Source organism: Carcharodon carcharias, chromosome 34 (assembly GCF_017639515.1).
Source record: "Carcharodon carcharias isolate sCarCar2 chromosome 34, sCarCar2.pri, whole genome shotgun sequence".
Classification (NCBI taxonomy): Eukaryota; Metazoa; Chordata; class Chondrichthyes; order Lamniformes; family Lamnidae; genus Carcharodon; species Carcharodon carcharias.
This window is the reverse complement of record NC_054500.1, coordinates 4,664,208-4,808,386: the sequence shown is the minus strand read 5'-3', so window position 1 is coordinate 4,808,386 and position 144,179 is coordinate 4,664,208. Positions and strand designations below refer to the sequence as shown.

The following is a 144,179-nucleotide window of genomic DNA, read 5'->3' as shown; positions in this document are numbered from 1 at the left end:
TACTGATGCTCAGTTTGGTTTCCTTCAGTGCTACTTGCACCTAGACTTCAGTACAGTCATCCTCCAAATATTGACTGGAGCTGAATGTTAGAAGTGAGGTGAGTGCAAATTAATCTGACACTGAGGCCAAGTGTGGCATCAAGAAAACCTCATAAAAGTGAAACTAACTGGGATAGTGCTGGAGGTGGGAGCGTGCACAAGAACTCTCCAGTAATTGGAGTCAAATCGAGAGAATGGCTGTGGATTTGAGGCCTGTCAACTCAGCCCAAGTTATCAATGCAAGAGTCTCTCAGAGCAACACCCTAGACCCAACAATCTTCAACTGCTTCATTAATGACCTTCCCTCTGACATAGTCATCATGAAGGTTAGACATGAGGCTTATTTGCTAATGATTGCATTGTGTTTAACTCTATGCACATTTCCTCATATAAGGAAGCACTCTACCTCCATCAATTTGTTTTAGGTTAAAGAATATGACAGCTTCTTCTGAACCCAGGATTTCTACTATCTGGAAGGACCAGGCCAGCAGATGCATGGGAACACCACCACCTGCAAGTTCCCTTCCAAGCCACACACCATCCTGACTTGGAAATATATCACTGTTAATAGGTCAAAATCCTGGAATTCCCTCCCTAACAGCACTGTGGGTGTGCCTTCGCCACAAGAGCTCCAGTGGTTCACGAAGGCAGCTCAACACCACTTTCTCAAGGGCAATTAGGCTTGGGCAACAACTGCTGGCCTACCTAGCAATGCCCATATCCCTTAGAGAATAAATTTTAAAAACGAAAAATCAGTTAATGTATTGATTTTTTTCCTTGCCTGTTTTAAATATACATTTTTGTTGAAGTTATCAGAAAAAGAAAATTACTTCAGTGAAATAATTTCAATGTTAATTAAGCTCCCTCACATCTCGAGGCTCATTAACTCAATTTCCTCACACTTTGTACCTTGATAACATAATTAAGTCTTTGTTCCTGAAACATCACCCACTGTGCACCCCCCACCCCCCCCCCCCCCCCCCCCCCCCCCCCCATAAAGGAACATCAAATTATCGGTATATTTTTACATAAGAAAAAGTAACTTTCTATTGTGGATTTAGTAAGCTTGGTTCTGATCTTATCTACAAAAAAGCATTTGTCAATTACCTGAAAATTAATCTGCCATGCAAATTTAAACTTTCTTCAATCCAATCGCGTGAATGAATGGCCCTTTTAAATATCCATATACAGAACAGACCCCAAAACTGACCACCACTGGAACCTGGTGCTGCTGTGACAGAGCTACCGGTCAATCAGATTGGCTGGCAGCTCTCTAAGGCAGGACTACCCTGACCACTAATTTAGTCCCTTTCCACCTGCCTTGTAATTAGCATGCTATTTAGCCAAGTGTTTTAAGTCCTTCAAATCACTTACCTTAATTTCACATTTCTTCAGTTACCTAATAAAAATGGAATTTTTGTTGATCTCCAACTGTTTCCACATATAGTGGCTTAAAATCATGGCTCCACTAATCACCTTAATCATATATTTGAATCACACTACTCTTCTTATCGAACAGGAGATGCAGGTGCAGCAGACTGAGGCAGCACTGTCGGCTTTCCACATTACTTGTGGTTCTGAGACAAGCAACAAAATATAAAAAGCCCTCGAGTTAAGGTGGAATTCTGAAATCCCATGTCAGACACCTTTTAGAATACACCCACAGTAGTGGCCTTTATGAAGCGAGAAATTTTAACTTTTTCAGCCCAGCGGAAACCAAGGGCTAAATTTTATGGGGCTCAGCTCACCTTCCCCCTGCCCTCCCTCCAACTAAAAGATCAACTGGGAGCTTGCCCGCCAAAATGCTGGCTGCATTGCAGCCATTCTGTCCCAATCCGGGGAGGTAGTCCTGCCTTAGAGAGCTGCCAGCCAACCTGATAAGTCGGTAGCTCTTGCCACAGCAGCACCAGGTTCCAGCGGTGGTCAGTTTTGGGATCGGGCTGCAGTCCAAGCAAAGAGGTCATGGAGCCTTACCTCAAGCGAAGTCCAAGTTACCTGTAGGTCCTGGCTGGCAGACCCCAGCGAGGGAGATGGGAGGGGTCAGGATTAAAGGGGTGGGTGGGTGACCTTGAAAGGTGGAGTGGGGGGGGCGGGGGGGGGGAAGAGGAGGGAGGAAGGCGTGGTGAGGTGGGGGCAGGGATGCCTCCAATGGACACAGCAGACCCCAAAAGGAGCTCACGCCCCACCCCTTGCCCAACACCAGCCTGTGCAGTAAAAGCTGCCAGGCTACCCACCTGGTGGCAAAACAGCCATGGAGGTGGGATGAAACACTTAAGTGTCCATTAATTGGCCACTTAAGGGGCTCAATAGGCCCAGGCTGGCCAGCCGACACCACATATAATCTGTCTAGCTATTTGTATGTTTGAATGCTTAATCTGTAAACTAAGAGAAATTTTAGTTTCCATACAGGCTTCTATCACTAGAATTCAGCTTGAATTCCTCATTCTCTGTCAGAGAAAGCAAAGGTTATTTCAGCATGATTAGAAAGTTAGGCAGAGAAAGCGAACAAAGGGGACCACTATATGTTGCCTTCATCGATCTCATCAATTAGATCAGGTGAGCGGAGGCATCGATTTAAGATACTGGAGAAAACTGGCAGCCCGCCGAAGCTGTTCAATGTGTTCTCCTCTTTCCATGACATCATGATGGGTAAGGTCAGCTGAGGTGGCAACATTGGAACCCTTCCAGATCCACAGGGGTCAAACAGTGCTGTGTTCTGGCACCAACACACTGACATATTCTTCTCTTTGTTGTTGTCGTATGCCTTCAGGTCATCTACAGAGGGTGTTGACTTACATGCCAGAACTGATAGAAAGCTGTTCAGCCAAGGTGAAGGTGCTCCAAGTCCTCATCAGAGAGTTGCTTTACACTGACAATGATACACAAACATTCCATACGGAGCAATACCTGCAGCAGCAAATGGACACACTCTATCACACATGTAAAGAGTTTGGTTTCACCATCAGCATCAGGAGCACAAATTTTATTTTTAATCATTCATGGGATGTGGGCATCGCATGCTGGGCTAACATTTATGGCTCATCCCTAATTGCACTTCAGGTGTAGCTGAGTTGCATTCTTGAATTGCCGTAGTCCATGCGGTGTAGGTGCATCCAGAGTGCTAGTAGGAAGGAAGCTCCAGGAATTTCACTCAGCGACATGAAGAAACAGTGATATATTTCCAAGTCAGGATGGTGAGGGACTTGGAGGGGAACTTCCAGGTGTTGGTGTTCCCATGTGTCTGCTGCCCTTGTCCTTCCAGATGACAACGGTCATGGGTTTGGAAGGTACCAAGGGGGCTTATATGAGTTCCTGCAGTGCATCTCGTAGATGGCATACACTGCTGCCACTGTGCGTTGGTGATGAAGGCAGTGAATTTTTGTGATTGGGGTGCCAATTAAATGGGCTGCTTTGTCCTGGATGGTATCAAGCTTCTTGTGTTGTTGGAGCTGCATTCATCCAGGCAAGTGGAGACTCCTGACTTGTGCCTTGTAGATGGTGGACAGATTTTGGGGAGTCAGGTGGTGAGTTACTTGCCGCAGGATTTCTAGCCTCTGACCTGCTCTTGTAACCACTGTATATATATATGGCTAGTCCAGTTCAATTTATGGTCAATGGTAACCCCCAGGATGCTGATAGTGGGAAATTCGGTGATGGTAATGCCATTGAACATCAAGCGGCGATGGTTAGATTCTCAGTTGTTGGAGATGGTCATTGCTAGCACTTGTGTGACGCAAATGTTACTTGCCAACTGTCAGCCCAAGCCTGGATATTGTCCAGGTCTTGCTGCTTTGGACATGGGCTGCTTCAGTCACTGGACTAGTATTCCAGAGATCCAGGGTAAAGTTCTGGTGACCCGGGTTCAAATCCCACCATGGGAAACAGTGAAATTTGAATTCAATAGAAAGCTGGACTTAAAAAGTTTGATAATGCCACCTGTTGTAAAAACCCACCTGGTTCACTAATGTGCTTTAGACATTCGGGAAGGAAATCTGCTGTCCCTGCTGTCCTTACCTGATCTAGCCCAAGGGATTCCAGAGCCACAGCAATACGGTTGACTCTTAAATGCTCCCTGAACATGCTTCAGTATCTGAGTCGCCGTGAATAATGCGGAATATTGTGCAACCATCTACCGTCATCCTAAACCTTACGATACGATGATCACCATCTCCTAAATGATCCCCCACTGACACTTGATCTACTTGGCCCATCTCATTTCCAAAAACCAGATCCAATAGTGCATCCTTTCTTGTTGGATTGGGCACATACTGCTGTAGGAAATTCTCCTGAACACAACCTAAGGACTCTTATCCCTCTCTGCCCTTTACATCACCACTATTCCAATCTGCATTCAGGTAATTAAAGTCCCCCATTGTGACAACTCTATAATGTTTGCATCGCTCTGTAATTTCCTTGTAGATTTGTTCCTCTACATCCTTCCCACTAATTGGCGGTCTACAGACTACACCGAGCAATGTAATTGCACACTTTTTGTTCCTAAGCTCTAGACAAATTGATCCTGTCCTTGAAACCTCTGGGTCATCCTCTTTCTCCAGCACTGCAATGCTTTCCTTAACCAATACTGCCACCCCTCCTCCTCCTCTTCCTTTCCTATCTTTTCTGAACATCTTGTACCCAGAAATATTTAACACCCAGTCCTGCCTTTCCTTGAGCCAGGTCTCCGTTATTGCCACAACATGGCGATCTGCAGGCTTAACTCCTCAATCTTATTTATTATACTCCGTACATTCACATACATGCGGTATAACCCTGATTTAGACTTCATGGCTTTCTCCCTTACTCCAACTATTAACTTACTATTCTCTATACTGCTGCTATCTGTCTCTTCCAGTATTTTGTGCACTTGGTATTCCTCTCTAATATTCTCTCCTGGCTCCACACCCCTGAGTTAGTTTAAAAACTTCCAACTGCACTAGCAAAATGCCCCACAAGGAACTCAGTCCCAGCTCTGTTCAGGTGCAACATGTCTAGCTTGTACAGGTGCCATCTTCCCCAGAGCCAGACCCAGTGTCCCAAGAATCTAAAGTCCTTCCTCTGCACCATCTATCCAGCCACACATTCATCTGCCTTATCCTCCCGTTTCTGTGCTCACTTGCACATGGCACTGGAGTAATCTGGAGATTACTACATTTGAGGTCCAGTTTGCTAATTCTCCACCGAGCTCCCTAAATTCTGATCGCAGGACCACATCCTCCTTCCTACCCAAGTCATTAATACCAATGTGGACCATGACCTCTGGATGTTCACCTCCCCTCCTCACCCCGAACCCCCAGGAAGAATCCTGCAGTCACTCAGTGACATCCTTGACCCTGGCGCCAGGGGGGCAGCACACCATCCTGGAGTCACGTCGACGCCACAGAAATGCCTGTCTGCTCCCCTAAGGAATCCTCGATCACTATTACCCTTCCTTTCTTCTTCCTCTCCTTCTGAACAGCCAAGTTGCTCGTGATGCCACAAACATGGCTCTGACTGCACTCCTGAGGAACCTGTGCCCTCACCAGCTTCCAAAGTGAAAAACTGATTTGTGAGTGGGACCCCAGGGGGCTCCTGCATTACCTGCCTAATTCTCTTGGACTGCCTGATGGTTACCCATTACTTTTCTGCCTCCAGGCTCCTAAGTTGTGGTGTGACCACCTCTCTGAATGTGCTTTCCAAGTAGCTCTCAGCCTCATGGATGTGCCAATGACTCCAGCCACCGCTCGAGCTCCGAAACCCAGAGCTCTAGGTTCTGCAGCTGGCAGCAATTCCTACACGTATGGTCGCCTAGGACAGTGGTAGAGTCCATGACTTCCTACATATTACAGCACGCACATTCCACTCGACTGAGCTGCCCTTCCATGTCTTAGCTTTATTTTACTTTGGTTTATTTATATTACTTTATTATACTGGCCCTGACTTTCCCTTATTCCTGGTGTTTCTCACTTAAATCTGAGTATAGCTACTTCTTTAAAAGGTAGCTTTTCTAAAGACAGTCCCTAACAGCAGTTCCTTACCGACCAATGGACTTATGGTTTTTCTGTCATGTCACTATTTATATTTTTCACTCTCCTTTCAAACTCGGTGCGGACTGGTCCCGCCGCCCCTCCGACTCCCAGGAATGTGGTGTAGGCTTTAAGCCTCAGTCCCGATTTATACTTGCTCGCTCCAGGTTGCTTCCTTGCAGGTCCACCGCCTCTCAGACACCTGGGTAAGATTGTGGTTGAGCACAATTCTACTGCTGCTGATGGTCCACAGGCTTCAGTCTTGAATTTCTAGATCTGCTCAAAGTTGATCCCACTTAGCACTGTGCTGGTGCCACAGAACACGATGGAGGGCACCCTCAATGAGAAGACAGGATTTTGTCTCCTGAAGGACTGCTTGGTGGTCACTCCTCCTGATGCTGTCATGGACGGATGCATCTGCAGCAGGCAGGATGATGAGGACGAGGTCAAGTATGTTTTTCCCTTCTTGTTGGTTCCCTCACCGCCTGCAGCAGACCCAGTCTAGCAGCTATGTCCTTTAGGACTCCGCTAGCTTGGTCTTTAGTGTTGCTACCAAACCATCCTTGGTGATGGACATTGAAGTTCCCCACCCAGTGCTTCCTCCAAGAGGTGTTCAACATGGAGGAGTACTGATTCATCAACTGGTGAGGCTGGGGCTGGGTAGTTGACAATGTGTGGCAATCAGCAGGTTTCCTTCCCCGTGTTTGACTGGATGCCCTGAGATTCATGGGGTTTGGAGTCGACATTTGAGGGCTCCCAGGGTAACTCCCTCCCAACTGTATACCACTGTGCCTCCACCTCTGCTGGGATGGTGATATCTGGGAGATTATCTGTAAGGTATGATTCCATGACTATGCGTAAGTCAGGCTGTTGCTTGACTAGTCTGTGAGAAAGCTCTCCCAGTTTTGGCACTAGCCCCCAGATGTTCATAAGGAGGACTTCGCAGGGTCGACAGTGCTGAGTTTGCTATTGTTGTTTCTGGTGTCTAGGTCAAAGCCAGATGGTCCATCGGGTTTCATTCCTTTTAGACTTTTTAGTAGTTTGATACAACTGGGTGGCTTGCTAGGCCATTTCAGGAGGATATTTAAGAGTCAACCACATTGCTGCAGATCTGGAATCATACATAGGCCAGACCAGGTAAGGACAGCAGATTTCCTTCCCTAAAGGATCTTAGTGAACCACGACAACCAACAATGGTTTCATCGTGATCATTAGACTTTTAATTTGAGATTTTTATTGAATTCAAATTTCACCATCTGTCATGGTGGGATTCAAACCTGGATGTTGTGATATCGCCATCCACCAATAATGGCAATGTGACACTGGAGGTTGTTGACTGCTTCACATCATTAGGTTCCACAGACACCTACAATCTGCTATTTGATTCTGAAATCACAACAGCTGTAAATTCTACGATGCATGTATGCCCAAGCTGAGTAAGAGTGCGTGGAACAACAGCAACCTGACTGAGAACACCAAACTAGTCCATGAGAGCTGTGAACTCTGGATGCTGACTGTTTGGAAGGGCATTAAAAGAGGTGAGTAGAAATGAAAAGCTTAGATGGCCAAGAAAAGGGCCCACACAGAAGAGGCCACTGAATCATACACCTTCTCAGCCCACTGTCTTCCCCTGCAGCAAATGCAGTAGAAACTGCCATGTTAGAGTGGAGCTCCTGAGCCATACCAGGCAATGCTTAACACAGTTGACCACTACAACACGAACCACTGTCTTATGAGATGGAAGGCTATCTCTGCCAAAAAGGTGCAGCTTTTTTGTTCACGTAATGTAGGCTGGGAAAGCCCCAATGGATCTTCCTCATTGAATAGATAAAGGGAACAATGCTGAATTCATCTGACATCAGAAACAGCAAAGAGCAATTACAATGGAACCGGAATGAAATCACAGGTTGCTGGATAGACAAAATGGAGAAGCGAAAGGTGTATGTACAGGGTAGAACAGCACTGGCCTTCTCTAAGTAGGTGAAAGCATCAGCGCAGCTGGAAGCTATTTCAATGTACTAACTTCTGAGCTTAACGTGGTCATGGAGACACAGTCCAGTGATTTGAATATTTCAATGATGCATGCATGGGTTTTCTGGGCTTCCAGAAACTCGCCATTGAAATCAAGACAAAGTGAAAATGGCAATTCATGGCTACTTTAAAAGTAAGGCATATAATAGCAATAAAAAGTCAGTGCTCATAGCTGCTTTATATATCACTGGAAAGCTTTTTGAGTGCACTTGTGGCAAAATGCTAATTTCTGCACTTTGGAGGTATTTATACTCAAGATCAGAATAGGTAGCACAATCGAAACTTTAGATTAAACCTTGGTGCAAGATGACCATTGCCAAGGTATGGTGTGGACCTGCAGTTGATCAGCCCAGATGAGCAGCAAGGAGGGATTGAGCACACAGGAGGCAGTACTCATATAACACAAAACAAAAACAGAATTACCTGGAAAAACTCAGCAGGTCTGGCAGCATCGGCAGAGAAGAAGAGTTGACGTTTCGAGTCCTCATGACCCTTCGACAGAACTTGAGTGAGTCCAAGAAAGGGGTGAAATATAAGCTGGTTTAAGGTGTGTTTGGGGGGGGGGGGGGGGGGGTTTTGGGTGGGGGGATAGAGAGAGAGAAGTGGAGGGGGTTGGTGTGGTTGTAGGGACAAACAAGCAGTAACCTTAAACCAGCTTATATTTCACCCCTTTCTTGGACTCACTCAAGCTCTGTCGAAGGGTTATGAGGACTCGAAATGTCAACTCTTTTCTTTCCCATCGATGCTGCCAGACCTGCTGAGTTTTTCCAGGTAATTCTGTTTTTGTTTTGGATTTCCAGCGTTCGCAGTTTTTTTGTTTTTAGTACCCATATAACATCATGTATAGGCAGAAGCCCACATGCCTTGGCCTCTTGGAAATGCAGTGCTTCCCAACACTGAAATTGTAACGTCACATTATGACAGACATCTAGAGCCTCCTAGAAGACCTGCGCCCTTGCTGGGTCTGGTGGTCACCCATCAGCAGTGGCAGCAAAAGTGGTCCCATCTGTTTGCATTTGAATCTTTCCAGGGAGCTAGCGAAGACATATTGTTACAGTGCACAGTTATGATAGTGTACATTTTTTTTTGGAAAACTTTGAAGTTCACATTCTGTAAACCTTGGATTGAGTTTAAACACTGTTTCCAAAATGGACTCCCAGGATCACTTGACTTTCATCTGTGGACTCAGGCTTGAATTCATTCAGCCAGACAAAGAGGAGACATGCTCAAACACATTGATTTAAAATTCAATGTATGTTCCAAAAGCATAAACAGAAACTCACTGACTTGATAGCTTTTCCTCCGAACACAAAGACACTAACCGATAAGCCATCATAAGGTGTGAACAACCTTAACTCTTTTGATCACTACAGGGAGTATGAAGATTTTGGCTAACTGCAAGGGATTACCTCCTTAAATGGGGAAGGCAATAGCGTAGTGGTATTGTTGCTGGACTGGTAATCCAAAGACCCAGGGTAATGCTCTGGGGACCCAGGTTCAAATCCTGCCTAATTCCTGGAGGAATTTGAGTTCAATTAAAAAATCTGGAATTAAAAGTCAAATGATAACCATGGAACCATTGTCGATTGTCATAACAACCCATGTGGTTCACTAATGTCGGCTGACTCTTAAAATGCCCTCTGAACAAGGGCAATTTGGGATGGGGCAATAAATACAAACCTAGCCAGCGACACCCACATCCCATGAACAAATAAAAAAAGATATGGAAAGTGACACAGCATCAGAGGTGCACCTCCATCCAGAGCCTGGGGAGCAGAGGGCCAGGGAATGGGGCCCCAGGTCCAGAGTGCCTCTCCTCCCTAGGGTTGCAAAGGCTGGGAGTGAGATGCTTTGGAGCTCCAGGTCAGTGGGGAGGGGGGAAGGAAGAGGCTGACCGCAGTGTGTGTGAGCAAGGATGGTTGGGGAGGAGGTTGGAGAGTGTTGGGGTGGAATGAGAGGTTCCAGGGTGGAGGCAGAATTTGAGGTGAGGTTGATGGGAGGGGTGGAAGGGAAGGCTTGGGGTGTGTGGGAAGTTATTGGCGAGAGAGGTTGGGGGGGGGCACTAATATTTTTCACTTAAAAATCATAGTTTTACTGACTTTGGGGGACTCAAATGATTCAAAAGAAAACAATGTAATAGTAGATTGAGAAATGATATGGCCAACACATTTTCTCAGAGCTCTGGCACCTTGAAATTTGGCACTACACCCCTGCTCAGCATTGTTATACAGGTCTTTTGGCCTTACCTGCAAAGAGCAATGAAAGGGCAAGAAGTTGGCAGATCCACAGAGAGCCATCTTGAAGAAGCTTCAACCCAAGGAGGGACAGAGAAAGGCATCTGGAAACAGCACGGCTTCTATTATAAGTAACTAGGCAGTTTGAAAGTGCCATGATGGCGGAACCAGAAGAAAGGAACCTTCTTTCCTCCCTGTAAATCTGATTTCATCTACTAAACTCACCTGTTAAAGCAACCTCCAGCAATTCGACAGCAAAGCCATCACAGCTGCAGAGACAATCCTGCAACTTCAGACAATACAACAATTCAACTTCAAAAACATCAGCCAAACATCAAATATGGACTAAACTGATCCAATTTTTGTAAGTATAGTTTTATCTTCATTTGTAACTAAACTTTGTGTGTATGTGTTAGTGACTTCATCTTAAGAAACTTCCAGAGCATTAGAGCGAAAATAAACTAACCCTTTCTTTTATTTTTACAAGTAAAAAGGCTTTGCTGCTGTTATTTTAAATTGAATTTCTCACTCCATGGGTAAGAAAATGCACACACAAACAAATACATTACTCATCGGCAACTTTGCAGAAACACCTTTTAAAGCATCAGTGACAGTATCCAGGATCTCCTAGTCTGCTGCATATAAATGCGCAAGGCACGTCACTGATGTGCCGTTTCCAGGGCCAGCAATTGTGTCAATTTGGCTTCTAATGACACTGGTCAGAATGAGCTGGTGCTCAAGTTTGCTTCTCTGGACAGATCCTCACAGGTGCACACATGTAGCAATATGCCATTCCCTGATAAACTAGGAGTATTCATAAACTATTAGGGGGTCCATTCCATCAATATTGAGCTGATGTCCAAGCACATGTAAAAATTTATCCAGGTGCGCTCTAGATTTCAGAGAGCTGACGTAATACCATCAGTTCAAGCTCAGACTTCCAAGACTTAAGAGGTGGCTAATAGGAGGTGAAAGGATGTTCCCCCCCACCCCATCAAACTTGGCTGATGACATTCCTGAGAATGAACAAAACCCAAATATACTAAAAGTCATATCACGACCAGATGCATCACTGAGCAAATGGTCAGTGCCCTACAATACTCACCTGCCATACCTCCAGAATGATCATGCACAACACTGCTCAGCAGCAAACACTTGGGCTACAGGAGCAATAGGGCATTGAACACAAGTTGCCTGCAGACAAATTGGAGGAAGGGGGTGACTTCAAAACAGGACCAACAATCACAATATGGCCTTGTTCAGTCAATAAAGTATCACTGGACCAACATAACAATCACATTTAATGGCCACTCTTCCCTCATCATCCCACTGACATAAAGCAGTCTACAACCAACCAAACATATCACCTTTCCCTGGTGCTCCCCATTTATCAATGGAATTGAAAAAGAAAGTTGTCACAATGCAACCAAGAATGTGCAAAGCAGTGCAAAGTAGTTGTGTGTGATTCAAGTGAACTATGAAAACTTACATTTTCTCATACAAATGTGAAACTACAAAGTTACATTATTGCTTTGCTTACTGCTCCTATGTGGTGCAGCTACAGTGGTTTGAGCAGAGGAAGCGACAGGCTGCTCAAATCCTTGTTCTGGCTTTTAAGATTATCATAGTTGACAGGCTTTGGGCTTTGCAGTCTGTCAGGCCCAACCAAAGGCTACTCCACCTCCACTTGTGTAGGGGCAGTCTTGCTCATCGAGAGAGGAGGCAGCATGTCAGGTGTTGACTGGGGAGGGGGCCAGGGTTGGGTTGCAAATGGGAGCACTTTGAGTGGAATTCCCACTTGCATGTCCCCTATTTCCATCATTCCTCTCACAGGCTAACTGCACTTCACTCATCATTCTGTTGGAAAGCAGCTTGGTGCAGTTCAGCGAAATGTTTTAAATCCAAGGCTAAGTGTGCCAGTCATCATATTTAAGGCAGAAGATATGTATGTGCAGCTGTGATTAAGGCCTGCATTCATTCGATCGCTAGGCGTGATGTTCTATGGTATTGAACACTATCCATGGAAAACATCGTCACAATGTTCAATGATATCAACCCACTCCCGCTCGATTTGCACTCAATTCTATGCAATTGTTGAAAGGTCCACCAGAATATCAGGAATTTTCTGCAGCCTCTCAATGGTTAACCTTTGCATCAATGGCCCCAGGGTATAGCATCTGTGTCCAGCTTAGCAAAGGTTGGAGGGGGCATGCCCTCAGACACACTGGGCCCAATGAAGTGCAAGTATCTATCTGGTTCAAGTTGAGCATGAGTCCTGTGATGGTGCACACTCAGAAGGAAGCAGTTCATCCAGGTAGTCCACCAACTGCTGCTGCGTTCATGAAGATTCAGGAAGAGAGAAAATATATGAATTAGCAAGGGAAGAATTCTGCAACTCATCATTATGATCTTTTTTCACTCGCTGTTTTCACAATTTTACAAAGCAACGAATTTCAACTCAGACAGGATCAGTGAGGGAGGGAGAGGCTGCTATGTTAAACTTCCCCATCTCTCCGAACCACAAACCCAGAAAATTAAGTCAACATAACTTAAGGCATGTGAATTGTGGGTCACTAATATTTAATTGCCAATAGTTAGCTGAAAAGTTTCAATTTACTCCTCTTCCGTGGGCAGGAACACCAAAATGTCATTGATCTCCAAACTTCGTCCTCTACATTTGCCAACTGGGATATCTGTGGACTCTCCCTACAGTTCTGTGTCCTCTTCTCTTGCAAAGGACAAGATGAGTATTGGTTCTAATCGTTTGTGTTCATCCAATGGATACAGTGCATTCAATGGGGGCAACTATCAGGGTGAGGCATCAAATTTCATCAGAATTAAGGTGAATGCCGGTGATGAATGGATAGCTGGGTGGAAAAACAAACTACATATTGTGTTTGCAATGTAATTGAGTATGAAAGGCTGTGTGGAGCAGCCTTGATAGGGTGGGGGTGGTAATATGCACAGGATGTAAGTGAATGTGCAAACGTAATCACCTTTCCTGTCCTGGTTAGGTCATTAAAGTCTTGGAGCATGGCACAATGCTCCAGAGCTCCTCAGCCACACCTTTGCTGCTGCCAGTTTCTTCTCCCTGTAGCTGGAGAACAGCATCTCTCTGACTCCTCAATGCACCTAGCAATGCATCATTAGATTGAAGCATGCTTTGACCGTCATGAGTCCATGCTGAGACATCATTTTCTCTTGGTTCAAACTGACTCCTCTAAATTTTACCTTTGGATTGGTTCTTTAAATACACCAGTTGAGATCAATTCATAGGGAGAGAGCTCAATGCCATATCCCACCCGCACATCAAAGTCAAACACAGAAGCAATATTATAATTAGGTGGCTGTGTTAAAATGCCGGGCAAATATGCTGATAGTACTTGCAGGTTTCCACTATCTGTCACATTCTCTATTCTAAAAATTCCTCAGTTATGATGAGGGTAATAATCTCTCACAACTAAGTCAGTTGCTACACCTCAACTGAAAAAAGACATCAAAGGACATCCATTTTGGTATTTTGCTTTGATTTTGGTCATTTTAAAACAGAAACCAAGTCACAAGTACACTAAATGTTCATATTTCTTCATAAATCTTTGTTTTATGCCTAAATCCTGCTCATCAAGTTTTCCAAAAATCATTCCAAATCAAGAAAGGGCTATGAGGTCGCTTATGTTCTATGCTTACTGACAATTTGAGGAGGGAGAAGGATTTTGTATTCATACCTTAAAACAATGAATATCTCTCACGAAGAACAATCAACAAGAGTATTCCTTCTTATTACTCTCACATCAAGTCCCATTTACTCAACGATAGGTGAACTACATCGGCCTCCAAACTAGATATGCCTCAATTTTCAAATTCTCGCCATTGCTTTCAAGTTCTCCCCGTGGCCTCGCCCCTTCCTATTTTTTCACCCCAACAACCCTCTGATCGTGCACTCCTTCAGTCTGAGCCTCCTGCACATTTCCAATTTTCATTCTCTATTTGCAGAATGCACCTTCAGATGCCTTGGGCACAAGCTCAGGAATTCTCTTCCTAAACTTCTTTACGTCTAAGAAGCACCTGCAAAGCTATCTCTGACTAAATTTTTAGTCTTATGTAGCTCAGGGTCAAATTTTTAATTTATAGTAATACTCCTGTGTTACTATGTTAACAGCGCAACATAAATGCAAGTTGTTGTTTTCAATTCCTCATTTAAATAGTACATTTCTGGAGGCACCCCAAGATATACATTCAACTTAATCACTATATTCAAACACAATGATGACACAAAGAGCCTTTAATGTATCAGAAAAATGAAAAAAATATGCCTTACTAAACTGGAGATATCCATTGCCTTGAAAAAGCTGGCTGTAAAATCAATTCTCAGGCCAACAAAGAACATTTGGATATAAATTTCATCTCCAACCTAGATTAGTGAATAAGCCTAGCTCACTCCTTGACCAACACTACAAAAGGCTGTTAGCTATGGATAGATCTTTGAAGATTCCTACTGGGAAGCATTGACTTCTTAAAAAATAATCCTATTTCTTACTCTGTGCATTGTTGACAGCAATGGTAACTTCAAGGGATGAAAATTGTCTATATATTATGCTACAATGGGATCCACATAGGATGAATTTAAGGCAGGCATTGTGCATGTGTGGGCCAAAGTGGATGACAAATTGTCCAGATCCAACACTGCAATGCACAGGAGATTTTAGCTTCCAAGCCTCATTAACATATGCAGACACTGACTCCTGCCTAAAGGAATAAAGGCACCTCACGAGTGTGAAATTAGGATGGGAGTATCAGATGCACAGATAAAGTCCCAGCTAGGTGTGCCCTGATGATATCACCGGTCACAAAATTGTCATTTAAATCAGAACCACCCCCTCCCCATCTAAAATTTGCTAAATTAAAATAGGGAATGTGGCATGACCTTGCCATACTGCCACTGACTGGGATTAAAACTGGCCCTTCATTTTCTATTGGACAGACATACAATCAATCTCTAGTTTATCACTAATTGCTGATCTATCCCTTGTCTGATAATATAATAATCTATTGTCACAGAATATTAGAGTGGGAGCTGGAAAAAATGTCATTAGCGCAGAAGTTCACACTGACAAACATTACTAAAGCAGACCCCAAGATTTGGAAATCCCTCCCGAAATCTCTTTGCCCCTCGACCTTGCTCCCCTCTTTTAAGATGCTGCTTAAAATCCACTTGACCAAGCGTTTGGCCACCGCTTCTAATGTCACTCCTGCTTTGGCTCAGTAGAGGAGCATAATCGGACATTTCACCATGTTAAAAGCTCTATATAAATGTATTATGAGGGAGCTTGACTTTGCTTTAAACAAGATAAATGAGCGCAAGGCACAGATACACTCTTGCAAGTATGATATCATAGCTGTTACTGAGCCACGGGTTAAAGGTTTACTCAGAATAAGTATTTTCTACAATAAAAAAAAATTTTAAGGGGTGGATCCACCACCTGTGGTTAACTGAAGTAGTTAAGGGAAGCATCAAACTTAAGGAAAAAGCTAATATCTGCACGTAGATGAGTGGCAGGTCAGACGATTGGTCAGGCTATAAAGAACGGCAGAGAATGACTAAAATGTTAATCAGGAGAAAGAAATTAGAGTATGGGAGGAAGCTAGCTAGAAATGTAAAAATGAATAGCAAGAGTTTCTTAGTTATTTAAAAACGAAAAGAGTAAGTAAGGTGAGTGATGGTCCTCTTGAGAGTGAGAATGGGGAGCTAATAGTAGGTAGTAAGGAAATGGCGGATGGAACAAAAATATTTTCCTCTGCCTTCACTATACAGCAGTGGTGGGCAACCTGCAGCCCATCAGGGTTCTGAGTGCGGCCCACGAGACATTCTGTTGACCAATGCCCATGTGCAGGGTTGCCAGATTCTACTGGTTTCCATCTGCGTCGTTTTTTCTCATCAGTATTACTAAAGTGATACGCACACAAAGCAAGGACATACAAAGTAAGGTGCATGCTGATTACACACAACATTGACTGTGAGAGCTGTGCACTCTCTGCGTCCAGTCAAAGCGCATAAATCTACTGTTCAATCGGCATGCCCCACAAATCCTAGGCCATCAAGCACAGTTAGTAAAATTACCCTATCCCGGGAGACCGTCTTCGTTACAACGCTTGTAATTTAATTTGCCCTACTTAGTTGGATTGCTTTGTGTTGAAGTGGTGTGATAAAGGAGGGTCAAATGCAAAATCAAAAAGTACAGTGGAAGAAGAAGTAGCTAAAAAGAGGAAAGTCAATTATGTTATTGAACATAAAGGGAGGCCAATTTGCAATGAGGTGATATCAGTTCCAAAAAAATGTTAGGAGACATTATGAAACACGCCATTCCTCTCATGTAGCAAAAATCCCGGTAGGTTCTGCCCAAAGTGCTTGGCAACTTCCAAATCTGAAGAAAGCCGTGGAAACATTTTCTATAACTTATGAAATATTTAGCATGTATTAAATGCATTTAATCTTATTCATGGGGTCACGGTTAGTGCACATGCCCGATTTCAATCTTGTAGCCCACTGAAATGAAGGAGGCCACTCATGCAGCCCACTTACTGGCCTTGGTTGCCCATCACTGCTAGAGACGATACAACAAATATTCCAGCAATTGCTGTAACTCAGGAGGTGGGAGCGGGAGAGGAACTTGATGAAATTACAAACACTAGGGAAGTGGTACTGAGCAAACTAATGGAGCTGCAGGCTGACAAGTCTCTAGGTCCAGATGGACTTCATCTTAGGATCTTAAAAGAAGTGACTAATGAGGTAGTAGATGCATTGGTGTTAATTTTCCAAAATTCCCTAGATTCTGGAAAGGTTTCATTAGACTGGAAAGTAGCAAATAAAACCCCTCTATTCAAGAAGGGAATGAGGCAGAAAACAGGAAGCTATAGGCCAGTTAACTTGACGTCTGTCACAGGGAAGGTGTTAGAATCAATCAATCATTGAGACCTGGAAACAGTACCAATATCCATTTCTCTATTCCGGAATGAAAGTAAGGTCTGAAGACGTCGACTGAAGATATGTGCACTCAGGGCAGTGCCTGGACACCAGTTCCTACATACTGCTCTATCATATCTACTCCTTAATTTGCAAGTTGTTTTGTTTGTTCTCTTCACTTATGTTAAACAATGCACAATAATTTTAATATTATTTCAAGCTTACACAAATTAGCGCAAGTACTAGCAGCAAAAAAGCTGTACCTCTTTTCCACTCTCTACAAATTGCCAAATATAGCTGGGCACTTTAGAGAAACTCAATGTAGTCAGGAAGTGTCAACATGATTTTGTGAAAGAGAACTCACATTTAACCGATTTATTGGAGTTCTTTGAAAAGTAACATGCGCTGTGGATAAAGGGCAGCCAGCAGACGTGCTGTACTTGGATTTTCAGAAGGCATTTGATAAGGTGCCACATCAAAGGTTATTGTGAAAAATAAAAGCTTATGGTATGGGGTAACACACTAGCATGGATAGAAGGCTGGCTGGCAGAAAACAAAATACATATAAATGGGTCTTTTTCTTACTGGTAGGATCTGATGACTGGAGTCTTGCCGGGGGCTGTGCTGGGGTCTCAACTTTTTACAATTCATATCAATTAATTAGATGATGGGAGTGAAAGCATGATAGCTAAATTTGTACATGACACAAAGATAGGTAGGAAAGTATGTTGTGAAGAGGACATAAGGAGGATGCAGACAGGTATAGATGGGTTGAGTGAGTGGGCAAAAATATGGCAGACGAAGTACAATGTGGGAAAATGTGAAGTTGTTCATTTTGTCAGGAAGAATAAAAAAGCAGAGTATTACTTAAACGAAGAACCACTACAGAATTCTGAGGTGCAGAGGAATCTAGGTGTTCTAGTGCATGAGTCACAAAAAGTTGGTATGCAGGTACAGTAACTAAAGTGGCTAATGGAATGCTTTTCTTTATTACAAGAGGAATTGAACATAAAAGTAAGAATGTTATGCTTCAGTTATTCATGTTAACATGGCAATCATCTTGTTAAAACCACTTGGTACTTAAACAGATGATGGGCATTAATTATCCCAACTGAACAGAACAAAAAGGTACAGCTGGAACACCTTGTGGAAGCTACTAGCACTGAGGAGTTGTCTTGGAAATAAACCAGCTTTAACCAAGAGACCTGTGTGGATTAATACTTCCACCACAACCTCTTATTGTGAACAAGAATTCAGGGCGTTTGTGAGGCCAAATTTCAAATACTGTGTGCAGTTTTAGTGTCCTTATTTGAGGAAGGATGGAAATAGTGCTTTGGGGGCAGTTTAAAGGAGGTTTACGAGGTTGATACCTGGAATGACCGGGTTGTCTTATGAGGAAAGGTTGGATGGACTGGGCATGTTTCCATTGGAGTTTAGAACAGTGAGGAGTTACTTGATTGAAGTACACAAGATCCTGAAAGGTCTTGACAAGGTGGACATGGAAAGGATGTTTGCTTTTGTGGGTGAGTCCAGAACTAGAGGAGCACTGTTTTAAAATTAGTGTCACCCTTTTAGGACAGAAATGAGAATTATTTTCTCTGAGTGTCGTGCAACTTTGGAACACTGCCTCAGAAGGCGGTGGAGGTGGGGTCACTGAATATTTTTAAAGGTGGAGGTAGATTGATACCCTTACCTAACAAGAATCTAAGGTTATCGGAGGTAGATGGGAATGTGGAATTCAAAACACAAACAGATCAGGCATGATCTTATTGAATGGCAGAGCAGGTTAATAGGCTGAATGGCCTACTTCTGCTCCTATTTCGTATATTTGTAGTTCGTATGAATGGCAGCTCAACATTACTGATTACATAGTTTTCAGATGAAATAGAGGCGGGATATAAAAGGAATGGGGCTCACAATATTGGCTAAAGAAGCATCTGTGTGAGGATATATGCTAGAAGGATCATCAAATGAGGACATATTGAGCTGAGGAACAAAAAAGTGTCAATCACACAGTAAACTATAGGCCTCCAGAGAGTCGGAGGGAGATGAAATAATAGGGATTCCAACTGCTCTAATATTAACAGGGATAAAATAGTGCGAAGATATATAGGTGCAAAATTCTTAAAATCCATTCAGGAAAGCTTTTATAGCCACAAAGTTACATAGCAAACAAAAGGGCAGTTCTCAATTTAGTAGAATCAAAGGTTATCAGGGTTAGATGGCAATGTGGAAATTGAAACACAAGATCAGCCACGATCTTATGAATAGCGCAGCAGGCTCGAGGGGCTGAATGGTCTACTCCCGTTCTTATTTCTTATCTTATGTAGTTTTAGGAAATAAAGCTGGGCAAATGGAAGAGGTACAGTGGGACTGTTTTTTTTGGCGGTAGTGATCATAATCCAGTTAGTTTTAGTATAGTTAACATCTTAAATTTAACTTAGAATTTTAAAAATTGCAAGCCAGTTCACTGAAATGTTTTTGTTAAGTTCTCAACCACCGAACCCATACAGATCATCAGTAACAGTTAACAATCAATCAGTTGTAGGCCGTTGCCTGAATAGGTGTTAATTACTGCGTGCAAGAGCTGAGGCTGAGTCAGCACTTGTGACTTCAGTGTAGCTCAAAAAGGCACATCAAGTAAGCATATCTGCTCATCCATAGAGTACAGTGTGAACAGAGTACAAAAGATGGCAATTGGTAGAGAGTGGAAAAGAGGTACAGCTTTTTTGCTGCTAGTACCTGCGCTAATTTGTGTAAGCTCGAAATAATATTAAAATTATTGTGCATTGTTTAACATAAGTGAAGAGAACAAACAAAACAACTTGCAAATTAAGGAGTAGATATGATAGAGCAGTATGTAAGAAACTGGTGTCCAGGCACTGCCCTGAGTGCACATATCTTCAGCTGACGTCTTCAGACCTTACTTTCATTCCGGAATAGAGAAATGGATATTGGTACTGTTTCCAGGTCTCAATCCTGCCCTGTGGAGGGAAGCAGTCACAGGCCCCAAATTTCACAGGCCGAGGGAAGGTTGGCCAGCCAATTAGAGGTTGCGAAGGTAGGAATGAAGCAGGCCCGATTTACACACTCGACACCAGATATTAGTGTCAACTGTTTTACTGATTCAATTGCAGTAGCAGACATGGAACAGGAAAGGCAGAGGACTAGAACTAGGACAAGACTGCTCTTTGTTTTACAGACGCAGACCTGAAAATCCTCTGGGGGGAGAAGGGAGAATGGGGAAGGGGGAAGGGGAGAATGGGGAAAGGAAAGGACAAGGGAGAAACAGAGTGGGAGGGAAGCAAGTGAAGCAAGTCAGAACAGTAGAAACAGTAGAGAGAGAGAGAGAGCGAGAGCGAGAAAGCAAGACCCAAGAGTCATAGTGTTGTTGAGGACCTGACCAGCCAGCACTGATATATACAGCATATGTTAGAGTTGTTTTGCTTCAGCCAAAGAGGGTGAATAAAAACTGCAATGCGTAGATGAAGCATTTTCAGTGCACTTCAGTTTGTCCAACAGTGTGTCAAAGACTCAGCTGCATTGGGAAGCTTCTGCTTTCTAAGGAATGTTCTCACAATTGCTTCTCGTGTGTTCCACATAGTCAAAGTTTCAGAGAAGGACATATTCCTGCGTCAGTGCTGCTGGCAGAGACATCGGAATAAATATCACATCATACAAATGCTCCCTCCACCAGCTCAGATAGTCACCTTGTGGACTCAGTCATGGGCTCAGTTGGTAGCGCTCATGAACCTGCAACCCTGTGAAGCAGAGGCAAGTCCCACTCCAGAACAAAAATCTATGCTGACGCCCAAGTGCAGTACTGAGGGAGTGCTCTATTGTTAGAGGTGCAATCTTTCAGATGAGAGATTAAACTGAGGCCTCGTTTGCCTGCTCAGATGCATGTAAAAGATCTGTTGGTATTATTTTGAAGAGGAACAGAGATTTATCCCGTGTCCTGGCTAATATTTAATACACAATCAATATCACAAAAAAGATTCTCTGGTCATTATTACATTGCTGTTTGTGGGAGTTTGCTGAGTGCAAATTGGCTGTCATGTTCCTACAACAGTGACTACGCTTTGAACGGACTTTAGTAGCTGTGATGTGCTGAGACCTTCAGTGCTTGTGAAAAGTGCTATATAAATACAAGTCTGAGTCCCTGCATGCATTTAGCTAGGTTGGTACTGGACGATTACATAAAGAGTGAGGAGGTGACAGAAGCAGCTGTGGAAGTTCCCCTCAGAGGATAAAGAATAGAAAATAGCCATGCTCAGCTGGGCACAGGTGACCTTGGGAGTCACAAGGCAACTCTACTTAGATCAGACCCTAAATGTCAGGGTTCCCTGAGGCAGTGTGGGATTGTGGATTGCAAATGTGTGCCACCATGGCTCAGGGCTTTGAGCATACGAGCTCCTCAACTGAGAGTTGCCAACCACATGTGGCAGCACTGGCATTCACAGAACGGACACCAGATTCTGGAACATGGACAAGTCAGTGGTATTGGCAGCACACAGATATTTGGAATGCATCCCAGTTTCTCTCAACTGGTCATCCCTTCCAGCAATCCAGGGCATCAGCCAAGGGCTGTGGCAGTTACTCAGAGGATGAGGGTACTAACCCTCACAGGTAGAAATCATCACCCTCACAGGGAGCCATCATCAGCCTCCTGGGTTTTTCTGACCAAGGGAGCATCTGTACAGCACTGCCTAGTGACAGGGGCTGTCCCTGCAATGACACCGGTGCAGCAGACTCTGGAGGTGCTCACTAAAACCTCCCAGAGGAGGATAGTTGCCATTTGCTTATCAGCTGCAAGCAAACACGTGAGCAGACTGCCTCCACTTCATTCAAAGCCACAGGGGAGCACTGCATAGAAATGGCCAAGTGGAGGCCACTGCAACAGGCAGAGCACCAAGTGGGTCACTGGAGTTTGCTTCACCTGTAACGGTGCACTTTTTCTATTTTTCAACACCATGTAAATATTGTCATGACACCAGAGGTGTGAGGTTCCATTCTTTAATAGTGAGACAAGGAAAGGGGTTAAGTGGTGAAGGGGAGCAAGGCTCCTTGAATGGGGACAATCAGACCGTTGGACAGATGTGCATCCTTCATTGGCAGGTAGAGTGGATCTATTCCAGGCTGCATCTTTAATGGAAGTATTCTGACAGGCAGCCCAAAGTGACTTCCAGACCATGCCATCATCTTGGGTTAAAAGGGCTCAGCTGAAACGTACCTGGATCAGGTAAACCCAGATGTTTATGGTATCCCAGCCTCAAGTCCTATGCCAGGTTTGGCCATTTCGCTGTGCACCTAGACTCCTCTGGTGTGCTGCATCTTCCTCCTCTTATGAACTGCGTTGATGTAGCACTTCAAGGTGCACAACTCTCTGGAGAGCGCAGCAGTCCACCACAATGCACGAGAACCTTGCAGGAGTGTACTGCAGGACGCTACATCCAGACACCAGAACTGCATTTTCAGAAACCCAATGGCCTGCTCAATGTGGTCCTTGTGAGCAGATGGTTTTGGTTGTACTGCGTACGTGGCTTCAACTTGGGATCTTGTAAAGAGGTGAGGAGCCATCCTTATCTCCTAGAACCCATCTACAAATTTTGGGCGGTGGAATGAAGAGATGCAGCACCATAAATTGCTGGAGGATAAAGGAGTCATGTTATCTGTCAGGAAAGCGAGAACACACAGGAAATTCTTGTTGTAGCCTCAGACGAGCTGAACACTGAGTGAGTGGAAGCTCTTCATGTCGAAGAATTTCACTAGCCAGTCACACAGCATCTTGATGACCATTTGGGTGAAATCGATGATGCCCTGCACCTGTGCAATGGAAACAAAACCCACTTCCTTTTGTCTCTCCTCGGTCCCATCCGCCTGGAATTGAACGCACAATCCAGCTGTCACAAAAAGAACATTCTTAACCTGTGTGCAGCTGTTTGCAAGATGCCGCCAAGATCTGCAACTGATCCTTGGAAGGAATCAAAGGCAAAGAAGTTCAAGACTACAGTGACTGACAGCTACTGGTGGAACATAGTGAACAATGCTGCAAGGTGTGAGGTCTTCTGTGGCAAGGGCACAAATCTCTGACCATCTTCCTGGATAGGAGCAATCTCCTGCTGCAATGGTTCTCAGTCATCTCAAGGTAGCTCTGTCTTGGACAGTTGATCCTATGGTGAGGGTATGGCCTCCATTATCTTCCTTGACTTCGTCCCTCTCTGCTACCCTCCTCATGCCTGAGGCTCCGCCCTTCCTGTGAAGGATATTGCTCATCATCACTGGACTTGAAACCTGAGAATCATGCTCTCATTAGAAGCTGCTGCCTGCCTTATACTCAGATGGCCTTCCAACTGTGTCTGGACGCCTTTTCCCCATGAAGCCACGAGGGTGACAACCCCTTTCACTATCTGAGCATGTAGTGAACACTCTCTGCAACCTAGGCGCTCTTGATGGCCTTGTGTGCCAATGGCTGAATGCTCTTCACAAATGGTCTCCCTTTCAAGGGACGCACCTATCTCTTGGGGCAGCCATGATTGTCTCCCTGCTGTGTGCCCACGTCCATGTGGCTGGTTTGTCCCTGATGGGCATCAATGCACACAGTCACACCAAAATCTACAGCTGAGCCTCAACCCATCATTCTCTTTAACAATCTTAATTGGACTTATTAGCCAATCAGGTGTGTTTCTGGGACCCCTGTCCTGATGAAACACACCGGGGTGAGAATGGCGACAGCAGACTGGCTGGTACCACCAATTTCAATATTTGCCCTGTCTCTACTCTCTTCGGCTCAAGAGTCATTGAGCTAGAGTGAGACCGAGACGTTTTGACATATAATTAAGGAAAGGAATTCCGGAAATAATTAAGGAAAGCCAGCAAATTTTTGTGAAAGGCAAATCACGTTTAACTAATTTGATTGAGTCTTTTTATAAGGTAATGCACACAGACTTCCAAATGGCATTTGATGCAGTGCCTATCAATAGGCTTGTCAATAATATTGAAGCCCATGTTTTTTGGATTGGAGCAAGGTATACAAGTGCAGTTCCCCCAAGGATTGGTCCAAGGGCCACTACCTTACTTAATCTAGGCTTGGGTGTACAGGGCACAATTTCAAAATTTGCAAATGACATAAAACTTGGGAGTATTGCAGACTGTGAGGACAACAGTGATGGACTTTAAGAAGACATTGGTAGGTTGATGGAATGGGCAGACATGTGGCAGATAAAAATTAATGCAGAAAAGTGTGCAGTGATACACTATGGAAGGAAGAATGAAGACAGGCAATATAAAAAAGGATACAATTCTAAAGACAGCATATGTGCACAATCACTGAAGGTAGCAGGATAGGTTGAGAAAGCAGTTAATAAGGCATGCAGGATACCCGGGTTTTATAAATAGAGGTATAAAGTACAAAAGCAAGGAAGTTATGATGAATTGTTATAAAACACTGGTTCAGCCTCAGTTGGAATATTGTTTCCAATTTCAGGCACCACACTTTAGGAAGGATTTGAAGGCATTAAAAAGAGAGTGGACTGATTTAGCAGAATGGTTCCAGGATGAGGAACTTTATGGAGAATAGATTGGAGAAGCTGGGGTTGTTCTCCTTAAAGAGCAGATTGAGGGGAGATTTGATTAAGATGGTCAAAATCATGGGGGAGCTTGGACAGAGTAGATAGGGCAAAATTGTTCTCACTGGCGGAATGATAGAGAAACAGAAATTCTGATGAAGAGTCCTGAAACGTTAACTGTTCCTCTCCACAGATGCTGCCTGACCTGCTGAGTGTTTACACCATTTACTGATTTTATTTGACAAACAGGGGATACTGATTTAAGAGAATGGCAAAAGAACTAATGGCAACCTGAGGGTTTTTTTTGTTTTTAAATAGCAAGTCTTTAGGAACTGGAATGTACTGCCTGAGGATGCAGAGGAAGCAGATTCAATTGTGGCTTTCAAAATGGATAATTGTCTGAAGAGGAAAATTTGCAGGGGAAAGGGTGGGGAGATTGCAATTAGCCAAATTGCTCCCGGAGAGCCGGCACAGAAGTGATAGGCTGAATGGTCTCCTTCTGTGCTTTAACCATTCTATGGAGTGTGAGAGCAATAGTGATAAAGGATTCTATTGTAAGGGGGACAAATAGACGTTTCTGTGGCCGCAGACATGACACCTGGATGATATGTTGCCTCCCTGGTGCCAGGGTCAAGGATGTCACTGAGTGGCGGCAGGACACTATGAAGGGAGAGGGTAAACAGCCAGAGCTCATGGTTCATATGGGTACCACCGACATAGGTTAAGAAGAGGGATAAGGTCCTGAAAGCAGAAGAGAGAGAGCTAGGAAATAACTTAAAAAGCAGGACCTCAAAAGTAGTAATCTCAGGATTATGCCCAGTGCCACCTGCTAGCGAGATTAAGAATAGGAGAATAGACCAGATGAATATGTGGCTGCAGAGATGGTGTAAGAGGGAGGAACTTAGATTCCTGAGGCATTGGGACCGATTCTGGGGAATATAAGACCTGTACAAGCTGGACAGGTTGCAGGACCAGGACCAATATCCTTGCAGGCATATTGCAGGGGTGGGTTTAAACTAGAGTGGCAGGGGAATGGGAGCCTGAGCAGGGAGAAACAGGACAGGGAAACAAAGATAGAAATGAAAGACAGAAAATAGAAAGCAAAAGTGGAACACAGAAGAAACAAGGGCTAGCAGCAAATAGGGCTGTGGTACAAATAAAGTGTAAAAATGTTAAAAAGACAAGTCCACAGGTACTATGTCTGAACGCATTGAGCATTTGCAAAAGGTAGATGAATTAACAGCTCAAATAATTGTAAACGGATATGATATGATAGCAATGACAGAGACCTGGCTGCAGGGTGACAAAGGCTGGGAATTGAATATCCAAGGGTATTCAATATTTAGGAAAGACAAGCAAAAATGAAAAGGAGGTGGGATGGTGTTGCTAGTTAAGGATGAAATCAGTGCAATAGACAGCAAGGATATTGGCTCAGAAAATCTAGATGTAGAATCAGTCTGGGTAGAGCTAAGAGGCAACAAAGGGGTGGAAAACATTACAATTAGTTGTCTGTAGGCCTCCAAACAATAGTGGTAAGGTAGGGGATGGAATTAAATAGCAAATTAGAGATGCATGTAACAAGGGTACTACAGTAATCATGGATGACTTTAATCTACATATACACTGGGCAAATCAATTCAGCAATAATACTGTGGCGGATGAATTCCTGAAGTGTGTACAAGATTTTTTTTCCCCCAGTACGACGAGGAACTGAGGGAACAGGCTATCCTAGATTTGGTATTGCGCAACGAGAAGGGGTTCATTAATAATCTTGTTGTGCAAGGTCTTTTAGGGAACAGTGACCATAACATGATGGAATTATTCATTAGGATGGAAAGTGAAATAGTCCAATCCTAAATTAGGGTCCTAAATCTAAACAAAGGAAACTACAAAGGTATGAGGTGGGAGTTGGCTAAGATAGATTGGAGAACTTCATTAATAGGTGGATAGACAATGACTAATATTTAAGGAAGGAATGCATGAATTGCACAAAAACAGAACAGGAAAAGCAGTCCAACCATAGCTAACAGAAGCAATTAAGGATAGTATTAGATCCAAAGAGGAGCCATACAAAGTAGCAAGCCTGAGGATTGAGAGAAGTTTAGAAATCAGGAGCAAGAGATTGATTAAGAGGGGAAAAATAGAGCATGAGAATAAACTTGCAAGGGACATAAAAGTGGACAGTAGAGGTTTCTAGAAGTGTGTAAAAAGAAAAAGATTCATGAAGACAAATGTCTTCAGTCTCCCCTACAGTCCGAAACAGGAGAATTTACAAGAGAGAACAAGGAAATGGCAGAGCAATTAAACAATTACTTGAGTTCTGCCTTCACGGAGGAGGGCACAAATAGCTTCCCAAAAATGCTAGGGAACCAAGGGTCTAGTGTAGAAGAGGAAATGAAGGAAATTAGTATTACTAAAGAAAACTGCTGCAGAAATTAATGGGACTGAAACCTGATAAATCCCCAGGGCCTGAATCTACATCACAGGGTACTAAAGGAGGTGGCCATGGAAATAGTGAATACGCTGCTTGTCATCTGCCAAAATTCTGTAGGTTCTGCAACAGTCCCTGACAAACGTAACCCCACTGTTTAAAAAGATGGGAGGGAGAAAACAGGGAGCTACAGGCCCTCTAGCTACTGAGCTATCAGTAGTAGGGAAAATGCTAGCGTCTATTGTAAAGCATGAGAATACAGGACATTTAGAAAATATCAACGGGATTAGACAAAGTCAGCATGGATTTATGAAAGCGCAATCCTGTTTGACAAACCTACTGGAGTCTTTTGAGGATGTAACTAGCAGAATAAATAAGGGAGAACCAGTAGATGTGATGTATTTGGATTTTCAGAAAGCTTTTGATAAAGTCCCACATAAGAGGTTACGGTGCAAAATTAAAGCACATGGGATTGGGGGGTGAAATATTGGCATGGATGAGAATTAGTTAACAGACAGGAAACAGAGTAGGAACAAATGTGTCTTTTTCAGAATGGCAAGCAGTAGCGCAGGGATCAGTGCTTGAGCTCAAGCTGTTGACAATATATCAATGATTTGGATGAGGGAACCAAATGCAATATTTTGCCAATGACACAAAACTGGGTGGGAATGTGAGTGGTAAGGAGGACATTAAGAGGCTTCAAGGTGATTTAGACAAGTTGAGTGAGTGGGCAAATATGTGGCAAACGCAGTATAACATGTGACGTTATCCACTTTGGTAGGAAAAGCAGAATGCCAGAGTATTATTGAAATGGTGATAGATGTACAAAGGGACCTGGGTGTCACTGAAAGCAAGCATGCATGTGCAGCAAGCAGTTAGGAAGGCAAATAGTATGTTGACCTTTATTGCAAGAGGATTGGAGTACAGGAGCAAGGATGTCTTCCTGCAGCCTTACAAGTCCTTGGCTAGACCACATCTAGAGTTGTGTGCAGTTTTGTTCTGCTTATCTAAGAAAGGATATTCTTGCCATAGAGGAAGTGCAGCAAAGGTTCACCAGACTGATTCCTGGGATGGCAGTGTTGAGGTATGAGGAGAGATTGGGTCGACTAGGTCCGTATTCACTGGAGTTTAAAAGAATGAGAGGGGATCTCATTGAAATGTATAAAATTCTGACAAGACTGGACAGATTGGAAGCAGGGTTGATGTTTCCCCTAGCTGGCGGCTGGTCTAAAACAAGGGGTCACAGTCTTGGATATTGGGTAGGCCATTCAGGACCAAGATGAGGAGAAATTTCTTCACCCAGAGGGTGAGGAACCTGTGGAACTCCCTAACACAGAAGCAGTGGAGGCCAAGTCACTGAATATATTTAAGTAGGAAATAGATAGATCTCTGGACTCTTAAAGCTTCAAGGGGTATGGGGAGAGAGCGGGAGTATGGCACTGAGATAGAGGATCAGCCATGATCATTCTGAATGGCGGAGCAGGCTCCAAGGACCAAAAGACCTACTCCTGCTCCAATTTTCTATGTTTCTGTGATTAATGAGCATAAACATCACAGCTGCTACTATCAATGCATTTCGTGGATTCTGCAGTTAAATCGAAATAACTTCTTCAGGGCAAGAAAATTAGTCTTAATCTTACACACAACAGAATCATCTATCTTTATGTCTTGCTCACAGTACATTTCAGATATCACAGACACGGGCTGGAGTAAGTTTAGTTCTACACATAAAACAAGTCAATGTATTGTTTAATAATTGTAATAGGACCCCTGCAAATGATGCTTTGTACAAGTTGCAACTTTGGGGACGGGCAGGATGGAAGTCAAAGTTCTTACTTGTTGAGCATCTCAAGAATCAATCTGTACCCCTACTTAAAAAAAATAAAAATATTTTTCTCAAATAAATAAGATTTTTAATTAAACATTTTATTTCACAAAAATTTTAATTATACATCACACAACAATATAAAGCCATTGGTTAATGTCTCCATTTTTAGTATTAAACATCAGAATTTTTATTTGGGGTTAGAAATGCACTAGTCAACTGTTGTTTCCAACATTCCCTAAATGAGATGTTGAATTGAGTGAAACAAATTTTGGTGCCTGGGGAAACTGCTGCTTAATGCTTTACATTTACTTCAATTGCACGTGCTATGTTTATAAGCAGAGAATGATGGTGCAGTAATAGGTTTCTTACCCTTAGGTGCAATTTGCTGTAGCTGTTGGCGGAGCTGTTTCAATGTAATTTTGGCAGAATTGTACTTGGCCTCTTTTTTGCTGAAACCTACTCCTTCTTTAAACTCAAATCCATCCACAACTGCACGAAGAGAATAATGGGACATGGCAGTAGCCTCTGCCAGACAAAATATTAAGTCGTCAGATTTTCACCAGACTACAAAACTAAAATACAAGCAGTTACATTCAAACAGAAATAACTAAAAAAATTCAGCAGGTCTGGCAGCTTCTGTGGAGAGAAACAGAGTTAACATTTCAAGTCCAATATGTCTCTTAGTTCATCCCCACTCCTGACAATGAGGGTGTGGCCCCCTTACCCAAACCCCGACCCCAGGAGCCTACAAGTAACCCTGCCAGGGTTTGCTTTTCGGGCTTCTCACACGTCAACTCCCTGGCCCGCTGCGGATGGAGTGAGGCCCCTAAGTGGGCATTAGTCACCCATTTAAGGGTTTTATTTGGCAGCCATGCACACGCATCCCCACCCACCCTTCCCCCCACCACCAAACTCATCCCAGGGAAGGCATTAAATTTTTGCCCAAAGTGTCTGACCTCACTTCCACACTGAATTCCATCTAGCATATATAGACAAAGTTAATAGGAAAAATTATTTTCCGTTGTTTGCTCCTCCTTCCATCTGCACAATTTACTATACCTACCTTAGCAACATCTGCAAACTTGAATTTAGAACTCTATTCCTTTACTGAAGTCACTGATGTACATGATGCAGAATCAAGGATGCATTACCTCTGGTCACATCACGCCAGAGAACATTCCTTATATCTCTCGATCAATTCTCATCACAAGGTTACCTAAATTCTGTACCTTTTCATTTTGCTGATAATCTCTTATGTGGATCCATATCAAATATGCTCTGGAAGTCCCTATTCTAGTGACATTGATTGGATTAGTTAGATTTGTAATCAAATTGAAAAATACTGCGGCTGCTGGAAATTTGAAATAAATCCATGCTGATTTTTTGACTAGCTCATAATTATCTAACTGCTCAGTTACTCTGTCCCTGATGATAGATTCTAGGAACTTTCTCACAATTAAGGTTAAGCTTATTAGGCTGCAAGTACCACGCTTTCTCCTCCTTTCCTTCTTAAATAAAGCAGTGGCAGTTACGATTTTCCAATCCAAATGCAGAGGGCTAAATTTTGCTCTTGATGGGTGGGTGGGTCTGACCGACTCGGCTGCAGGCTGGCAGCTGATCGCCGCTGCCAAAATGGGCTGTGTGGTCATTTTGCCCGGGCGGGCCAATTAAGGCCCACCTAGCGGGTTTGTGACTCCCGTGTACAACGGGAAAATCAAATCGGCAGCAGGCGTGTTCAGACCGCCGGTTCCAATGGGGAACTGGCAGTTTGCATAAAGAGTGGCCAGGCAGCCTCCTTGAGGCAGTTATCATGGCCACTCATAGGGAAGGACGTGATTTGAGGGCAGAGGAGGAAGGGGGCAGGCTGCAGGATAGGCCAGCGGAGGACCACTGTGCCCCTCGCTTCTCAGATAACTGCCTTGCTGTTCTCCTCCAAGAGGTCTCCAACCATCAGGATGTTTTATTCCCAGAGGATGGGAGGAGGGGGGCCCTCCACGTCACCAGGCAGGCGTGGCAGGAGGTGGCAGTGGCTGTAAGCTCCCATGACGATGTGGGGTGCACCAAAATGCAGTGCTGCAAGCGCTTCAATGATTTGCTGTGCTCTGGAAGGGCGAGTACCATGTCAGCCTTGTCCATTTGACCCAGTAGATAGCCTTAGCCTATGAGGTCCTTCCCCCACCCACCCCCCCCCACGTCTTAGTGTTGTTACTGCATTGGGCATTTGGCGCATGCTGGGTGGGCAAACAGAGAGTGCCCATGCTTACATCAGCCTTAGTGGTTGAGAAGATGGGTTCTCCCCGCAGCGTATGTTGGTGTTTGTCACACTTAAGTAATCTGGGGGCAACCTGCAGGGGAGGCAGCTCAACACATACTCAGAACTCCAACACGTCTTATTGATGATGATGAGATGGTGGAAGGGGGCCTCAAGGTGTCATGGCCAAGAGCCATCTGCTGGCCTAGGCACCGCAGCTAGTTGCACCTCCTTGCCATGGGCGCTAAGACCCGTGTGTTATTCAAAGTGACAGATGCCGAATGTGTCCAAAATGTCTGTTGGGGGAGGGGGTTGGGACCAGCCGTACTATCTTCTGGGGATTGATCACCAGTAATGTGGACAGGAGCCGCTGGAGGCCTCAGATGGGCCACTGTGGTTGGGGTGTGGCGTGCGCGTGCAGAGTACATGAGCGATCAGCACCAATAAATGCTCTTCTCTGTTCTGCAGGCAAAAGCAGAGAACAATATGAGGGAGCACCACAGACTGGCGGTGGGCACGCCGTGCTGCAGCACCTCACCACCTATGAGGAGCAGGCCATGGAGCTGGGGAGGAGGCATGTGGCCAGGTCAGGTGTCGGTGAGGCTGGGGTGCAGCAGCCAGGTATTTGAGGCCCACAGTCCCATCCACTCTGTCTCCCCATCATCCAATGCACTGATGATTGCTGCAATCGTTAATGCTGCAACACTGCTCATTCACAGACAGATACAGTCAGGCTTGTGGGTCATACACAAAAGGTCCCTCGTCCCCTTGAGGATGCGCATCTTTAGCACCTTCCAAAGCCGCCTTATCCCATTTGTGACCACCATCCCCATGGCCTAACATGCCATGGCATCGCTGCTGCACATCCAAAGCCTTATTGCACTGTAGGAGGGTTTGTACCTCCACCACCTTTTCAGCCAGTGCGTCCCACATTACCCTGTCCAAAAAGGTGCTCAGCACTTCACCTGTCAACCTCGTGGCACTCAACTTAAATAAATGCCACCATGTTAGTCATCTCTGCACCAAGGGGAAATGTAGCCTTGTAGCCACCCGTTCTATGCCCCTCATAATGGTATGAAGGTCAATAACGTGACCTGTCAATCTCCTGTACTCCACAGCAAATTTTGCAAGTGCTTGCAATGTTTCCTCATCACTCCAACTCTCCAGGCCAGCTTGCATCCAGATCAGAAACCTCTGCACTCTTCCCACTCCAATGCCATCCCTTCCATGAAGCACAGGTCACAGCTGGATGCAGAAGTGTAGATGTGGCCTCGATAGCGTTTTCTGCACTTGCAACATGACCTCCCTTTTCCTACATTCTATTCCTCGGCTAATGAAAGGCACGCCTGGCTTCGATCTTGTTAAACGCCTTATGTTCCTGTTCTGCTACCTTAACTGGTCTGCCCAGCAAGGTTCCTGTAATCATCGTGACTTCCCACGGTCCTACCATTACTCATGTATTCCCGTACCTTTCTTGTCTAGCCCAAGTGCTTAACCGAACACTTATCCACATAACATTTCATGTGGCATTCCTTAGGCCATCTGACCAGCCTGTCAGTATGCACGTGTAATGTTTGGGTCTCCTCTTGACTATTTACCACCCCACCAATGTTCATCTCCTTAGGTTCTTGAAAGGTGAGCGACTTATGAGGCTGCGGGGGAAAGGGATGAAAGGTGTTACTGAACGCTACCTGATGCACTGTCCTTGTTGTTAATTTCAGTATCACCACCGCATGGCCATCCCCAACATGTCCGGAGCCCCCCCTCCACACCCGAGGGCCAAGACTTGGCCAGAGGATGCACGCCAAGGTCATCGACGTCAACAGGACAGCAGAATCAGCAGGGTGTCTTACAAGCCACTCTGAGTGATGGGGCGGCACCTAGACATAGCACCCGCAAACGAAAGCATAAGGCACCTTAGGCACTCCATGGGTATGTCACTGGTGATTTTGTGTTGGCCCTAGATTAGGGAAAAAATACTTATGTACGTCTGAGCGACCTTTGTGTTTTATTTTGGGTGGAATAAAGTCCATTTTTCTGACCATGGCTGAGGGTGTTTCCTTTGGGCTGCATTTGTATATTTCACAGACATCTCATGAGTATTTGAGTGGACATTGATGTTTCTGTATTAAGCCCTTAGTTGCAGCTGATGAGGTGGAAGATGTAGCACCTAAGGGCCATGTGTGGAAGCGCCAGGCAATGCTGGTGTAGAGCTAGCTGAAGGTTTGTTGGATTAAAGTGCCCCGGGTGTCCCTGCCTCCTTGGTGTATAGCGGGTTGGCGTGCTGCCCCTCATCATTCCCCTGTGCTTCCTCATCCTCTGAGCCACTGCTGGATTCATCATGTGCAGCCTCATCCATTGCATCAAGGTCTTCAACGTCAACTGCATCCCCCCTTTCCAGTGCAAGATTGTGCAGAGCGCAGCATGATCACTATCACAGAGATGCGATCTGAGGGTACTGCAGTGCACCTCTGAGCAGTCCAGGCAACGGAAACGCATCTTGAGAAGACCGATGGCTCTCTCCACCACAGCCCTTGTGATGCCGTGGCTCCTATTGTAGCACTCCTCAGCTTCTGTTCTTGGATGGCGGAGAGGCGTCATGAGCCACCTTCTGAGGGGATAGCCCCTGGTCACCCACCAGACAACCATCCAGCCAAACTGGAGCACTGAAGAGCCCCAGCACCTGGGAGTGTCTGAGGATGTAGGCATCGTGGGAGCTGCCTGGGTACCTTGTACAAACTTGCAGAATCTGCATCCTGTGGTCACACACTATCTGCACATTCATGGAGTGGAAGCCCTTCCTGTTGACAAAGGCACCGGGCTCACCTGCTGGTGCCTTGATGGCCACATGTGTGCAGTCTATTGCACCCTGGACGCGGAGGAAGCCAGCAATGGCCGCAAAGCCTCTGGCTCGCTGTATCTGACTTGCCTGGTCACAGCGAAAGTGGATGAAGGTCAATGCTCATCTGAACAGAGCGTCTGTAACCTATTTGGCAAGTGTGTATAGCTGATTGGGAGACACTGCAAAGATCACCCACCAAGCCCTAGAAGGAGCCAGATGCATTGAAGTGGAGGGCAACTGTGACCTTCAGGGCCGCTGGCATGGGGTGACCACCCACACAATTAGGGGAGATCTCAGGGCCAATCATCTGATAGATATAGTTGACTGTCTCCTTTGACAGACAGAGCCTCCTTCAGCACTGCACCTCAGTCATATTGAGGTAGCTGCTTCGCTACCTGTATACCCTGGCAGGATAACGGCGTCTTCTGCGGCCCCTTCCACCTTGGACAACCTCTTGGCCCTGCACCCTTTGTGCCTGCACCTGGCCTCCCAAAGGTGGCTCCCCAGGAAGCAGATTGTCTACTCCTGGCCTCCTGCTTATTCTATCCCTCCCTTCCTCCTCAGGGGAGCTGCCTCCAGTGGAAATGTCAGAACCCATACAGAGAAAGTACAGAGAAAGCTATTGGAAATCGATCTGAACTGCTAACAATCACACAGACAAGTTTAAAACACTTTCTGTATTAAATACTTCAGAAAAAACACGAACAACCCCTCTGAGTCCACATACCCTGCCCGTGGATGAGGTTTGTTAAAAAATCAGTTACCCGCCTGCCCGTTGGGCCCGTGCGCTGAGCCGAAGTTCGCACGGGCTCCTCAAAATTGGCTTCAATTGCCAAGTTAAGGGCCTTAACTAGGCCTTTAATTAATGGCGGGTGCGCGTCGCGTTTCATAGCGCACCCGCCCACCTAAATATCGCGATGCCGCGCGCTGACATCGGGACGCTCACACGACATCAGCGCTGACATGCAGGCTCCACCACCCGCGCGCCAGCTGTAAAATTCAGCCCAGAATTTCTGAAGCTTTGGAAAATTATGATGTACGCACCTGCAATTTCCTCACCTCACCTGTTTATTAAATCATCTGTTTCTGGAAGTTTAGCTCTCTTATGTCCCATCACTCTCACCTTTACCACTTGCAAAAACCAATCAGTTCCTCCATTTCACTTAATTTAGGTTCCCTTGTACGGTTGGTATTTATCGTCTTCACTGAGCAAATGGATACAATATTTTAAAAGTCTGCCGCTTCCTGTTGTTCATTACAATTTCACCAACACTGGTCTTTAATGCACCCACATTTCCCTTCTTCGCTCTCGAATGTGTTTAGAAAAACCTTTAGTCAGCTGCTATAACCATTGCAAGGTTTTCCTTTCTGCACCTCTTACTTTCTTTTTGCTTCTTTATGTAGCTGTTGCAATCAGCTGGTTCTCCACTTTTCCTTTAGCTCGATATTATTTCACTTCATCTGTTAAGTATTTTTGCTTAATTAAACAACAGGACCTTCATCTTTTAGTGGTATGCATTTGATTTTGTACTGTACCAAATACTTTGGAAAAGGAGTAGGATTTTCAGCCCACTAAGTCTGTTCTGCCATTCGATTAATTGATCGGAATGTCAACTCCATTATCTGCCTCAGTTCCATATTCCTTAATACCATAATTAGAAAAAAAATAATCTTAGTTATTCTTAATCTTAGACATGCAGTTTCAACATCTTTTTGAGGGAATAGAGTTCTAGCCTTCCACTATCCTTTGCATGTGCTTCCTGACATCTCCCCTGAAAGGTCTAGCTTTAATTTTAAAAAAGCTTACGCCCTTTTCTGGACTTACCCGCCAGAAGAAATGGTTTCTCTTTACCCTATCAAATTCTTAATGTTCTGTACTCAGTGGAATAAAAACTCTACGTCTACGCAACCTGTCCTCATAATTTAAAAACTTTTAGCCCCAGTCCCATTATTCTGAATCTGCCCGACACGCCCTTCAAGGGTTCATTAATGACTAATGCAGGTGAGATTATAATGGACAATAAAAAACGACAGACTTTTAAAATTATATTGCATCCTTCCTGAGTTTCAGTGCCCAAAACTGGGCACTGAACAGCACTGTAGATGTACCTACACCACATTGACTGCAGCGGTTCAAGAATGCAACTCACCACCATCTTCTCAAGGGGCAATTAGGGATGGGCAATAAATGCAAAGCCCACATCCCATGAATGGATAAAAAAAATCTGCACTCTAGCTGCAATCCAATTGGAGCTTCACAACTGTAGCTTTTATCCCTTTGTATGACATCCCTTAACAAATTAAACAAAATTAATTCAGCACAGAAAACAAAATAAAATCAGGTTTATAGTACGATGGTTTAATGGATTGGTCCACCAATGCCAAGCGATGTTACAAATATAGTACCGTATATTTAATGAGTACCTATGTGCGATTTCCCACAGGCAAGTTATCAAAGGAGGGAAATATAGGGAGTTAACTCCGATTCACTGTGTGGCTGACAATAGCTGACAAATAAGATTAGTGAGATCATGGAGAAGGTCCTCAGTGAACAAGATAGAAAATAAAAAAAAGCAATAAATAGAAACTTCTCCTAAAAAGAACATGTCTAACAGAACCTGTTAATCTCTTCAGCAGAATACCTGAATTCTCCACCTCCTGGAAATGCAGACTGCATCCTTTGTGTTGACAAAACAAATAGAGAGCAGAAACAGGATTCACATTTATCTCCTCGAACTCATTCAGCAGTGCAATCAAGCCAGACACATCCTCAACTGGCTCAGAGATCGCAGGAAGCTCCGTACCAGAATGACCTAAGAAATTAACACCGTTTATAATAAAAATTCAACACATGGGGCTATTATCTTAGAAATAACAGCAAACTGATTGCAATTAATTTTAAAATTAATTCTTCCCCACAATTTTCAAAAATGTCCTGCCCTATATTTGGCATATCAAATAGGGTTGATATGACCATAAGACATAGGAGCAGAAATTAGGCCATTCGGCTCATCGAGTCTGCTCCACCATTCAATCATGGCTGATAAGTTTCTCAACCCCATTCTTCCGCCTTCTCCCTGTAACCTTTGATCCCCTTACCAATCAAGAACCTATCTATCTTGGTCTTAAATACACTCAATGACCGGGCCTCCACAGCCTTCTGTGGCAATGAATTCCATAGGTTCACCACTCTCTGGCTAAAGAAGTTTCTCCTTATATTTGTTCTAAAAGGTCTTCCCTTTACTCTGAAGATGAGAGACTTCTTACCTAGAGAGATTAGAGAAACTAGGATTGTTCTCTTTAGAGCCAAGGTTAAGGGGAGATTTAACAGAGATATATAAATTGAGAGTGGCTTTGAAGGTGCACATAGGGAAAATCAGTTTCTTTTGGCAGGAAGGTCAGTAAATAGAGGACAGAGGTTTAAGGTAATTAGCAAAAGAATCAAAAGAGAGCTAAGGGGATTTTCTTTTACGATGCAAGTTATGATGATCTGGAATTCACTGCCTCAGAGGATGGTGGAAACAGATTCAATAGTAACTTTCAAAGGGAATTGGATAAATACCTGAAAAGGAAAGGTTTACAGAACTATAGAGAAAAAGTAGGGCAGTTGGACAAATTGGACAGCTGTTTCAAAGTTTCAGCATAGAAATGATCAGTCAAATGGGCACATTCTGGGCTGCATAACTTTATGATTTGACTCTAATCTTACAATATTGAAAGATTAAGTAATAATCAGCAAAGCTCAGTAATAGTTTTAGGCCAGCCTGTAAAATGACGATCAGCAGTCAAGTAAATTAACATGCATAACAAAACAGCAAAATGAGTGGACATAACTTCTCTCATTTAAAAAATCAAACTTTAAACAAATTAGATAAAACAAGTGTAAAGTATATGCAGAGTAACCTATTCACTGCAATTATTTAAAGTACTTATTCACACAATAACTGGTCAATATGTAAAATGGTTTTCCATCTAGGTGAGTGGAGGCAAAAACCTCATTCAAGAAATGCATGGCTGTAATCAGGAGAGGGGAATCATGGAGGCCTCTGGAAGAATGATCTAGATGGCCAGAGTACTGTGCAATATGCAGTGAGATAGATATTGGGTAGCACATAAGACAGAGGCAAACACAAAGGGTTCAAAGATTATAAAACCACAAGCAATTTGTTCAGCCGTAGCAACAGCTCTGAGAATTGAGATGATATTACTTCTTGACAAGTTTCTACTTCAGAACACAATGAACATTTCATATATAAAACATTTTCTAGATAATCTGTTGTCCAGTATGCTGTAGGTCTGAAATTTATATTCTTATTTTGATTCTTTTTTCATATAATATACAAAATCCAATCTTTATCCCATCAGCATTAGGGAACTAAGTCAATATATTTGAAATGAAGAAACAATAAAAAATAAAGATACTCTTATAAGTGTACTTGTTGAAATGAATTCCCCTATAAAAGTTCATTTTAAGAAACTGAGAACAGGTTGCAGCTAACGCTGTAGCATCTGATTTATATCGATCGGCCATTACTCAAATTCCCTACCACTAGAATTACCGTAGTTTTTTTTTAAAAAAACATGTCACTCGAGTCAAGAAGCATTGATTTTAGCTATTTCTAAACTTCAAGTTAAGCCACAGCGTTACTAACTTTTATCGAGGGTCAAAATTTCAAGGGGGTATTTTGGTTGCGGGTACTCACACAAATACTGTGACATCATGCAAAGTGGTGAGGAGCAGTTTTGCAGCTAAGAATCCTCGTAAGGTGAGCACCTGATGTCAACTATGCTGCCAGGGGAATTGCTATCTAGGCATTCTCCAAGGGCAAGAAAGGAAAAGTGTAGAAGAATCGCTGTTAGTAGTTATAAAGTAAAGAGGAGGGTTCAAACCAGACTACAGCTTAGCCAAAGAATATTAGCAAGGGACAGGAAACAAAATAAATTACCAGACCAGGGGAAGGAAAAAAAAATGTTTCTCTACTCTCATATTAAAATGTTCTTCTTCCTCTTCAGCTTTCTCTCCAGCCCTTCTTACTGTTTCCAGTTTCATTTGTGCATTTTCCTTCCCTTCCCACTAGCTAGGTGGTGGTGAAGTGGTATTATCATTGGACAAGTAATCCAGAGACCCAGGGTAATATAGATTGTGAAATTTAAATTTTAAAACATCTGGAATTAAAAGTCTAATGATGAAACCATAAAAACCCACCTGGTTCACTAATATGCTTTAGAGAAGGGAATCTGCTGTCCTTACCTAGTCTGGCCTACATGTGGTTGTGGTTAACTCAGTAGTATCAAACTACTACGAATTTTAAAAGGAATGGGACCAGACGGGCTGCCCGACATTGACATAGGTACTGGAAATAGCAGCGGCAAATTTTAAGGGGAATCATACCTTACAGATAATGTCCCAGACACCATCAACATCCCTGGTTATGTCCAGCAGAGGTATACTGTTGGGAGGGAGTTGCCCTGGGAGTCCTCAACATCAAACCAGACGCCATGAAGTATCATGGCATCAGGTCAAACGTGGGCAAGGAAACCTCCTGCTGATTGCCCTGTATCGACTCCCCCAGCTGATAAATCAGTATTCCTCCATGTTGAATACCATTTGGAGAAAGCACTGAGGATGCAGAATATAATCTGGGTGAGACTTCTATGTTCATCATCAAGAGTGGCTCCGTAGCACCATTACTGAAAGGGCTGGTCAAATCCTAAAGGACGTAGCTGCCAGACTTGGTCTGCAGCAGAAGGTGAGGGAACCAACAAAAGAGAAAGACATACTTGATCTCATCCTCACCAACCTGCCTGCTGCAGATGCATCTGCCCATTATAGTATTGGTAGGAGTGATCACCGCACAATCCTTGTGACGAAGTCCCGTCTTCACATTGAGAGTGCCCTCCATCGTGTTGTGTGGCACTACCACCCTGCTAAATGGAATAGATTTTAAACAGCAACTCAAGACTGGCAATCATGAGATGCTGTGGGCCATCAGCAACAGAGTTCTACTTAACCACAATCTGTAACCTCATAGCCCAGCATATCACCCATTCTACCATTACCACCGAGCCAGGGGGTCAACCCTGGTTCAATGAAGAGTGCAGAAGGACATGCCAGGAACAGCACCTGACATACCTAAAAATGAGATGTCAACCTGGTGAAGCTACAAAACAGAACTACTTGCGTGCCAAACAGCAAGTAATAGAGAGCTAAGCAATTCCACAACCAACAGATCAGATCTAAGCCCTGCAGAATTGCCACATCCAGTCGTGTATGGTGATGCACAATTAAACAACTCACTGGAGGGGGCAGCTCCACAAATATGCCCACCCTCAATAATAGGGGAGCCCAGTACATTAGTGCAAAAGATAAGGTTGAAGCATTTGCAACAAACTTCAGTCAGAAGTACTGAGTGAATGATCCATCTTGGCCTCCTCGGGAGGTCTCCAGTACATAGATGCCAGTCTTCAGCCAATTCAATTCACTCCACGTGATATCAAGAAACGGGTGGATGCACTTGATACTGCAGAGGCAATGGGCCTTGACAACATTCTGGCAATTGTACTTAAGACTTGTACTCCAGAACTTGCTGCAGCCCTAGCCAAACTGTTCTAGTACAGCTGTAACACTGGCACCTACCCAGTAGTGTGTAAAATTGCCTAGGTATATCCTGTACACAAAAAGCAGCACAAATCCAACATAGCCAATTACCGCCCCATCTGTCTGCTCTAGATCCTCACTAAAATGATGGGAATGGTTATCAACAGTGCTAACAAGTGGCATTTGCTGAACAGTAACCTGTTCATTGATGTTCAGTTTGGGCAACTCAGCACTTAAGCTCATTACAGCCTTGTTCAAGAACTGAAGTCCAAAGGCGAGGTGAGAGCGACTGCCCTTGACATCAACGCAGTATTTAACAGAGTGCAGCATGAAAGAGCCCTAGCAAAACTGGAGTCATTGCGAATCGGGGGAAACTCTCCGCTGGTTCAAATCATACCTAGCACAAAGGAAGATGGTTGTGGTTGTTGGAGGTCAATCATCTCAGTTCCAGGACATCACTGCAGGAGTTCCTCAGAGTAGCATCCTAGACCCAACCATCTTCAGTTGCTTCATCAATGATATCGTTCCATCATAAGGTCAGAAGTGGGGATGTTCACTGATGATTGCACAACATTCAGCACCATTCAGGACTCCTCAGATACTGAAGCAGTTCATGTCCAAATGCAGCAAGACCTGGACAATATCCAGCCTTGGGCTGATAAGTGGCAAGTAACACATGCCCCATCCAAGTGCCAGGAAATGACCATCTCCAACAAGAGAGAATATAACCATCACCTCTTGACATCCAATGGCAATGCTGTCACCGATTTCCCCACTATCAATACCTTGGGAGTTACCATTGATTAGAAACTGAACTAGACTAGTCATATAAATATTGTGGCTACAACAGCAGGTGAGAGGCGAGTAACTCATCTCCTGACTCCCCAAAGCCTGTCCAGCATCTGCAAGGCACGGACCAGGAATGTGATGGAATACTCTCCACTTGCCTGGATGAGTGCAGCTCCAACAACACTCAAGATGCTTGACACTACCTAGGACAAATCTGCCCACTTGATTGGCAAACATTCACTCCTTCCACCACCGACATACAGAAGCAATAGTGCGTACCATCTACAGGATGAACTGCAGGAACTCACCAAGGTTCCTTGCACAGCACCTTCCAAACCCACGAAGAGCGTCCTGCAGTCAGCATCGTGGTGAGGCAGTCTGGGAAGAATGTCCTGCAGTCAGTCCTTGTTGAAAATAACAAGAGTGACATCACAAGCACCAAGATGTTGCTTGGCTGGTGGTGAGAAAGGTCCATCTGTCAGATCCTTCCTACACGCCGGGAGTCTCACCCCCTCTGCAGTGCCCTTGAAGTGGCTGCGGTGGGGAAGAGACCATTGTTCACCTCCTTGTGGAATGTGCCTTCGTAAAGAAGGTCTGGAGAGATGAACTGGTTTTTGTCGAGGTTCACGAGCAGTGCTGTAACACAGGACTCTGTGCTCCATGGCCTGTTCTCAGGGACACACATCAAGACAAACAACAGCTGCAGAATCATCAACTCGGTGAAAGATGCTCTTTGGTCTGCCCGAAACTTGTTGGTCTTCCAGTGCAAAGAGTTGTCCCCGACTGGGTGTGGCAGACTGGCACTACGTGCTGAGGGACGCACTAAGGCTTGGGGCAGCCGCTGCAAAGGCACAATGGGGAAAAGTCACTGTCTAAGACCTTTCTGCCATAGTGCACCGAGGGGCTGGGAATTGTATAAACCCCTCAGGCTGTATGACTCACAATGAATGTATGTCAATATGTCATAATTGTATTGAAGCACCTTAGGATGCAACATGATGTATGTTGATAGTGCAATGAGATTGGAGTTGTCTAACTGTATCGACCATATTGAAATGACTATAATATTCATTGATTGTATTGAAGCACCGCAGGGTGTGACATGATCTATGTGGAAAACCCGAATATGATTGCACTTTTTGTGATGCCCATTTTGAAATGTTTTGTAATATGTTCTTTCAGATATTTTATGAATAAAGTATATTTTTCCAAAAAAAACAAGAGTGACATCACAAGAGAGCAGCAGAGAGATTAGAGCCAATGCGAGTGCAGGGAAGTTTCAAACAGTGACATCAGCGCAAAGGTGAGAGCTGATTGGTGGTAGTGGGTGTTATTCTCCAATTTAAAATAGATTAAGCTAAGGAAAGCTAAGAGTTCTAGTTCTTATTTAAAGTACATAAATAATTTAACTTTTTTTTAAACTGTATTTAACTTCAAGTAAGGGTTTTTCCCCCAACTAGAGGCATGGCAGCTCAGTCCTGTGTTATGTACTGCCTGTAACATATGAGAAGTCCGAGACGCTCCTTGCACTCTGACCGACCATGTGTGCAGGAAGTGCCACCAGCTGCAGCTACTTGAACTCCATGTTTTGGATTTTGAGTGGCAGCTGGAGGTACTGAGGTACATCCGCAAGGCTGAGAGTTTCGTGGATAACATATTTTTAGACGTGGTCACACCACAGCTTACGGAATTGCAGACAAAGAGGGAATGGGTGACCATCAGTCAGAAGAAAGGTGTCTGGCAGGTAGTCAGGAAATCACCAGGGTGCATCTTGCTCGACAACTGTTTTCCTGTGTTGGAAAATGGTGAGAGTGACGGTTCCTCTGGGGAGTGCAGCCAATTTCGTGGCACTGTGAGTGGCTCAGCTGCACTGGCTGGCTGGGTGGGGGGCGGTGGGGGAAGAGGGGAAAAACAATAGTGGTAGGAGACTTAATAGTAAGGGGAACAGACAGGAGTTTCTGCGGTCGTAGACGTGACTCTAGGATGGTTTGTTGCCTTGCTAGTGTCAGGGTCAAGGAAGTCACTGAACGGCTGCAGGGCATTCTAAAGGGGGAGGACAAACAGACAGAGCTCGGTACATATTGGTACCAACGACATAGGTAGAACGAGGAATGAGGTCCTGCAAGCAGTATTTAGGGAGCTAGGAAGCAGATTAAAAAACAGGACCTCAAAGGTAGTAATATCTGGATTACTTCCGGTGCCATGCACTAGTGAATGTAGAAATAGGAGGTTAGTCCAGATGAATGCATGGCTGGAGAGATCGTGCAGGAGGGAGGGGTTTAGATTTCTGGGACATTGGGACCATTTCTGGGGGCGGTGGGACCAGTACAAAGCGGACAGGTTGCACCTGAACTAGAACTGGATCAACATCCTTGTGGGGAGGCTTGCTAATGCTGTTGGGGAGGTTTAAACTAACTTGACAGGTGGATGGGATCCTGAGGGAAATTCAGCAGGGGCAGATGCACAGCCAAAATTAGAAGAGAGAGCAAGTGAGTCTGGAATGCATGGAAATTATAGGCCAGTTAAGGCACAAAGGAGTTTGGCAAGGTTGGATGGCATTTATTTTACTGCAAGGAGTCTGACGAATAAGGCATATGAGTTGAGAGTACAAATTAACACATGGAAGTATGATGTCATTGCTGTCACAGAGACATGGTTGAGAGAGGGGCAGGATTGGCAGCTCAATATTCCAGGATATAGGGTCTTCAGGCAAGACAGGGAAGGAGGTTAAAGAGGTGGGGGTATTGCAATATTGATCAAGGAAATCAATTACAGCAGGAAGGAGGGATGACATCTTAGAAGGCTCCTCAAAAGAAGTCATATGGGTACAACTGAAAAATAAAAACAGAGCAATCACATTGTTGAGAGTGTACTATAGGCCCCCAAATAGTCAGAGAAATAGAAGAGCAGATATGTAGGCAAATTTCAGAGGTGTAAAAATAATAGGGTAGTAATTGTGGAGGATTTCAACTTCCCTAACATTAACTGGCTTACTCATAGTGTGATAGGTTTAGAGGGAGCAGAATTCTTAAAATGCATCCAGGAGAGCTTGTAGAAGGTCCTACAAGAGAGGGGGCCGTCCTGGACTTAATTTTAGGGAATGAAGCCAGTAGAGGTATTAGTGGGGGAGCATTTTGCAGATAATGATGATAACTCCATTAGATTCAAGGTTGTTATGGAAAAGGACAAGGATGAGCCAGAAATCAGAGTTCTAAATTAGGGGAAGGCCGATTTTAAAAAGATCAGATATGATTTGGCCAGAGTGGGCTGGGAGCAGCTACTTTTAGGTAAATCTGCATCAGAGCAGTGGGACTCATTCAAGAAGGAAATAGGCAGAGTACAAGGCTAACATATTCCAGTAAAGACAAAGGGTGGGACCAACATGGATGTTGAGGGATATTAAGGATTGGATAAAGAGAAAAAGGGAGGCTTATGGCAGATACCGAGGGTTCAAAACAGCGGAAGCCCTAGAGGAGTATAGAATGTGTAGGGGGGAAACTTAAAAAGAAAAGTAGGAGAGCAAAAAGAGGGCATGAGAAAACATTGGCAGGTAAAATAAAGGAAAATACAAAGTTATTTTCAAGTACATTAAGAGTAAGAGGATAACTAGGGAAAGAGTAGGGCCCGTTAAGGACCATAGTGGTAATTTGTGTGTGGAGCCGGAAGACGTAGGTAGGATCCTAAGTGAAAAATTTGTGTTGGTGTTCACAAGTGAGAGGGACGATGGGGGTATGGAAATCAGGCAGAAGGGCTATGATATAATTAAAGAAATTAGCATAGAAAGGGAGGAGGTTCTAAGTCTGGCAAGCTTAAAAGTAGATAAATCAGGCCTGGATGAAATGTATCCCAGGCTGTTAAGTGAGGCAAGGCAGGAGATAGCAGGGATGCTGGCAATAATTTTCAATACCTCTCTGGCCAGGAGAGGTGCCAGAGGACTGGAAGACAGCCAATGTGGTACCGTTATTCAAGAAGGGATAAAACAAGGAACTACAGGCCACTCAGCCTAACCTCAGTGGTGGGGAAACTATTGGAAGCAATTCTGAGGGACAGAATTAATCTAGACTTGGAGAGGCAGGAATTAATCAAGGACAGTCAGCATGGCTTTGTTAAGGGGAGGTCATGAATGACCAATTTCATTGAATGTTTTGAAGCGGTAACCAGGTGCATAGATGAGGGCAATGCATTTGATGTAGTCTACTTGGACTTCAGCAAGGCTTTTGATAAGGTCCCGCATGGGAGACTGATAACGAAGGTAAGAGCCCATGGGATCCAAGGCAATTTGGCAAATTGGATCCAGAATTGGCTGAATGGCAGGAAGCAGAGGGTGATGGTCAAGAGGTGTTTTTGTGACTGGATGCCTGTGTCCAGTGGGGTTCCACAGGGATCAGTGTTGGGTCCCTTGCTGTTTGTGCTTTATATAAACGATTTAGACTTGAATGTAGGAGGGTTGATCAGTAAGTTTGTGGATGACACAAAAATTGGTGGGGTGGTGAGGAGAATAGCCTTAGATCACAGGAGGATATAGACGGCAAATGGAATTTAATCTGGATAAGTGTGAGGTGATGCACTTGGGCAGGAATCCGGGACTCACTTGCCTGAAGGGGCGGTAGAGGTAGAAACACTCATTATATTTAAGTATTTGATGTGCACTTGCGATACCATGTCATACAAGGCTCTGGGCCAAGTGCTGGAAAATGGGATTAGAATAGTTAGGTACTTGTTTGATCAGCACAGACTCGATGAGCCTAAGGGTCTTTTTTCTGTGCTGTGGACCTCTATGACACGACCACCAACTAGAAGGGCAAGGACAGCAGGCATGTGGGAACCTCACCACCTGGAAGTTCCCCTCCAAGCCACTCACCATCCTGACTTGGAAATACATCATCGTTCCTTCACAGTCGCTGGGTGAAAATCCTGGAACCACCTCCCTAACAGCACTGTGAGTGTACCTACACCACATGGAATGCAGTGGTTCAAGAAAGCAGCTCCCCACCACCTTCTCAAGAGCAATTAGCGATGGGCAATGAATGCTGGCCTAGACAGTGATGCCCACATCCCATGAACGCATAAAAAAATTGCAGATACTACTCATTGCTGTCTCTATTAGGTACACTTTACATGTGCTACTTATGCTGGGAAAATCCCAACTCTCGCAGTTAAGTGTGAATAACACCAATTCCTTGTACTGACAATGACTAATTACATGAACATCAAAATTAAGATCCCTCGCCACTTTCAAAATCAAGGGAAAACTAGCCAAGTTCTTGCAACTTGTCCCTTGTAATGGGGAAAAAAAAGTACTTGGGGCAGAAAGGAATAGAGGGATCTGATGTGGGAGGTGGCTCATATAAAACAGAAACACCAACACAGACCTGAGAGGCTGAAAGGCCTATTCCGTGCTATGAATTCGATGTAATGTAACCACACTTACTAAAACCTTCTGTATTTCTGCTGGTCATATACTGTACCTGGGTTGAGGGTATCCAATTGCATCTGCAAACCTTGCTCATTCTCCGATTTCTCAGTTTGGAGCTGCAAAGTGTCAGAAGCAGTTGTATTGCATTCCAGGTTTCTTCCAGAAGCAGTCTGGCCTGTAGTATCTGCTGGTTTTAGGTCTGTATTAATAGTTGGTGGGCATTCCATTGGGCTTTCATTTTGCACCGATGGTGAATATGATAAATTTTGCGAAAGTGACGCAGCCAATCGAAGAGTTCTTCTTCCTTCCTTTGGGGTCTCCCGTGCACTCATTGTTCTGAAATATTATAAGTTCTTATTTATGCTCTTTGTTTAAATTTAAAACTTGATATTACGATTCATTTTCATCCTAGCACATAGCAAAGTGGTACTTCCCATAATAGAAACACAAGTTTGACCTATCAAATAAAATGTATGAACCCATTCGTGACATTGCAGGAAGGTGAGCACAGTCACCTCTTTACAGGAAGCAAAACGGGCAATTGGGAGAGGCAGATAACCTCTTGACTACAGGTGATACATCCCAGATTAACTATGAAGATAGAATGATTCAACATCCTCACAAAAATGACGATTTTAGACCTCCCTTCTCCACATACTACACCACAAGGGTAAGCATATTGCTTGTTCCCAGGCAGTTTCTCAAGTCAGCCATTAGAATGTGAAAACAAGTGATCCACTAATACCACTAACACTATTTCCCAAGCCAAATAATATCCAGCCAGGTAACTTTGCACATGCCAGTCAAAGGGCAAGTACAGATCTAAGACTACTGGCAGTTGTATTAAAATACACTCAGGTTTAGATAGAAATTAGCTAATGGCTCAGTGGCAAGAAACAAAGAGTAATCGTTGACTGGTGTTTCTATGACTGGAAGGCTGTTTCCAGTGGGGTTCCGCAAGGCTCAATATTAGATCCCTGGCTTTTTGTGGTATATAGTTATGATTTGGGTGTAAATGTACAGGGAATGATCAAGAGTTTTGCAAACGACACAAAAATTGGCCACATGGTTGGTAACAAGGATAGCTGTAAACTGCATGAAGACAGCAATGGACTGGTCAGGCAGGCAGAAAATTGGCAAATGGAATTCAACCTGCAGAAGTGAGAGGTGATGCATTTGAGGAGGTCAAAGAAGGCAAGGGAATACACAATTAATGGGAGGATACTGAAAGGTGTACAGGAAGTGAGGGACCTTGGAGTGAATGTCCACAGATCCCTGAAAGTATCAGGCCAGGTTGATAAAGTGGTTAAGGCATATGGAATCCTCTCTTTTATTAGCTGAGGCAAAGAATATAAGAGCAGGGAGGTTATGCTGGAACTATATAAAACATTAGGCCACAACTTGAGTACTATGCGCATTTCTGGTCACCTCATTGCAGAAAGGATGTAATTGCAGTAGAAAGGGTACAAAGAAGATTTACGAGTATGTTACCAGGACTGGAAAATAGCAGCTGTGAGGAAAAATTGGATAGGCTGGGGGTGTTCTCCTTGGAAGAGAAGGCTGAGGGGAGATTTGATCGAGACGTACAGAATTGAGAGGGGCCTGGACAGTGTGGGTGGAAAGGACCTTTTTACTTCAGCAGAGAGGTCAGTGACTAGGGGGCATAGATTTAAAGTGATCAGTAGAAAGATTAGAGGGGAAATGAAGAAACATTTTTTTCACCCAGAGAGTTGACAGGGAATAGAACTCACAGCCTGAAAGCATAGTAGAGGCAAAAACCCTCAACTCATTTAAAAGGTATCCGGATATGCACCTTAATTGCCGGAACCTGCAGGACTATGGACCAAATGCTGGAAAGTAGGATTAGACTGGTTGACTCGATTTTTGGCTGGCGTGGATGTGATGGGCCAAGTGGCCTCTTTCTGTGCCATAAACTTTCTATCATTCTATAAAAATAGGTTAATTGGTACAATCCAGAATCTGTTGATAATTTAGGATTAACTGGCAAGTCATCAATGCACAATGCCCCTTTAAGATAACTGTTGGGCCTTTCAATTGTCATGCTCGAAATTAATTGTCTGGATGTGGTTCACACAGGAAGAAAAATTGGTTATTAGCTAAAAGTGAGATTTTCTTAGTTTTGCATCCAAATCAATCTTAGAATTAGGAGAACAAAAGCAAAATACTGCAGATGCTGGAAATCTGAAATAAAAACAGAAAATGCTGGAAAACATAGGTCTTGCAGCATCTGTGGAGAGAGAAACAGAGTTAACGTTTCAAGTCCACATATGGTAATGACAGCTAAATTATCAGCATTCGCCATGAAGTTGCTCTAAAACAGACAGAAAATTCTGGCTAGTTAAAACGTGAAAATCAGAAGTTGCAGTCAGGGATTCTACACTTCTCCAGAGGAGGCGCCATTGAGGTCCTCCAGAATGGAATCAATTAGATATCACTGAATTGATGAAAACCTACATCCTTGGTCTCACTGTAAAAATCCCCGATAAACCTTGTTGAATGAGATGTAACCAGATTTTTAAATGATGCACTAAGTTCATAATTACTGCTAAACAGCCTCACTGGCTTGAGAAGCTGATTTTATATTTGTTAAATGTCAAATTTCTCCATTATAAGAAATTTAAAAATAATTTTAAAAAACATTTATGATACTTTAGCTTCAACTTTAATCCCACATGTATGTCCCAATTATTTATTTCACCATTATGTAAAAATTTAAAACTAAAAGTGAAGCTATTCAGTGGTTTTTACTTCCTGGTTTGCTGTCTGTGAGAATTCTTCAATGTAATTGGCTGCTTATCATGTTTGGGGTTGTTGGGACGCCTCAAAATTCCCTTGACTTGGCACCAGATTCAAACTGACATTGAGAAAGGGGAAATCCAAGCAACAGAGATCACTAGATCTTTGTGGGCAGCTTTCTTAAAGATTAGCTGCAGCACCATTGACCACAAAATCCAGCCGTTTGTCTTATCAGCATACATAAAAAGTTCTAACAGCAATGTTTAAGCTTCACATCTAGTTCTACAGCCAACATGCAGTAGAATCTGTACACTAGATCTTGCATGAAATGTTGATTTCAACTTTAATCCATATTCTTAATGAAAATGTATTAAAGTACACTCTTGGTACATGGTCACAAATGTTCAGGAACCCCTTTTTAAAGATCAAGTACTCCGGGCTGAGGCAAAGTTAATATTGGTTGCAATCGGAAGATCCTTCCACGCTACCTAAATAACATACCAATCAAATGTGTGCCAATTCCATTTTGCACACGACTCAAATTAACACAAGTGATTTATTGCACAAATAATTTGTTATTCCTCAGAAATCAGCAATTTTTATCACCTCAAGGCCTTCACTGCAAAACTGCAGTATCTTGGCAGCAAATTATACAGGATAATTTAAAAACACATTCACATAATTTTCAAAAGATGCTGCACTACAACAGATTACTTGCTCTAATTATATATAGGTGGTTCCACATTTTGCCACTGACCATAAAACTTAGAAGTCAACGGTTGCACCCAAATTTTCACACAATTGTCCCTATAATCACAAGAGTAATTTTTTTTTAATCGCCATTACCACGTTCAAATATTAACTTTGAAAAATCAGAATAAAATGTACTGCTAATTCATATGTTAGCTCTAATCTTTTAAATAGCAATGAGGCTAGGCTGGCTTCACAATATTATTCAATTCCACATACCATGCTGGCAGAGATAGCCTGACAGTACAATCCATGACATTTCTATGAATTCCAAGAAAATTTTTGTAAAAATCACTAATTGGCCACAAGTGCAGCGTGGCAACACCATTTTAGATACATTGATTAATTTTAGCCCTTTACATAATATCCATGTCAGATATGTATATTTACTTAACAAATACCTACCACCATTTCCTAATTAAGTTCCAAACATATACTCGTACTCAATTGTTTTTCGGCACACGGATTTTCACTAAAAAACGCACAAGTTAAACTACACGTGCGTGTACTGTGTAAATAAAGAGGTGTGCGGAGATCCTGCTCATCACCAATGCAATTACCTACAAGCCACTAAACATATTGGGCAACACCATCAAAAAGAGGGAGTGAAAGCTCAGTGGGAAAGCTACCCTTACACGAAAACCCTAGATGTCACTTTCAGAAGGGCACCGACCTGGAAATGGTCAGGTTAAAAGCTGCCAAACATCAGGATGTGTCTCGGGTGAAGACTCAATGAGATTTTCAAACGGTTCCCCACCACCACCACCCCCCCTCCCCTCCCCCCGTGCCCTGAACCCCAACTCCAACTCCAACCCCAACTCAACCCCAACCCCAACTCCAATCCCAACCCCAACCCCAACTCAACTCCAACCCCAACTCCAATCCCAATCCCAACCCCAACTCAACTCCAACCCCAACCCCAACTCAACTCCAACCCCACCTACTTTGGACAGTCAGCGTCTCAGTGCAGGCTGTAGCCTCCTTGGGCACGTCTAACGCTGCAGCCCAGGTTTTAGGAGACTAACCGATAATGATTTGCCAATCGGAAAAGAAAAATCCTTCTATATTTTTTTGCAGTTGAGGCCTGCCGTGTGCAAAGTGTAGGCCGGGTTAACATTCGTGCATGTGAGTGGATCCGCCTCTATGCAGCCACACAATGTTTTGTGCAAACACAACCCCCCCACACCTCCCCACAACAAACTGGTTTTAACCTGGGCAAAAGATGTCCCCATAGGCACAGCTGAAACAAACATGCAGCAACCTCTTTACTACTCCCTGTACCACAGACTTCAAACTGCAGTGCACCACGTGAAATAAAACCTTCCATATGGTTTCCCCAAATGCCTTATTTAAAATTAAATACTTGGGAATAAAGCAGCTGAGACGTGCGGGCCAACAGTTGGATTAATTCCTCTGATTTTACCCCTGTGCTTGGTGCGAGGCCTGTTTCTGGCTTCGGTTGTTTTCCTCCTCAAATCAAACGTCGCACCGACGGAAAACCCACCCCGTAAAAAAAGCCCGCCAACCGGAAGTGACCGCACCGACCGAAAACCCACCCCCCTCTCACCCTCCGGCCAATCACCGCGCCGCTCCCGTTGATTGACAGGAGGCAGGTGACGAAACCAAACCGCCGTTTCCCTGCTGCGGCCGCCATTAGCCTGAGAGGAAATGAATTTAAAGGCGAATTCCGATTTGCTGCTCTGCGGAGATGTTTGTGCATGGTAAACTGGATTAGTTTTTTTTAAATTTGGTTTGGCACTTGGTGTCTGGCATCAAAAAAAATGGAAGCAAAATCCCAGAGCAAAATATTGTGGATGCTGGTGACCAGAGAGACAAGGAATCATTGCATCGCAGAAGGAGGTCATTCAGCCCATCGAGTGAATGCCAGCTCTTTGTAAAGCAATTCACTCAGCCCTATTCCCCTGCTCTATCCCCATAGCCCTGCCAGTGTATTTCCTTCAAGTGCCCACCCAATTTCCTTTTGAAATCATTCATTGTCTCCGCTTCCACCATCCTCGTAGGCAGCGAGTTCCAGGCCATTACCACTGCTGTGGAATAAAGTCCTCCCTCACATCCCCCACCCCCCCCCCCCCCCAGCATCTCTTGTCCAAAGCCCTAAATCTGTGTGTCCCCCACCGCCCCCCCCCCCCCCCCCAAGCCCTTGTACCATCAACTAATCTGAAGAGCTTTTCTTTGTCTACCTTAAAACAGGAAATGCTGGAAACACTCAGCAGGTCTGTCAGCATCTGCGGAGAGAGAGGGAAACAGAATTAGTGGGCAGGATTTTCCGGCCCCGACACTGGCAGGCATTGTTGCGGGCTGGACGGGAAAATTTGGAGAGCTGTTAAAAGTCAATGGTTCTCCAAATTTTCCTTTGCCGTCCGTGACGATGCCCGCCGGTGTTGTGGCCAAAAAACCTCGCCCAATGTTTCAATTTGATGACCTTTCGTCAGTTCTCTGTTTAGCTCTCTTTTCTCTCTCCACAGATGCTGACAAACCTGCTGAGTATTTCCAGCATCTTCTGATTTTGGTTCAGACATCCAGCATTTACAGTATTTTTCTTTTGGATATTTATTTGTGGGCTGCTGGGATGTTCCCGGAGGTTGACGCCCCCACACCCCCCAACAGTCCCAACTTGCTGAGGGCGAATCCTGGCAGGTTCCTGAAGGTGGCTTGCTGACTGCTGGCTCCAACCAGCACTGGACCAGCTTCTGTCACAAGGTCACATGTCTGGTTACAGGCCATCCTGGGGAGGGCTTCCTCTCCACAGTTATGGCCTGGCAGCTGTAGCCACAGATTTCAAACTTCACACATCTTCCAGGGGTACCTCCACCTTGAGGTGCCCTCATGATTTCCTGCCTGTCACAGCATCACCCACCTCCCTCTGTGGAGCTGCCAGCAGGAAATCACTGCCAGCCCTCCCATTAGCCCAACCAGCTGCCTATTCCACCCATGTCCTTAATTTGTTTATTCGTTCATGGGATGTGGGTGTCGCTGGCCAGGTCAGCATTTATTGCCCACGCTAACTGACCTTCCTCAGAGGGCATTTAAGATTCAGCCACATTGTTGTGGGTCTGGAGTCACATGGAGGCCAGACCAGGTAAGGATGCAGATGGACTATTACGACAATCGACAATGGTTTCATGGTCATCATTAGACTTTTAATTCCAGATTTTTATTGAATTCAAATTTCACCATCTGCCGCGGTGGGATTCGAGCCCAGATCCCCCAGAGCATTACCCTGGGTCTCTGGAATATTAGTCCAGTGACGATATCACTGATTTTACTGGAGGAGGCCTCTCAATTGGCCACCTCTGGTAACATCGCATATTCAGGTAGCCGGGCATCTTTTGGTCCCGACCTCAGAATATCTTCAAAGGCAATAAGATTCTGCCCAAACTGTCTAATCTAACACAATCTATTCCCTTCATCATTTTATGAACCTCAAAAAATCACTCCAAAGTATATACTTCTCTAAAAGCACCTAACAGCCTTCCTATTCCTGAGTATCATCCGATGACTTCTGCTGGGAATTTGGCTGACTATCTTTGGCCTGTGTTACTTTGAATATAAAATTTAAGGGGTGATCTAATTGAACTGTTTAAGATGAATAAAGGATTTGATAGGGTAGGTGGGGAGAAATTATTTCCTCTAGTGGGAGGATCTAGAACAAAGGGCAGAACTTTAAAATTAGGGCTAGGCTATTAGATGTGATGTTAGGAAGCAATTCTTCACACAAAGTGTAGTGAAAATCTGGAACCCTCTCCCACAAAAAGCTGTTGAGGCTGGGGTTCAGTTGGAGCTTTCAACACATTGATTGATAGATTTTGTTTGGTAACAGCATTAAAAGACAGGTAAAGAAAGAATGCATGAGAGAAAACAAAGGATACAATTCTAAAGGCATTGCAGGAGCAGAGGGACCTGAATATGTACAGGTACGTAAATTATTGCAGATGGCATGACAGATTGATAAAGCGGTTAACAAAGCATACAGCATCCTGGACTTTATCAATAGGGGTATAGAGTACAAAAGCCAAGGATGTTATGTTAAATCTGTATAAAACATTGGTATAGCCGCAACTGGAGTATTGCATTCAGCTCTGGGCACCACACTTTGGGAAGGATGTGAAGGCATTAGAGAGAATGCAGAAAAGATTCACAAGAATTGTTCCAGAGATGAGGAACTTCAGTTATGTAGCTAGATTGGAGAAGTTGTGCCTGTTCTCCTTGAAAAAGAGAAGGTTGAGTGGAGATTTGATAGAGATGTTCAAAATCATGAGTAGATAGAGAGAAACTTCTCATTGGAAGGATGGAGAACCAGAGGCCACGGATTTAAGGTAATTGGCAAAAGAACCAGAGGCAATATGAAGATAAACTTTTCCATGCAGCAAGTGGTTAGGATTGGGTATGCACTGCCTGAGAGTGGTGGAAGCAGGGTTAATTTGAGGCTTTCAAAAGGGAATTGAATCATTACTTAAAAAGGAAAAATTTGCAGGGCTACAGGAAAAAGGCAGGGGAGTGGCACTAGGTGAATTGCTCCTCCAGAGGGCTAACACAGACACAATGGGCCAAATGGCCTCCTTCTGTGCTGTAACCATTCTAATTCTAAATCAGCCATGTTCCAATTGAATGGTGGAACAGGCTTATGGGGCTGAATGTCCTCATTCTGTTTCTTTGTATTAGCGGAGGCAGAATTACCTTGTGATGCCCTGTATAGGTGGCTTAGGCATCCACGTAAAGAACAGTCACTTGGGTGAGGTACAGGGAATGCCAGCAGAGGCCAAAGGATCATTACCCACTGGCCGTCAGGAAGGATAGGGAATGAAAGTAGGATGATCAAACAAGCAGGTGGTGGCTGGAAGCTCGACATCATGATGCGCTCGCGCTTGGGTCTACGCACCACATTTCCATATGTGGTAATCTCAACTGTAAAGCTGGAAGAGAGCACGCAGCAGAGGATTGGCACCTCCACCACTGTGTGGAACAAGAATAATGGAGGGTCACCTGCTGCCAATCTAAAACAACTGGCTGCTTCTGCTTTGGTTGCATTAGCAGACTAACATCTATGTTCCTCCAACATCTATATGGTTAGTGCTAGCTAAACCATACATGACCGGCTGATCATGAAAAACCTATAAATGGAAATAATCTGGAGATGGATCTTGAAGATTTCAAGTGATGGGGCTGTGACTATTTCCTTTGGCAGCTTGTCTCATTATGGGATTGTCCTTGGGAAGAAAGATTGTTGATACACTGTCTTGGAAACAAATGGTCTTTGTAGTTTATGGATGACCACATTGTGTTTTGTCATTGCCGGATACTTATTTCTGTCAATTCCCATCAGTCCATTCCTTATTTTATAGCATATGGTCAGTCTGTTCTTCTCCCTGCTAGTGATTCCCATTCCAAATCTTTGATCCAGGTTGTGACACTGGTGTATCTTGCAGTGAATTGATATAATCATGATGTGTACACCATGCAGTCATCTGCAAATAGCTGCACCCCCTGTTTTTTAACATGTTGTGAAGGCCATTTATTGTCAAGAAGAGTAAAGATCCCATCACAGATCCCTGGGGCACTCCAGAGAGAACATCTCTAGAAGAGGATGATTCCCATCACACACCACTCCGAAGAAGTCATATTGGACTCGAAACATTAACTCTGTTTCTCTCTGGCAGATTCTACCAGATCTGTTGAGTTTTTCCAGCATTTTGTTTTTATTTCAGATTTCCAGCAGTATTTTGCTTTTAGCTGTTGGTTAGAAAGTGCTGGATCCAATTTAATAATATCCCCCTAATTCCCCCTTATTCCATAATAGTGAAGTTTGAACAAGAGCTTTTCATGAGGAACTTTATTGAAGGCTTTTGAGAAATCCACTATTGCCATGTGAGTAATTCTATCTCTTTTGAGACTTGAAGCTAGGTCAGCGACAGTGTGTAAAAGCTGTGCTTAGGTAGATCTTTTCGACTGAAAACCACACTGACTAGGATATTGTGAGCTTCAACATACCTCATGACACGAGAATGAATAATATGTTCAAGCAAATGATGCTGCTGAGAGATGCCGCCCTGTAGATTTCTGGTCGACTTTTATCCCCTTTTTTGAATATGCCAGAAATGCCAGCTTGCCTTGACTGGTAAGTAGTTGGTGTTGATTGATTCTTGAAAGAGATTGGTCAATATTTGAGCCAGTTCATCAGATGCTAACTTTAAGAGGGATCTCATCTGGACTCAGAGCTTTATGTGGATTTATTTCTGGCAATAATTTTGAAACTTATAATGAAGTCACTATATAAGCTGGGTAGGGGGGTTAACTCTTCTCTGGTAAATACACTAGAAAATGGATCACTTAGTGCTTCTAGGTGGAATTTTCCATTCTTGGACTAAGTCCCGTGGTGGGGACAGGGGAGGGGACAGGAGAGCGTTTCCTGCTGCATTGACCGCTGGGTATTCATACCGTATCACGTGACCCCAGCCTCATTAATTATGCAGTTGGGGGTTTTCCATCGTATTGCCTGGCGGGGTGGGATGGATGTCATGCACCCTGCTGTCATATCCCGTCGCCATATTTAAAAGGCATCTGGACATCATTGTACTCAACATTGAAGGAGGAAATAGCCTGAAGAGGACAGGGTGATCTGGTGCCAAATTCAGCAATGCCTCCCTGGATGTCCTGCTCGACGAAGTGGAGGCCAGGAGGGATGAACTGTATCCAGAGGATGGGAGGAGGAGGCTGAACAGCGAGATGAATCCGGCATGGGAGGAAGCCTCCAGGGCAGTCAGTGTCAAGGTGTGCACTGGAGGACTGCTCTGCAGTGCAGGAAGCAGATGGATGACCTCATCTGCTCTGCCAGGATATGTGAACCCTCAACTGCTCACACTCACCTCACTGAATAGTACAGGGGACATGGGTCTCAGTGGCAATGTGACAAGATGATCCCTCATAGCCCCACTGCAGTCCATCTGCTCCAAGGTGGAAAGGACGCTGTGGGTCCCTGACCCTTCCACACAGAGAGCTCACATGCTGTCTGGGAAGTGGGGGTGGGAGCAAGGTGTCAGGCATTGAGGGCACTAGCAATCACCATTAATGACATGCCTCTGTGAAGCTTATCCTTCCATCTGCATGTTTTAACACGCCTGGAGGATGCTGCCCCAGAATCCTTGTGGACAACCTGCAGTGCATCAATCACATGGCACACAATCCAGTGGGTTATTTGTAAGACTGGAAACACGAGAAAGATACATGAAATCCAATTGCTCTCAACCCCATCTCTCTTTTTGCAGGATAAGTTAAGCCATAATAGAAGAGAAAGGGAGAAGACTGGGAGGGCCGGCCACACTTCAAAGACATCACCGACTTTGAGGAATGGGCATCCCAGCTGGCAGGGCTGGAACAGAACTGAGCCTGTGGGGATGGAGAGGTCAGCGGACAGCCTCCATCCAGTAAGGATCCATGCATGTCACATTGCAACCTAAGGGTCATGCGTTCCTCCATGTTGGAGCAGCTCATGCAGTCACTCATTGTCTCCTCTCTCTTACGGGTGCCAGCAAGAAGAGGGCAAGGCCCAAAACAGATAAAGCCCTGTCCAGCACTCAGACAAGCCCAGAGAGGACTGAGGACAATGCAGTGAAAGAAAGTGCACCTGTAGAGATATCAGAGGAGGATATAGACCGGCTGGTAGGATGGGCTGATCAGTAGCAAATGGAATTTAATCTGGATAAGTATGAGGTGATGCACTTGGGCAGGACAAACAAGGCATGGGAATACACGATGAACGATCGGACCCAGGGAAGTACCGAGGACCTGAGGGACCTTGGTGTGCATGTCCACCAGTCCCTTAACATAACGGGACAGGTAGATAAGGTGGTTAAGAAGGCATATGGAATACTTGCCTTTATTAGCCGAGACATAGAATATAAGAGCAGGGAGGTCTTGCTGGAACAGTATAAAATGCTGGTTAGGCCACAGCTAGAGTATTACATGCAGTTCTGGAATCCGAATTTTAGGAAGGATGTGATTGCACAGGAGAGAGTGCAGAGGAGATTAATCAGGATGTTGCCTGGGCGTGAGAGTTTTAATTATGAGGAGAGATTGGATAGACTGCGGTTATTTTCCTTGGAGCAGAGGAGATTACGGAGGGACATGATTGAGGTGTATAAAATTATAAGGGGCATAGACAGGGTAGACAGGAAGGAACTTTTCCCCTTGATGGAGGGATCAATAACCAGGGGGCATAGATTTAAGGTAAGGGGGCAGGAGGTTTAGAGGGGATGTGAGGAAAAATGTTTTCACCCAGAGGGTGGTGGGAATCTGGAACTTACTGCCTGAAAGGATGGTAGAGGCAGAAACCCTCATAACATTTAGGAAGTATTTGGATGTGCACATGTGATGCCATTGCATACAAGGCTATGGGCCTGGTGCTAGAAAATGGGATTAGAATGGTTAGGTATTTGCTTGACTGGTGCAAACCTGATGGGCCAAAGGGCCTTTTTCTGTGCTGTAGACCTCTATGACTCTGTGACACAGCAGTCACCTGCACCCTCCACCAGCCCAGAGACATACACCTCAGTGGGTGTTAGATCTAGTTTTAGGAAGGGTCTCACATCCTGGTGGTCACTGCACAGACAGTGTCCGCAGCAGGAGGAGGCAGGATCATACAAGCTCACTGGCACTTGGAAGATTGCTGGGGAAGAGGCACCTGCAACGTCTGAGTCAGATAAGGTGCCTCTGGAATCAGTTGCCCACAAGACGCTGGAGAGGCAGCAAGAAGCGACGGAACATCAGGCAGAGGTGGCGGAGGCCCTCAACAGATTGGCATGCGAGGTGGAGGAGTCTGCCCGCTTGCTTTCCAATGAAGTAGTGCTGATCTGTGCATGCATGGAGGTCTCTTGGGGAAGGTAGTAGATTGCATGGAGAACCTGGTCCAGCAAATTCTGCTGGAGATGTGTGTACACCTGCACTCCATCACTGTAGCTATGCGTGAATTTTCACATTGGCTGTGTGAGAGTGGGGTGGGACACCTCGACCTCCCTTGCGGGTGCTTCTTTCCCTCAAGGAGTCAGTAGGGGCCCTCAGGCACCCAAAGGGAGGAGGAGTGTCAATTGGACAACCCTGGGACCTCCATTCAGGACTCTCTGAGGGTGTCCGGCCCTTCCGAATCCCCCTTGCCTGTGACCTCTTCAGCCTCGTCCTCTGAGGGAGCAGCTGCCCCACAGCAGGACAGCTAGAGTAAGCCAGGGCTCTGCAGGTCTTGGGTTTCCAGAGGAAGGCCACCAAGGTTATCCAAGGCAACAGGTCAAACTGGTCAGCAGGCTGCCTCCACCCCTGCTGCGGATGTGAGGGGACCACCTAGAAGAAGTGGTAGGAAAAGAAAAAATAAGTTTTGATTTCACATGTGGTGGCACGGGTGCACTACGATTGTTAAACTTATCACACTTTTGTAAATATAGTTCACTTGCACTTTAATCATGTCTGATGTGGTTTATTGCAATAGTCCTTAAGCCTGTGCGTGCCACTCTGCCCCCACCTCCATCATCAGATGGACACCCCATGTCCCCGGAATCATGCCTGTGCAAGGAGGTAAAGGTTTTTACCAGGGCTCTTGCGAGCCATGTGCAAGAAGTGTCCTGCGCAGGCTGAGCCTTTGCCCTTCACACTCTTATCTGGTCCAGTGCTCTAGCATTGCAAGTATTACATGCTGGGGTTCCCCTCCAGTTGTCCAGTTGAGCTGACCTGCGTCTCCGCCCAACTCCAATGACCCATCTCCCATGCAGCATCTTGAGATCTCCACCGTAAGGCTTTGCACATAGTTGTAAGCAGCCATGGTGTGAGTAACATTCCAAGTTGAGTCAAATTCCCCTTCCCCCCATCACCCACATCCTCTCCCCATAACCACTGCCCCCCGCCCAGGAATCACTTTTGACCTCCCCACGCTTAACCTTCAACCCTTACCCAGCAACTTTTGACGCATGCAAGTCAATGTTGAATTCCCCAATTTCCCGAAGAGCCCGCCCCTATCACAGTAGATCTGCCCCCCCCCCACCTCATTCTTCTGACCCCCAGAGTCCATTTCTCATTCCGTCTCCCCTCCAACAACTCCCAGCGTCCCTTCACCCGACATCACAGGACCCTCATCTTCCTACCTTACTGGCTCCCACTGCCCCTTTTAACCCTCACCATCCCTTCCTATCACTGATTCCCTGGGTTTGCCCTCCCCAGGACATATCTATTGACATCACGGACCCCTCCCTCTGAACCGCTTGCCCCGCATACTCATTCACATCTACACACCTCCCCCATGCCTGTTCACACCTACACAACCCTCCATACCCGTTCACACCTCCCCCTTGCCTGTTCACACCTACACAACCCTCCATACCCATTCACACCTCCCCCATGCCTGTTCACACCTACACAACTCTCCATGCCTATTCACACCTACACACCCCTCATGCCTGTTCACACCTACTACCCCCCATGCCTGTTCACACCTACACACCTCCCCATGCCTGTTTATACCTGAATGCCGCACCCCCACCCTCCCCCACTTGCACTCCAGCAAGGCCCTTCCCTCTCCATATTACATTATCCATTCCACAGCCCTCATAGCATTTGTCTTTCCCTGCAACCCGCAACCTCACTCGCCCCCTCCTAGGCCTCCACACCTGCCCCATCTCTTCATTCCTCCCCTCCCTGTGTAATGTCAACCACCACCTCCAATCCCAGCATAGACCATCGCCACCTAACGATAATCCTCCAGCTGTCCACTTGCAGCTTGAAGGTCCACCTCCTGGGAGAAGCTGTTGCTTGAAGATCCACCTCCTGAGAGAAGCTGTTGCTTGAAGATGCACATCTTGGGAGAAGCTGCTGCTCGAAGATCCACCTCCTGAGAGAAGCTGTTGCTTGAAGATCCACCTCCTGAGAGAAGTTGTGCTTGAAGATCCACCTCCTGAGAGAAGCTGTGATTGAAGATCCACCTCCTGAGAGAAGCTGTTGCTTGAAGATCCACCTCCTGAGAGAAGCTGTTGCTTGAAGATCCACCTCCTGAGAGAAGCTGTTGCTTGAAGATCCACTTCCTGGGGGAAGCTGTTGCTTGAAGATCCACCTCCTGAGAGAAGCTGTTGCTTGAAGATCCCCATCTTGGGAGAAGCTGCTGCTCGAAGATCCACCTCCTGAGAGAAGCTGTTGCTTGAAGATCCACCTGCTTGGAGAAGCTGTTGCTTGAAGATCCACCTCCTGGGAGAAGCTGTTGCTTGAAGATCCACCTCCTGGGAGAAGCTGTGCTTGAAGATCCACCTCCTGAGAGAAGCTGTTGCTTGAAGATCCACCTCCTGGGAGAAGCTGTTGCTTGAAGATCCACCTCCTGAGAGAAGCTGTTGCTTGAAGATCCACCTCCTGGGAGAAGCTGTTGCTTGAAGATCCACCTGCTGGGAGAAGCTGTTGCTTGAAGATCCACCTCCTGAGAGAAGCTGTTGCTTGAAGATCCACCTCTTGGGAGAAGCTGTTGCTTGAAGATCCACCTCCTGGGAGAAGCTGTTGCTTAAAGATCCACCTCCTGGGAGAAGCTGTTGCTTGAAGATCCACCTCTTGGGAGAAGCTGTTGCTTGAAGATCCACCTCCTGGGAGAAGCTGTTGCTTAAAGATCCACCTCCTGGGAGAAGCTGTTGCTTGAAGATCCACCTCCTGGGAGAAGCTGTTGCTTGCAGATCCACCTCCTGGGAGAAGCTGTTGCTTAAAGATCCACATCCTGGGAGAAGCTGTTTCTTGAAGATCCACTTCTTGGGAGAAGCTGTTGCTTGAAGATCCACCTCCTGAGAGAAGCTGTTGCTTGAAGATCCACCTCCTGAGAGAAGCTGTTGCTTGAAGATCCACCTCCTGAGAGAAGCTGTTGCTTGAAGATCCACCTCCTGGGAGAAGCTGTTGCTTGAAGATCCACCTCCTGAGAGAAGCTGTTGCTTGAAGATCCACCTCCTGGGAGAAGCTGTTGCTTGAAGATCCATCTGCTGGGAGAAGCTGTTGCTTGAAGATCCACCTCCTGAGAGAAGCTGTTGCTTGAAGATCCACCTCCTGGGAGAAGCTGTTGCTTAAAGATCCACCTCCTGGGAGAAGCTGTTGCTTGAAGATCCACCTCTTGGGAGAAGCTGTTGCTTGAAGATCCACCTCCTGGGAGAAGCTGTTGCTTAAAGATCCACCTCCTGGGAGAAGCTGTTGCTTGAAGATCCACCTCCTGGGAGAAGCTGTTGCTTGAAGATCCACTTCCTGGGAGAAGCTGTTGCTTAAAGATCCACATCCTGGGAGAAGCTGTTTCTTGAAGATCCACTTCTTGGGAGAAGCTGTTGCTTGAAGATCCACCTCCTGAGAGAAGCTGTTGCTTGAAGATCCACCTCCTGAGAGAAGCTGTTGCTTGAAGATCCACCTCCTGAGAGAAGCTGTTGCTTGAAGATCCACCTCCTGGGAGAAGCTGTTGCTTGAAGATCCACCTCCTGAGAGAAGCTGTTGCTTGAAGATCCACCTCCTGGGAGAAGCTGTTGCTTGAAGATCCATCTGCTGGGAGAAGCTGTTGCTTGAAGATCCACCTCCTGAGAGAAGCTGTTGCTTGAAGATCCACCTCCTGAGAGAAGCTGTTGCTTGAAGATCCACCTCCTGGGAGAAGCTGTTGCTTAAAGATCCACCTCCTGGGAGAAGCTGTTGCTTGAAGATCCACTTCTTGGGAGAAGCTGTTGCTTGAAGATCCACCTCCTGGGAGAAGCTGTTTCTTGAAGATCCACCTCCTGGGAGAAGCTGTTGCTTGAAGATCCACCTCCTGAGAGAAGCTGTTGCTTGAAGATCCACCTCTTGGGAGAAGCTGTTGCTTGAAGATCCACCTCCTGGGAGAAGCTGTTGCTTAAAGATCCACCTCCTGGGAGAAGCTGTTGCTTGAAGATCCACCTCCTGGGAGAAGCTGTTGCTTGAAGATCCACCTCCTGGGAGAAGCTGTTGCTTAAAGATCCACATCCTGGGAGAAGCTGTTTCTTGAAGATCCACTTCTTGGGAGAAGCTGTTGCTTGAAGATCCACCTGCTGGGAGAAGCTGTTGCTTGAAGATCCACCTCCTGAGAGAAGCTGTTGCTTGAAGATCTACCTGCTTGGAGAAGCTGTTGCTTGAAGATCCACCTCCTGAGAGAAGCTGTTGCTTGAAGATCCACCTCCTGAGAGAAGCTGTTGCTTGAAGATCCACCTCCTGGGAGAAGCTGATGCTCGAAGATCCACTTCCTGGGAGAAGCTGCTGCTCGAAGATCCACTTCCTGGGAGAAACTGCTGTTTGAAGATCCACGCGGTTGATGGTCCACCATCCCACTGCTGCACGTGGTGTTCCAGGGTTCCATAACCAGCGTCCTTCTCCCAGGAGGTCAGCCTTCGACAGCAGCTCCTCCTCGGACCATAAATTCCCACCAAAAGTCTCTCTCACACACACACACGCACACAGACACATACACACGTATATACACACACATGCACGCAGACACACACACACATAAACACACGCACACACACACACTCCCCTCTTAGGATAATGCTCTGGGGACCCAGGCTCAAATCCCACCACAGCAGATGGTGAAATTTGAATTCAATAAATACCTGGAATTAAAAGTCTAATGATGACAATGAAAACATTGTCGATTGTTATAAAAACCCATCTGATTCAGTAATATCCTTTAGGGAACGAAATCTGTCTTCCTTACCTGGTCTAGCCTACATGTAACTCCAGACCCACAGCAATGTGGTTGACTCTCTCAAATGCCCTCTGAGCAAGGGCAATTGGAGATGGGCAATAAATGCTGGCCTAGCCAGCGATGCCCACGTCCCATGAATGAATTAAAAAAAACTTGCCATCTAATTTAAACAATAAAATGACACCAGGAATGCTGAGAAACATTATGCTGTTTTGTGGGAAGAGCTCAGAATCAGCAGATTACAAGTTGACAATGCAGTTTTATCTACTAAAGCTCCACCTACACTGTTGATTTTTACATGTGTGTGGCCCATGACTGATTTTGTCTATGTGTAAATGGCCCATGATAAGAAAATGGTTCCCCACCCCTGGCTTAGTGAGTTAATAAAGGTGTTTCACATTTAGTGAAAAGGGTATCCCAAGTTGTTGTGTGCCATTGATATCAAGAATAGAGACAAGAACCTTTAGATCAGAGAGGGGGATCTTACACTATATTTTAGGAAGGGTATACCTACATTGGAGCAGAACAGTGAAGGTTCATTAGATTGGTTCCTGGGATGAGAGTTAGACCTATGATGGGAGGTTGAGTAAATTGGGCCTTTACTCTCTGGAGTTTAGAAGAATGAGGGGTGATCACATTGAAATGTACAAAATTCTGAAGGGGCTTGACAGGGTGGACACTGAGAGCTTGTTTCCCTTGCTGGGGAGTCTAGAGCATGGGGGCACAGTCTCAGGATAAGGGGTTGATCATTTAGGACTGAGATGGGGAAAAATTTCTTCATTCAAAGGGTTGTGAATCTTTGGAATTCTCTAACCTAGAGGGTTGTGGATGTTCCATTGTTGACTATATGTAAGACTGAGATAGACAGACTTTTGGTCTCTTGGGGAATCAAGGGATATGGGGAGCAGGAGGAAATGGCCATGATTAGCCATGATTGTACTGAATGGCAGACCAACTCAGTGGTCCATATGGTTTACTCCTGCTTCTATCTCTTGTGTATACATAAGTGTAGATGGCCTTGCAGGCTGACCTTGAACAGCTCTGGACCAAGAAGTATGGGTTTCAGACTGCACCATCTTAGCACGGGTGGCAGCAGTCTAGATGTTCTATTCCAGAAAACCCAGCGGTGAAGCATAGAACTGAAGCCCATTTTTACACACTTCTGTCAGCTTTTATTTACAGAGAAACACATTACAAACATCCTAATTAAACAAACCCATTTCACTCTGTTCCTATTTACAGGAGCACAAGTGATCCCTCAGTTAATATGCACCATCTGCAAACAATTAAACGCAATTAATACATAACTAGCATGGGCTGACAGGCAACAGTAAGAATACTGGCAGACTGACAGTGGTGGGCGGATGACTCCTATCAACCTGAGAGAGGACAGCAGGTTTGTGCTCCACGGAGCCATTGCTACTCTCACAGGTTGACATCTCAGCAATCCTAGTAATCTGTTGGAGAACAGATTGTTAGATTCCTGTGACACCATGCAGGCCCCTTTGTACACTGGTATCCACAATGACAACAGCAGAATGAATTTGCATAGCAACAAGCTGAGCTTTCAAGAGAGATGGCTGAGATTTTGCAGCAACAAACTAACCTTTTATAAGAGCAGGCTGAGCCTCCATGGGAGCAAGTCATCCTTGCATGACTTCAGTCTGAGCTCCCACTGCAATACCCGGATGCTGCATGGCTTCTGTTTGCTCTGCAATGGAAACTGAGACATCAATCATCAGACACCGCATCACAGGTGGGTCTGCAGGTGGGTTAATGGAACTGGCTATCACTAACATGCTGGGATGTATAGGCTTCAGCCTCTGCAGAACTCCCGCTGCTAAGTTGACGTTAGACTCCTGTACACATCTTGTACCACAGGATGCCTGGCATACCTATAAATGCATCCAGCAAATCATTATGCATTAGCCATCAGCCGTCTTCTGCCCCATCGGAGTTTTCATCTGAGTCCTCTGCAGCAGAACTCATGTGCGACCTTACTGTCCAGCAAGCTGGCACCGGCACTATCTTTGTTTCCTGGCCACTTGTGCCCAGTTCTCATCATGTGCAGATTCTACCATTAAGCTATCCTCAAAAGTATGTAAAGTATTAGTATCTGAGCTGCAAGTATGAGAATGAATGATGGTTTTTTTCTTCATCACTCTTCCATATCTTGCTGCTTTGCCAATATCTTGTCGGATAGTAGTACCTGAAAAGACAAAGGTACAAGAGTAGGATTGTGGTGAGGGGCAAGCCAGGGAAAGGAGTGGAGGGATAGAAAAGGTACATTATTATATCATTTGGAGCCGGTGAATCAGAAGAAAGCGTGGGATGAAGGGAAATGGGGTGTGAGAAGGATTACAAATGAGGATACCATCATCTTCGATGGTTTCAGCTCTGTTCCTGGCCACAGCCTCAGCCAAGGGTTCTCCAATGATGGTGAGCACTATTCCTACAGTGGAGTAAGGACATGCAGCCATGCCTGTCCCCCATTGGTTAGCTCCTACTGCTTCCAATTATGACACCTTGTCCTGCAAGAGAGAGGGAAGTATGTCAGTGAGTGTGGTGCAATATAATTGATGATGTCAGTGTCATCATTGAGAGGCTAGCAGTGGGTGCAAGCTTTGAGATGTGGGTGTGAGGCTTGCAGCAGTGCTGAGGGTGAGGTAAAGCTATGAATGCAAAGTAAAAACAGAATTACCTGGAAAAACTCAGCAGGTCTGGCAGCATCGGCGGAAAAGAAAAGAGTTGACGTTTCGAGTCTTCATGACCCTTCGACAGAACTTGAGTTCGAGTCCAAGAAAGAGTATTTCAACTCTTTCTTGGACTCGAACTCAAGTTCTGTCGAAGGGTCATGAAGACTCGAAACGTCAACTCTTTTCTTCTCCGCCGATGCTGCCAGACCTGCTGAGTTTTTCCAGGTAATTCTGTTTTTGTTTTGGATTTCCAGCATCCGCAGTTTTTTTGTTTTTATCTCTATGAATGCAAAGTATGAGTTGGTAGGTGAGTGGCAGGGATGTTGTACTTTGAGTGAGGCTGGTAGTGTATTTATGGGCATTTGAAGATACATTCACTGACCATGACCACTTCTCTGAGGTCTTTAACTTCTGGTGGCAATGTATGAAATTCTCTGGGGTTAGACTCTTGGCATTGAATGCCTTAGCTATCTATCCCACTGTTTTCGCAAAGCTTGTCTAGAGGAGCTCCTGGACCCCTGTGGATAGATAACATCTCTCCTCCTCGCCACCTCCTGCACCAAGGCCTTCAGTGTAATACCAGAAAATCTTGGATCGTGCTCTTTACCATGTTGAGCCATTCTTCTGCCCTTACCTAGTAGAAATCAGCTGTAGAATGATTTCCAGCATGTGCTGCAGCTACAATGTGTCTCCCCTTTAAGAGGTGCAAGCTGGCTTTAAGTAGTGCAGGCTAGCTGTCACTCATGCTGGCCTCTCAAAATGGTGTACCCCTTGCTCAGATGTGCAGCTTCTCAACCACACACTTTTAGCATTGGCTGTGCCCTGCAATCATTTAACTTAGGAGGTAGCAAGCTTGTGTGCATCAGAAACAATGGGCACAGGGATTTCCATCACCACCATGTCCATGCCTGTTTTTGGGTCCTGTCCAGTTTCTTGGCCAGCATCTCTAAGAACCTCAGTATTGCATTGAACTTCAGCCAAAATAGGCCTTGAACTTACAACCTTCTAACTCCAAGGTGAGGTAGTGCTAAATTAACCAAGCTGACTTTGACTCAGTGGAAAATTGGATTGCCACTACAGGGTTAGAGTGAACTAATGGGATAGATTGGATTGCTCTATAGAGAATTGTCATGGATTTGATGGACTGAACGGCCTCCTTCTGTGCTGTAATGACTGAATTTTTGCCAAGTCCACAATTGGAGAGGGGATGGAATTGGGCAAGTGTAAGAGGTGAGATCACAGTTGACTTCTAAAACTTTCTTTGCTGTTGATGGAAACTGTAATAACGAATGCTTCAACATTATAAATATACAGAATTGACAGAAAAAATTGTGCGAAATGACGTCGGGTGTATGTCCTGACGTCATCACTCTGCGATTTTATGATCGGGGTGGGGGGGGCGCCAATCAAGGCCCGCCCAGCATGATGCACGGCCTGGGGATGTGCGCAAAGGGGTTGATGGGGGCATGAAGTCCACCGGGTCCAATGGCGAGCTGGCAGTCAATTCAAAAGAGGCCTCGGCAGCCCCTGGAAGGCTGCCACCAAAGTGTTGCGAATGGAAACCGTAACAGGTGGACACGGCAGGCAGAAGGGCAAAATGGCGGGGCGGTTGTCCCCGTGTTTTGCGGACGAGTGCCTCACAGCCCTCCTGGGGGAGGTGGCAGCGAGGAGAGAAACCCTTGTCCCCAGGAATGGGAGGAGGTGGCCCCCACCTCACCATAAAGGCCTGGGAGGAGGTGGCATCCAGGGTCAGCAGCCACGATGTGGTGAGGCACACATGGGTGCAGTGTTGGAAGTGCTTCAACAGCCTGCTGCAGTTAGGAAGGGTGAATACTCTGTTGGACTGGGTCACTTTGCAGAACAATTAAGAGCTGCCCATCATCTCTGTGGACCTCAGAGGTGTTACAGTCTGAGTGCCAAATGTCAATGAGGCAGGAGTTGGCCGAGGCGATGAGCCCTGTCTGCTTGGACTGAGTACCTTGTGGCTCCAGGGTCACGAATTTGCTGAGGTGTTCCTCAGGTGGGATTGGCCAGGTTGCAATGGCGCTGCAGGTAGAGAGTCGACTAAACAATGCTCCTCTGTCCTTTCAGGAGAAAACATTGCATAACAATGCTGAGAGATCGTGGACTGGTGGGGGACTCCCACACTTTCTCATCCTCACGCGACACGAGCAGGAGGCCCTGGAGCTGGAGAGCACCATGCACCTCGGTCAAGCAGCCACAGTGAGGTTGGAGTACCAGAGGAAGGTAAAAGCGCAGTGCACTGAGGTGATAATGTCGGTTAGTGCTACCATTCCAGTGGTGTCTCTGTACTGATGTGAGCCTGGAACCTGGAATCCCCATTGATAATTGAAGGACAAGGACACCATGATGCATATCTGTCTCATCAGGGTGCCAGGCATGTACAGTGACAATTTCATGACTTAAACTAATGATATTTCATTCTTCTCCCTTTAAGGCTCACCAGCAGCCGTTGGTTATGACGAGCCTGAAGGCCCACCCTTGACCTCTGAGGACCACCATGCTCACCACACACCTACGTCACACCTCTGTGATGCAGGCACCAGTGCAGACACTAGCATTTTGGTGAGCATAACATTGCCATGTAGTCTATCAGTGCACATTGGTGAGGGCACTTCACACTCACTTGAGGTACAAGCGGAAGCAGAGAGTGCCCAGTCGGCAGTCAGAGGACTGCTGGGGACCAGGACAATGCTCACTCGATGGCTGATGATGGGCCTCTGGAGCCATCCCTAAGGCAGCAAATGCTGGATGTCCAGCAGAGTGTGTGGGAGGATATGACGGATATATGTGAGGGAATGCGTGCCATGGTGTCCATTGTAGAGGAATCCATGTGGAGCTTAAGCACCTCATGGGCCAAGCGCAATGCTTCCTCCATGGAGAGAGTGGTGACTCTCATAGAGAGGCTCCTCCAGGGACTCAATCAGGGGTTCCTGGGGATCCGCTTGAGCCAGCAAGCTCTCACCCCGGCAATAACCTCAGCTGGTCAGTGTCAGTGTGGGAGATGGATTGAGCACCCAGTATCGCAGCTAGGCTCCCATCCATCAATGGTGAACAGGGAGGTTCAAAGCAACCTGATGTTGGGGCACGAGCTGCCTGTCGTCCCAGCGGGCTTCTCTCAGGGCGCTCCGGATGATGGCAGCAGTTCCTCCACCCCTCTGCCAGTGACTGTGTCATCTGATGAGGCTGTGGCGACTGGGAAGATGCCAGCTGTGGCACAGGCCATTCCCTTCCAGGCAGGGCAAGCACAGGCTCCACGGGCCAGAGGACGCCCACTATGGTCATCAAGGCCAACAAGACAGCAGAGTGAGCAGGCTGCCTCCAACGCTGGTGCCAGCGATGGGGGGGCACCTAGACATAGCGAAAACTTAAAGCACCTTAAGCTCAACACGGGCTTATCAGGGATGATATTTGGTTCCCCCATTTTTCTTTTCTTTTTTTAACGGAGTGATGGAAAACACTGGCTCATGTTAATTTCTGCAATGTTTCATATTCACAAGTAAATGATATGTTGTTTTGTGCAACTGGCCTCTGTAAGCTTCATTTGTTCCAAAGGTGCAGGGCAGGCCATGATGTTATGATTGGACGTGTTTCTCTTTAAACTTTATTGCACAAGCACATGGTTTATGTTGTTGACCATGAAACTGGTCCTGTCAGGGATCAAGTATGGAGCCTGCAGCCCTGGCATGTGGTGGTGGTTCTTATTTGGTAGTCTAGCCGAAGGAGCGTTGGATCAAAGCGTCCCGAGTGTCCCTGCCTTCCTGTAGGTTACCCAGGTCAGCGTCCATGCCCTCAGTGTTCTCCTCACCATGCTCGTCCTTGGACTCACTATTGGACTCATCATCTGTTGCCTGTGGAGCTGCGTCAACATCTTCTTCCTCCACTGCGTCCCCCTTGCCAGTGCCAGATTGTGGAGAGTGCAGCGTGCAACCACTATCAGTGACACTCGATGTGGGGGGTTTGGAATGCGCCCCCTGAACAGTATCTTGAGAAGACCTATGGTTCTCTCTACCACCGCCAATGTGGAGGCGTGGCTCCTTTTGTACTGCTGCTCGGCCTCTGTTCTTGGATGGCGGAGAGGTGTCATGAGCCACCTTTTGAGGGGATAGTCCTTGACACCCAGCAGCCATCCATCCAGTCGGACTGGAGCACTGAAGAGCCTTGGCACCTGGGATGTAAGCGTCATGGGAGCTGCCTGGGTACCTTGTACCGACTTGTAGAATCAGCATTCTGTGATCACACACTCTCTGCACATTCATGGAGTGGAAGCCCTTCCTGTTGACAAAGGCACTGGGTTCACCTGCTGGTACCTTGATGGCCACATGTGCGCAGTCTATTGTACCCTGGATACGGGGAACCCGGCAATCACTGTGAAGTCTCTGGCTCATTCTGCCTTGCTGGCCTCGTCTGTATGATAATGAATCAAAGTCAATGCACATCTGAACAGAGCGTCTGTCACCAGTTTGACACAACTGTGGACAGCTGATTGGGACACTCCACAAAGAACCCCCACTGACCTCTGGAAAGAGCTGGAGACGTAGAAGTTGAGGGCCACCATGATCTTCAGTGCCACTGGAATGGGGTGTCCATCCACACAGTCGGAGCTGATCTCAGGGCCAATCCTCTGATAGATGGAGATCACTGTCTCCATCGGCATTGTACCTCAGACATACTGAAGTAGCCGTATCGCTGCCTGTAAATCCTGGCAGTAGGATATTGGTGTCTTCTGCAGCCCCTTCCGCCTTGGACTTCCTATTGGCCCTGTGCCCCTTGTGCCTACGCCTCTCCTCCCACAGGTCGCTACCCTGGAAGCTCTCTAAGGACACCTGGCCTTCTTCCCCTTCTGGCCCTCCCTCCTCAAAGGAGGTGCCTCCAGTGGAGACCACAATCCCCATTTCCAGGGTAAGGGAAGGCCGTCTGATACCGGGAAGGCCCCACACGGTGTGAATCCTCCAGGGGCCTGAAAAACAACAGCTGAGTCCTGAACTGAAGCCTCTAAACTCTCTGAATGCAGCTCTGAAGCTAGATGAAGCTGTCCTGTTCACAGAAGCAACCAGCGACAAGTGTTATCTTGCATTCCTCACTAATCGCTTTGGCAAGGCCGCTGACCCCTTTTATCCTGCCCGTGGATGAGGTTTCGCAAATTGTGGCCTGCCCGTGCAACGGCCTAAAAATTGCACGGGCTACCTAAAATTGGAGACAATTGATGTCTCAAGGGCCTTAACTGGCCACTTAATTAATGGCGGGCATCCATCTCCATCGCATACCCGCCTAGCGAAATATCGCGAGAGTGCACATTGACATCGGCACGCTCGGCTGATGCCGAAGTGCTTTATTTAACGCTGCAGCGGGTCGGGCGCGCGTCCATCCACCAAGCTAAAAATTCTGCCCCTAGTGTGCAGGCCATCAGGTCCCATGGATTTGTCAGATTTTGGTCCCTTAAATTTCTTCAACATTTTTTCTCTGCTGATATTAAGTTTCTCACTTTCTTAGCACCTAGGTTATCGTCTATTTCTAGTATGAAAATTGTGTCTTCTACTGTGAAGACAGACACAAAATATTTGTTCAATGCTTCTGCTATTTCCTCCTTCCCCATAAAAATTTTTCTGTCTGCTTCTAAGGGACCAATGTTTACTTTAGCTACTCTCCTTTTCATATACTTATAAAAGTTATTACAACCTGTTTTTATTTTCCTGGCTAGTTTGTTCTCATATTCTATTTTTTCCCATTTTGTCAAATTTTTGGTTACTTTCTGCTGGTTTCTAAACATTCAATCCTAAAACATGTTGCTAATCTTTGCAACTGTATAAACCTCTTTTAATCTGATACTATCCTTTACTCCCTGAGAAAACCACAGATGGGTCTTGTTGAAATTTTGTTTTTCAACAGAAGGTATTTTTGTTGAACATTTTGAATCATCTCTAAATGTTTCCCACTGTTTATTTACTGTCTTACCTTTTAGTCTATTTACCCAATCAATCTTAGCCAGTTCTCCCCTCATACCTATGCAATTGCCTTTAAGTTTAAGATTCTTGTTTGTGATTGGCGTATTTCGCCTGCAAACTTAATATGGAATTCAATTGTATTACGTTCACTATTTCCCAGTGGATCTTTTACTGTGAGATGTCTAATTAACCCCGCCTCATTACACAATAATAGATCTAAAATAGCTTTAGCCCTAGTTGGTTCCACAAATTATTGCGCCAGGAAACAATTATTACATTGCCTTTGTTACACACTCCAATAATTTCTTGTTTAATGTTCTGTCCAATGTTCGGGGGCCTTGTAAACTACTAACGCCAGTGTTTTCTGACACTTGATGTTTCAAATTTCCACCCATACTGATTGTACTTCAAGATCTTCTAAGGTGAGATTCTTCCTCACTTATGTCCTTATGTCATCCTTAACTATCAGGGCTACTCCTCCTCCTTTGCCATTCTGTCTATCTTTCTGAAATATTGTGTACCCTGGAATATTTATTTCCCAACCTTAATCACCATGTAATCACGTCTCTGTAATGGCAATTAGATCTAAATCATTTATTTGTACCACTAGTTCATTAACCTTATTACGGATGCTTTGCGCATTCAGATAAAGAGCTTCTAATTTCATTTTTTCACCACTATTCCCTGCGTGGACCTCATTTCCAGAAGCACAATTACTGTTAAACTCTCTATCCCTTCCTGTCCCACTCTGCTTGTCTTTACTTGCTTGACTTTTCTCTTTAGATTTCTAAATCTCCCTTCACTCGAACTCTCCCCCCACTGTTAGTTTAAAGCCCTAACCACAGCCCTAAGTTATAAGATTCGCCAGGGCACTGGTCCCAGCCTGGTTTATGTGGAGCTCATCCCAATAGAACACCTCTCCTTCCTGAGTACTGGTGCATAGCCTCTCCCACTGCTGCAGCCACTTGAGTAGCGCTGCTAAGAGCGCTAGGACAGGCAAAGGAACACGGGAGATAGTCACTAAGAGAATGCACAAGAGTGATTAGTTGACATTTGTATGCAGTATGGCATGGTTTGATTTATACATTTGTTTTGTAATATTTATTTTATTTTTTTTGTAGCATTGTTCCCAACCCAATGCTGTGATGGTCACTAACAGGAGGAAGGTAAGGTGTGGGAATGTAGGTGAATGGGGAATTGGGATTGTGTTTATTGTTCAGATGAATCAATCATGACAGCCTGGTCATGGAGGGCAACATAACCAGGCCCAATCCCATCCTTACCCACTGTCCACATACATATGTATTTTCTAGCTACAGCAAGGAGGAGCAGGAAGCATGACTTATTTAGTAGACTCAGGTCAGAGTGTGTGGAGTCAGAGGACAAGCATTACAAGCTAGCTACAAAACAGAAGACAGTTGGGATCAAAGATAATTAATCAGATTGTCCCGAGGAGGGGAAAACGGAGAGAAATTGCAGCACCCTCTCTCAGCTGACAAGATTGCAGAATCAAACCTGAACCTTCCTAATTTGTATGGCGGTGCACTCCTCGTGCAATCAATTCACCCACTAAGTTATTGGAGAACTAACTATCAGTTTGAAAGCAATTATTTTTATTTATTTATTTGTAAGACTAATACAAAAGTAAATAAGTAAATTCTACTTTCATATGCAATTTATTGCTGTTAAACCTGCATAAGCATACACAAGATACAGAGCATTTACATTGAAGGATTAGTTAAACCAACTTTTTGAGCAAAAAAATACATAAGCATCAAAGAAGAAAACATAGATTTGATCTTTTTTATATATATATATTTTATCAACTGTCCACAGGCTGTCCATAGCCAAATGTTGGGCAAAGCTATACATCTTAGCCTTAATAACATGCCTTCATAATAATACACCTTCCCAGTTCTTTATTTTGAATAGTCAGAATTAGATAATTCTAATTCTGATGAAGAGTCATATGGACTCGAAACGTTAACTGTGTTCCTCTCTGCAGATGCTGTCAGACCCGCTGAGTCTTTCCAGCTATTTTTGTTTTGTTTCAGATTTCCAGCATCCGCAGTATTTTGCTTTTATCTTAGATAATTCTAAGATGTGTTTCACAGATAAAACACAAGTGCTGAACAGTCTGATTGTTAGTCTGACACTCCAATTTTGTGACACATTGTCTGAAGCATAGTCATACAACACTGTCAGGAGGAGTAAGACTCAGGTTTGAGCCCACAGCTTCTAACTTCATGTGTTTCCCTAAATCAGCTGGAATGTGGGGAGAGAGCAAAGAAACGGAATGAGGGAAATAAGGGACAAAATACAGTTAAAAAATCTACTTTGAGTTGTCAATTCTTAGGTGATTATACTGAAGAATTAGTTTATCTCAATTCAGGAGTGGGGCAGGTAACATACACCAGAGGAAACAAGGCTTCTGGAGGTGTCAGACTCTTCTGTTGAAGAGTCATACGGACTCGAAACGTTAACTGTATTCCTCTCTGCAGATGCTGTCAGACCTGCTGAGTTTTTCCAGGTATTTTTATTTTTGTTTTTGATTTGGATTTCCAGCATCCACAGTTTTTTGCTTTTATTCTGCAGGTGTCACTTCATTATCAAACATAAACAGCTCAGTTCTTGCCTTATCTCCCAACTGGTAGATAATATACAAAGACAACATTTCACAAAAGCAAGTAAACTTATGGAGATTGCATGCTTAACATATACCTTGATAAATGAAATTGAATATGGTTTGGTCAAAAATACTGTAACCAGTAGGTTAAGATTCAAACTCGTTGAGAATAAATGAAAAATAGGTCATTTCAAATGGGCTATACACCATATTCTGACAAAATAATGATGCTGGAAAATGACACTGCAGCATTTCCTTCATCCAGAAGAGAAGCAAACTTAAATGGAGATTTAATGACAAATGAAGATCTGAAGATAGGAGTCTAATACAGTTCACTCAAAAGCGAAGTCATCCTTAAAACAATAGAAGGTTTGAAATTGAAAAGCACCCCTTTAGGAACAAGGATGACGTGGATGGGGTGTGAAAGGATACAAATATATTTTAGACTTGTTTGTGCATGGTTCGTAATAAGACTTGCTAAAATTTTCCTCATGAGGGTGACAGCCAACAGAAAGATCCTTGCTTAGGGGAATTTTGATTTGCATGAGAATCTGCTGTTTCTGAGTAAACAAAGAAAAGAAACAGTATTAGAGGAAATGGTTATATTGCTGACATTGTTGTCAATCATTATCATTGTACCTGTTGAACAAATAATGCAGTAAAATGTCCCAAGTGCTTCACTCGCCTGTTATAGAACAAAATTTGACACCAAGCTACATAAGAAGATATTAGGACAGATGATCAAAAGCTTCGTCAAGGCTGTAGGTTTTAAGTCTTAAAGGAAGAAGAGAGAGGGTAAACTGGACTTGCTGAGAGTTTGGACATGAGCAGCAGAGTTTGGATGACCTCAGGTTTACAAAGGGTGGAAGATTGGAGGTCAGCTTGCAGTGCATTGGAATCGTCAAGACTAGAGGTAACAAAGACACGGATAACAGTTTCAGCAGCAGATGGGCTGAGGCAGAAATTATGTTGGGCAATGTTACAGAAGTGGAAATAGATGATCTTAGTGATGGCATGGATTTGTGAAGATTACAAGTGACTCAAAATAAAAACACAAAGTGCTGATCTGTCAGCAGAAAGAGAAAAGATAAGCTAACATTTTAGGTGAAAAAAATTCATCTTACACATAAAACATTTACTTTCTTAATAAATTTGATGCTGCTAGACATGCTGCATACATGCGTGGTTATTTCTCGCCCCTGAATCACAAGGTTTTGTGTTCAAGTGCCACCCCAAGACTTGAACACAAAAATCATGGCTGATATTCCAGTGCAGTACTGAGGGAGCACTGCACTGTCTTTTGAAGAGGCATTAAACTGTGGTCCCATTTGCATAGATGTAAAAAATCCTATGGCATTATTTTGAAGAAAAGCACCCTGGCCAATATTTAGTCTTCAATCAACATCATAAAAACAGATTATCTGCTCATTATCACAATGCTGTTTGTGGGAGTTTACTAAGTGCATATGGGCTGCTGCATATCCTACATTTCATAGTGGCAGCTTGGCACAGATAGATTCTGTGACCTAAAATGGCATTCAGGCACAAACACTTTGGCCTTGGTCCATTTAGTGTTTCCAGAATATACTAGGATCTGTTTTAGAGGATTTAAGTGTACTTATGGGTTGATGAAGTTGCAGTTAAGTAATATGTTATTTGGAAGTCCTGGTTTTTCTGCAGTTAGAGCAGAAATTTACAGAGAACTTCTCATACCAAAAAATCACAGTGTGCAAATATATCACCCTATCTGAGGAAGTTAACAATCAATTGTTAAATGAGTCCAAGCCAGATGGTGAAGTATGAAAAAGACACAATTCTTTTCCTTGATAGTAGGTTTACAGATCTTATAGATCTCTGCCTCTTAACTACAACCCAGTGTCTCAGCTGAGTTGCTTTATGATCTTTGGAATGATTGACCTAAACGGAGTTGGTGTAGTTGGTGCCTTTGGCGATGGCGTGCTTGGCCAGTTCCCCTGGCAGCATGAGGTGAACGGTGCTCTGGATCTCCCTGGCCAAGATGGTGTGGCGCTTGTTGTAGTGAATGAGATGTGAAGCCTCGGAGGTGATGCGTTTGAAAATGTTGACAAGGAAGGAATTCATAACACTCATAGCCTTGGATGAGATCCTGGCGGAAGGGTGGACCTGAGTCAGCACCCTGTACACGTAAGTGGAATAACTCTACTTGCGAGATTTTTTGCGCTTCTTAGGTGGCTTCAGTCAGCAACCGTTTCAACGCCTTGTGGGACGCGCCACCCTTCGCCGCAGCCGCCACCTCAGGCATTCTACTCGACTTGGACCAACTCAACTCAGTTAAAGGGCATTAGAGAACCAGATGGATTTTTACAACAATCGACATGGTTTCATCGTCATCATTAGACTTATAATTCCAGATTTTTTCATTGAATTCAAATTCCACCATCTGCCATGGCGGGATTCGAACCCTGGGAATGAAAGGCTTAACATATGAGGAACGTTTGAGGACCCTGGGTCTATACTCGATGGAGTTTAGAAAGATGAGGGGGGATCTGATTGAAACTTACAGAATACTGAAAGACCTGGATAGAGTGGACATGGGGAAGATGTTTCCATTAGTAGGAGAGACTAGGACCTGAGGGCACAGCCTCAGAGTAAAGGAAAGACCTTTTAGAACAGAGATGAGTAGAAACTTCTTTAGCCAGAGAGTGGTGAATCTATGGAATTCATTGCCACAGAAGGCTGTGGAGGCCAGGTCATTGAATGTATTTAAGACTGAGATAGATAGGTTCTTGATTGGTAAAGGGATCAAAGGTTACGGGGAGAAGGTGGGAGAATGGGGTTGAGAAACTTATCGGCCATGATTGAATGGCAGAGCAGACTCGATGGACCGAATAGCCTAATTTCTGCTCCTATGTCTTATGGTCTTATGGGTCTCTGGATTACTAGTCCAGTGACAATACCAATATGCCATCGCATGTGATCTCAGTCTTTAATCAAATAATGCTCATCACCTGTGTATCTTTAACAACATAATCAACAGACCATTAACACTGACTTTCCTCGATCTTAAATGCTGAGCCAACATGCATTCATAGCAGTGTAGGAGCTACAAGACTATGGCCGGAATTCTCCATCCACACTGGCGGCGGGCATGTTTGGTGGCGTGAGCAGACAATATGGTGAGAAATCCAAAATTCTGTTTCATACCATCGTGAAATCAGTTTGTGATTGTCCGCTCCGCCTGTCAATGGTGGGCTGAGATTCCGCCACTGCATGTCGGGAATGTCATTTTAATACGTCCGCATCTAATTATAAGGCCTGCTCGCTGGAATAATCCCTCACGTCAAATTTACAGCCCAAGTTGGTGGGAAAACACACCGACCCAGAACATGTCTTGACAAGTGTGACGTGCAGAAGTCAGGGCCTTGCTCACATCGCAGCCATCCGAGGAGCATAAGATACTGGAGCCCTACAGCTACTGGACCCTGGGTGAATTTTCATGGACATGGCTCCGCCGTGAAGCAGTTCATGGAAGGTCTCCAGGTGGAATTGTCCCAGAATTGCATTGCTTGCGGTAGCGGGCAGGTAAAACAACGTTTTACCCACCCGCTGCAATGGCGAGTTTTCACACTGAATCGTTCCAAACAGCCACATTATTTATGCATTCCTGAGAAACACGGCATTTCCCACCTGCCATCACCTTGCTGCTTCATCACACTGGGTGCCATATTTAAAGTCCAGCCATGCGCACACATCTCAGTGCTTCCAGCCCATGACTGCTGCAGGGAAGATGTCCATGAAAGGCAAAACGACGGAAGCTCCCAGGTTTAGTCTCGCATCACTGGAATGCCTTTTGGATGCCATGGAGGCCCGCTGCGATATCCTCTACCTCTGTTCTGGCCACAGGATGGGCAGCAGCGTGACCAACCAGGCTTGGGAAGCGGTGGTCGTGCTAATGCCCTGCAAAAGAGGACAGCCACCCAGTGTCACTACAGGATGAATGGTCTCATCCGTTCTGCCAGGTTAACTTACTCTTCTCATCACTTTCAACTCATGCACTCACAAACCCATCACACATCCACAGGGATCTCACACCTCAACGGGCAACACCACTAACTCTCACCCACACCCTCACATCTCCATTAGGCTCAAATCCTCTGGAGGTTGCGTCCTCATCCTGTCCATGACTCCGCTCACCACAACATTCCATGCAGGGCCATGCATCCTGCTCACATTCTCTCCACCTATTTTCATGCAGGAGAGCTTGCTGAAAGCAGCAGGGAAAGGTCCCAGACCATGAGGTGGAGTGGCCCACGTTAGCCCCCTCACTCACTTTGAGGAGCGTGCCATTGCGCTGACCTGTGAGGACATGGATTGTGCCTGCAGTGACACTGAGGTTGACGGTGAACACCCACATGAGGATCCTGCACCCCATCACCCCTCACTCAACTCAACTATGAATGTTCTCTCCCCTGCTTTTGACTCTGCTGCCATGCACTAATCATTTCTACTTTGGTTCACAGGGAGCTCTGCTATGCGACCAACACCCTCAGCTTCATCCAGGTCCGCTCCTCCAGCCAAGAGGACACCTTCTTAGTGACCTTACTTGCTGGCCTTCACCCAGAGCCGGATTAGAGGACATTGCAGCAGGTCTCTACTGCATCCAGTATAGTCTCTTGAGGGATGCGTCGCTAAATTTAGGGGCAGCATGTTTCCTACCTTTGGCATTCACCAGCAGCTTGCTATCCCTTGAAGAGTGCTAGCTCTGTGTGGGGCGGCATTTAAATGTGGCACCTGACTTACTGAAAGCCTGAAGTGACAGCAGGGCGGGCAAATCAGAGAGTGCCCCACCAGTGAGCTGGCGTGTTTCCTGGGAATGAAGTATTAATGAGGCGGGACGTGCCAGGAATGGGACAATTATGCCGTGAAAAGCTGCCATTGCTGTAGTTACAATGAAAGTATTTTTTTGCAAATCCATGATATCAAACTGTTGAATATTTAGTGCTTTGGAATAAAACCGTATGTTTCTTACTTTTAAAATCAATAATTAATGTGATCAAACTAGTCAATTAATGAACATCTTACCTTGTAAATGTAACACTGGAGATTTATATGAGTGTGCAGGTAAAACAGTGCTGAGTGGAAATGTTCATACTGTGAAATGATAAAAAGACAGATTCAGGTTGATTAGAAGAGAGTGAATGAACAACACAAAGCAAGAGAGAGAAAAAAAGATTGAAAAAAAGACGATGAAGATTGTGGGAAATTCTGGAGGACTAGAATGAGATAAAAGATAAGAGATAGCAAAATTTAGGAATTCGCAATACGCCATTTGTGACACCAGGGATAGTAATTGTCACAACTGACTTCTGGCAAACTGGCGTAATTCTTTTGCTTCCCATAAAGGGGGTCTTGAAAATTTTTAATCAAAGGAAATAGAATATTTTCAAAAATTACATGTATACGTAAAAATGGACTACGTCGGCTTTGGGTGGGTGACCTTGCTGCCTGCTTAGGAGTGCACGTTAAATTATGAATAGTCAGCTCCCAAGCAGGTAAGTAACCTGGTTGACTTTAATTACTTACCCACCTGGTATCTGCCTGGTGGCTAAGGTGAAAATCAGCTCCATAAGTTGATTTTTGTCTATCACTTCAGCTGCTTATGAAATGCTCATTAAACTGGACTGTGGTCAATAACTAAAAACTGCGGCAACAACTTATCTTCAATTTCTGGAGCAATGGGTAAATTTCTAACTCATACTGCTACTCACCCATTTCATTGATTTTGACCGAATAGATTCTGTAGGATGTCAATGATGTCAGAGCTTTGAGAATCTGTTTTCTAGGTCAGCCATTGAAGTTAATGCCAACAGCTCCAGGGATGAGAGATTAGAGTTATGAGGATTGACTGCAGAAGCTGGGTTTGTTCTCCTTAGAGCAGAGAAGACCAAGGGAAGATTTAATAGAAGTATTTAAAAGCAATACAGAGAGTAAATAGAGAAAAACTGTTTCCAGTGGCTGAAAGGTTGATAACCAGAGGGCACAGATTTAAGACGTTCGATGAAAGAGGTCGATGCGACGTGTGGAATTGGATAAATGCTCAAAAAGAGAAAGAATTGCACAGATTTGGGGAAAGAGTAAGGGGAGTTGCCCTGACTGGATTGCTCTCCAAAAGAGTTGGCGCAGACTCAATGGGCTGAATTACTTCCCTTTGTACTGCACTATTCTATGATTCTATAATTATAACCTGGAGTACATCACAAATTCATAAATGACAGTATAGGGATAATTTGTGAGCTGCCACTCTCAACAGGAAGCATTGCTGGCATTCAGCACAGGTCAGAATATTGGAGCTGTAATGTTGTAAAACCCTATTTCTATTCCAGCCTTCACTTCTGACGACACCCTACTAGATGCATAGCCTTGTAAAATTACTACTATGTATAGCATTAATGCTACTTTGATCCTTTAATTACTATAGCTGCACAATTAGATCTAAAACATAGGGTTGATTGTAGAAGCTGGGTTTGTTTTACAGTGCATTACAGTTTTGGTCTTATGAATTTATGTCTTTGGCCAATGCACAAGTAAAGCAAATGTTCTTGGTTTGTGGGAGAGGAATATACACAAATGCAGCAAAGGTGAGTTGATGTGATAAACACTTAGGCCTTTGTTGTGGATACCAGATTCCATTGGAAGGAGGGTTGGTAACTTGAGGGCACATTTAAGGTAATTGGCCATAAATACAGGGGATAAATTAAGTTTAAAAAAAATACAGTGAGTTCTGATGATCTGAAATGCATGACCTGAAAGGTAGTGGAAGCACATTAACTAGTAAATTTTAAAAGGAAATTGGATATATACTTGAAAAAGGAGAAATCCCCAAGGCTTTGGGGAAAGAACAAGGAAATGGGATTAACTGGATAACACTTTTAAAGACCCAGCATATAGACGATGCATTCTATGTCAAAATAGTAATGTTCTTGGGAGACACTGAAGTGTAAATATAAGTATTCAAATCTCTGGATATTTTTGGGATAGATAATTGATCTTACCGTGTAACTGTTATTACATGAAGGTTTGATCCCAGCAGCAGATAAGGACCTGAAAAAAGAGTTAGAAAGTCTAAATTGATGCTATTGTAAATTAAAATGGGACTGACAAGTTGGTATGTTTAACCCTGTCATTGAGGGTGACAAATGGGACATTTTAGAATAGCACTTATCTCATAACTGGATATTCATCTTGTCCAGTTTCAAAGCAGTCAATCTAATCAAAATATCACATCAGGCCAATAAAGTGATTTTCAAGCGCTTAAGTGCTGATGCATATCTGGGCAGAGACGAACTATAGTATCAGGCAATGGTACCCCACTATGCAGTTGTTGTACATAGCATAAGGAGATAAAGAGAAGAGTAATTATCAGTTGCATTGAGACTGCACACCAGGCATGAAATAGGCATATTATACCCTTAAAAATCTTTAGAGTTTTTCCTATAATGCAGTCTCAGCAACTGAACAGTATTGGTGGAGCTGAGCACCATACTACAATGTTGGTCCATTCTGTTACACTGGTTTCTGCACTTAAAGGGAGACTACTTATTAGTTGCATGAAGTAGTTGCATGTTGACCCAGCAGTAGATCTTGAATTCAGAATCTTGTGATTCAGAGGCGAGAGTGCTACCAACTGAGCCATGGCTGAAATACACATAGATAGACATGAAGAGAAATTACCAGCAAGAAATCTGGGTGGTAGATTTGTTCTGAATCTATCCTATTTAGCACAGTGTCATCTACCTCTCACCACGTCATTCTTTGTTTCTCTTTATGCATCCATATTTCTCCCTCTCCAATTCCATACCTACTTCTTCTATGTCGTTGTACACGGTAGTGAAAAATTATATTAAATTATTATTTTACATTCTCGCTTTCATTCTACCCTACCTCTCACCAACATTGTAATGTATTAAAGCGCAATATTCATTTTGATCATTTGAAGTTACCATATACACAGTTGTACCAGCTGAGGGAGTCTGCTAGTGTCTGCAGTAGCAGTTTTAATAAAGGAAGCCCTTGATGCTTGTTTAATTCTGGTGCCTCAGGTTGTTTTATGTCCTAAGAACTTCACACTGGCAATGAGGATGATGAAAAATAACAACAATCCTTCCAGGTATGAATGTTTTGGAGGGTTTTACCTGCCTTGTACAGAGAAAATAGCATTTTTAAGTTGCAGACTTGGAGACATGCTGTGTTCAGTGCATACAAGCTCATATCTAACAAGCAGGAAAGCTATTACAAACAAGTTCAATCACTATTGCTGATGAAATGGCATTGACTATGCCCAATCTTTTCATGTGCATTTAGAACCATGATCTGTGTTCCCACATTGGCAGAAGTGTCTGTGACGTTTCAAAGGTGCGATGGCAGGTTTTGCAATCACAGATGATAAAAGGAAAAAGGCCTGACTTCTCCACTATGCCCAAGAAAAATACAATGTATGAAACAGTCATCTTCTGATGCACAAAGCAAGAAGCAAACGAGACAATTGACCAATAGTGCATGCATTTGAGGCAATTAGCAACCAAATGTGACTTTGGTAATGTTGAACATGCTGAAAGGGAAATTAAAGCACAAATAATGAAGGTTTCCTCCCTGGCCAACTATGCCAAAAAGCACTCAAGAAAGTCAGAAAGCTGCCAGAGCTATTGGAGTTAGCAACATCAATATTGCTTTCAGAGTCCAGAGCTATTGAAGTTGAGGCTGCCAACAGTAAACGCCACACTCTAGGCTCAACTCCTATGAAAACTATTCATCACTCACGTGCCAGGAAACCACCCGCAAAGCAACAACCGTGGTCTCACAAACAAAGTTGTGATGTGTCCAACCGATGTTTTCACTGTGGTGGTGCTTACTCACACCGGACAGTGTGTCCTGCCACTGGTAAAAAGTGCAAAGCTTGTGGAAAGCCCAACCATTTTGCTTGTGTTTGTCGCTCATCAACAAATGAACTATTAATACCAGTGCCAACAGAATGGTGCCATGTATGCATACCACAGTAAAACAGTGAGTCACCTCCTGACTCCCCAAAGCCTGTCCACCAGGTACAAGCAACGAGTCATGAGTGTGATGGAATACTCTCCATTTGCCTGGATGAGTTCAGCTCCAAAAAGACTCAAGAAGCTTGACAGCATCCAGGACAAAGCAGCCCACTTGATTGGCACCCCATCTACAAACATTCACTCCCTCCATCACTGATGCACAGTAGCAGCAGTGTGTACCATCTACAAGATGCACTGTAGGAACTCAAAAGCCTCCTTAGACAGCACCTTCCAAATCCATGACAACTCCCTTCTAGAGGGACAAAGGCAGCAGATAAATTGGAATACTACCACCTGGAAGTTCCCCTCCAAGCGACTCACCATCCTGACTTGGAAATATATCGCCATTCCTTCACTTTTGCTGGGGCAAAATCCTGGAACTCCCTCTCTAACAGCACTGTGGTTCAAGAAGGCAGCTCACCACCACCTTCTCAAGAGCAAGTAAGAATGGACAATAAATGCTGGCCTAGCCAGCGATGCTCATATCCCATGAATGAATAAATAAAAAGAATGTAGCCAATGTAGAGGCGGATGACCCTGAACATACTTTTGTGCTGTCTTTCAGACACAGCAGCCACACGTGACAGTGACCATTGGCTGCTCAGACTTGAATGCTCTAATAAATATAGGAGCATCTATCAGTGAAATGGGACACTGCAAACTAAGGAATATGAAAATTTTCCCTTATAATAGTGACAAACTACTGAAAATTTCCTGGACTTTCGAAACAGCAATCTAATTCAAAGACACTAGAATAAAGGATGCATTTTATGTCATATCTGGAGAATGTGACAAGCTTATCAGTTTTCACACAGCAACAGATCTGCACATTGGTTGCAGCCACATGGATGATTTCCGCGCATACCAATAACATTCTCAAATGTATGCTGACCGCTTCAGTGGAAATCGGCAAACTGAAAGGTTTTCCATGCAAGTTGCACATAGACCCCAATGTGCCCCCAATCGCGCATCAACAATGACGAATAACGTTTCATGTCAGGATAGAAACAAAAAACTGCGGATGCTGAAAATCCAGAACAAAAACAGAATTACCTGGAAAAACTCAGCAGGTCTGGCAGCATCGGCGGAGAGGAAAAGAGTTGACATTTCGAGTCCTCATGACCCTTCAACAGAACTAGGTGAATCCTTCGTCTCATCCGATGCCTCAACAAGAAACTTTTTCTTTCTCTCAAGTGCTCAGGAGCGCAAGCTCCAGCAACTCATCACCACCAATACCCATCTAGGACCCTCCACCCCTGCCTGTCCCTCCGTCCCCACCCCGTCTTCCAATCCCAGCCCCAGCCATGTATTCACTATACCCCCTGACCTTCCCCTCTCTGACGCTGAACGTTCAATGCTTAGCAAAGGACTTAGTTTTATACCCTTACGCCCTCATCTCAATGAATTTTGGGCTCGGCACGATGCTGAACTCTTCTTCCGCCGTCTTCGTTTCCGGGCTCACTTCTTTGGGCAGGAGTCCTCTCCCCGTTCAACAGATCCTTTTACCCACCTCCAATATTCTCCCTCCACCTGGACCCCTCCCTCTGGATTCTTACCTTCTCTTGATCTTTTCATTGAGAACTGTCGGCGCGACATTAGTCGGCTCAATTTCTCTGCTCCTCTCACTCATTCTAATCTCTCTCTCTGAACTTACTGCACTCCATTCTCTCAGGTCCAACCCTGACATTGTCATCAAACCCGCTGACAAGGGTGGTGCTGTTGTCTGGCGCACTGACCTCTACCTCACGGAGGCTGAGCATCAACTCGCAGACACTTTCTCCTACCTCTCCCTGGATCATGACCCCACCACTGAACATCAAGCCATTGTTTCCAGGACTGTCACTGACCTCATCTCCTCTGGGGATCTTCCTCCCACAGCTTCCAACCTGATAGTCGCCCAACCTCGGACGGCCCGCTTCTACCTCCTACCCAAAATCCACAAACAGAACTGTCCTGGTAGACCGATCGTGTCAGCTTGCTCCTGCCCCACGGAACTCATTTCTCGTTATCTTGACTCCCTTCTCTCTCCCCTTGTCCAGTCCCTTCCCACCTACATCCATGATTCCTCTGACACCTTACGTCACATCAACAATTTCCAGTTCCCTGGCCCCAACCGCTTCCTCTTCACCATGGACGTCCAATCCCTCTACACCTCCATACCCAACCAGGATGGTCTGAGGGCCCTTAGCTTCTTCCTGGAACAGAGGCCCGAACAATCTCCATCCACCACTACTCTCCTTCTGGCTGAAGTTGTTCTCACACTGAACAATTTCTCCTTCAACTCCTCTCACTTCTTCCAAATAAAAGGTGTGGCTATGGGTACCCGCATGGGCCCTAGCTATGCCTGTCTCTTTATGGGGTATGTGGAACATTCCTTGTTCCAGTCCTACTCCGGCCCCCTTCCACAACCCTTTCTCCAGTACATCGATGATTACTTCGGTGCTGCTTCATGCTCTCGTCTGGACTTGAAAAAATTTATTAATTTTGCTTCCAATCTCCACCCCTCCATCATTTTCACGTGGTGCATCTCTGACACTTCCCTTCCCTTCCTTGACCTCTCTGTCTCAATCTCTGATGATAGACTGTCCATTACAAGCCTACCGACTCCCACAGCTACCTCGACTACAGCTCCTCACACCCCACTTCCTGTAAGGACTCCATCCATTCTCTCAGGTCCTTCGCCTCCGTCGCATCTGTTCCGATGATGCTACCTTCAAAAACAGTTCCTCTGACATGTCCTCCTTCTTCCTTAACCGAGGTTTTCCACCTACGGTCGTGTCCGGCCCATCTCCCGCGCATCCGTCTTCACGCCTTCTCCTCCCTCCCAGAAACATGATAGGGTCCCCCTTGTTCTCACTTATCACCCCACCAACCTCCGCATTCAAAGGATCATCCTCCGCCATTTCCGCCAACTCCAGCATGATGCCACCACCAAACACATCTTCCCTTCACCCTCCCCTGTCGGCATTCCATAGGGATCGTTCCTTCCGGGACACCCTGGTCCACTCCTCCATCACCCCCTACTCCTCAACCCCCACCTATGGCACCTCCCCATACCCACGCAAAAGATGTAACACCTGCCCCTTCACTTCCTCTCTCCTCACCGTCCAAGGGCCCAAACACTCCTTTCAAGTGAAGCAGCATTTCACTTGCATTTCCCCCAACTTAGTCTACTGCATTCATTGCTCCCAATGAGGTCTCTTCTACATTGGAGAGACCAAATGTAAACTGGACGACCGCTTTGCAGAACACCTGCGGTCTGTCCACAAGAAATACCCAAACCTCCCTGTCGCTTGCCATTTTAACACTCCACCCTGCTCTCTTGCCCACATATCTGTCCTTGGCCTGCTGCATTGTTCCAGTGAAGCCCAATGCAAACTGGAGGAACAGCACCTCCTCTTCCGACAAGGCACTTTACAGCCTTCCGGACTGAATATTGCATTCAACAACCTTAGGTCTTGAGCTCCCTCCTCCATCCCCACCCCCTTTCTGTTTCTTCCCCCTTCCTTTTGTTTTTTTTTCTTTTCCAATAATTTATATAGACTTTTCCCACCCATTTGCATTATTTTTAAATCTTTTATGCTCCCCCACCCCCACTAGAGCTATACCTTGAGTACCCTACCATCCATTCTTAATTAGCACATTCGTTTAGATTATATCATCAACTTCAACACCTCTGTGTTCTTTTGTTCTTTTGTCTGTGACATCTTTTGATGATCTATCCTAACATCCCCCCTTCACTTCTCCACCCCCCCCCCCCCCCCCCCCCCCCCCCCCACCCCCCAACCCCCACCCCCCCACCTTAAACCAGCTTATATTTCCCTCTCCTTGTAAAGAAAGATCAGTTCTGTTGAAGGGTCATGAGGACTCGAAACATCAACTCTTTTCTTCTCCACTGATGCTGCCAGACCTGCTGAATTTTTCCAGGTAATTCTGTTTTTGTTTTGGATTTCCAGCATCCGCAGTTTTTTGTTTTTATTTCACATCACACTAACAGGCTGTACACCTGATCAAATAATGGTTGTCAGCAAGTTGCACAAATGCCTATTTCAACCCTGAGGTGTGGATGCAAGCCCAGTTGGCTTAGGTGCAGTTCTTGAGTGAAAAGACAAGGCAGGGAACCCATCAATTACTGCGATGGCAAGCCGATCGCTAATACCTGTGCAGCAAATTTATTTGCAAAGAGAGAGAAGCACTCCCTATCACATGGGGTCGCTTACATTTTCATCTCTATTTGTATGGAAATGTGTTTGAAATCATAACCGATCAGAACCTATGAGTTAGCTTTTTTAAATTCCAAGCCTGTGGCACCATGACTGATCCAGCTGCACGGAGGGAGATAAAAGAGTGGGAGAGCATTATTGATAGGGCATTCTATCATAAGGGAAGTAGATAAAGGTTTCTGCAGCTGCAGATGTGACACCAGGATGTTGCCTCCCTGGTGCCAGGGTTAAGAATATGGGTGAGTGGCTGCAGGACATTCTGAGTGGGGAGGGTGAACAGCCAGAGGCTGTGGTCCATACCGGTACCAGTGGCATAGGTAAAATGAAGGATGAGGTCCTGAAAGCAGAATATATGGAGCTGGAAATAAATTAAAAGGCAGGACCTCAAAGGTAGTAATCTCAGGGTGACTCCCAGTGCCACATGCTAGCGAGATCAGGAAGGAATAGGAGAATAGACCAGATGAATGCGTTCTGGAGACATGGCGTAGCAGGGAGGGATATAGATCCCTGAGACATTGGGACCGATTCTGGAGAAGGCAGGACCTATACAAGCTGGGCGGGTTACACCCCAGCAGGACTGGGACCAATATCCTCGCAAGGGTATTCGCTAGTACTGTGGGGGAGGGTTTAAACTAAAGTGACAGGGGATGGGAACCTGTGTGCTGAGACACAAAATGGGGAAACGAAGATAGAGGTGCAAGATGGAGAAGTAGAAAACAAAAGTGGAAGGAAGGAAACAAGGGCTAGCAACAAATAGGGCCACAGTACAAAACAATGTGTAAAAATGTTTTAAAAAAAAGTGTAGAGCACTGTATTTGAATACACAAAGCATTCGCAATAAAGTAGGCAAATTAACAGCGCAAATATGTGTTAACGGGTACGATATGATTGCAATTACAGAGACATAGCTGCTGGACGACCAAGGGAGTGAACTAAATATCCAAGAGTATTTGATATTTAGGAAGGACAAGCAAAAAGGAAAAGCTGGCGTGATGTTGTTAGTTAATGATGAAATCAGTGAGAAAGTAAGGAAGGATAGTGGCTCAGAAAATCTAGACGTAGAATCAGCCTGGGTGGACCTAAGAAGCAACAAAAGGCGGAAAACATTAGTGGGAATTGTCTATAGGGCTCCAAACAGTAGTGATAAGGTAGGGGACGGCATTAAATAGGAAATTAGAGATGCATCAAACAAGGGTGCTACAGTAATACATATAGACTGGGCAAACCAAATGAATATTAACACTGTAGCTGATGAATTCCTAGAGTGTTTATGAGATTGTTTTTTAGACTAGTACGTTGAGGAACAAACTAGGAAACTAGATTTGGTACTTTGCAATGAGAAGGGGATAATTAATAGTCTTGTGCGGGGTCCTTTAGGGAACACGAACCAATTTATGGTAGAATTCTTCATTAGGATGGAGAGAGAAATAGTCCAATCCGAAACTAGGGTCCTAAATCTAATCAAAGGAAACTCCTAAGGTACAAGGCGCGAGTTAGCTACAATAGATTGAGGAACTTAATTAACAGGCATGACAGTGGATAGGCAATGGCTAATATTTGTGGAATATATGCATGCATTGCAACAGTTATACATATCTTTCTGGCACAAAAACAGAACAGGAAAAGCAGCCTAACCATGGCTAACAAAAGAAATTAAGAATAGTATTAGATCCAAAGAGGAGTCATATAAAGTTGCTGTACGAAATAGCAAGCTTGAGGATTGAGAGCAGTTCAGAATTCAGCACAGGAGGACCAAGAGGTTGATTAAAAGGGGAAAAATAGAGTATGAGAGTAAACTTGCAAGGAACAGAAAAGTGGACTGTAAAAGCTTCTATATGTAAATAAAAAGAAAAAGATTAGTGAAGACAAATGTTGGTCCCTTACATTCTGAAACGGGAGAATTTGTAATTGAGAACAAGGAAATGGCAGAGCAATTAAACAACTACTTTAGTTCTGTCTTCATGGAGGAAGACACAAATAACATCCTAGAAATGCTAGGGAACCAAGGGTCTAGTGAGAAGGAGGTATTGCAGGAAATTAGCATTATTATAAAAAATAATGCTGGAGAAATTAATGGGACTGAAAGTCAATAAATCTCCAGGGCACAGGCTTCTACTAGGGTCACGCTTTGACTCCTGACACCTTAATGATGAGGCAGAGTGGCAGCAGCGAAGGATAGAAAAGGAAGCAAATCCTGCAAATCCGGATTGCACTATCTCATGGGATGTACTGCCCCATGTGTTCAAAAATCTGTGGATCAAGAATCAGCCTGCTCAGCAGTTACACGATGACCCACAGCAGAAACTCGGAAAAGTATAAACACCAGACTGAAGCATAACTTGAACATTGAACTTATTACTTAATCTAACTTTTGCATTAATTTAACAATGCACTCAGAGTCACATGAGGAGATATGTTTTAGAACATTTTAAAAATCTTTATTTTTAATGTTCAAAACTCTTCATCTCCCTGAGGCAGCTCTGTGCCTCAAGAAGCTTTTCCAGTGCGAATGCGCAAACTTGTGCTCTTGCCCTCCTCTCCACCCCCACACAGGCAGCGCTGAGCGCGGCCGTGTGCATTTGATGCCGGGAGGGCCTTAATTGGCCCACCAGCGTGAAATCGCGGTCTGGCCCTGATCGTGGGCGGCGGTTGGCTTCCCAACCGCCCCCACCGAGCACGCCCGACGAGGGCAAAATCCTGCCCTAAGGTTTTGATGTCTCTCATCTGACCCAGTGGATCAGAAAGTGAGGTGAGAGTGACTACCTTTAACATCAAAGCAGCATTTACTGAAATAAAAACAGAAAATGCTGGAAGAACTCAAGAGGCCTGACAGCATCTATGGAGAAACAGAATTAATGTTTTGAGTCCATATGACTAGGCCCCTGCGCCCACATTAGAGAGACCCCCCCAGAGATTCCACCACCTCCCATTGGCCTCACCGACTAATTTCCATTCTATTGCAGCTTGCCTCAGCAAAGACAAATTGCAGTACCGGAAATGGCCACCACTCCTGCTGGCGCTACCAGTACATTCTGAGCTGCAGGCCTATGATTGGCTGGCAGCTCTCTGATGCAGGACTTCCTGCTTCCAGCCTACTTAAATAACTGTAGGGGAGCTATTCTTCTCATGGGTGGTCTCCCACCCACCTTGACCCGCACCTCTATTCACAACTACTTTCTGCATTCTCTCTCTTAGGCAATGTTGTACTTAATCTGTTATTGCTCCCCATTTACACTGTCGCATCAACCACCCCTGGGTCAGGTACAAAATGGGTTAGATACACTCCCTATGCCTTACTTTCCCATTCAGATGGAGAGAATAATAGAAAGGGGGCGGGATAGAGATGGAGAGAGTAACAGAAAGAGGGAAGGGTGAAGATGGAAAGAATAACAGAGAGAGAGAGGGAGGGATGGAGACAGAGAGAGAATAACAGACAGAGTTAGTATTGGAGAGATATAAAGAGGAAGAGATTAGGATGGAGAATGTCAGCCAAGGTTGTCAGCCTGGAAGATACCTCACAGGCCCTTTTACATGACACATAAGGCACTTGTTAAAAGAATTTTTAAGTTTTTTAAGGGGCAGTGCATTGAAAAAGCTGGCCATGACGACAACTACATTTTAAAGGGATCATTAGTGTCAGCTGTAACTCAATGGGTGGTACTCTTGGGGAAGAATTTTCCCCTTGTTAGGGGGAAAGTGCAGGAGCAGGCGTGGGCAGATGCGCCTCCGATCGGCGCCACCGATTTGGGGTGTGCCGCCATTTTAATTGGCCCGCCCAGCGTGACGCCCACCAGGAAGCACTATGTGCTCCCTGTGCAGGCGGAGGGGTGGGGGGTGGGGGGGGAATTCCCTCAGCCGGGAGTGCGCTTTTTCATGCATGTGCATGAAAGAGCGCACTGACCTCCCTGAGGCTATGTTCTGCCAGAATTAAAACTTTGAAGGTAAATGTTTAACAAATTCCCCTGACATGTCCCCTCATGTGACACTGCCACATGAGTTGGGACACGTCCATCACTTTAACTCAAGCCTTTATTAAATATTTAAAAACTTTCATGAAACCTCATCCCGCCCGTGGATGAAGTTTCATGCTTTTTCTTAAGCCCGCCAGGACTCCTGGCCTGTCTGCCAACCCTAAGGTTAGACGGGCAGCCCTGTCAATGACCTAAATTGTTTTATTAATGGCCTCAATAGGCCATTGACAGGTCAGCGAGTGTACAGCTGACTCGGCTGCTCCCCCGCTGACCTGAAAATGGAAATGACACGGGGTGATGTCGGGAGTTCCGCCCAATATCATCCCGCGTCATTTTACGTGTCGGCGAGTGGGCCCCGCCCCCGCTCACTGACCTAAAGTTCTTGCCCTTGCTTCTGGATCATAAGGTTATGGGCGAGGTCAGAACAGGAAATTTAGGGTGATACTCCAGCACTAAACTTCATGCAGTGCTGCATCTCTCTCTGTATCTCCCAAATGCTCTGTGCCTATCTGTCTCATTCTATATCTCTCTCGGCATTATTTTATTTAATCTGTCTACTTTTAAGAAGGTATCTTGAAATAAAACCCTAAGGATTAGGAAAGGCAATATAGACTTAATGACACTGCTCTAAAGAGTATGCAGGACATAGGAACCTGGGGAGTTCAGGTGCATAAATTTTTGGAGGTGGCAGGACAAGTTGAGAGTGTGGTTAGCAAAGCATATGGGAACTTGGGCTTCTTAAATAAAGGTATTGAGTACAAAAACTGGGAAGTTAAGCTGAACTTTTATAAAGCTCTACTTTGGCCACAAATAGAGTATTGAGTCTGGTTCTGATCATCACTCTTTAGGAAGGATGTGAGGACTCTTGAGAGGGTACAGAGGAGATTTTCTGGAATGATTTCAAGGATGAGGGATTTTAGTTACGAAGTTGCACCAAAGAAGCTGGGGTTATGCTCCTTGTGGCAAAGGAGACTGAGGGGAGATTTGATAGAGGTGTACAAGATAATGACAGGTTTGGATAAGGTAGACAAAGAAAACCTATTCCCTTGGCTGATGGTTACAAGGACTAAAAGGACATAGATTTAAGGCTTTGGGCAAGAGATGCAGTGGATTGTGAGGAAGAACTTTATTGCACAGCAAGTGGTAATGACCCGGAACTCGCTACCTATGACAGTAGTGGAAGGAAGGAAATTGGATAGGCATTTCCATGGTTACGGGGATAAAACAGGAGAATGGAAATGCCTAGATTGCACTACAAAGATTCAATGGGCCAAATGGCCTCCTGTGCCACAATGACGTTATGATTCTAAGACCCATGGGTTTCTTGTGATTCCCCCACAGTCTCTAAATTGTCAGACTGCTTGTCTAACATCCAGTGATAGATGCGCAAATATTTTTTTCAAAGAAATATCAGGAAGGCTGAAGTCATTGTATTTGATCCCTACCACAAACTCCCTAGTCACCTATCCATCGCCCTCTCTGGCAACTGTCTCAGGTTAAACAAGACTGTTCACAACCGGGGCAACATATTTGATCTCAAGATGAGCTTTCAACGACGTGTCAGCGCCATTACTGAGACCTGCTGTTTCAAATGCCATAACCTCACCCAACTCTGTCCCTGCCTCAGCTCTGCCTCATCTATGCCTTTGTTACCTCTAGAATTGATTGTTCTGATACACTTTGGATTGGCCTCCCATGTTCTTATCTCTCTAAACTTGAGGTCATCCAAAATTGCTGGCTGTATCCTAACTCGCACCTAATCCTGTTCACACATCACCCCATGTTCATTAACCTTACTGGATCCCGGTTAAGCAACCCCTTTTTGAAATTCTCATCTTTGTATTCAAATCCCTCCATGGCCTCACACTCTCCATCTCCTTAACCTCCTACAGTTCTACAATCTTCTGAGTTATCTGCACTCCTCCGACTCAGGTCTCTTGAGCAGCTCTGATTTTAATTGCTTTGCCATTGGTGCTTTATTTTCAGTTACCAAGTTCCTAAGGTCTGGAATTCGCTCCCTAAACCTCTCAGCCTCACTTCCTCTCTTTTCTCCTTTAAGGTGCTCCTTAAAACATATCTCTTCAAATAAGCTTTTGGTCATCTGCCCTATTATCTCCTTATATGGCTCGTTGTCAAATTTTGTTGGATAGTGCCCCTGTGAAGCACCTTGGGATGTTTTACAATGATAAAGGTGCTTTATATGTACAGGTTATTCCTATTGCTATAAATTATTTTATAAATACTGCTTCTGGAGAAGGAAGGACAGTATCAGAGGAAACAGGTCAGCCTAGATATTGCAACCTACTGGATTTTATAATATTTGTTATGCCAAGTGGAGAACCTGCTTTAACCTGCATGAAAATGATGTGATGACGAGAGTAAACCTCCATCATTGTTAAGCACAAGCCATGTTTAACTAACTTGATTGAGTTTTTTGATGAGGTGATGAAGACGGTTGATAAGGCTAATGCAATTGATGTAGTGTATATGGATTTCCAAAAGGCATTTAACAAAGTGCCTCATATCAGGCTTCTCAGCAAAGTTGAAGCCCATGGAATAAAAGGGACAGTAGCAGCAGGGATACAAAGTTGGCTGAGTGACAGAAAGTAGAGAGTAGTGCTGAACGATTGTTTTTCACACTAAAGGAGGGTGTACAGTGGAGTTCCCCAGGAGTTGGTACTAGGACTACTGCTTTCCTTGATATATATTAATGACCTAGGTTTGTATGTGCAGGACACAATTTCACAATTTGCAGTGAACTGGGAGGAGGATAGTTATATACTTCAAGAGGACATAGACAGGCTGGTGGAATGAGTGGACATGTAAAGTGGTTCATTTTGGTGGGAGAATGAAGACAGCCAATATTAAATAAAGGACACAATTTTAAAAGGTACACAGGATCCTGGGCTTTATAAATAGGGGCATATTGTACAAAAGCAAGAAAGTTGTGATGAACCTTTATAAAACACTGGTTTGGCTTCAACTCGAGTATTGTGTTAAACCCTGGGCACCACTCTTTAGAAAGGATGTGGGAGTTTAGAGAGGGTGCAGAAAAAGCTTAAGAGAATGGTTCCAGGATGAGAGACTTCAGTTACAAGAATAGATTGAAGAAGCTGGGTTTATTCTCCTTGGGGGAAGAGAAGGTTAAGAGGAGATTTGTATTGCGACAGTGGATTACAACCCTAAATTACTTATGGGCTTATTGAATGCATTAAGGAAAATGTGGTTTTTAAAAAGGCATACAAGCAAAGATGCTAAGCAAAAGATGGCTGAGAATGTAAAGTAACCACTTTTTGAAAAATTCCTATGTGGACTATACTTGACCAACTAGTCCCGAGAGACCATGGAATGTCGCACCTAAAAAGGTGTCAAGGCTCGCTTCAGATAGAGACACTTGAAAGGAAGAAATGAAATTCAAAAGACTGAACTTCAATCTCCTGTGGTTGTGGAGACAATAGAGACTGCCACATCTCAGCAGACATCCAAAACCTATCTTCTGTTGAGTTATATCTCAGAACGTGGAATTGGTCTGAGGTGAAAGAAAACAGACTCAGGGCAAAAGACATGTTTGTTTTCTTTTCCTTCCAGGAATACATAAGGAAATGGGTTAAAAAGCTAACTGCAAACCTGATCATCCATGCCTAACTGATTGATTCGTATATTTTTTAAAATTTTTATTTTAACTTCTCATTTCTGATCTGTGTTTCTGTGTTGCGTTTTTATTATTTTTTCTTGAATTTTTAGTAACTAATAAACTTATTCTTCCTTTGACTCAAGAAAGCCTGGTTAAATTGGCTCCCTCTAAACCATAAATACATTTGGACTGGATAAAGGTATCCACGGAGAGGAAGGGACCCCTTTTAAATTAACCTTGTTGCGACCAGCCAAGAGGCCGGTTTGCATAAAGAAGGGGAGCCAGTGCATTCTCCCTCACCCGGGAGCATAACAAAATTGGGGTCTCGTTTGGGAAGTTATCAAATTGGGGGACCTCACCCGGGGACCAGTCATAACAATAGAGGTGTTTAAAATCAAGAGGAGTCTAGGCATATAGATAGGATGTAACACTTCACATTGGTGGAAGGATCAAGAACCAGAGGACACTTATTTAAGATGATTGACAAAAGAAGCAATGGTGACATGAGGAAAACCTTTTTCTTGCAGCAAGTGGTTAGGATCTGGAATGCACTGTCTGAGAGTGTGGTGGAGGCAGATTCAATTGTGGCTTTCAAAAAGGAATTGGATAAGCGCCTGAAGAGAAGAAAAAGGCTGGGTTATGCGGAAAGGGCAGTGGTGTGGGACTAGCAGAATTGCTCTTGCAGAAAGCCAGCACAGACACAGGGTGGAATTGTCCTAGATTTGCACAAAGTGCAGTAGCGTACAGGAAAAAAGTCGTTTTACCCGCCAACTGCAGTGGTGGAATTTTTGTGCCATATTGTCCCACTCCCGACTCATTAATTATGCAACCACAGGAAACACACTGTCTCGCTGGTGAATGGCATCAATTTGCCCACTATGCCGTTACCTCACTGCTTCCTCATGCAGGGTGCCATGCTTAAACTTCAGCTGTGCGCACACTTCTCAATGCTTGCAGCCCAGGACTGCTCTGGTGAAGGTATGACCCCAAAAGCTAAGAAGAGTGCAACCACTCCCCCACCCCTCATCACCCGATTCAGTGACACATCCCTGGGATACTTTCTGGATGCTGTGGAGGCCCACTTCAATGCCCTCTACCCCCGCTCTGGCTGCAGGAGGCCCATCAGTTTCATCAGTTGGCTTGAGAGGCGGTGGTGGTGGTGTTCAGTGCCAATGCTGCACACAAGAGGTCGGCCATGCAGTGCAGAAAACAGATGAATGATTTCATCTGTGCTGCCATGGTAAGGCAACCATCTTATCACTGTAAACTCACACACACACACACAAGGCCATCACACACTCACTGGTATCTCACTCACTGCCAGCTTAAGAAACATCGCTACTCACTCTCTCACACACACCCTGACATCTTAATATGGCCTCATCTCCTCTGGAGACTGCCTCCTCAGCCCTCACCATCTTGAGGCCACTTGCACAGATCAACATGTTACCCCACACACTCCCTGGGATATCCCCTTCCCCAGTATAGCCTTCCTTTCCCTTGCCTGAGGCCGCTTCTCTCCCGCCGCCAAGCTTAAACCCTAGCCCTGCAGCCATTGAAAAGCCACCCTCACCTTTAAGCTGGTCTGGTAGGTAGAGACCTGCCCGTGAGCCCCCCTAAACGTGATGTGGTGCTGCCTGTGAAGCCTGGTGCTGATGACCACGAGTGCTGCCTGAAGCAAGGTAGGCAAACAAACCTCGAAGTCCCGAGTGAAGTGCAGCTCGACCAGATACAGGTCGCTTATGTACAGTTGTGAAACACGTCGATGTGCAATCACACTGACGTGCCCGGATGAGCAAGAGTGGCGGGGGGATGATTTTGGTGAGCAGGGCTTATAGTGAGATGCTAAAGTATTGAAATTAGGTTCTCGACTTACGGCGGCAGGTCATTGATGGGTGAAGTGGACGATCACAAATTGTTTTTGGCCTTCTCGTCATATTGTCCCCCTCCACCCGCCTTAATGCCTGATGCCGACAGGGCCGGAATATTCCGACCACAGTGAACTGACTGGCCTCCTTCTGTGCTGTAACCATTCTGTGATCAGGAACTGTAACACGTACTTGCACAACCAAATATTTACTCAACAAACTGGAGTCTCTGAACATGCAGCATGCTTATGATCACATCTTGCCATATTTGGTGGATCATTGAACAGACTGACAAGGCACCAATAAAGAGTGAGCATACAAAAACATTGGAATGTCTGCATTTGGGAAGTAAATAGTTGTCAGAGCATTATTGATCATACTCACTGATCATACTCTCTGTGTGCCTTACCAAGCTTACAGTAAAGTTCTATCAACATGCCTGATGTGGCCGGCTTATAAAATTTGGCAAAATACAATGAGAATTGCTTTCAAATACCTGTAAATTTCTTGTGCACTGCTTGTGGAAAGCTGACTTGGCACTGACTCTGCTACCTCTACCTATGTTCCTCTCACTTTGCTGTTTAGAATAGGATATCCCTCACCACCAAAATGTATCACCCTTCTAGCCAACAGCTCCTAGAACAGGACCTTCAGAGCTGCAGTTTGAAATAGCGCCATTATAACTCTCAGGCTTGCTGCAGCCATTTCATCTCCTCAAAAGCATCACAGATATAAGGCAACTAGAATCTGTTCCAGAGCTGCTAGCACCAAAAATCCATTCTGGAACCTCAGTATTCTTCCTGCATATTATGTAATGAGTTGGCACAATGCCAGTATAATATGCAAAATGGCTGACCTTCCATTACATCACAAATTTAGCTTTTAAGTGCTACAGATGTGTGCATCACCCAAACATCAACAGTCCATGCGCTGAATGTTTGTACCACATTGTCAGACACATCATTGAATACATAATGTGACTCAGTACACTATGCAATTAACATCAATGTCCTGATAAAGTGGGACACTTGAGGGTATGGGTGGAATACAAAATGTTTCAATGGTATAGTTGTAAATAGACAAATATTTTGGATGTGTCTAATTAGTTTTAAAACTCATTGTTCTGGGCTTTCTCTTGATACACTGACTGCATAACTCACGTATCGATGGAGAATTTTGTCCGGAGCTCAAGCACCAGGCTAAAGTACTTGTGTGGGCAGGACATGCTGTCAGCACATGCTCCACAGGTGCCATGTTTATACCATTCATCCTGCCTGTAACATAGAGGAAAATCTTTAAATCATAATGCATACTTGTAGCACTAACATGAAAAGAAACAAATCAGTTAGTATATCTGCACATCAGCAGATTCAAACCTGGAAAAACAAACATATCCTGTACATTTTATTCTCTGTATAGTCACAGATGAGGAAATGACACTTTAAATGTTTCCATTCCTGCTTGGCGTTTCATCAGGTTCAGTGGAGTATTTAATCTCATATTTAACCTTGGATTGCTATGGATAAGATATTTCACCAAGGAACAAAAATGTTGCTCCATTGTTGGGGAAGAAACTGCATTATCAGGTTTCTATCTGACTCTAGATAATTGGCACCAAATATTGATCTGGTCTTCCATTGGAAGCAACTGAATAAATTTTCAAATGTAGGCTTTGATGACCTATAAAAAGTAACCTTTGAAGCTCATGAGCACTGGAATGAAGTGGTTCAGAAAGGTAAGAAAATGGTTTAAACTCATTAAAGAGCAAAGGTTATGGTGAATATAATGGAATACTTTTCAATCCCCCAGGGCATTTCATGTAGGGAGTCAATACAAAGTCCTTAGGTGAATTGGAGCTATTTGAGCCATGAGAAGGAAGATGGTGAAAGGGCAATGGAAGTGGGGGCTATGCTCAAAATACTTGCACTTCTCATCTCTTGCCACCCCTCAGTTAGTATCCCACATGTTGCCTCATATCCTGATGGCTGAGCCTGCCCCTGCACAGGTGCAGTGGAGCAGTTTTTGATGCAGCCTTCACAGACTCCAGAACCCAGAAAACATTGGCCAAGTGCATTCCCAACGTCAGAGCTGGGATATGAGCAGGCTGCATCTATCTTTACTGAAGCCACAGAGGTTGCACCACGTAGTATTGCTAGGAAGAGTAAAGATTCCTAGTTGCACAAGGATATGCACCTGGGTGTGTTACACAATGTTAGATTGTTATGCTTCTGTTTAATTTATGAAACATTTATTTTATTTGTTTGCACCTCATTTTCCTCTCTTGTCCATTTGATTGCTACTCGGCATGTGTCCATCTCGCTTGTGACGACTGGTAAGGCAAGACTTAATGGCGAGCAAAGAGAGGCTGTGAAAGGGATTCTCGGTTAATTGCAGGACTGTTTTATGGTGGGGGAAGGATTGGGTTGGGATGTGGGTTTTGTATGTGGCTGTCAAATGCGTTCACTGGTAGAACCTAACTGAACCTTGCCATTATGGGTCGCTGTAATGGTAACCTATGCCATCCTGGGTAGCAATGTGCACTGCTGCTGCTTTGGCTGCATCACGTTCCTCCTCCTCCTCTTCTGAAGAGGTTCTATGCTCTGTTCCTTACTCCTCCTGAAGGTCCAAACCTCATTGCTGTGCAATGTTGTGCTGAAAGCAGCACACCACAGTCATTCTGGATCGCTGACTAATGTGTGATGAAGGGCTCCTCAGATCTATTGAGGTACCAGAACCACATCTTCAGCATGCCAATTGCTTGATCAATGACACATCAGACTGTCATGTGGCTTTCATTGTGGTGCTCCTTGTCTTATTGCATGGATTTCTCATGAATGTAATCAATCGCTTTTAAGTGGGTACCCCTTATCTACAAGCAGCCAGCTGGAAGATCTGCTTCAATCAGGGAGAGTGGACCGGAGCAGGACAAAAACATCATGGCAGCCTGCAAAATCATCTTTTTGTTGTTGCACAACAGTACATTGATGGAGTGGAAGTCCTCGAGGTTGACAAACATCTAAGTGTGCCTTAATTGCCACATGTGTGAAGTCCATTATGTCCTACGGTTGTGGGAAACCAGCCAGAACTGCAAACCCAAGCACCTGCTCATTCTGACTGGCAGTCTTTGGTGACAAAATATACGTTGATAATAAGACACCATGATATCTGTATGATGCGTTTGTGGGCAGTTGACTGCAGGATCCTGCAGAGGTCTGCAACATGGAAGTATGCAGAGGCAAAGAGTTCGAGGTTGATGGTAACCACCAGGTCCACTTAGCAGCAAGTCTTCTTCCAGCAGATAACAAATGTCTGCCACCACCTGCCGTGAGACACTAAGCCTCCTGAGACACTGCTGCTCTGACTGGAAGCTGATCCTCTGCACACGTTGTAGGTATCACGTCATGTGAGCTACACCTCTCTACTCATCCCTTCTCCTGTGGAGTGTTAGATCTATGATGAGACAGCTGCTGCTGTTGATGCTGCTGGTCGTTTTGTTGATACCCACTCTGATCTGATCATAGCTGCAAAGTGGAGGTCACATGCGCAAACCTCCAAAGTAATGAAATTCACGTGAAAGATAGTTTAAGTAAACTCTGAGAACAAGTAAGCAGAAGCCTTTGACATAATGAGGCAAGGAATCAGTTGTAAGTTTCCAGTACTTTAAGGGGCCAATTTTCTTCCCATCGGGCGGGCCGGTCAGGAGTGGGCGCGAGCGTGCGCAGAGCCGATTGCTGCCCGCAGTCAGCTGTGCACCACCATTTTACGTGGGCGGGCCAATTAAGGTCCACCCAGCGTGTTGCGGACCAGGAAGCGCTCAGCGCTATCTGTGCGAGCGAGGGCGGGGGCTGGCAGGGAGAGTTGGGGCCTGTGCTCTTTAAGAGCACAGAAATTTCCCTGAGGCACGGAGCTGCCTCAGGGAGATTAAGTTCAGTTCCAAAGATGTTTAAAATCAAAATGTAAAATTATTCAGACATGTCCCCTCATGTCACATGAGCTGGGACATGTTTATGAATTTTAATAAAAGTTTTTATTTAATTTATAAACCCTTCATGAAACCTCATCTCACCTGTGGATGAGGTTTCATGAGAAATGCGAAGGCCGCCTGGGCGAGCCCTGACAAGCACTTTAATTAGGTATTTAATGGCCTTAACGAATCTTTGCCAGTTCGGCAGGCATGCAGCCAACTCCGGTGTGCACCTGCCGAACTGAAGTTTGGAATGTCGTGCGGTGAGCGCATGTCATTTTACACGTTGTGGGGCATGTGGGGCCCACCCCCACAGACCGAACGGAAGATTCTGGCCTAAGGGAATTTTTGCCAGTCATTTCTTCAGCCCCTTCAATTGCCACTGTGCTCTCACCTTGCTTTCACTGATGAGTTCCAGGAAGTCCAGTGAACCCATGCACCCATGGTTTAACCCACAAACCTCTGTTAATATCTTTAACAATGAGTTTATAACATGTTGAAATTGCCAATGCGCCTGACCTGAGGGGTCAGCTCACACCCAGCCTAATGCACTGCAATTAAATGTGGAAGTCTGTCGATTGGAGCCAGCTACCTGACACGCTGTCAGATTTAACATTTTTAATCTCCCACCCACTCTAAACCCACTCACTCCTGGAAGTAAAAATTCCCCTCATTCTGTCCTTATTTTTATATTTCCTTTGGTGGAAGGGTTTAATTCAGCTTTGTCAAGTTTCCATTGTAAACATTGATATATGAATTTACTGGGGGAAGTTGACAGTAATTGCATGGAGACATAGGGCTGGATTTGACACTGATGATGGGCTCCCCACACCCCAGCATAAATTTCGAGAGTGATCCCACACCTCAGCATAAATTTCAGCTCACCTCCGCTTAGCTAGCTCACCCCACGTTAATCTTTCAAGCTACGGCCCTTAAATTAGTATGCGTCAGGTCTTCCACCCATTTCCAGGAGGATGTCCCACCTCATAGAGCTGCCAACCAATCGGAGGCCAGCAGCTCTGCACATTTACAGTGCTAAGCAGGAGTGGTGGCCACTGCTGGTACTGCAGGTATGCCAAGCAGGTGGCATTCAGTGATGGACCTGGATATTCAAGTAAGAGTGAGATCTCAGTGGAGGCAAGCTGACAGGCTTCAATGAGACAGGTTGGGGGGGGCAGGGTGGTCATGGGGAGTCAAAACTGTGGAAGGAGGACCTTTGATTGACACAGGGGGCCCAGGAAGGAGGCACCCCATTCCCCTTTAACTGACCTGCAGCCCACAGGATTAAACCTGTCTAGCTACACATTGGGCACAGGCCTTTCCCGCCGCCCATTATATCGGAGCAATGGCAGGATTAGGCCCTTAGTTGGACATTATTTGCCCACTTAAGGGCCACGATTGGCGAGCGCCCCGAGGTCATCCTGCGCTCGTGCGATATTTTGGTCAGTAGGCACGTGCAAAAGTCGGAAGCATGCCTGACGACAATTAGGAGGCCAATTAGTGTAATTAAAGTTGCAATTGGCTCTCAATTTTCGTGGTCCATCCAACCTTACGGTTGGTGGTTGGACAAATCGGCCAGGTGGACTTTGGGCGGGATGAAGTTTCCAAGGGCGGGATGAGGTTTCCGTTTTTAAATTTAAAAAAATAAAAATGTATGGACAGCACTTTTATCATGTATATGTTCAAGAGACTAATTGTGATGCTTGGACATTTTTCTCCTGATTGTAAAAACTTTAATTGTTTTCAAGACTTCAGCTCCCTGAAGCAGCTCTCTGTCTTCAGGGAGCTTTCATTCCATACTCCCCCGCGCACGCATTTACATCAGCGCTTGCCTTCCTCCCGCCTCCACCATGGCAGCGTTGAGCAATTCAGCTCGCATTTCACGCTGGCTGGCCATTAGTTGGCCAGCCAGCATGAAATCGCAGTCAGGGGCCCATCGCGGTTGGCAGTCCATTCCCCAGCCAATCCCGAACCCACCGATCACACCCGGCCACCAACCTAAAAATTCCCAACTATCCCTATTTATATGTGTTTAAATGCCCATCACCTGTTTCTCTTAACAATGTAATTGACATTAACAAATCTTAACAATGTGAATGATAAGACATTGACGACATTCTCATATTCCATCCCCCCGCTAGTCCATCCAGTCACATCTCCAATGAATGTCTTCCTGATCAGATAGGTTCAGGCAGGAATTGGGAAAGCACTGCAGCAGTCAGATTAGAGCTTGTAAAAGTATTCACGCAATGATTAACAATGTGATTGACAATGCTTACCAAAACTTGAAAGCATCCTTTTTGACGAGACTTGGCCAGTAGTGGCGCAAGTCAACCTGAAGATCCTGAAATAGAAGGAAGAAAAGGACTTAAAGTTTAAATGAAAATCAGCAGCAGGTTTTCATAATAAACTTTATTATTACTAATGTCTGTGGCACTACAATTATTCCCTTTATTTTTATTCATTCACGGGATGTGGGCTTCACTGGCTAGGCCAGCATTTATTGCCCTTGAGAAGGTGGTGGTGAACTACCTTCTTGAATTGCTGCAGTCCATGTGGTGTAGGTACCCCCACAGTGCTGTTAGGGAGGAAGTTCCAGGATTTTGACACAGTGACAGTGAAGGAACAGCGATATATTTCCAAGTCAGGATGGTGAGTGGCTTGGAGGGTAACTTCCAGGTGGTGGTGTTCTCGTGTATCTACTGCCCCTGTTCCCCTAGGTGGTAGTGGTCGTGGGTTTGAAAGGTGCTGTCGAAGGAGCCTTGGTGAATTCCTGCAGTGCATCTTGTAGCTGGTACACACTGCAGCTACTGTGCGTCGGTGGTGCACTGAGTGAATGTTTGTGGATGGGGTACCGGACAGTTTCAAGCTTCTTGAGTGTTGTGGGAGCTGCACTCATCCAGGCAAATGGGGAGTATTCCATCATACTCCTGACTTGTGCCTTGTAGATGGTGGAATGACATTAGGGAGTCAGGGGGTGAGTTACTCGCCGCAGGATTCCTAGCCTCTGACCTGCTCTTGTAGCCACAGTATTTATATCGTGGAATCACAGCATCGCACAGTGCAGAAGAGACCGTTCGGCCCATCGAGTCTGCACCGACAGTTTAGTTTCTGGTCAATGGTAACCCCCAGGATGTTGCTGGTGGGGGATTCATTGATGGTAATGCCATTGAACATCAAGGGACGATGGTTAGATTCTCCCTTATTAGAGATGGTCATTACCTGTCATTTGTGTAGCACAAATGTTACTTGCCACTTGTCAGCCCATGCCTGGATATTGTCCAGGTCTTGCTGCATTTGGACATGGACTGCTTCAGTATCTGAGGAGTCGTGAATGATGCAGAACATTGTGCAATCATTAGCGAACATCCCCACTTCTGACCTTATGATGAAACAGCTGAAGGTGGTTGGGCTGAGGACATTACCCTGAGGAACTCCTGCAGTGATGTCCTGGAGCTAAGATGACTGACCTCCAACAACCACAACCATCTTCCTCTATGCTAGGTATGATTTCAACAATGGAGAGTTTTTCCCCTGATTCCCATTGACCTCAGCTTTGCTCAGGCTCCTTGATGCTACACTCGGTCAAATGCGGCCTTGATGTCAAGGGCAATTTCTCTCACCTCACCTCTGGGGTGCAGTTCTTTTGTCCATGTTTGAACCAAGGCTGTAAAGAGGTTAAGAGCTGACTGGCCCTGGCGGAACCCAAACTGGGCATCAGTGAGCAGGTTATTGCTCAGCAAGTGCCGCTTGATACACTGTTGATGCCGCCTTCCATTACTTTACTGATGATCGAGAGTAGATTGACAGGGCGGTAATTGGCTGGGTTGGATTTGCTTTTTGTGTACAGGACATACCTGGGCAATTTTCCACGTAGCCGGGTAGATGCCAGTATTGCAGCTCTACTGGAACAGCCTGGCTAAGGGTGCGACAAGTTCTGGAGCACAAGTCTTCAGTACCATTGCTGGAATATTGTCAGCCTTTGCAGTATCCAGTGCCTTCAGCCATTTCTTGATATCATGTGGAGTTGGCTGAAGACAGGCGTCTGTGATACTGGGTATCTCCAGAGATGAATCATCAACTCGGCACCTCTGGCTGAAGATTTTTGCAAATGCAGCCTCATCTTTTGCACTGATGTACTGGGCTCTCCCATCATTGAGGATGAGGATATTTGTGGAGCCTGCTCCCCTAGTGAGTTGTTAAATTATCCACCATCATTTATGACTAGATGTGGCAGGACTGCTGATCTGATCCGTTGGTTGTGGAATCGCTCAGCTTTGTCTATCTCATGCTGCTTATGCTGTTTGGCATGTAAGTAGCCTGAGTTGTAGCTTCACCAGGTTGACACCTTATTGTTTAGGCTTGCCTGGTGCTGCTCCTGGCATCCCCTCTCGCATTGAACCAGGGTTGATCCCCTGGCTTGGTAGTAATGGTAGACATGCGGATATGCCAGGCCACGAGGTTACAGATTGTGGTTGAGTACAATTCAGCTGCTGCTGATGGCCCAAAACACGTCATGGATTTCCTATCTTGAGTTGCTGGACCTGTTCAAAATCTATACCATTTAGCACGGTGGTAGCATCACACAACACGATGAATGATATCCTTAAGTGCAGATGGGACTTCGTCTCCACAAGGACTGTGTGATGGTCGCTCCTACTAATACTGTCATGGACAGATGCATCTGCGGCAGGCAGTTTGATGAGGATAAAGCCAAGTATGTTCTTCCCTCACCACCTGCCACAGACCCAGTCTAGCAGCTTTGTCCTTTATAACTTGACTAACAGTGGTGCTACTGAGCCACTCTTGGTGATGGACATTGAAGTCTCCCACCCAGAGTACATTTTTGCACAAGCCCCCATATGTTAGTAAAGAGGACTTTCTGGTGCCTAATTCGCTGTGAAGTGGTCCATCTGGTTTCATTACTTATATACTCCATAGTGGTTTATCAACTGAGTGGCTTGGTAGGCCATTTCAGAGGGCAGTTAATAATCAACCACATTGCTGTGGGTCTAGAATCACATGTAGGCTAGACCAGGTAAGGATGACAGATTTCCTTCCCTAAAGGCATTAGTGAACCAAATGGGATTTTATGACAATCAACAATGGTTTCATGATCATCATTAGACTTCACATTCCAGATTTTTATTGAATTCAGATTCCACCATCTGCCGTCGTGGGAGTCGAACTCGGCTGCAGTGACAATGTCGCTATACCACCGCCTCCCCCATGAGGGTGAAGAAGCACTTTCAGTTTAAGAGCACTTTTCCCAGAAATATTACTTAGGAAAAATAATAATGACAGGCTCTCCTTCCTGCAGAGTGAATAAGCAGCTTGTGGATGTATGCCGATACACCTTATTTAACAACTGAAAATTCTCACTTGTTACACTCAGGACATCATAAAGGAGAAAGAACATTTATGCCAAGGGTCCACTTTTAGGCATTCTCTAATCTATATGAGGAGGATTTGAAGTCCTTGGAAGGAATGCCAGATGCCTCATGCACCTTTCCTACTGGTAACTAGATACAATAGTAAGTTCAAGAACACATATATCACATACTGCCACCATAAATCTATTGCACTGGAAGCTTTCACACATTTCAGTTTTGTAGAGTTGTCTTGAAACAGTTTCAGAATTTTCATCAGGTGGCAAGATTGGGAGATTTCAGAGTTGCTTTAAAGCACTGAAGGGGAAAGCATATTTGTGATGAGCATGCAGAAGAGGTAGCAGTGGTACATTTTCAATTTAAAAAATCTCCTATATATCTTTGCCAAATGGCTGTTACAGACACAACAAGTTCTGTTCAACCGCTTCTTCAGACTCCTGCTCTTCTCAGCAGTTCCCTTGCTGAATATGCTGCCCTTCCTCCTCTTGGCTTCTACAATTATAACTCTTTGTAGTGCAAAATTATGCATCAAGTAACAACCTTATCATAGTTCGGATGAAAGGTCATCCATCTGAAATGTTGGAAGCAATGTTAACTCAAGTCTGAGGGCAAGGTGGGATCAGGTGGAAGGCTGATTTACCTTGTCCGATATTATTCACTAATTTCAATGGAGAGTAAAATCAGGTGAAGTGTAAAACCAACATTGTACCAAATCCCATCAGTTTACAAAAACGGGATAGGTTAAAATTACCTCCATTGTGTGAAAGTCTGGGGTGAATCTTGTCAAGGTGTCAGGGGTCTTGCCTGCCGGCTGGAGACGACAAGAGACTCACGTTGCCTCTTTTTCGGAAGGCCCACCGAACCACATGCCGATCAGGCAGTGGCGAGGCCACCTTCACCTTGAATCAAGTCCCCTGGTGGTGGAAGTCTTGCCTACTGAGAGCTGCTGGCCATTCAGAGGTCAGCAGCTCTTGTGCTCAACAAGGAGGCTGCGGCTACTGCTGCAAGGATGGGCAACAGAGTCCTTGGATAATAGAGCAACCCTGGTCACAGGTAAGTGATACAGGGGAGGATTGGGGGGTTTCACAGGGTGGGGGTTGCAGGGAGAGGGGTGCAGGGGTGTCAGCAGCAAGGGCAGGGGGATGGCTCTAGAAGGCCTCCCCCCCGACTTTCCTATGTCCAGTCCCTCTGTCCAGTCCCTTGATCATGCACTGAAAACCTTTGATTGAGAGAACCCCGCCACCCCCTCAAAGTGACAAGCAGCCTACGCTTGTTATGCATTCACATGGCGCCAAGCCTGCCTGCAGCTGGGATATTACCAGCGGCAGCGAGATAGGTCCTTAATTGGCTACTTAAGGGCCTCAGTTGGCAGCAGGGCAGGAAGGTCGACCATGGGCTTCCCGCCCAGGACTTAATTCGGGTGGAAGCGGGAAGGCGACATGGTTCGGTATGCCTCATCCTGCCTAAGTATAAGCCCTGCCTGCCTCAAAGCTCGCCACAAGCAAGAGCACAAGATTCCATCCTCTGTTTCGACCTCCACAGATGCTGCTTCATCTGCTGAGTATTTCAACATTTTCTGTTCATGGTCTTGCCTGGCCTTGCTGACACCACTTGATTCATCAAGGCACCTGAAGCAGCACTTTAAATGTCAATATTTGCTTGCATCTTAGTATACCCGTTTCTAGCTGATGACCTTGTATGCTAAAAGAGGACAGCTTTGATTGTCTAGGAGTCCCTCTTCCCCCTCCCCTCCCCCTGCCAAAACTTGCAACTGTGCATCAAATATTAATGGATGGTAAACAGCCTCAAAATTAAGGATTAGTATTGTTGCTTGGGAAGCTAGCCTTGACTTGCATAATTCAATGTTGATGGTTGAAGATGAGTTAAAAATTCAGAGCAGAATCCATATCTGTTCATGAAAGTCACACCATTGTATAATAGTCCACATAAGCCACAAGGGGGAAATCCATTGCCTTCAGATCTTCAGGAACACTGCCACTCTGTAAAATGCACAGTCCTTTCAGGTTGCTCATGCAAGACCGTGTTCTATGATTCTGGACATCCCAGCCATCTTGCCAAGCCCTGTAAGAGCTCTTGATGCTTCACATAGATAGTCTCTCAGTCCTCTGCACGGTCCAACGCACAAGCCCATTCTACTCACTCTCAACATATGGGATAATACCCCAGTCCTTTAATGAAGGACTGGTGCACTTTGGGGTTTCGATCCCTTTAAGCAAGGTCTATTCCTACCCTTGATAAGGAGACGAGCAGGACAGATAATTCTCCATGTGAGATCTCATAAAGGCTGCAGTCAACTGCACACAAATTTCTTTAATCCTACACTCAATCCCTCTTGCATTCAAGGCCAACTTGCCTGTTGCCTCCTTACTTGCAGCCTTCACCTGCATGTTAGCTGAATATTACATTTGAACAAGGACAGCCAGGAATGATTGGACGTGCCCACCTCGACATTCTCCTAACATTTAGGGAAGCCTCTGATTTTCTATTGTTCAGTCCACAGTGGAGAGCTTCACTCTTTTAATCCTCATACTGCATCTACAGTGTTCCTTGCCACTCACATAGCCTGTTTAACTCCCCGTGAGGACTCCTTGCCTCCACCTCACATCTCAGATCAGGGCAACAGCAGTGGGAGGTGCAATGACTTTGCTGCATACTCTGCACAGACACCATTCTCAGTGCTCAGAACCTGGTGAGCTTCAAGTAATGGATTGCATAATCTGTGCCCAGGCTGCACACTCACAAATGGTGGCCAATGCTTAAGCATCCTCATGTCGGAATATTCAGTAATCACAATGCTTGTAATGTGAGAGAAATGACTTTATAGGAGGACATTAGCGGACTCTGATGGGGGAACAATGTTCCACACCCTTAAATGCCTACAACCATTGAGGCAACAAGCAGCAAGATGAGAATCCAAGAAACTCCCACACAGTGCAAATGAACATCTATTTAGAAGTACAAGAAGTCTATACATAGTTGTTCATTCATGCCACTTATGTGCCTTCAAAATGTCTTTATCTTTCTTTTCCTATTACAATGCTCAGTGCAGCCTCGACAACCACAGCTGAGGTGGAGCTAGCCTGCTGACTGCTATACCCTGTTGACTGTGATGACTTTGTCAGGCGTCCTCTGGTGGCCTGAGGCCTAGAGGGCCCCAGCCTACTAAGGGTCCCCTGCTCTGGCGGAGGTGCACCCTACTCATCCTGACCTGCTGGAGGTGCTGGGGTCACTGGCAGAGGGAGGTGGAGTGGTCAGGCGCCCTTGGAGTGACCTGGGATGAAGCCCCCCCGGGCATGGCTGGCACTCCTCCTCCCTGTCAGTGCCTGAAGGCACCTTCCTGAATCCTTAAGAAGGGGGACCTGGAGGGAGGTTGAGGTGCCCCATACCCCTCTCACCTAGACACTGCTGCAATGCATCCATGGCTAGAGTGATGGCGCGCAGGTCCAAGTGTATGTCCGGCAGCCACTGTGTGTTCTCCAAGGTGGCCACCGCCCTTTCCATGGAGGCAACTAAGCACTCGCAAGCCGGAGCCACAAGAACAGACAGATCATGGACTGACTCCTTCAGCCTTCGCTTCAGTCTGCACATGGCCTCTGGCATCTCTGCCTGATGTTCCCCTGCCTGTGACTCTTAGGGCCAAGTCCAGAGGCTCAACTTCTGCATGGGGCTGAGCAGAGACCTGATCTCCAGCAGTCCTCCGAGTGTCAGACATCTTGGCTATCACTTCCACTGTTAGCTATGGACTCTTGTCAGTGATGTGTTCACCAGATTGTGACCCTGAGCCTGCTGTAGAACCCACCAAGGTAAATGTCTCTGCTGGTGGAGGGTGCAGGTGAATGCTGTGACGGTGCATCTCTGAGGATTCTAAGTCATCCTCCTCAGAGGTGGGTAGTGGAGCTGGAGCATGAGCTGTGTGTGGGCTGCCTGTTGTATGATGTTGTGTGTGCCTTGCGTGCCATCGTGATGTAAAGGTGCTCGGCAGAGCAACAGTTAACATGGGACTGAAGAATGGCACTGCCCATGGTATGATGTATAGGGTCACATGGTAATAGACTGAAAGAACAGTCTAGAAAGAACACTCTAGAAGCAGCTTACCTGAATGACACCATGCATGACATTAATTGGGATCTGTACATAGTTAAAGATTAACAATAAATGCTTCATGTTTAAACATATAAGTTTCAAGATCTTATCAAATGTATCACATCATTCAAAATTATAACAGGAAAGTGACTTAAAAGCTTTATTTGGCTATTTTTCCTTACATCAATGTCCTTTTGAGTTAACTTCCAAGTACGATTGCAGCCCGTTTTCCCATCTGGCCTGGAATAAAACACAAGAGACATTATTTAGTTCTGGCTAGCTGTTGAGTCCAGTTCAACCCATCAATACTAGCTAACTCGTTCAATTTGATTTGATCTATCCAATCTATCCAGTACATCTACCCACTTAATTTGACCATTCCAGACAAATCCATCCAGTTCAATCAAAGCCAACTAATTGCTAACTAACCCATTGTATCCAAATAAACATGTAAAATCTCATTATTTTTCTAACCAAACTGCTTTGTATTTTTTCCAATTTTTCCCATCCAAAGTCTGAGTATACTGACGTTTGCTGGGTAAGAATCCATAAGTGCTGGCAATCCTCTGATACCTTGCCCATTCTTTGGAAAAAAAATACACAGCAAGTGTTGGCATTCTAATCGATCCTGGACAATTTCAAGGCCTAATCCAGTCCTCACCCAATATCCACAAGCATATACTTCCCTGTAGCCACTGCTTTATAATAAGAGTGTGGGACCAAAGATGAATTTTCCTCTCCACAATGTGGATCCATTTCTAGCAAGCCAGTTGTTATTCCAGCTAAATCAGCACGGACAGGAACTTGGAACTTGGGCCCATTGATGGATCAATAAAGGTTACTCCAAGGTCACAAAATAAAAATCATTGAAAAATATTTTCTTTTTAGGTCATCGCTAATATGAGATGGTTTTACCAAACTAAAAAGATACCAAAATAAACACCAACTGCAACCAAAACCCAAGGATACCTTCCCAAATAATTTGTGACTTTATGATGATGTTTACAAGACATTCTGCACCCCGTGATGCCCAGCAGTCATGGATGGCACCGAACATACCAGTGGGCACCACATGCCCGCTCTCCAGGCCCACTCAGGCAGTTAGAGCGACATCCCCGATGGAGTCTTGTTCTGGTCTGTATAGCTCACTAACTCACCATATTTGTGTAAACCTATAAGCGGGTACTTTCTACAGAATATAATAAAGTCACTCTTAGGCCCGAGATTTTGCCAAGTCAGAAGAGCTCCACACCTTAGCCAAAATGGCACCAGAGCCCCAATTCTGGAAGTCCCAAACCCGGCATCCACCACTTTTGCCAGGGAGTGGTGGTGAGGAATGGGGAAGGATGGTAGGCATGGTGGTGGAGGGGGCAGGGGGTGTGGGGAATGAGGTATTTTAATACCCATGTTCATGGAGGCAGCAACACATTTAAAAGTGGAACTGCCTTGACTCAGATGGAATTTTCATCACCCAGTTTTCTGACAAAACAACTTGTGGGCTTTAGACATTTGAAAAGATCTAGACCTACCGGAGTTCTTTGGAGAGGTCAGGTACCCTTTTAGAGAGGTTAGTACCATTTTGGAGAGGTCATTACCCTTTTTGAGAGACCCAAATATCCTTTTGAAGAGGTCAGTTACTCTTTTGGAGAGGTCCACGTACGCTCTTGGAGAAGTTCAGGTACTCCTTTGGGATTGTTTACCTTAGATGTTAATGTGCATTGGTAAGTTCTATGGTACTGTCAAGCTGTCAGGTCATTTAAATTCTGTGCTCTTTAAATTTTGAAGAAAAACAGCCTGCTGTGTTTGTGATTTCAATTGATGTTTGTTGACATAAAGCAAGAGGGTTATCATTATAGGATTAGTCCTGCTTGACTGCTTCTGCAATCTATCATTATCACATTGGGGGGGCCTGTTTGATTGACAGTCCAAGTGGTTACAAAGGGATTAGCTGTCTTTGACGTGGGGCGATGAATACAAATGTTTGTTTTTATAAATGACTAATTACTTGGAGGAAATGTTTATTTTTATAAGGGATTAAGCACTTGAAGAGATTTAAATGTGATGAATAGGCTTTTATGAATGAGTTTTATTTAATAAAGTGAAGTCCATAATAGATACTTAGAACTTTGGTTTATTTCATCTCAGCATGTCTCCTGAGGTCTGCCCATGGTGAATACTGGGTGAGTTGGCATGGAGGGTGTAAGGGCATAGGACGGTGGCTATGGGGGACATGGGTTGGCATAAGTTGCATAGGGACTATAAAGGGCTTTGGGGCTGAGTGGGGGGGGGTCATGTGCAGGCATGAGTTGGCACTAAGTTGGCATGGAGAATACAAAGGACCATGGAGGTGGGTGGTAGGAATGAGGTGACATGATTTGGCATGGATAGGGCATGGGGAGTGTGAGGGGCGAGGGCTAGAGGGCTTTGCTGTTTTTATTATCAGAGGGACAGAGTCCCAGAGCAGTGAGGCAGGCATTTAAACCAGCCCACTTAAGTACTCTGCACTGTTTTTGGCGGATGCAGGCCCAACTCCAGTTAGTACGCACTGCCAATCCCCACACTGCCCCCCCTCCCCGCCCCACCCCAGAACAAAAATCAGACAATTTGAGGAAGTTTCTCCCGAGCTGGGTTTGGAGTCGGGAATTTTCCCAATTTTCCCAGGAAATTAATTTGAAGTATTTTGTTAGTTTCCTCAGGTTTATTGATGCTGAGTCTGTGCTGCAATCTTGTGGATTTCCATATTTTTGTTGGAAGTAATGGATATTGGTTCCTAAGTTATGCTAATTATTCTATTATTCCCAAATTGGAATAGTGCACTAGGCATCCAAACCATCAGAATATGAAGCTCATTTCCACTTTGATATGAAGCGGGCACATATGGCTATTTGTAACGAGTCATGTGAAAATATCCTCAATCGGTTTTGCAATATTTGCAAATTAAACCACTAAATTCTACAGATGTAAGAATTTCAGCCAAATAAAAATAGTTGATAGATCGTTAATAGTTCTTTTTAATTACCAGAGTCCGTGTATAGTCCAGCCATCCACCTGCTTTGGAATCCTACAGGGAATCTTTAAAAAAGTCTAAAGAAATACAAATAATTTTTGTTCAGTATTTTATTATATTTATATTTCTGCATCTTAGTTGCTCAGCTGGAATTTGGCTAAATTAGCAAACAATTAGACTGTAGGTTAGTCTTAGAGGTTCCAGGAAAAATGTTGTGCTGCAATATAATACAGAACACTGTCCTTTCACCTCAGAACCTGGAGTACGTTTAGAACCATTCCTGAAGGACAATGGTAGGGAGCTACCACTAAGATCCAGGGAAGAAATTGAGGCAGTAGAGCTAGCTGTCCTAGCCTGCAATGCTACATGAAGGCGTGCATCAGAGTGGTTACCTAACACATGTAGATCAAGTTGAGGATGTTAAGATCCTTGGCCAGACCCTGGGACATTTTGATTAAAGTAGATGAAGGTTGATATTCAAGACACCTGCTTTTGGAATAAAGCCACAAGATTTGTTGGGTTTTGAACAAACAAAATTAACATTTACTACACAAGTTCAGAAACATAAAACAATTTATAAAACATGTCTTGTATTCTAATATTCAGGGTAACTATGAGAGACATGTGAATTAACAGACAAACTGTGGCTGAACACACCACACGACAGAATAAATGACAGACTCAATCAAGGCAGAGTCTATGGCATTCTCAAGAAATCACCCAGGTGTTAGTCCCACTGGCCAGGATTTTGCGCAGCCCTGCTGCAATGTGTCTCCTCCTGGTGGATGTGGCGAGCCATTTAAATTTTCATTCTGTTCCGCAGGACCATAATATCCTGATGGGCGGGAAGACCCATAAAATACTGGCCATTGTGAGTCAACCAATCTCCCTGAAACTTCATCTTTCTCACAAGGGTTTCCAGTCTCCACCTTTGAAGATCCTGCCCTGGAATTCTCTGCAAACATCTCTCCCACTTGGGCGGCTTTAAAAATGGCCCACCTCATAGGCTTTCAATTTCACCTTCCAAGATTCCTCCCTGGATTCCTGTGTGACACAATGCTAGTTTACAAGCATGCTTTCAGACTTATGGTTGTTCCAAGCACTGCTCCAAAGGGGTACCTTTGCCCCAACAGCCCCCAGTGCATAGTCTGTCTGCTAACTGCAGCTCTTTCTTTCATTCAGAGTCGATTTCGCTGCTCCCTTTTTTATCTTACTTAATAGGGCCTATTCCTGTCCCTGTCCCTGTGACCCTTCTTGGCTAGCAGACTGCCTCAAACTGACGCCCTGAAGAACTGTTCTGGAACCTAACAAATCAGTCCCAGAGGGTCCCACCCTTGTTACTAGGCAGGAGCCAATGTAGCTAAAATTGGAATATCCTGTACCTTTGAATGTTACAATCTCCACAGATCAATGGGTTTCATGTCAGGAGGACAGTATCGATTACATACATGTTAGGCATATTTCGAACAAACTAAATGGGGCTGCTGTGTCAGAAACTGTATTTTATACATTACAGCTTTAAAAGATAATGATTATTAACCCCTGATTTTCAGAGAAGATAATGAGTGGAATTTTGTGCACTCTTCTATGACAAGTTCAGTGATCGGGGGCATTTAATCAGGCAGGAGGGTGGTGGATGAGGACCCCACCACCTTTCCATCTGCACCCTGATTAAATCCATGGCAGGAAGCTCGTGGACAGCCTTCCTGTTCCGCTGCCAATTGATATTGTTAAGTGACCAATTAAAGCCCACTTAAGGGTCTCATCATGCTGCTGCTTGTATTCACCCAGCAGTGGGCCATGCCTGGAGAATAACAAGCAAACCCATGCAGGGTTGATTGCAGGCTCCCGGAGTGAGGGCAAGGATTTTTCGTTGTCAGGCACTCAGTGCCTGATCGAGGGACCCGGCATCCGGAAAGTGGGGGCTGCTGAGAGCCAATCCCCGCCCTTATTGCCAATCCCCCTACACCCCCACCCCTGTGGCCCACACTCCGTGACGCCCATTCCACCTCTGGCCTGGGTTACCTCACGATTCTGGGACTTTGGTGTATTTCACTCCTTCCCCGGTGGTGCTGCTGAGCTCTCGGCAGGCAGGACTTGCCGCCCCCAGGGTCCTGACCCCATGGAAGACCCACCGATGGCAGAATCACAGAATTGTTACAGTGCAGAAGGAGGCCATTTGACCACGCCTGCATCAGCTGTCTAATTGAGCAATTCACCAAGTGCCATTCTCCAGCCTTCTCCCTGTAACCCTGCGCATTCTTCCTTTTCAGATAACAGTCTAATTCCATTTTGAATGTCTCGAGTGAACCTGCCTCTACCACATTCTCAGGCAGTGCATAGCAGACCTTAACCACTCACTGCATCAACATTTTTTCCCCCGTATTGCTTTTACTTCTTCTGCCAATTACTTTAAATCTGTGTTCTCTCCAGTTCTCAAAATTTTCATGGGCAGAATTTTCTGCTTGATGTGCGGGTGGGGGGGGGGGGGGGGGGGGGGGGGGGGGGAGGGGGGGGGGCACCCCGCATGTCAGCGTGTAAAATGATGGGCGGTGATGTCGGGTGAGCGTCCCGTCACTACGCACCATCGCGATATTTTGCTGGCACCCACCATTAATTAACGGGCTAGTTAAGGTTCTTAAATCATCAATCAACACCGATATTCAGGCGCCAGTGCGATCTTCGGATCGGCACACAGGTGCAACGGGCAAGCAGGTAAGAGACTTTTTAATGAAACTCATCCACGGGCGGGATAAGAGGGCTCAGTGGGGTTGTCAATCTGGTCTGTGAGTATTTAGCGCAGAAAGTTATTTAAACTTGCCTGTTTGACCTGTAGTAGTTCAGAATGAATTCCAAAAGCTTTCTGTGTACTTTGAACCTTCAGGTCAGCAATTGACCTTCATCCTCTACCGTTGGGACCAGGCAAGCCAGACTCAGCGAGCCAGAGGCATCGCAGCCATTGCTGGCTTCCCCCACATCCAGGGTACAATAGGCTGTACACATTTGGCCATCAAGGCGCAAGCAGGTGAGCCCGGTGCCTTTGTCAACAGGAAGGGCTTCCACTCCATGAACATGCAGATAGTGTGTGATCACAGGATGCAGATTCTGCAAGTCTGTGCAAGGTACCCAGGCAGCTCCCACGACACCTACATCCTCAGCCACTCCCAGGTGCCGGGGCTCTTCAGTGCTCCAGCCCGGCTGGATGGATGGCTGCTGGGTGACAAGTGCTATCCCCTCAGAAGGAGGCTCGTGGCGCCTCTCCGCCATCCAATATCAGAAGCTGAGGAGCGCTACAACAGAAGCCACAAGGGCTGTGGTGGAGAGAGCCATCGGTCTTCTCAAGATGCGCTTCCGATGCCTGGATGACTCAGGGGGTGCACTCCAGTACCTCCCAGATCGTGTCTCCGTGATAGTGGTTGCATACTCACTCTCCACAATCTTGCGCTGGAAAGGAGGGTGCAGTGGACGATGAAGACGTTGACGCAGTGGATGCGGCTGCACATGATGATTCCAGCATTGATTCTGACGATGAGGAAGCACAGGGGAATGAAGAGGGGCTAAACGCTGACCTGGGACTACACCAAGGAGGCAGGGACACCCAGGAGACTTTAATCCAACGAGCCTTCAGCTAGCTCCACACAAATGGATCAGGAGAACTGGCTTTGCCTGGCGCTTCCATACTTGGAATTTAAGTGTTACATCTGCCACTTCATCAGCTACAACTAAGAGCTTTGGACATAAATTTCAATGTCCACTCAAACACTCATGACATGTATGTAAAACATACAAATGCAGAACAAAGGAGCCACCCTCAGCCATGGTAACACATCTGGTTTTAATTTTCACCATCATAAAGTCACACAAAGTCAAACCAAAACGTTTTTCAAGCATAAACAAATAATAATTCCCTCATCTAGGGCCAACACAAAAGCACCAGTGAGAAATCCGTGGTGTGCCTAAGGTGCCATATGCTTACGTTTATGGGTGCTATGTCTTGGTGCCGCCCCATCGCTCGGAGTGGCATCTGAGACAGCCTGCTGACTCTACTGTCCTGTTGGCCTCAATGACCTTGGCGGCCGTCCTCTGGCCTGTGCTGGCCCCACCTGGGAGGGACTGCCAGGTCCACAGCTGGCATCTCCCCAGTCGTCACAGTCTCACTTGATGAAGCGGTTACTGGGAGAGGGGCGGAGCAGCTATTGCCCTCATCCGTGAGAGGAGCCTGCAGATATGACAGGCAGCTGCTCCACTGATGTGAGGTCGCCCCAGACCTCCCTGCTCACCGTCGATGGATAGGCAACGAGCTGGGAAGCTTGAAGCCCACACCATCTCCCACATTGGCAATGAGCGGCTGTGGCCACTGGTGCTTTGAGGGCTTGCAGGTCCGAGCGTAACCCCAGGAGAACCTGCTTGTTCTCCTGGAAGGCCCCTCTCCACGAGAGTTGCCACTCTCTCCATGGAGGAAGCATGACGCTCTGCCATGAGGCTCATTGCATCACTGATGCTCCGCTTGGACTCCTCCACCATGGACACCAAGCGAAGCTTGGTCTCATGCAACACTCCCAGATGCTCCCACACACCCGGCTGCATTTCCTGCAGCTGCTGCGTTGCGGACGACTCTAGAGGCACATCATCATTCATCGACTAGCATGTGCCTGGTCCCCTGCAGTCCTCCGACTGCTGGCGCCATGGGCACTCTCTGTCTCTGCCAGCTCCTCAGCAATTGTGAAATGCCCTCTCCATTGTGCCCCGGGACACTAGCCGATGTTGCAATGCCCACCGAGGTGCCAGTATCTGTGCTGGTGCCTGCCCCGCAGAAATGGTGTGACACAGGTGACAGTTGGGAGCTCTCAGAGGGGGCATCTGGAATTGCTCCTGGCGGACAGGCTCTGATGATGCTGAAATTAACAAAGACAGTGGATCAGTTAGCATGCACACAGTGACACACTTCATCTCTTTCCCCGGCTTATCATGCACTCAACCTTCCAGAATCTATGGACACGAATATTGGTGGGATGGCAAATAGTCAGGAGAGTACCCTAACGTTACAGGCGGATACTGACGGGCTGGACAGATGGCCTAAGGAATGCCAAATGGAATGTTATGTGGATAAGTGTGAGGTGATGCACTTGGGCAGGAGAAACAAGGTATGGGAATGTACAAGGAATGGTGGGATCGTGGAATGTAAGGAGGATCAGAGGGACCTTGCTGGGCATGTCGACAGACTCATTAAGGTAGCAGGACAGGTACATAAGGCGTTTAAGAAGGTAAATGCCATACTTGCCTTTATTTGCGGAGGAATAGAGTAAAGGAACAGGGAGGTCATGTTGCAAGTGCAGAAAACGCTGGCTAGGCCACAGCTATAGTTCTGCGTGCAGTTGTGATATGCACTTCACGGGAGGGATGTGATTGGAGTGGAGAGAGTGCAGAGGTCATTGACCAGGATGCTAGCTTGGCTGGAGAGTTTGACTTATGAGGAGACAAAGCATGGACTGGGGTTATTTCCCTTGGAGCAAAGGAGATTGAGGGGTGACATTATTGAGGTTTATAACATTATGAGGGGCATAGATAGGGTCGACAGAAAGGAACATTCCCCCTTGGCGGAGGGATGAGTAACCTGGTGGCATTGATTTAAGGTAAGGGGCATGAGGTTGACAGGTGAGGTGGTGAGCAACTTTTGCACACAGTAATGTGGGACACACTGCCTGGGTGGTGGACGCAGAAACCCTCCTAACATGTAATAAGTATTTGGTTGTGCAGTTGCGATGCCATGGCATACAAGACCATGGGGATAGCAGTTGGAAATGGGGTAAAGTGACTGTGGAAGTTGCTTGACACGCGCATCTTTGAAGAGCCGAGGGACCTTTGTCTATGACCCACAACTCTAACTCTATCAGTCTGTGCATAAGCAATGTTGCAACAATAACAAATCAAACAATCATCAGTGTTATGGTTGGTGGGAATACAGAGCAGATATCTCTTTTGACCTCAAATACCTGGCCATTCCACCCCAGCCTCACCGACACCAGTGGGCCTAGACGCATGGCGCCTCTCAAGCTCCAGGGCCTGCTGCTCGAAATGGCTTAAAATCATGAGCTGGGCCTGGCCGTCTCCAGTCCACAAACGCTCACACGCACTGTGAGCATTCTTCTCCTGACAAACAGAGACCATTCATTGCAGCTAATCGCACATGGACTCTGCACGCTGCACCTCAACCACAGTGGCCCATCTCAGGTCTCCAGTGCCTCCTCTCCCTGCTACTGCTGATCAGTCACACAAAGATAGTACCTGCTCCCAACCACCCCCAACGACTACCTTGGACATATTCTGCGTCCATCACTTTAGGAAACACATGGTCTTAGCTCCCATAATAAGGAGGCGCAACTACATGGAGCGCAGAGGGCAGCAGATGGCTCTTGGCCACGAGACCTTGAGGTTCCCCCTACATAATCTCATCATCGTGAATAGGACATGTGTTGGAACTCTGAGTATGTGCCAAGCTGCATCTCCTGCAGGTAGCCCCCAGACTAGTCATGTGTGACTAAGAGCAACACATGGTGCAGGGGAGAACTCATCTCCTCATGAACCACTCAGGCTAATGTAAGCATGGGCACTATCTGCTTGCCCACCCAGCGTACGAGAAATGCACAACATGATTCAATGCAGTCACGACAGTAAGACTTGAGGGGGTGGGGGCTCTCAAAGGCTAAGTCTACCTGCTGGGTTAAATGCCCAATGCCAACATGGTACTCACCCTTCCAGAGTGCAACAAATTATTGAAGCGTTTACGACACTGGATCCAGGTGCGCCGCACCATGTCGCAGGAGCTCACCGCCTCCGTCACCTCCTCCCAGGCACGTCTGATCATGTGGGGGGGCCTCCTCCTCCCATCCTGGGGGACCAACACCCCCCGTCATGCTGCCACCTTCTCGAGGAGGGCAGCAAAGCAGTCATCAGAAAAACAAGGGGCACATTGGCTTCCCACTGGCCTACCCTGCAGCCTGCCCTGCTCCTCTGCCCTTCCCTCCAGCGTGCCCTGCTCAGCAGACCCCCTGCAGCGTGACCTCGACGTGGCCATTGTGGGCAGCCTACAGGAGGCTGCCAGGCTTTCATTTAAATAGACTGCTGGGTCGTTACTGGACCTGGCAGTTTGTGCACGCCCGCCGCAGCCCGCACACTCCTGCTATTCACGGGAGTGGGAAATTCGCTTGGCGGGCCTTAATTGGCCCACCCACACAAAATGGCGGCGCGGCCCCAATCGCGGGCACCGATCGAGTCCGGGCCTGCCCACGGACGCTCCTGCTCCGTCCGCTCGACAGGCAGAAAATTCTGCCCAATTCTCCCTATCTATTCTGTCCTGACCCCTCAGGAGTTTGAAAACCTCCTCTCAGCTTTCTTTTCTCCAAAGAAAACTGTCCTAACTTCTCCAATCTATTTTCACAGCTGAAGTTCCTCAGCCCTGAAGCCATTCATGTGAATCTTTTCTGCACTCTTTCACATCCTTCCTACAGTATGGTGTCCAGAATTGGACACAGTAATCCAGTTGAGGCTGAACTAGGGTCCTATACAAGTTCAACATAGCCTCCTTACTCTTTTACTCGATGCCCCTATCAATAAAGCCTAGGATACTGCATGCTTTATTACTCACATTCACACAATTACTCATACTCATGTGTACACACACAATTACTCACACCCACATGCGCACACACAATTACTTACACTCACCGCACACAATTACTCACACTTGTGCATGTGCACAATTATTCACGCTTGTGCACACATACACACGACTTACAATCTTGGGTGCACACTCAATTACTCATGCTTGTGGATGCATACACAGACAATTACTTACATTCGGGTGCGCACACAATTATTCACACTCACGCACACACATAATTGCAATCGTGTATACACCAGGCTTGGCCAACCTTTACGTGCAAGGGGCCACATTTCAACTTTTGTCGCACTTGGGGGGGCTGATGAGCAATTTTCAGAAAGATAAGGTTTGGCACAACATTAAACATGAATTCAAAAAAAGAGCTGACGTATGAAAAGAAACAACTTGCTGAGCAATTGGCGGGTCCAGGAGTGGCCAGGGAACAGACCGCCGACCACCATCAGCCCCCAACCGCGATTTCACGCTGGCTGGCCAATTAACGATCAGCGAGCGTGAAGCATGTGCTGAAATGCTCAGCGTTGCAGGGGTGGGGACAGGAAGAGTGTGGACGCTGACGTAAGCGTGGGTGCAGGCGAGTGCAGAATGAAGGCTCCCGGAAGGGAGAGAGCTGCCTCAGGGAGCTGAAGACTTCAAGGTATTAAATAAAGATTTTAAAATCAGAACAAAAATGTCCAAGCATCACATACAGAACTTATACATTCTGCCCCAGATTTTTAAAATTTAATAACGGAAAGCTCATTCCGCCCTAGGATGAGGTTTCATGAAAAATGCAATGGCTGCTTGGCCGATTCGCCCGTCCGCCAACTGTGAGATTGGATGGACCACGAATAATCGAGGCAATTACAACTTTAATGGGCTTAGTTGCCCTTTTAATTGTCGGCGGGCACGCTTCCGACTTTTGCACATGCCTGCCAACCGAAGTATTGTGCAAGTGCAGGATGACATCGGACACTTGCCCGACATCATCACGCACTATTTTATGCTCGAGCCGGTTGGGCACGTGCCCACACACTAACCTGAAAATTCTGCCCTGTGTGTCTGGCTTACTCCCAGTCTCAGGGTGTTCATTTACTCACCCATTGTGAGGGTGGGTGAGAGTGCGTGTAGGTGTGTGGGGATGAGGGTGAAGCAGAACCCTGAGACTGGGAGTGAGCCAGACACATACTCTCCACTCCCTCTCACCTCTTGTCTCTCTCTCTCTCACACACACATACGCACAGCCCACATACACGCATACACACACACACACACTCACACACCCCCGCAAACACATCCCCCCACACACACATGCCCTCCCACACACACACATGCCCCCAATCACACAAAGACCCACCCATTCACCTCATACACGCTCACTCATCCAGCCACCCTCAGTCACTCACTCACCCACCGTCACAGTCACTTACTCACCTATCCTCACAGCCACTCACTCACCTACCCTCTTAACCATGTGAACAAAGAAACAAGAAGCAGGAGTAGGCCATTCAGCCTCTCGAGCCTGCTCTGTCATTTAATAAGATCATGGCTGATCTGATAGTACCTGAAATCTGCTCCCAACAACCTAGCCCCCACCCTTACATACCAAGAATCTATCCACCTCTGCCTTAAAAATATTCAAAGACTCCGCTTCCGCCACCTTTTCAAGGAGAAAGTTCCAAAGACTCACCACCCTCTGAGTGAAAAATTTCACCTAATCTCTGTGCTAAAAGGGCGACCCTTTATTTTTGAACAGTGACCCCCAGTTCTAGATTATTCCACAAGAGAAAACATCCTCTCCACATCCACCCTGTCAAGACCCCTCAGGATTTTATATGTTTCAATCAAGTCACCTCTTACTGTTATTAACTCCAGCGGATACAAACCTAGTCTATCCAGCCTTTCCCCACTCATTCCAGGTATTAGTCGGGTAAATCTTCTCTGAACTGCTTCCAACGCATTTACATCCTTCCTTAAATAAGGTGACCAATACTGTACTCAGTACTCCAAATGTGGTCTCACTTGTGCCCTATACAACTGAAGCATAACCTCCTTAATTTTGTATTCAATTCCCCTCGCAATAAATTATAACATTCTATTAGCTTTCCTAATTACTTTCTGTACTTGCATACTAACCTTTTGTGATTCATGCACTAGACACCCAAATCCCTGTGCACCTCAGAGCTCTGCAATCTCTCACCATTTAGATTAAATGCTTCTCTTTTATTCTTCCTGCCAAAATGCCAATTTCACATTTTCCCACATTATGCTCAATTTGCCAGATTTTTGCCCACTCACTTAACCTACCTTTGGGCAGAATTTTACGTACTGTGGGCATCTGTGTGCCTGGCCTGTTCGGACGTAAAATGACACGATGTGAGTTCGGGCGAGCCTCCCGATGTCATCGTGCACTTGCTTGATATTTCACTCAGCAGGTGTGCGCAAAAGTTGGACCCACGCCAGCCGACAATTAAGAGGGCAATTAAGCCCATTAATGGCGCAATTGTCTCCAATTTTTCATGGCCCATCCAACCTTACGGTTGGCGGGCGGGCGAATCGACCAGGCAGCCTTTGAATTTTTCATCAAACCTCATCCAAGAATGGGATGAAATCACCGTTATGAAATAAAACAAAAATAAATATCTGTGAACAGCTTTCTTACTTGGTATATTTTCAGGCACTTGATTGTGATGCATGGACATTTTTTTGCAGCTTTTTAAACCTTTATTTAATCATTTGAAGGTCTGCCGCTCCCTGAGGCTGTTGTCTGCATTCAGGGAGCTCTCTCGCAGCGGTCACCCATGGCTGTGGTGTCGCCATCGCTCACCCTCTTCCCGCCTCCACCCAGCCAGCATGAAATCGTGGTCAGGGGCCGATCACAGTTGGTGGTCCATTTCCCGGCCGATCTTGGGCCTGCCAAAGGTAAATTCTATATCTTTTTGTAGCCTCCTTACGTCCTCTTCACAACCTACTCTCCCAATTATCTTTGTGTCATCAGCAAATTTGGCAACCATCCCTTCAATCCCTTCATTCAAGTCATTTATATAAATTGTAAACAGTTGAGGTCCCAGCACTCATCCCTGTGGTACACCACTCATTACATCTTGCCAAGCTGAAAAAGATCCATTTATGCCTACCCTTTGCTTCCTGTTAGTCAGCCAATCTTCTATCCATGCCAACATGTTATTTCCTATACCATAAGCTTTTATTTTCCGCAATAACCTTTGATGTAGCACTTTATGAAATGCTTTCTTGGAATCTAAGTACAGCACATCCACCAATATCTACAGCACATGTTACTTCCTCAAAGAACTCTAATAAGTTGGTTAAACATGATTTCCCTTTCATAAAACCATACTGACTCTGCCTGATGACCTTGAACTTATCCTAGTGACCTGCTATAACTTCTTTAATAATAGCTTCTAACATTTTCCCTATGACAGATGTTAAGGTAACTGGCCAGTAATTTCCCACGTTCTGTCTCCCTCCCTTTTTGAAGAATGGAGTTGCATTTGCTATCTTCCAATCCAGCGGGACCTTCCCTGAAACTAGGGAGATTTGGAAGATTAAAACCAATACATCAACAACCTCACTAGCCACTTCTTTTAAGAACCTAGGATGAAGTCCATCAGGACCACGTTCTCGTAAACCGTCAGCTCCGACAGTTGACACAGTACCACTTCTCTGGTGACTGTAATTTTCTAGACTTCTGGGATATTACTTGTATCCTCTGTAGTGAAAACTGATGCAAAACAACTGTTCAATTCATCTGCCGTTTCCTAGTTTTCCATTATCAATTCTCCAGACTCACTTTCTATAGGACCAACACTCAATTTGTTAACTCTTCTTTTTTAAATATTTATAAGAACTCTTACTATCTGTTTTTATATTTCTGGCTATGCTTTCTCTCAATCTCTAATTTTTCCCTCCTTATTAGTCTTTTATTAACTCTTTGCTGTTCCTTCTATTCTGTACAATTTTCTGACCTGCCACCTGTCTTTGCACAATTATATGCTTTTTCTTTGTTTGATACTATCTTTAACCTTTCTAGTTAACCACAGATGGTGTGTCCGTCTCTTGGACTTTTTCGTATTTGTTGGAATGTATCTATTCTGTACATTCTGAAATATCCCCTTAAATATTAGCCACTGCATCTCTGTTGACCTACCCCTTAACCTAATTTGCCAATTCACTTGAGCCAGATCAGCTTTCGTGCCCTCAGAATTGCCCTTATTTAAGTTTAAAAATTTAGTCTCAGACCCACTCTTCTCTCCATCAAACGGAATGTAAAATTCAATCATATTAGTGTCACTACTACCTAGGGGTGCCTTCACTATGAGCTTATTAATTGTTCCCATCTCATTGCACAATACCAGGTCTAGTATAGCCTGCTGTCTGGTTGTTTCCAGAACGTGATTTTCTAAGAAACTATCCGAAAACATTCAATGTACTCGTCATCTAGACTATCTTTGCCCATTTGACTCTTCCAATCTATACTCACTCACTCACCCAGCCACCCTCACACTTACCTTCGCTAAGTCAGGTTGGGGCAGGGGGGGAAGAGTGGAAGAGAACTGGAGCGATGCCTGAGGCCTAGCGGTGCCTGAATGCGGGTGCCCAATGAGGGGAGCATCGAGAACCAGGGGAATGTGGAGGGAACCAGATGAACACAGGCGAGTCCAACCAGACTGGGTTGCCAGGCCAGGAGCTGGGTGAAACCGGCTGGAGCCCCGGGAAAGCACGGTGAGCGGAGGACCCGATTGCTCCAGAATCCATCTATCTTCATATAATCGCAGTTGCTGGCATTCGCTGCTTCTGCAATCACAGCCAGTTTCGCTCCCGTGTTTGCTGCTGATAGGTTCAATAGTGAACCTATCAGCAGCCAATGTGGGAGAGAAACAGACTGACATTGGAGGAGCAGACCCCTGCAGAAATCTTCAAACTCACTGACCTATCTTACCGGCATTTTCAACAATTGTGCCATGGGCCACATAGAGGGCTTCGCCTGGCGTACACAATTATTCACATTCGTAATCGCACACAATTACTCACTCTCGCGCATGAACACATAATTATTCACACTCTTGTGCACACACAATTACTCATACTCATGTATACACTCACAATTACTTGTGTGCGCACAGACAATTACTTACACTTGTGCATGTGCACACAATTACTCCCATTTGCACAGGCACACACAATTACTCCTTCGTGTGCACACACACAGTTACTCACACTTATGCATGCACACACAATTACTCACTCTCGCACATTCATACATAATTACTCACACTCATGCACACACACACAATTACTCACACTTGTGCCTGCAAAGAATTACTCACACTCACATGCACATATACAATGGCTCACACTTGCGCGCACGCACACACAGTTACTCACACTCGTGCTTGCACATACCATTACACCCGTGCATGTACTCACAATGAATCACATTTGCGCACACATAATTACTCACACTCGCACAAGTGCACATACAATTACTCGTACTCATGCACATACACATTTATACACACAGACAATTACTCACATTTGCTCACTCACCCGCATGCCCATAGCTCTATTTCTAAGGTTATGTCTCTTTGTTCATGACTCACCCCAACATAGACAATGATTTGTTTTAATCATGTTAATTGTGGCCTGTTAATTGCCTGATTGGCTTGTAATTTGGCAGGCATTCCCTAAAGGAGGCAACATAGGTTTCTTTCTGGCTCTCCAGCCAGTGGCCGAGACCACCATCGCCTCCATAAAATTCCCCCAATATTCCTATTGCTTTCTGCCTGCCAGAAGTGTTTTCTGTACTTAGAGGACAATTCATAACTAATGGATGAGTTCAAATGAAGCGGATGACCATTCCTCATCTCTGACATTTTTCATGTTTGTAGTATGACTATCTAAATACTTGAACATTTATTTATACAAAAACCCTGAGGGGATTGCCACACTATAGATGTCATACTTTGTAGAAAATGCCAACAAATCACAACTGAATGAACACTTACAAAAAAGAACTATATGAGAAAGAAACCCATTTATTTCCTATTTTATGCACCTTGAGGTAACATCCCTAGATGCTGAACAAGAGCAATACCAATCAAACACTTATAACACTGAGTCACAAAAGGAGATATCAGTTCAAATGGCCAAAAATTTGATCTAAGAAGTTGTTTTTAACAAGAATCTTAAAAGAAGAGAGAGAAAGGCAGAGAGATTTAGGGAGTCTTACATAGTTAGACAACAGTGGAGAGGTGTTGAAGGAGGATAGTGTGGTCAACTGTGTCAAAAGCTGCAGACAGGCCAAGAAAGATGAAGAGGGATAATTTTCCTTTGTCATGGTGAAACAGCTGTCATTTGTGACCTTGATAATAAATGTTTTGGTATTGTGGTAGGGACAGTGTAATGATTGAAGGTACAGCCTTTTCCTGCTACCTATCAGGAGTCACATGATTGTTCTTTTACACTCCGATAAATGAGCCCTAAGCACGGGTAATCCAGGGGATGGCTTCTAGTCGGGGATGTGGTTCAAGCATGTAGCTTTGGAAAGAGCTTTCTATAATAAAGTTATCTGTTTCAAGTAGAAACCTGTCCGGTACATCAAGTCATTACATTTGGCGACGAGGGTAAAATAGTGCTGACGCTGCACCTCGCCTTATGAGTACATCAGTCCTGAAAGAAAAAATAAGAAAAGCATACCCACCAAGCATGCCACTCTTCGGCAGAATTGACCCTTATGACGTCTATAGAGGACTGGAGCCAGTATGTAGAGTGCCTTGATTTTTATTTCATAGCGAATGAACTTATAGTGGAGGAGAAGCAGAAAGCAATCTTTTTGAGTGTATATGGTAGCAAGACATACAATTTCATCCGCAGTCCCACAGTGGTGGGAGAGCTCACATTTAAATAACTACATGAAGGTACACCCAGCCACTGAATCTGGAGCAAACCACAGCTCAATTGAAGATGTACACTGGAGAATCCATACAGGTAAAGGGCATCGCCACAGCACCTGTGTCCTATAATCAAAAGACGGCCCAGTTTCCAGTAATCATAATGACAGCTGAAGGACCTAGTCTCCTCGGCCGAGACTGGATACAAAAAATTAAGCTCAACTGGTCTGAAATATTTCACTTGAAAACAGGAGGAGTTCCTGAGCTACTAAGGAATTACAACAGTGTATTTCATGATGAATTAGGAAAGTTAAAAGGCTTCCAAGCAAAAATATATGTAGATTCTCAGGTGACTCCCATTTCTTTAAGGCCAGACCTGTGCCTTATGCCCTAAAGGGGAAGGTGGATGCAGAATTGTATCGGTTAGAAATGTTAGGCATCATCCAGCTAGTCCCATTTTCAGAATAGGCAGTGCATGTAGTCCTTGTGGTGAAACCTGATCAAACTATTTGCATTTGTGGCAACTATAAATTGACCAAGACCAAAGCAGCTAAATGAGATAAAAAATACTATTCTGAGGATAGATGACTTGTACACAAAGCTAGCTGGAGGCAAATCCACACCAAACTGGACATAAGCATGCTTGCAAACAACTTGAGCTGGATTGCATGTCTAGAGAGTATGTAACCATCGACATGCACAAGGATCCATATCAATATACATGCCTACCCTTTGGAATATCGTCTGCATGTGCAATCTTCCAAAGGACATGGAGAGTCTTTTGCAAGGACTTCCCTGAGTAGTAGTATACCTAGATGATGTTCTGATCGCAGGGTCAAATGAAGCCGAACATTTGGCCAATATGGAAGAAGTATTAAGAAGATTCTTGGAAGCCGGTGTTTGATTAAAGAAAGAGAAATGTACATACAAAGCACCAGAAGTTACTTACCTGGGTCACCGGGTGGATGCCATGGGGTTGCATCCGGTAGGATAGAAAGTTAAGGCAATCAAAGAGGCACCTTCTTTATCCAGCGTAACTGAACTCGTCTTTTTTGGGCACGATCAATTATTATAGCTGCTCCTTGCTAAATTTGTCAACAGTGTTAGCACCATTACACTTGTTGTTAAGAAAGAATCATTGTTGGTCATGGAATTTGCAACATGAAGAAGCCTTTGTGAAAGTTAAGAAGCTATTACATTCATCATGTCTACTGGTACATTATGACCCATCAAAAGAATTAATATTAACCTGTGATGCGTCTCCTTATGGTGGGGGAGCTGTGTTATCACACAGGATGGAACATGATTCCAAAAGGCCAATTGGCTATGTCTCCAGAACTCTCTCTGCAGCCGAGAAGGATTACTCGCAACTAGAAAAGGAAGGTTTATCGGTGATATTTGGAATGAAGAAATTCCACCAGTATCTGCATGGATGACATTTCACTATTGTGTCAGACCGTAAACCATTAATGGGTTTATTAAGTGAGGGTAAAGCCATTCCACCAATAGCCTCAGCAAGAATTCAACGTTGGGCTTTGATTTTATCTGCGTATGAGTCTACCTTTGTTCACCTTCCTAGCTTGCATATTGCAAACGCGGACACACCCAGTCATTTACCACTACCAGATAGCATTTGTGGCACAAGAAGTTGTGCTTGTACTGAATTTCTTGGATTCTTTGCCTGTGTGTACAAAGCAAATTAGGAATTGGATGGACAGAGATCCAATTTTGTCAAAAGTCCAAGACCTTGTATTGCAAAAGTGGTCGAATTCACCAGTGTCTGAGAGATGAGACCATTCCATGCCCGAAAATCAGAGTTAAGTTGTCAAGATGGAATCTTGCTGTGGAGCTCAAGCATCGTCGTCCCTTCGCAAGGAAGAGAACCACTCTTGACTGAGCATCACAAAGCGCATCCAGGCATATCGAAGATGAAAATGCTTGCACAAAGCTATGTCTGGTGGCCAAGCACAGACAGTGATATTGAAAGTAGAGTCAAGCACTGTCTCCAGTGTCAGCAACAACAGAAGTTGCCCGTTTCAGCCCCAGTGCATCCATAGGAGTGGTCGACCCTAGGTTAGACTACATATTGACTATGTAGGTCCATTCTTAGGTACCATATTTTTATTGATCGTAGATTCACATTCTAAGTGGATGAATGAGTATGAAGTTGAAAAACTGCACCAATATTTAGTATACATGACCTACTGGAAGTCATCATCTCAGATAATCGTACAGTCATTACCAGTACAGAATTTCAGAGATTCTTGAGTTTAAATGGAATCAAACATATTAAAACAGCACCATATCATCCCTCATCAAATGGCTTAGCTGAAAGAGCAGCGCAAACTTTCAAATCAGGAATGAAGAGGTTATCTGAAGATGCTGTAGAAACTCGACATTCCCGCTTTCTTCTCAATTATCGTATGACGCCTCATGGTTCAACGCCATCTGAACTATTGATGAGATGCTGCCTATGTACAAGGTTAAGTCTGGTGTTTCCAAATTTAGAGGGGAAGGTAGAAAAGAATCAGAGTAATCAAAAATTACTTGATTTACTGTAAGCTCGAAGATTTACTGTAGGAGATACAGTTTTCGCACAGAATTTTGGAAGTGGACCTTGTTAGGTTCCTGGTATAATTGTCTCAAAAACTGGTCCCTTGTCCTTCCAGGTGGAAGTGGAAGACCAAATTGTTTGAAAACATGTTGATCATCTTAGGAATAGAGAGACATTCCTACAACCAGCTATTCTGCCTGTGATTAACGTCAAAACACTAATCCCTGAGGTGACAGATCAACCTAGAATAGACATAGCCGATGTCTCTGTAGAGTTGCCTAACCCTGAACTGGCACCTTCTAAAGATTTACCTGATGCTGCAGTTCCTGAACATGTCAATCCAGTGCAAGAACCTCTGGTGATAGAGCTACGCTGCTCTAACCAGATAAGAAAACCACCTCAGAGACGTAATCTCTAATCACCTGACCTGCATATATGTATATGCTGTGAACTAAAATAGGAAATATAAAAAAGCTAAAGGGGGAGGAAATGTAGTGATTGAAGATATAGCCTTTTCCTAATGCCTATCAGGGGTCATTTGATTGTTCTTGTACACTCCAACGAATGAGCCCTAAGCGCAGGTAATCCAGGCCCATGGCTTCTAGTCGGGGACATGGTTCAAGCATGTAGCTTCGAAAAGAGCTCTGTGTAATGAAGTTATCTGTTTCAAGTAGAAACCTGTCCGGTACATCAAGCCATTACAGATGGAAACCTGATAGGAGAGATTCAAACATGGAGTTCTAGGAACTGTGAACACAGATTTGGGAGATTACGACACATTCAAAGAGTTTGTAGAGGAAATGGAGGCTGGAGACTGTAATATGACAATATACAAAGTTAGTTTGCAAGGTGAATGGTGACAAGGGTTTGTTCTTTGAGGATAACTGCAGATTTAAAGGAGAGAGGGACAGTACCTGAAAAAAGAGAGCCAGTAACAATATCAGTTAACTTGGGGACAAGGAAAGGAATTAGCTGGACATCAGATTAGTGGGGATAGGGTCGAAGAAGCAGGAAGTGGGTCTTATGGACAGGGAGGTTTTCTAAGAAAAACTGTTGTGAAATTAAAGCATTAAGAGCAAAGCAAACTGCGGAATTTTCCCCATGTAGTGTGTCCTTTGTCTAGTTTTGATACAAGGCAGCGACAAAATGATCAGTATTATTCTAAACAACTGTTTTTCAAGAATTCTGTAATTTGCTTTACAAAAACCATTTTTGAATGTAACATCATTTGCAAAATTCTTACCATGCAGAATGATCCTGGCCACAGTTGAGCAAATTCCAGACACTTCCAGTGGCAGCTTTGAAACAAAGATCATAAAATAAGGACCGACAAAGTTGAATTGTTCTTCAGAGATAAAAGTTTTCCATTTGTCTCCCATTGTAACTATGACTGCAACATGGTGAAACTCCTGGGAAATGGCTGCAAATGACCATGAACATAGTTTTTCTAAGGCCTCCAATGTCCTCTTTCCACTAACCCCCACTCCATGTTAGGGCAGGACACAGGAAAACACTCATAGAATTCTGGGGGGTGTACTTTTGGTGTGTTGATTGATAATACTGCATTGGGTTTTTCACCTGGAAGTGGATAAATACATTGGTCATGTGGTATTAAACCATACAGACCAGAAGGAGTTTTGCTCCAATCGTCAGTGCATACCCAGTTCACTGACCTCAAACAGTTTAGGTTCTACAATTGTTCTCAGAGCCCCAGGACCAGGATTAGATTTTTAAAAAATACACATGCAGGGAAAGCACTTCCTGATGGGTGTGCAATACACTGGACCATGCATATACAAATGTGGTTGCTCATTGACAGCAGGATCAGGGCAGCTGTGGTGATAGGTTAAGTGAGTGGGCAAAGATCTGGCAAATGAAATATAATGTGGGAAATGTGAAATTGTCCATTTTGGCAGGAAGAATAAAAGAGAAGCATATTATTTAAATGGTGAGAGATTGCAGAGCTCTGAGGTGCAGAGAGATCTGGGTGTCCTGGTGCATGAATCACAAAAGGCTAGTATACAGGTACAGCAAGTAATTAGGAAAGCTCATAGAATGTTATCATTTATTACGAGGGGAATTGAATACAACATTAAAGAGGTTATGCTTCAGCTTTACAGGGCACTAGTGAGACCACATTTGGAGTACTGAGTACAGTATTGGTCACCTTATTTAAGGAAGGATGTAAAAGTGTTGGAAGCAGTTCAGAGAAGGTTTACCAGACTAACACCTGGAATGGGTGGGTTGTCTTATGAGGAAAGGTTGGACAGACTAGACTTATATCCACTGGAGTTTAGAAGAGTAAGAGGTGACTTGGTTGAAGCATATAAGATTCTGAGTGGTCTTGACATGCTGGATGTGAAGGGGATGTTTCCTCTTGTGGAAAAATCTAGAACTAGGGGTCACTGTTTAAAAATAAGGGTCGCCCATTTAACACAGAGATGAGGTGAATTTTTTTCACTCAGAGGGTCGTGAGTCTTTGGAACTCTCTTCATGAAAAGATGGTGGAAATAGAGTCTTTGAATATTTGAAGGCAGAGGTGGATAGGTTCTTGGTAAGCAAGCGGGTGATAGGTTATCGGGGGGAGGTGGGATGCAGATTTTAGGTTACTATCAGATCAGCCATGATCTTATTAAATGGTGGAGCAGGCTCGAGGGGCTGAATGGCCTACTTCTCACCTTGTTTGTATGTTTATATTTTAAACAGCCCACAAGTCCCCTGCTCTTACTTCTAATATTATTATAGTCAAGGGTTATGGGGTGGGGTGCAGACAGGAAATTGGAGTCAAGGCCACAATCAGATCAGCCATGATCTTATTGAGTGGCATTGCAGGCTCGAGGGGCCAAATGGCCTATTCCTAGGCAAACTCCTATTTATTATATTCTTAATCCTCATGTGTGAAGAATAGTCACAGATACTGGAGTGTTACTAACACCTATGGAACTGTACCTTAGCATGGGTCAGTGTCTTCTGAAGAGGAGGGAAAAAATTTGAAGGAAAAGAACCAAAAACAATTTAACAGTATATGACACACAGGTAGGTAAAATGCTGTGAATCTCAGTTCTGGAATGGCTTGCAACTCAACTCCATTTGCACAGGGAAGTTTCAATAGTTGCCAGTCAAACCATTGAAGTGTGCATGAAATGAAAGCATGCTGTTTACTGAAGCAGGGAAAGGGAAGGAAAGTCTGTTACTGTCCATCTTACACTCCTTGTGGCTTTGTTCATTCCAAATGATCATAGCCGTTGGAGGTTCCCTTGGCTCGCACTGACTCCATCTTACGTCTTTAGAAGAGTTTGAGTGGCAGTTACTCCTGAACAGTCTTTTTTGAATGCACCAGTGTACTGTGGTCAAGAATGTGAATTATATCCATGACTGCCAGAACAGTGAGTTGTTAATCATGATGTTCTGCCTGGAAAGCACGGAAGGAAAGCAGGCATGGAAGAACAGAGGAGGCTAAGGGGTGACCTAATTGAAGTTGACAAAATTATGAGGGGCCTAGATAGGGTAGAGAGTAAAGACGTGTTTCCCTCGTTGAGGGGTCAGTTACCAGGGGCATAGATTTAAGATGATTGGTAGAAGGATTAGAGGGGAAATGAGGAAAAACTTTTTAACCCAGAGGGTGGTGGGCGTCTGGAATTCACTATCTAAATCGGTGGTTGAGGCTGAAACTCATTTAAAAGGTACTTGGATCTGCATCTGAAGCGCTGTAACCTGCAAGACTACAGATCAGATGCTGGAAAGTGTAATTAAAATGAATGGCTTGTTTCTTTTTCATCTTTATCTGGCTGGCACAGACATGATGGGCTGAATGGCCTCTTTCTGCGCAGTAACTTTTCCATGGTTCTAAAATCAGCCTAAGCTGGGCTGCAGTTCCACAACTATTTGCAGTCAATTATGAATTGGTATTGGAGTGGTATATGCCATAGGGCCCCAGGGTGACTTTCAGTTTAGATAAGGGAGCCAAGTGTCATATATCTAAGTTTGCTGATGATATAAAACTAGGTAATAAAGTAAGTTGTGGGGGGGATGTAAAGAGGCTGCAAAGGGATATAGATAGGTAAACTGAGTACACAAGAAGGTGACAGTTAGAGTATAATGTGGGGACTGGGAAATTATTCAGTTGAGTAGAAAGAATGTAAAAGCAGAATATTTTTTAAAAAGTGAGAGACTAATAAATGTTTGAATTCAGATGAATTAGGGTGTCTTGGCACTTCTTAAAAATTCATTTACGGGATCTGGGCGTCCCTGGTTAGGCCAGCATTTATTGCCCATCCCTAATTTCCCTTGAGAACGTAGTGGTGAGCTGCCTTCTTGAACCACTGCAGTCCATGTCATGTAGGTACATCCACAGTGCTGTTAGGGAGGGAGTTCCAGGATTTTGACCGAGCGACAGTGAAGGAACGGCGATATATTTCCAAGTCAGGATGCTGAGTGACTTGGAAGGTAACTTCCAGGTGGAGGTATTCCCATGTATCTGCTGCCCTTATCCTTCTAGGTGGTAGCGGTTGCGGGTTTGGAAGGTGATGCCTAAGGAGATTTGGTCAGTTCCTATGTGCACCTTGTAGATGGTACACACTGCTGCCACTGTTCATCATGGACTGTGCTATCAGGAAAGATTGTGTAGAATGGGCCTATATTTTCTACAATTTAGGAGGATGAGAGGGAATACATTTTTAGAGGACTTGATGGTAGATGCTGAGAGGCTATTTCCCCTCGCTGGAGATTCTTTTTTTGCTCTCTGTAAAATAAGTCAAAAGTGAAGGATAATCAGGGTTTTTTTACTTCCTGGTTTGCTGTCTGTGAGAATTCTTCAGTTCGATTGGCTGCTTAATCTGCCTGATGACATCACTGCTGCTGGACACTGCATAGTTAGCACAGAATTCACTAGCTCTTCCTGAGCAGCTTTCTTGGAGGTCAGTGGAAGCTCCTTCACTTCTCCACTGACTGGGAAAATCTGGGCCATTGATTTTCTACAGTGGATATACTAAATGGTTAATTCTTTACAATCTTGGTATGTCCTTGTTGCTATGTTTATAAAGGAAATGTCCCAGTGAAATTCGAAGAAAACACAGGCACAATTATAGCACATGGGAAGAACCTAGTAATAGTTGTGCAATGAATTTTATGAAACATTGCACCACAATGGAAATGAGAAATGGGAACAGAAAATGCAGTAATATTTTTAGCTATAGGTTTATTGTAGCAGCTGCAGCAGAGCGTGATGTTCTAAACCTACCTGTCTTTCATATCAGCTTGTGCTGCAGTGGTAGCTATCAGACCATAAAGCACAGCCAAACATATTCCACTGTACAAGGCCATCAGTTTAACACTTTCACGGTTGTCCTCCTATCAAAAGACAGAATAAACAATGAATTATATTGTTGGGAACTTCTCTAAGGATGCTGTGTTAAATCTTGCCGGTCAAATAATGCCCTTTTTACAGTGCACATTGTAATTAATGCACAAATCAGTCAGCACATTCAGGGGATTAAAAGATACACTGTGATGCGAATCTCCAGGATTTACTGGTTGATTTATGCCGTTCCTCTCTATGCTTCGCACAAACAGCATTTCACATTTAGCCTCCTTTTTTTAGAACTTGCTGGATGTGCATATTTATTTCCCATTAAACTTGCTGCAAAAAGTTAGGGCTCATACAGCCAAGTATCATTGTAAAACCATGATAATTGTTTATGAAACGCCAGCCAACCTTCTCTAATCCATTAAAGAAACAATTTAAACTGTTGAGTCTCATTCCTGAATGCAGTAGGTTCTTATTTATAATTTAAATTTTTTCAAATATTTTTCTTACATTTCCTTTTCTCTTCTTTTCTCAATCTTAACCCAGTCTTTCCTTCCATCTCCTTATTTCCTTTTTTGTATGTAATTAAACTCTAATTCACCTTCCTTTTCCATTACTCCTCTGTAACATTGTTAAGAAGATAACGGCCATGGCGGACATCGCCGTGGGCGGGATGAGAAAATTTAGCGGCCAAAAGTCAATTCCTGTCCCCCCTAAGATGGTGCCTGCCGCTGGCAGGACAGGAAAATCCCATCCAACGTGTTGATGCTGCCATTATCAGCTTGCACTTTTGGCAAGTAACGCATTTATTTTTGAACTGAAGGGTGCAGGTAATTGTTTAACTAATAGATTCCCAACTCCAGCGAGATTTAACCCATTACCCATTTTTTTGAGGAGGTGACCAGGTGTGTAGATGGGAGTAGTGCAGTTGATGTAGTTTATATGGATTTCAGCAAAGCCTTTGACAAGGTCCCACATGGGAGACTTATAAAGAAGGCAAATGCACATGGAATACAGGGTAATTTGATAAGGTGGATTCAAAATTGGCTTGGTTGTAGGAGACAGAGGGTGACGACAGAAGGATGCTTTAGTGACTAGAAGCCAGTGTCCAGTGGCGTACCACAGGGATCTGTGCTGGGTCCCCTATTGTTCATCATTTATGTAAACGACATAGATGACTATGTTGGGGGGGGTGGGGGGGTAGGATTAGTAAGTTTACGGATGACACAAAGATTGGTTAGATGGTTAACAGTGAGGTTGAGTGTCTTGGACTACGGGAAGATATAGACGGGATGGTCAAATGGGCAGATAAGTGGCAGATGGAATTTAACCCTGAAAAGTGTGAGGTGATACACTTTGGTAGGAGCAATTTGACAAGGAGGTATTCAGTGAACGGCATGGCACTAGGAAGTTCTGAGGAACAAGGGGACCTTGGTGTGTGTGGCCATAGATCTCTGAAGGTGGAGGGGCATGTTAGTGGGGTGGTGAAAAAGGCATATGGGACACTTGCCTTTTATCAATCAGGCATAGATTACAAAAGTAGGGAGATCATGTTGGAGTTGTATAGAACCTTGGTGAGGCCACAGCTGGAGGACCGTGTGCAGTTCTGGTCGCCACATAGGAAGGATGTGATTGCACTGGAGGGGGTGCAGAGAAGATTCACCAGGATGTTGCCTGGGATGAAACATTTAAGTTATGAAGAGAGGTTGGATAGACTTGGGTTGTTTTCATTGGAGCAGAGAAGACTGAGGGGTGACCTAATCGAGGTGTACAAGATTATGAGGGGCATGGACAGGATGGATAGGGAGCAGCTGTTCCCCTTAGTTGAAGGGTCAGTCACAAGGGGACACAAGTTCAAGGTGAGAGGCAGGAGGTTTAGGGAGGATGTGAGGAAAAACCTTTTTACCAGAGAGTGGTGACTGTCTAGAATGTGCTGCCTGAGAGGGTGGTGGAGGTGGTTTGCCTCACATCCTTTAAAAAGCACCTGGATGAGCACTTGGCACGTCATAACATTCAAGGCTATGGGCCAAGTGCTGGTAAACAGGATTAGGTAGGTAGGTCAGGTGTTTCTCACGTGTCGGTGCAGACTCGATGGGCCGAAGGGCCTCTTCTGCACTGTGTGTTCTGTGATTACATTTCAGTTCTGCACTGCGCTAAAAATAAGTTGTATATTTTGTCTGCATGATATTAATGGGGCCATATATTATTGCTTCTGATTCTATGTAACTCATTTTGAATAAACCAAATAAACTAAATTAACAAAATTAGGGACAAAGTAAAAGGCAGGCCCTTAAAGGGAAACTGCAAAAACAAAGACAAAATTTAAAGCAAACTTGCAAACATTAAACCAAGATGTGATTTCTGATTCTGTGTACATGCTTAGTAGTATTTCATACTTGACAAGGGGAATATTTTGTTCTCAGTGGCCTGTGTGTTGGAAAGGAATACTTGGACATGGATTTTCCTCGATTCTCATCAAAGCTTCTTGGGAATTGATCTGTCTGCATTGGGTATTCTATCCTCCAACCCCACCCCCAAACACCCCCACATTGATTCCATGACTGACACATGCGATCTGATAAAACTGTATGTATTTTCACCTTCTTAACCAGCTTGCACAACGACTAGTTAAACAAGTCCAAAATCACTTGCACAATATTTCAGTCGGGAGGCACGGGCGGGAGTCGGAGCCGCCCCCGCCATTAATTAAGAGGCCAGTTAAGGCCCTTAACAACCCAGTTGTGCCCGCCCGACAAGGGCACAATTCTGCGCCTGGTGTGTGCAGATTAGACCAGCTAAGAGCAGGTCTGAACTTGGTGGCTTTGTTTGGATAGCCTTTGGAGAGGTAAGGTACCCCTTTGGATTGTTAAACATAAACATGCTTTTGCGTAATGAGCACATAAACCCATTGGAACTGTCAAAGCTCACAAGAAACTGTCGAAGGATAGTAGGTGAGTTGGCATGGAGGGCGTAAAGCCAAAGGGTGGTGGGTGGGGGCATAGGGGCTATAAAGTGTCATGGGGATGTGAGAGCCTATGGGGTTGGGGGTGGGTGGGGGGGGAGGTGGGTGGGATGGGTTGACATAGGGGCCACAGGGTTGGGTTACGGGACATGAGGTGGCATGGATGGGGTGTGGATCGGGTCTGTGTGCAGGGTGTGGGCTGAAGGGCTGGTTTTTGTCATTTTTAAAATTGATTTCAAGAAAGTGCCATGAAGAGAGGCAGGCCTTCCTCCCAGCCCGGCCCGACACTCAGGCACCCTTCACACTCATTCCGGGGGTGGCGGGCCTGATGTCTAATCCAACATGAACCCTGGAACAAAAATAAGAACTCCGCGCCACCATTTTGAAAGATCGGGAATTCTCCTATCACTGTGCACCTGACCCAGGAGTGAAAATCTGGGCCCGAATCATGATCCTACTTGGCACATCTTAATCTGGGGAGCATCCCTCTTCAGTAGCAGAACAACAAGCAGCCTCTTTGAGAGCTGCTGGCATCACATAATCCATCCCTTGACCCTGATGTTCTCGATCCATTATACAATATATGCCAGAAAGATTGTCATTTTATGTTACTCAGCTGGTCTTTTACAAACATGTGAGATGAGCTCACAGCACCCAAAAAGCAATGTTACACTGGCATAATGCCAGGACACCACATCAACCAATGTACCACTACATGTACCAGTGTTTGGTGCACCACAAACTTATCCCATGTGCCAGACTGTCAGCAGTGTTATGATCAAGCTAATCCTGGTTATTTCAGGAACTTTGCCTGCCGTAAACACCTCATTAGAGTGACAGCGACAGTTCAATATTATTACCAAAGGATATTTAAAGAGACCTGGATAGCAGATTTAATGTCAGATCCAACCTCACTGTACATCTTACTCTGAACAGCATTCTGAAATGAGGAATTTACCATCTTAGGTATTTCCCAATCCATTCCAGGGCTATGGTACACAGCATATAATTTGTTCATGCACCCGGGATCATGTACTGTGCCTTGTAGTCCTTTAGTACATTGTTTTGCTCATATAATTTAGCAACACAAACCTCAACCCTCATGTTCAATTGTTGCTATTGAGATGTATGGTGAAATTAACGTGCATTAACGTTTCACTAACAGCAGGTTTATATTAGATGACAAAAAATGCAGCTCACCCAGTGGGTTGATATGTAAAATCTATTCAACCAGACCACTTTATTATCATCAGTTTCTAATAAAAGAACAGAAGCATTTACCATGCCTTTCCACACTTAACCAAGGGTTTTATTTGTTTCAAGGCTTCAAGAGGAATTTTGCACAGACTCAATTTGAAGAATTTTCATTGCTCTCAACTAGCAACAGCATTCGACATTGAGGGAAGTTTGCATTCAGCGGAAACAATGCAATCTATAACACTATCGCATTATCAGTAGGAACTCTGTGCTCACTTCCATACACAGATTTGTTAGTAGTACTTGGAACATACTTGGCAATACCATTTTTTTAAAGCAGAAAAATCCATTTCTTTCTAGTGATAATTCTGAATTAAACGATATGAGAGGTTTATCTCTCCAGTGCCAGTGCAGAGAGCTTGGTGAACTGGATGCCATTATGGAAAATCAGACACAAGTTGCCACTCAATTTTCTATCCACGCATTTTAAGAGACAGAAAATCATGGGGAGCGCCCCCACAATTTTCCAACATGTGTTCCTAGGTGGAAGGTGCAGATGCACCTTGCTATTGCTTAAATGGTTCCTTTAGTGGGACCCATGCTAAAAAGGAATGGTCTCTATATCCACTGTACAAATCACATCAAAATAACAAGGCTACTCACCAACTGGTTGCTAAATTGAAGTACTCAAAGGAGTTATTTTGTGGTTCTGTATTCTGTAGTTTAACAAAACCAGATCTGTTTCGATTATCAGCAAAATTCTAAAGATGTAAGATCAAATAGTGACACAAAGAGGAAGTCTCCTCTTTTACTTCCTCTTTCAATAAGTAGATAGACTGCAAAATGGATGTAATATAATGAGAAGGAATCTGGAGTTCTTTGGTGGGGCAGAAAGTAAGTTTGCAGAACATTCCTTAAGAAATTAAATTGAATTAGCTTGAATTCATGGCAAAGCAGGCATTACATATTGGGAAGGATTTTGAGGCCCCACTGGGGAGGGCACTGAAAATAGCGCCTTCGACTGGCGTGCCAGTTCCCCAGCTTCACCCCACCGCTGGGCCATTTTTCCGAATGTGTGATGGATGGGGGGGGGGGCGCTGCAGCTTGGCACCAGGGCTATCTATCTGCAAGCTACGGGGAGACAACTGACTTCCTTAAGGGCCCATTAAGGCCTGTTGTCAGAAGCTAAATGGGATTTTCTAGTTCACCTGTAGGTTCCCGCAGACTGTATTGGAGGCAGTCTCACAGCAGCAGACCTCCTGGATTCCAGGAAGCTTCCTGGATTCAACAGCAGTCATAGGCTGGCCTACAAAGGGGCTCCCCCACCCCCACCGCACAGTGATGGCCTGACAGCAAAGGCCTTTGTTAGTTTGAAATATGAAAAAGTTGGAGAGAGGCACTTCCATTTTGGGTTGCTGTCTCCCTCACTTACCTGCTTTGGCAGCCAGCTGCTGCTTTCAAGTTGGAGGGTCTCCTACTGTTCCTCCAGCTTTGAAAGCCCATCAATGGCAAGCCCACCCTCTGGCCAATTTGGGGAAAATCACAGCCACGTGACTGTTCCCCACAGAGTGTGGGCTTCCGACCCCCCATTTGAGCTTGATTACCGTCGGCGGGAAGGGATGGGGATTCCTGAAGCTCGCAGGAAAATCCTGCCCGTGTTCTCTGGAAGGAATGGGCTTGATGAGTGAATGCCTTGTTCTCATTCCGTTTTATTCTGTTTTATTCATCTTAAACAACATGTCACATTGACACGATTGATAGCGCCCTTTCTTTTGGATCAAAAGATTGAAGGTTTGTGTGTGTAATCTAGGGTGACACACTATTGCAACAATCAGGGATTGCTGCACTGTTGAAGATGTGACTTCCAGATGAAAATATTAAAGAGAAGAACCAGCTGCCATTTTGTGTTGACATTAAAGATTCTGCATCACCCTTGGAAAAGTGGAGATTTTCCCCAGTGGCCTGACCAACATTTCTCCTTAATTAAGAAAATTAACAAAGAAATAGTTGTTCATCTCATAGCTATCTGTGATGGGACCTGGTTATTCCCTTCATCAGAATCTGTGTGGCATTTGATGGCGCATAAATGTTAGTTTCATATCATTTTTAAGTTTACAAGATTATATTGATTGTTTCATGATATGGGTTACTTTTCCAATTTCTGTTTAAGAATTTTTTTTGTTTTGTGTTTTAAGCTGTGCCCTAATGCCTCTTTTGAAACAGCTGTTTGTGAATCAGAGGACTGGAGCCCAGAGTGAAAGCATTCCCTCCCATCAGTTTTACTTCCCTGTGAGGAAGCACCTGGGCTGCACTCAACTGAGAGACTGCTGTTGTATGACTTAAAGTTAATTAGTATCTTATCACATAAAAAAAGTTGCAAAGTACTTCACAGAATAACTTATGTTGATGCGCAGTGGCTGTTAACAAGCAACTAGAAACACATTACGTAGAGAAACTGCGCCAAAACATTTTAATGGAAGAGGGGCTTCGATGCTAAAGCAGGGACCTTATCGAAGATGTGGTGTTGTAATTTTAACAAAAACCTTCACTGCTACTAATCCTTTGAATAGAAGAAGAAAGTTGATTTCATTCTGAAGATAAGAGGCTGGATTATACACTGAGAGCCAGCTCCCCACATCCCAGTGTAAATGCTGCGGACAAGCCCGCCTTCAGTTGACCAGCTAGACTCAGTTTCATTGTTTGGCTGCCGGGGTTTTAATTATTATGAGGTGAGATTCTGCCCCATTGGATAAAGCACCAGCTCATGGGGCTGCTGGCCAATTGGATGTTGGCAGTCCTGCAGTACCACTTGCCCACTTAATGGCCTCAATTGGGCCATGAATGGGTGGTCCACCTGATGCT

At 44.9% G+C, this 144,179-nt stretch overlaps 1 protein-coding gene across 3 annotated transcripts; it reads right to left on the bottom strand.

Annotated features, from left to right (window-relative positions):
• Positions 1-74,466: 74,466 nt before the first annotated feature.
• Positions 74,467-142,078, bottom strand: rnaset2l (ribonuclease T2, like). Of its 3 annotated transcripts, XM_041179104.1 has the most exons (10): positions 141,981-142,078; positions 137,093-137,202; positions 133,097-133,151; positions 114,744-114,808; positions 111,907-111,964; positions 104,510-104,574; positions 99,427-99,540; positions 82,528-82,576; positions 80,558-80,626; positions 74,467-76,056 (listed from the first exon to the last, which is right to left on the bottom strand). In XM_041179104.1, the coding sequence occupies exons 2-10, from the start codon at positions 137,173-137,175 to the stop codon at positions 75,889-75,891; spliced, it is 726 nt and encodes a 241-aa protein (XP_041035038.1). In that variant the 5' UTR covers positions 137,176-137,202; positions 141,981-142,078; the 3' UTR covers positions 74,467-75,888. The 3 variants fall into 3 exon arrangements, with proteins under 3 accessions (XP_041035038.1, XP_041035039.1, XP_041035040.1); XM_041179105.1 differs by lacking the exon at positions 80,558-80,626; XM_041179106.1 differs by lacking the exon at positions 80,558-80,626 and having other exon boundaries at positions 75,890-76,056; positions 99,427-99,536.
• Between the last annotated feature and the right edge of the window lie 2,101 nt (positions 142,079-144,179).

Coding starts and splice junctions, on each gene's coding strand:
- rnaset2l (XM_041179104.1), bottom strand. CDS start 137,175: ATGGCCTTGTACAGTGGAATATGTTTGGCTGTGCTTTATGGTCTGATA. Junction 111,965..114,743: donor TGGACTATACACGGACTCTG/GTAATTAAAAAG, acceptor GTTTTATTCCAG/GCCAGATGGGAAAACGGGCT. Junction 99,541..104,509: donor AAGGATGCTTTCAAGTTTTG/GTAAGCATTGTC, acceptor TCTATGTTACAG/GCAGGATGAATGGTATAAAC.